This window comes from Cryptomeria japonica, chromosome 1 (assembly GCF_030272615.1).
Source record: "Cryptomeria japonica chromosome 1, Sugi_1.0, whole genome shotgun sequence".
Taxonomy (NCBI): Eukaryota; Viridiplantae; Streptophyta; class Pinopsida; order Cupressales; family Cupressaceae; genus Cryptomeria; species Cryptomeria japonica.
The window spans coordinates 93,839,857-93,984,035 of NC_081405.1; the positions used below are offsets into that span (position 1 = coordinate 93,839,857).

Sequence of the window (144,179 nt, forward strand, 5' to 3'; positions counted from 1 at the left end):
AATTTCATGTGGATGATCTAGTCTGTAAGGAGAATCAGAAAGTACAATAGGATAGTGAGAAGAAAGGGGAATTCAAGCAAAACTAACTCAGTCCTTATGTCATTACTACAAATATGGTTTAGAGGCATATCGGTTGTCTAATCTAGAAGGGGGGCCTTTAAGTGATCCTTTCAACATCATCCATTTTAAAAGATTCTATTCTTGAATCATAGCAATGTACCCCACCCTTAAAAATTTAAATGTACAAAAAAAAGAAAAAAAAACCAAAAAAAGAAAAGAAAAAGTAAAGAGAAATAATTTGTCCTATAGTGAAAACCACAATTGGTGGGACCTTGGATAAGTACACATGGTGAAAACTTGGAAACAAGTGGCCATGTGTATAGGGCCTTATCATTATCCTTCAGGTCCTATTTTTATTTCTATCATTCTCACTTCTCATTTGCTTCAACTGCATCTTTTTGCCTCATGTTTGCATTTCATCCTTCATTAAACCATGTCATGCTCATTCATCCTCTTCCATCTCCATTTTTAGTTTTTATCCAGGTGTTCCCCTCATCGTTGTGCATGGTAACATTGTCCTACTATTCCAATTCCTGAGCTTTGTATAAATAAATTGTTCATATTAGTTAATTGGTCGATTTTTGTATATCCTGGTTAGTTGAGTCTCCATCTAGAGTTCTTTTGTATATACATTTTTTTAGGTTCCATCTTTTGTGTCGATCGATCATGTGTCATCTAGATCATGTTCTTGTTGTAGTTGGTGCTTCAATAATTGGTCCTTTTAATCTTTCAAGGTTTTGTATCTCTTAGTCATCTCCAGCCATGCTAATTTCAAGTCAATCTTGTCGTCTTCGATCTTTGCAGGATATATCCTTCCTCACATTAGACCAATCAATCCCCATCCATTAGTTAGTCTGTCAAAAGATATTTGAGATACATATTAGTTCTTTTGATTTGTTGGACCTTTTGTCCATATTGGTCTTTGAGCTTCTTAGTGTTGCCTCTTTATGACCACCACAATCTTTTCTATCACAACATGCAATAATTGGCAATGTTAGGGGCATGATCTTCTTTTCTATTTCTCCTTGTGCATGTTTGTGAGCTATGTCCCATCTTCTTCCCTCATGAGATCTTTGATTGTTTTATGTTACACTAAGGCACATGTCTTGCTTGTGGTTTTTCTAGCCTCATTTTCCAAAGAGTTTGTTTTAATTCTATGAGGGGTTAGAACAAACTTTGTTGTTTGCTGAGTCAATCCATGCATTGCTTGTGAGGTGCGCCTTGGTTCTTTATACCTCGGTGCATCATGAGTAGCGTTGCATCAAAATAAGTGCTCACTACATGGCAATTCCTTTTTAAGGTGCTCATGCCTAAAGTCTTTCTTGGCTTCATTTCATATCATCCCCCTTTTGTGTTCCTTTCTCAATCATCCTACTCCTAATTTCTAGGGCTAGGAATGTGCATACATGTCTTGAGTCTTTCATCTATCCTAGACAAGGTTCTTATTGCGAGTGACTTTTTTTTTTTTTTTTTTTTGGGGGGGGGGGGGGTGGGGTTTGTTGCGTACTTGGTCAGACATTTGCATTACCATTAGGAATCATCCACTTGCATGTTAATTTATCATTCTCATTCATTTTAGTCTTGCATTTAATGTGCAGTCATTTCATTTACTTAGTCTTACATTTAATTTTCATTCATTGTCATTCATTTAGCATGAAAATTTAATTTGAATTCATTCATTCATTCATTTAATCTTGCATTTAGTGTGCATTCATTATCATTCATTTTATTGTCCATTTAATGCATTTTAGTCTTACATTTATAATCCATTCATTAGATTCATCTTATTCATATAGTTTGCATTAATAGATCCATCAATTTCATTTATTTAGTTTATAGGGGACATAATATAGGTTTGTTAGTCTATGTTATTTTAGGTTCATTTCATCATTAGGTTTTATTAATCTTGTGAAATTACCTTTAGGTGCATTGTTAGAATGTGTTCTCATGTAAGCATTAGAACATAAATCATTACAGGTCATGCATATATCATTATCTACCTAGAATCATGTTCATAGTTGCATACATCACATCATAACATCCATACATAATAAAAAACATCATGTCATGCATAATAAATAGGTCAATACTATAATTTCACACATATAAGACATCATAAATGTATCATCACATCCTGCATCATCCATGTATTAGTCACATAGTCATATCATACAATGTATGCATAATCATAAACACCACACCCTGCATCACACAAGTTAGTAACATAAATACAATAGAATCATATCCATAATCACATACATCATAAAGTGTCAACGTATCTATAGAATAAACCCGTACATATATATGTATCCATGATAATCAAATAGGCATCACACATCATGCATATACCACCATCAATAGTCTGTCATATATAAATGTCTAAAAAATGGCCAAATATGAACAATGTCCATAGATCAAAAAAATCATGTGTACAAGTAATCATTTGTATATATAATCATATCATGCTACATGTGAGCTCAAAAAATCACTCAAAAATGTAATCTTAACTAGCTCCCCTATAGAGCCTCTCTTGATCCCTCCCCTGTGTCTAGTGGTACCTATGTAGTGGGAGTATCCTTCCCCTATACCCTATACTCTCTAGATCCCTATGTCTTAGTGTGTGTCAGTACCCATGGAATGGGAGCATCCTCCCCCTATCCTTTGTCTCCTCTGGAATCACTTGTACCCTCAGGATCCATAGCAAAAACCATGTTTGGTGGAAGGTTGGGTGCTACTAGCCATGTCACCCTCTATGTCCCTATACTCAATGGCATTGATGGTGGACCCATGACTACCCTTGTCTTGTGTCGAGAGGAGCATTTTCTCTCAAAATTCCCATTAGAGTGACCATTGCTCCTAGACGAGGCCCCACTTCATAAGGACCCCCCACTCTTAGCAGATCCTCCACTATAGGTAGAGGACCTACTCCTGCTTGATGATCCACTATGGGAGGTGGATTTGGATGATTTCCCCGTGTCCCTATATTGTAAATATATTGTCCTCACTTGAGTGACTTGACTACCTCATAGGATGGTTTGTACCACATGGCCTCTACAGTTAGGGCTAACATCTACTATTGCTACTAAGTAATCTGTTCTACTTACATTGTTGTACTAATGCTCCTAAGGTACCCTCTCCAACACTCCCACCAACTCTCCTTCCATCATCCCTCTCTCTTCGTGCCTCATATCTCTCTCTTGCCTCACCCTCCACCTCAACTAACCCTCTCTAACATGCCAAACCCAAAGCATCGTTCACTACCTGTAACTTTTCCTGCTCTGTATGGGCCCTGTCTCTCTCCTCCATTGTTGTAGTCGATCCCTCTCCTCCACCACCATATCTCTCTCCACTAGCAAGTCATCATATAACATTTGTAATTGCTATGAAGTGGCATCCAATGACTACTCTCTCTCCTTGACTGGCCCCTTGTGCTAAGCTCTCCTCTTGTTGCATCTGCTTAAGGCGTTTCTATAAACCCTCTACCTACTGTATCAGACTTTGAATGTCCTGAATATGTTGCTAGGCTTATGCATCAACATCCACCCTTTGCTTTTTCCTCTACCTACTTTGTCTAGGAAAGATCACAACTAGTACCACTATGGGCTATTCTCTCTTCCTCCTCTTCCCTTGTGGCTCTGTCCTCATGAGATCGCCGACCTCCATCACCTCAACCACCTCTATTTTCCTCTTTGGCCCTATCTCTTGCTCCCCCTCTCCCTCATTATTTGAAACCTTCACATCAACCTTGTTAACCACACCCATTGTCTCTCCCCCTCATTTAGATCCTAAAAGTAGTAGTCTGCCTCCTCTCCCTCTCCTCCCCCATCGTCTCCCTGCCACTCCCCTTTGTACTATTAGAGGAGGTAGTCCTAATGGATCAACCCTTAATGTAATTTGACCCCTCCACCACTACACATATTTGTTCATAGTCCTTGGATCATCAAATCCACCCATGGGGTCCCATATCGCCTGCTCCAACCTAATCCATTCTAGTCTAGCCAACTCCCTATCAACCCGTCACCCCCATAATCTTCCCTCCTTGGACAACCATGCAAATCTACGTGGTGCCTTGGGAATGTCCTGTTTGATACCAAATTGTCGATGAACCTGGTTTAGTCTGTATCACTCAATCACAAATGCCCTCCTCCCTACAATGTATTTGGGGGTGGTCATGTAGGGGATATGTAGAGGATCCTTCAACCATCCCACTATGTCCATGTAAGGGTGCCATACAACAGTTTACCTCCACCGGTTGGTCTAGCATCGGTCTATAGTAATCTACACCCTATACAACCACATATCTTAGTCCTCCTTACTAGTTTTATACCACTGGATCATCATCTTCTATGTCCATCCTCATGACAATGGGGTGTGTCACTATAATATGCGCCCACACCCAAACCTGTAACAATGTGATGAATCCTATGCTCCTCCCTCCATGGTAGTAGATCATGTGCATCTCTTTATAAAGCTTTGCCAACACTAGTGTGCCCTAGACATAGGGTTGCCTATGATCTACTACATATATCACGATCTATACCATACCCAAAGATAACGATCACCCTCCTCTTGGAATGAGGAATGCACTAACCAAGACATAGACATAAAGATGCACGTATGTTGGGCATCACTACTGCCTGCACTACTATCAATACTACCCGTCCCTTATGAAGGGGCACATCAGTCTGTCTAAGTAGCATTTGTAGTGCTGATGGTTGTCCAATGTCGTGCATCACCACCCTAGGCCTCCTAATCAGGAGCCGCAATGCCCTATAGACATCCTTGGATGTAAGTGTAATCTCTCTAGTCAACAAGTGAAATGTGGATGTGTCAGACCACCATATCTCAATCAATGTTCTTAGTAGTCCAATGTATGACTAAATCCGAGGCATCCTAGCTATTTATCATAACCCTAGCTACTCCATGACATCCCACTTTGCATCCCCAAAATTATTTGCCAATCTTAGCACTGCAGATCTCCTCTCCTACACCTCCAGTGCACCAATCCCACTGAACAAAGGGCTTTTCAAACCCATCTTGCTAAATTTCTCCCATCTCGCTAGTCCTTTTTTCCACTATTTGGCATGATCGTTGATCCCACCAAATCTTGGGTGATTTCACCCTTCCCTATCCATTCCCTTTCTCCTCTTGCGGGATCACTATCCCGTCAATTAAAGATTAACCTTTATCTTACCCTAGCAGGATCATCAATTATATTCTCCCCAAGCCCTCTAATTTTGTCTACCCTCAGTTTCAGTAAACCAACACTCTCGTCTATCCTTGGGTGATCTCGCCAAATATGATTTAGTGATATTGGAACAATCTAGTTTACCTAAGCATTAAAAGCACTAAAAATCAAGTACATGATACAATTTCTAAGACACACTTGTGGGTTCGGTAGTCCTCTATGTCGTACCTCTCAAACCACATCAATGTGATGCCTAGGATGTCTGCTAGCTATCATTGTGTCTCTCACTCAAATTCCTCTAGATTTACTCTCTTTTTTAACTTTAGGGGTGAAAATGAGAGGTAAATTTTAAATTTCCTCTTCTATAGGGTCCCCCAAAACCCTAATTTGCTTCACATTTCCTCAGACGAGCTCTAATTTCCGTCCCATTTTCTCCTATAGTCTTCATTTGCACCTTGGTTTCTTCTATGCACTCTATTTCTTCATCTCTTTCTACCACCTTTCTTCATTTTATTTCCTTTATTTTGCAATAAGGGGAAGACGGGCATTCTTGTTATCCTTCCTTTCTTTTGATAGAAGATGTTATATTTGTTCAAAATATCCTCTTGGAGGTAGATGTCTTTTGAAAAAACATCTCTTCTCCTCCAAGGATTCGCTTTACATTTTTTGCAAGATATCTTTTTTCCAACTATCTTGTCCTTGCTTGCAAGAATATTGCCTCTTTAGCTTAGATTTACGAACATTGTTGCCTAAAAGGATATCTCCTTGGTGTTGAAAGTGGGTATCCTTGTTTCTAGCTTTCTCAAGACATCAATATAGGGCTATGTTGATAGCTTAAGGGGGGGCATGCATATCACCCTCTTTGTACTATATTGCACTATATTTTTTTGTATGTCTTAAACGAAGTGTTCATTCTCGAAACTAGACAAAACAAAGTCTTACATGAGATGCTTCATGCCCAAAAACAGACACAAAATTAATATATGTCTTATACAGGGTTACACATTATGGAAACCAAACAAAGAAAAGTCTTACATGAGATGTTCCTAAAACCAAGCATATATTTGTCTTACATGGGGTATTCATTCTCAAAACTAGAGAAAACAAATTGTTATATATGATGCTTCATTCTTGAAACCAAACAAACTTTTGCATTTTCATTTCATGTCTTATACAGGTTGTTGCATGCTAAAAACTAGAGAAAACAAACAGATTATACGAGATGCTTAACACCTAAAACTAGACAATTGCATACACAACAAGATGAGTGGAACTAGAAAAATATGGCTAGACTATTATGACTCTCTTCCCCAACATGGATCACCTAGCAAAACATAGCTAGCCCAAGGTATCTATGTCCTCTCTTTCTCTTCTTCTCATGGGTCACCTATAAAAACACAACTAGAATGTGAAATCCATGTCTTCCCTTTCTTCTCATCATGAGCTCATAGATTTTCTATTTGTGGTTATGATTTGATGCATGCCCTTGCTCTTTTTATGTGATCACTTGTGTCTTTGTGATGACATTTCAAGAATAATATTGGTGGTTGAGACATTTTGATTATCGAGATCTCTTATGCTAGTTGACTTGAGGTCTTGTTTTGGTTTTTAGCTTTGGTGTTGCATGTCTTTTATCTTTTTTCTTTGTTTCAGTTTTTTGTCTTTGTTTTGTTTTGTGTTCCTTTGCATGAATAATTATGTGAGTTAAGATCCTCGAGATTGGGGGCTTGGTTCCTAAAAATTAGTGATGTCTTATACTCCTTGTGATCTAGCTCCTAATTTCTCCTCTCTCTCGTATTTCTAATTTACCACGAGTATTTTCATAAGCTCATACTCCCGTTAAAGTGGGGGCTAAATGTAGCATCACAAATTATCACCGATCCATTTTACACTTCATGTTCATGCTTCCAATTTAGCGTGTTCTACCCTCATCCCCTCTCTAGGTCTGATTTGACCTCGTTATCCAGCTTTGAGGCCATGAACACCTATTGGTGGGTCCCTTGATGAGGTACCCTTCCCTTTAGCACTTTATCTTGGTCCTATTTACACAGGGACCATGGTGCCCCAAAATGCCATAGTCCCTCTCAATGGGGCCCAAATTTGAAATAGGGAAGGTGTTGTATCTATTCACCAAGAATTTATCCCCATGACCGCACATGACCATTGGAGGTTGGCCTAATCGATGTTTTACTTAGGTAACCCTATATAAAGACATTTTATCAACCTATTTTCATTTAATCAATCTAAGTCTCCATCACTATTATTCATGCATCTGTGAAACATTCATTAGCAAGCATTTTCAGAGATCTTCAATGTTGCATATTCATCATTCAACCATTGTGGAACAAAATTACATCAATCTTGTGCAAGCATGTGTGTGTGATTAGGGTTTTTCATGTTCACGTGTTTGTCAGCCATTACATACAACATTTGTGATTATATTCAAAGAGCAAAGCATCATCATCAACAATTGTAGATCTAAGGTATATCTATTTAGTATTTGCATTATTTTATTCAGGGTTAATTCCTAAACCAAGGTTTGACTTAGGAAAATCCCTATTCCCAATAATTTCCCCTTTCTTTGTGCATGTAAGAAATAGATATAGAGCTACGTTCGGGAGGATCGACAGAGTTTGCAGAGACAAACAAGTTCAACTTTCAACAATGGAAAAGTCAGAGGACCATGGAAAATTGATACTACTTGGTCCCAAAAAATTAGGTCAAACTTCTGGGAATAGATCCAAAACATATTCTTTTGCCTAGATCTAGGTTGGTGGCTTCGTGCAACATTTGTAGCTCATTGTTTGTACCTGATCACTTCATTTATCACCTATTTTGCCCTAATATTCAATAATCAAATCAATTCAATCTAGGGAAGGAGAAATGCCCCTATCAAAAGGAGCCTGGAATTTGATCAAAATATTGATCTTTTAAGGCTAGATCTATTGGATTCCTCTCCTCCCTAATGTAATGGTTAATTAGGCCAACTAGTGGTTTTATTATCTCAATTTAACCTTAACCCTAATTTTTCCACCGTTACAGTTATGTTGTGACGTATTCACACATCGCCCCATTGCAAATGGGGAACCCTACTTTTTGTATTTTGGGGTTTGTTTTTCTAGGTTTTTAGGGTTTTGTCTGTTAGCCTTTGCATGCTGAGTGTTGTCAGGGGGATCACTAGATAGCAGGCTCTTCTTGAGCTAGGGTGAGTCAGTGGATGCTCCAGGTTAGGGTTTCATTCAAGGTCTTCCTTTGGCTTAGTTGTGTCTTGATTAAGTTCAAGTGAGTCAGTGAATCAATGACATCTCTCAGGGTTAAGATTGATCCAATTGATGGAAAATGAGATCCTAGGCATGATTTGATGAGAAGAAGATCAAAGGAGGCCAGACTGGGTGAGATGAGTAGAATAGGTGAAGAAGTTTGAGCAAAACTCATATTTCGCTCCTGACCCTTCCAAAGGGTCCAGGGCGAAATTTCATAAGGAACCTAAAATTGATCTAGGTCAGTGTATGGTTGAGAATCTTGGCCTGGTGATGATAGGAGAAGTCTTGAAAAGTTATATCCAAGGCAAGGAAAGGATGTTTCAGGCATGAAATGAACTTAAAGATGAATTTCGCTCCTGACCCTTCCAAAGGGTCCAGGGTGAAATTCATATTTCCTTTGCTTTGCTCCTTGTCTTGACCAAGTTTGAAACCTCTATTGCATCGTCTGGAGGACTTGGATGCATATTTGCCTTAGGAAGAAGGTTTGAAGCGACAAAATGATGGAAATTAGCTTGGAGAAGGAATTTTGCTCCTGACCCTTCCAAAGGGTCCAAAGCGAAATCCTCATCCGACCCTCTATTTTGCCTAGGACATTGGAAAGACCTTTCTTTGAGCTAAGTAAGTGGAAAATAGACATGATGGTGATAAGGAGAGGTGAATTTGATCAAGATTGAAGGTTAATTGAGGCAATGGAGTGTGAAAATCAACCTAATTTATGAATTTCGCTCCTGACCCTTCCAAAGGGTCCATAGCGAAATTCCTAGAAGACGCCTTTTCTTCCTTGTTTGCACTAAATGTCTCATTCCTTGGACATGGTGGAGGGTATATTGGTCATGTTTTTTCCTAAGGAAGTGATTGAAATTATTGAAAAGTGAGGGTTTTATCCAAGAATAGAAATTTCACTCCTGACCCTTCCAAAGGGTCAAGAGCGAAATTACCCATAAACCTCATTTTCTTCCTTGTTTAGACCAACATTCCAGTCCCTTGGACATATTTGGAAGTGGATTAACATATCTTTGCCTTTTGAAGTGATGGGATGTAAAAATGTGAAGGATTTTGTCCTAAAACAAGATTTTTCACTCCTGACCCTTCCAAAGGGTCCAGAGCGAAATTCTTGGAAACTCATATTTTCTTCTTGGAGATGGTCAAATTCTTGAGTTTTGTGGCATGGTTGGAAATGATTTGATGTGATATTGCCTTTAAAAATTGGATTGAGGTGATGGAGTAGTCAAAATCAACCCAAAGTGGGAATTTCTCTCCTGACCCTTCAAAAGGATCCAAAGCGAAAGTCCTTATAACTCTCATTTGATTCCTTGTTTTGGCTAGCGTTGGAGTCCAAGGCATGTTGGAGGGTAGATTGGTATGTTATTGCCTTGAGAAGTAGTTGGATGCATTGAAAGATGAAGATTTTACCTAAAACAAGATTTTCGCTCCTGACCCTTCCAAAGGGTCCATAGCGAAATTCTTGATAAACCTCTTTTTGCTTCCATGTTTAGGCCACAAACCTTCTTCCTTGAGAAAGAGTGGTGTATGTTTTCCTTCCAGAGAAGATTGGAGTTGAAAAGATGAAATACCAATCCTAGAATGAGAATTTCGCTCCTGACCCTTCCAAAGGGTCCAAAGCGAAATTCCCCAAAACCTCTCTTTTCCCCAAATTTTATGCCAAGACAAGTGTGGACCAAGATGAATTAAGATTATAAATGTCCTTAGGAGTGAATTTGACTTATTTGTGATCTTCAAACTTGAAGGAATTGAGTAGAAACATGAATTTTGCTCCTGACCCTTCCAAAGGGTCTAGAGCGAAATTCCCAAAACCTCTCTTTTCCCCCAATTTTATGCCAAGACAAGTGTGGACCAAGATGAATTAAGATTGGAAATGTCCTTAGGAGTGAATTTGACTTATTGGTTATCTTCAAACTTGAAGGAATTGAGTAGAAACATGAATTTTGCTCCTGACCCTTCCAAAGGGTCCAGAGCGAAATTCCTAAAAACACCTATTTTCCTTGCAGGTCAAGTCAAAATTTTGGTTTTTATGGCTTGGATGGGTGTATAGAGGTGTGTCCTTGCCTTTTTAAGTTGATTGAGGTTGAAAGGATGAAGAAATAAGCTCAAAACAAGATTTTTGCTCTTGACCCTTCCAAAGGGTCCAGAGCGAAAACCCTAAAATCCATCCTATCCTCCAAAATTTATGCCAAGCCAGGCCTAGACCAAGGTGAGAGAAGCCCTTAGGATTTCCTTTGAATGGATTGTTACCTCCAAAAATGAAGATTCTAAGCTAGGACAAGGATTTCGCTCTTGACCCTTCCAAACGGTTTAGAGCGAAATCCTGGATAGGTCCTGTCCCTAGCCATGATTTTGAGTGAATTCTCCTTTTTAGCCATTTTGAGGTCAAGCAAGTGTTGTTATGATGAGAGATAGATCCAAAGGTAAGAATAAAGTAAGAACAAAGTGAGAGGAATGGAGTTGAGTGAGGGAAAACAAGCAAAATATGAATTTCGCTCCTGACCCTTCGAAAGGGTCTAGAGTGAAATTCTTCAAGTCTACTATTTTCTCCTTGGGTGAAGCCAAAAAATTGCTTCTTGTGGCATGGTTGAAGGCGGAGTGAGGTATTCTCACCTTGCAAGATAGATTGGAGTGAAGGAAATGAAATATCAAGTGAAAAACTTGAATTTCGCTCCTGACCCTTCCAAAGGGTCCAAAGCGAAATTCTCAAAATGTCAGTTTTCCTTCAAGTTTGTGCTAGGCCAGGATAGTGATCAAGGTGGATTAGACTTAAAGATGGCCATAGGCATGTGTTTGAATAACTTATAAGTCCAAGAGGTAAGGATTTTGAGCTAAAGAATGAATTTCGCTCCTGACCCTTCCAAAGGGTCCAGAGCGAAATTCTCAATTTCACCTAATTTGCTCATGATGAAGGTCAAGAGATGATTCCCAGGCCTTGGTGGAGAGAATAATAGTGTATTCTTGCCTTGGAAGACATTTAGGAGTGGAGGAGTGATAGAACTTGAGCCTAAACTAGATTTTCACTCTTGACCCTTCCAAAGGGTCCAAGGCGAAATCCTTTGAAACTCTTATTTTTAACCCTGTTTGAGCTAGGCAAAGGGCTAGTTGTGAGATTATGATGAGAAGAAGTTTGAAGGCTAGGCCTAAGATTATGAAATGATGAAATGAGGTCTAAATTGGCCAGGAATGCAAATTTCTCTCCTGACCCTTCCAAAGGGTCCAGAGTGAAATTCTTATAGGGCCTGTCCTTGGAGGGAATCTTTAGCAAACTTCATTTTGATGTCTTCTTGCTGATGATTTAAGATAGAAAATGCTATGTTAGAATGAATTTATTATGTGTCCTTAATCATCTTTTGGTTTGTTTTGCAGATAGAAGAATATCGGGCCAGGGCAAGGACGACCTCTTCCAGTCCATCATCATCAAGGACATTCCACAAGCAAAAGGGGAAGACTCAAGATGCTTTGAGGCATTGGATGACTAGGAGTGTTCAAGGAGTTCAAGTTAGCCTCGAGACCTCATTCTGCCACAAGATAACAAAGAAAGGCTTTTCCAACACTTCAAGGCGAGGTGTACTTCCAGAGAAGGATGACTTGACAGTCAAGAAACCTCATCAGACACATGTGAGTCAAAGAAAGGCACACCATTCATCAAGCACATTAAAGACAGAGGAGGATCAACCAAGGTCAATGCAAGGGTATGGTGAAGAAGTAGATAGTTTCAGAAGAGTTAATCAAAGTTAACTTTTCAACATCATCAAATCGAATATTAAAAGAGGAACGAGCAAGTACTAGACAAGGTGGCATCCCAGTCATCATTCCTCCAGTCGGATTGGTCCACCTCAACATGACCAGATTCAATGTACCTAATTTACTAGAGGTGACACAAACTTTGATGTACCTACCCCTGCTTCCTATTGGTCCTCACCCTTCGAATGTAATTTTCTAATTGGCTAAGGAAGTTTGTTGTAACAAACCGTAATTAGGGTTTCTATCTTGTAATCCTAGCCATTGATTCTAAGTCACTCATAGTTGTCTGTTTGTAAAGGGTTCTCTATATAAAGCCCCGTCTCCTCATTTGTAAAGGTGAATAGTGGGTTAATAGATAATAGTCAGAGATTGATTAATAGAGAATAGATAGTAGAATAGCAAATAGAATAGCAATTAGAGTAGATTAGGAAGAGAAGGCAAGAAATTATTTCCTTGATTGTAAATGAACCCCCCTTTCATTGAAGATATGGTGAAATGTGTCGTTTCTTTGCAATATGCATGGTCTCTTGTAGAATCTCCAGTGTAGATGATAAATTATTAGATTAAATGAAAGAAGTTATTGAATGCACTCACATGGAATCCCCCTAGTCCAAACCACTAGCCTCTTGCTGACTGTAAGTGTGCCTTGCATGGTCAACTGGCATAGAATGAGCTTAATCTCAAGTCATTATACGTCTATTGTTCATGCATTAACTTGAATGATGATCAGTATCTGATGGTATTTGATTTGAATATATTTGAAGCATCCCTTAGAAGATCGTACTGAGTTGGTGTGGAATTGTTCAGCCTGATGGTGAGACCCAGCCTAGTAGGACTCCACCTAGTCGTTCATCCATCAACTTGCATTCTAGGTCTTAGAGTAGACTCTTTAAACTCTGTACCTTTTGCCATTTATTTATCTTCCAACCAGTAGATAGGACTTGAGTTCCAGTAGATCATATGCTCAGGCAATCAAATGTAAGTCCCCTTATGATTCCAACAAAATCACATCATACCGCAAGAGCTTATCCACAAGTAGAGAACCTACATAACAGAGCCTTGAAGTTTCTCTGATTGATCCTTCTGCGATATCTTCAGCATTCACGAAGCTTTATTCAAGAGAGGATAAGATACCTCTGGGTATTTTATTCTGTGTTTGATTGTGTACAAAAGACACATCAACAAGTTCCAAAGAGATAAAATTCATTGGTGAGAATTAAAGGGCATATCACTATTATCTTGTTAAGAGAAGAATCATTTTTTTCAACGAATTCATCTTGAGAGAAGATTTCCAATAGAATGTTTAAAAATAGTAACCTTATTTTCTCTATGATATACTCTCCTTTCGATTACCTCGACAAACAACAAGATCAATACAAGAGCACAAGGAAAGAAGGCAAATGAGTAACATACTATGGTGTAGAAGACAAAAGAGATGTTGATTGAGACATTACAAAAAAATAAGTAGAGTGGAAAAATCACTATTAGAGGGAGCTACCTCTTTCCCCTTGTGAGAGTTTGAAGATGTATTGGGTTGTAGCTTAACTACTTTAGTATTAACATTAGCTAAGGTTCTGGCTAGAGTTACACTATTATTAAGGTTATGGATATTTTAATGGTTTTTTATTATATTCTCCCATCATCATTTTTAGAAGGAGGATCTCTTGTAGGTTGACTAGAGGGATTACAAGAGGATACCAATCGTTAATCCCTAGTTTTATGATTAAGGGGTTGATTTATGAAACACACGTTTAACAAATTAAGGTAAATGAAATTTTATTTATGATGAAAAATAGCTAATTTGAATATCCATATTTTATTTTAAATCCTTCAAGAGATCAACCTCAACATAGAGATACTTTTGCGGATGAGTTGAAAAAATTCTATCAAATTCAACAAAAATAACTTTACCAAGTGAGCCAACAATGTGATTTAAAAATTTCAACAAAGAAGGAATACTAACGAATTATACCTAGACTAACACATAAACAACCTTTTCATCAGAGAAGACTTCGTGAGTTCAAGGTTAAAAAACCAAAGGGGATGCACAAACATGCAAGGGGCCATGTTTAAGAATAACTTCTACATGGATAACTTTAACAAAGAAAAAAAGGAAAAATCTCTTGATGAAGTTTTGGATGACATTAAGATGGACCTCATGTGGGATCCAATTCTTGTTGATTCAATACCTAATCATGCTTTCAAGAGGAGTTCTTCCAACAAAGTAACTTATTAAAATAAAATGTTTAATCCATTTATAAACACTATCAAATTTTGAGATAGACAAGACTACATCTAGAGGAGAATTAGAGTTCATGCCTTGCGAAACTCCTTGAGAACAATTTTTTTGGGTGCTTGGTCATGGAATCCATCATCCAAAGCTATCAAACCATCGATACCAATAAAAATTACGGGAATAACAAAGTTTGAAGCCATTGGAAATGAAGATTAAAAAGTTTTTAATAAATGCGATGGATTAAATATATTCTAGGCCAAAGGTGCAACATGACACTAGAACAATAACACAATATAAGCAAATACCAAAACCCTAACAAATCTCAAGCACAACCCTTCAAGAAATTTCACATTCTAATCTATTATGCTCTATACTACAACTAAAACCACTTAGACCAACTTAACTTGGCGTTGATAAATTTCATATTACACTTATTATTGACATAACCATGGACCTCCCCTTTACTACTCTACAAAGGAGGGTGCAAAGATTAATAAGGATACAAAGTCTAAATTTGAAAGTCGTATGGTTATAAGCATAATATTATCCAAACAAAGCCATGATATGCATGCCTTTTAAGCAAGGGTGCACAAAGAAAGACAAATCCATAAATCTTGTCTTTATCATTCCCCAACCTTCCTTGAGAAACTTGTATGATGTAGAGTATTGAAGAATCTTCAAATATCTACCACAATGAGCCATCTTATCTCTAATACGCACATTAAGTCAATAGGTCCCCACTCATTCCGTGAACTGTTGATAACTTCTTAGGCCTCCTAATCACATGCAAAATTTGCCAACTCATCTACATTAGCATTATAGCTTCTTAATAAGAGTGATTTAGGTGGAATTTGCTCATGTAGAGTTCAATTCGACCCAAATGACCTCTGCAATGCTCAAAATATTAAAATAAGATCTTACTTAAAGTAAAGATATTAAATATTTTATTAATTAACAAAATTCAAAGGATAAGATAATTTTTTTGAATTTATTTCAAGATTAGTGAATAAGACAAGGTTTTAATTATAGTTAGGGTTCAATTAGAGTTTGAATTATAGTCCAATTAAAATTAAAATCTAATGTTGAAGAAATGGGGACAAGGCAAAAACAAAGTTCAAATGTTAGTTTCCAACCATAAAACCAAGACAAAGAAGTAAAACCATTCCAAACATATCAAGAAAGATTAAAAAGCATGTAAGTAAAGAAAGATAAAAGAAGAGAAGGAAGAGAAATCTCCCTAAGATGCTTCCATGATGCCTTTTGACGCTTCTTCCTTGTTTCTCCCCTCTCCAAGTCCCAAATGAGTGTAGCTCTCAACTTTTAGCACTATCCATGGATGCCATATGGAGATTCAAGATGGTTGTAGATGATAAACAAATGCTATGCAAGTGTAAAAGGGTTGCTATGAGAAAGCTCCTAATGTCTATTTAAATTCCACTATAATAAAAATGCTCTAATGCTCTCTAATGCCTCCTTTTTTTTGCTTGAGGAATGAGGTCCTTTTATAGGGAAAAATAATGATTGAATGGCTAAGATTGGGTGATCTTGTGAAGTGTCAAGATTGATGGATTTAGGATCCATGTGATGGCTTTCAACCCAATCCCTTGAAGACAAGTGTCAACATGAGATGACTTGAGAGGAGAGGGAAGGAGCATTTAATGCCCGAGGAGACATGAGGGTAACCTTATGTGGGTTGGGTTATTCGATAAATCTATTATCCAAGGGATAAACTCTTGTGCAAGAGTAAAAGGGATAACAATGGTCAAATCAATGAATGCTTGAAGAGACCCATGAGTTAAAGGATGGTTGAGTTAGAGAGAAAGTCTCTAACCAAAGGTTGAGTTTGAGTTAACCATTTATGGTCATGTAAGAGCCTTTAATGGTTTTAGAAGACTTTAGAGGTTATTGGAGACACAAAACCTTTAATGGTTATTGAAGACTTTTGAGTTGTTTTGAGAAGTGACCTTTCTTAAGGGATGTGCAAATGATTAGAGATGGGGATTAGGCTAATTAGAAGGGGTTAGAAGAGTCTAGAAGAAGGGTTAGATATGCAAGTGGATTTGGTGGGTGAGAGAAAATAAGATTTTATTTAGAAATAAAAATCTATTTATTTGTGCAACTTGCATTTGTATGAAAATGCAAGTGGGGTAGGATTTTACATAAATATTGATTTATTTAAAAAGGGGAATTTGATTTGTGTTTTTAAATAAATGTTAAATTTATTTAAATGAGAGGAATGAGGGAAATTAAATAAATTAGATTTATTTAATAATTGGGTTATAGATAGGGATTTTTAATTTAAATAAATTTATATAATTTATTTAATTAAAATAGCAGAATGAGGGTTGAATGAATTAATTAAATGTGAATTTAATTAATAGAGGAATATTAGTACATTAAAATAAATATTAAATATTTATTTAATTAATAAACAAATCTATGTGTCTACAAAATCAATTTCAATAGAGGTCAGTTATATATAGGATTCATATAGTACAAGTATAGGTATATTAGACCATAAAGTACACAAATTGTAAAATCAATCTTTGTGTGTTATAACATTTTAAAATAACTCTTACATAAAAATAAAGTCAATAAAAAAGGAACAATATAAATAGAAAAAAAATGTCTCGATGACATAAATTTTTCTAAATATAAATAAAGAGTTAATAAAAAAATGTTAAGAAAACTAGATAAAAAAAATATCATATAACAAAAGATAAGAAAACTAGATAAAAAAAATATCATATCACAAAAGATATTCAATATTTCTCAAAAAAGTATTTTTAAATATATATTTAATAATTTATATATTGACAGCCTTAAAAAACACTTTAGAGGAGCCTCGGAGTTTCCGCGACCGAATATATTGTAAATGACCCAAAATAGCGGAACGTCACGACTTAGGCAAATGGACGCAAAACACTAATGTAACCGAGTTGAGGGTTTTAAAAACTTTAGTTTTTCTAACGAATGGGGAGAAAGGGTTATATTATTTCGTGTGTTGGACTATAGGGGGAGAAGATTTGGGATCGGAAATATCTTTGCATTCCCCTGACAAGGACCATACTATTCATTCCTCAGAGCCTATATGCTTGTCCATGTCTGCTAATGAGAATATTGATAATGGCATCACGCCCCTGGAGTCACCAAATTCGGCAAATAATGATTTTCAGGTAGGGGACTTAAACTAATTCTTTCCTTCTGTTCATAATCATGGAATATCTATGGCATCTATCTCAATTTAATATTGTCTCTTATTGCATGCAAATGTTATATGCTTATATTATTTGTTGGGGTCCATGTGTGTGTCTTTCTTTCTTTATGGCTTAGGGAAATCTAAGGGAGGCGAGCCTTTATTTTTTTGGATTTTATTGATTTGGTAGATTGTGGGGCTGAAGAAATTTTGTGGGTAATGTCGGGTTTGCAATTTTCAAACTTCCTTAACAGTCATTATCACTAAATGATTCTCTTGCTTTTAGGCGGAATCGATCATATTTGCTATACCCATGGACATATTTTGTTAATTGGTATTAATGTGAACACTATTGGATGGATCTTTATATGTCATTGGACTTTTTTTGGGGTGTCGATCAACAGCTGTAAATGAATGTTTTTTTTTTAATTGGGTTACTTATTTTGTTTTCAAATTTGAAGTTCCTGAGAAGATTTATAAATGCACTATTTGTTTGGGTGGTGGCTGTTGTGTGCATAGTAGGAAGGGCAGAGGCAATGTGGGATGGGAGTGGCAGAAGACAACCCAGAAGTTTCAGTGGGTATTGGTGGAACAACAGAGACACAGATTTTTCTCAATGGAGAACAAGGGCATCTTAAAGATGGAGTCTTTGAGCAATGCGTGGAAATGCTCAAATCTGAATACCCATCAGATGCTTTGGAAAGGAAAGAGGCTGCATTAAAGAATCAAGAGATAAACCGGCAATCTGGATTGGCTCTATGGGTTAAGGTGAGTGTGTTGGACATTATGGAATCTTGTGGTTTTGCTATAATTATTAATTGCTTTCCCATAGTTGTAAGGATCTCTTAGTTTATACCTCTTTCGATGAGGAATTACTTTGCTTGATGCATGAAAACAGACATTGTAGAATTAATTCTTACAAAATGAACCCAATATATAAGATTATACGCAAATACATAACATGTACTCATGCGGGCACATACATATGTGTGTAACTTCCATATACATGTAAATACACAAAAATGTGTAGGAAAATAAACTCACACATCTCCATCTATACATACATCTGCATGTACATGCATATATGATAGTGCACAAATAAATTTAAGGTTGAGGTTATTTTGTAGGTCACAAGTCACAGCCAAGGCAACACACTTCTGGGGTGTAAGAGATTCTTCTTCTAGGGCAGAAGAACTTATTTCACTTTACCACGCCTTATACAATTATTTTGCCCCTTGGGTTTTGACCTCATGGCTAAGTTTGGAAATGAATGTGACCTACCGATCCATTTACTTAACATCTATATGCATGTGCATCCATACATATTTTGGTCTGAGTGGTTGAAAAGAAACTGAACTATGTTTGAGCAAAGAAATAGGAGGAAAAAGATAAAAATGACAGTGTTGTTTGAGAGAGGAATAGAGTAAAGGGAATCTCTTTAATTTCTCTAGGTTAAATTGCTTTTTAGGACTTTCAACCTATGCTTTTTTAGAAAATTGTTTATTGGAGTTAGATTATTACACAAATTTCTCATGTTTGGTTTTTTGTTTACTTACTATTTGTGTAGATATGAATGTTGTATCCATATCTGGAAGTTTATAGATGGATCCATTTTTAGGAAACCCCAAGGGTTGGACCTAGTAAATATCACCAGGGTCTCTTGTATAGAATAGTTTTATACAAGAAAAATATGTTTTATTTTGTTTAGTTGGCAGGCCTTGAAGTAACTTTGATGCCCCGACAATGGTGTGTTATGTGTAGCCTTCAAAACTTTATCCTATACCTTCAATCTTAGGATAGGATAAATTTTTGTTTTGTATATAATAAGATCATCTACTACCTTATACCTATCATTGTGGATCTTTCCTTCAAGAAAACCAATAGCAAATGTGTCCTTTCCATATTTTACTATTATGTTAGCCTTTTAATCAAGAGAAATATTCGACAATGAATATAAGTAAGGCTTCCTTGATAGAGTATTAGCTACTACATTATTGTTATGTGTAGCCTTCACAACTTTATCCTCTATCTTCAATCTTAGGGTAAGATAAATTCTTGTCTTTACTTAGAATACGATCATCTACTATCTTTTACCTATCATCTTGGATCTTTCCTTAAAGAAAGCCAGTAGCAAATGTGTCCTTCCCATATTTTACTATTATGTTAGCCTTCCAATCAAGAGAAATCTCTGATAATAAATATAAGACTACCTTGATAGAGCATTAGCTACTACATTATTTTTACCTTTGACATATTCAATGTCAAAATGATAGGCTTGAATCTTACTTACCCATTTTTGTTGTTTGTTGTTTGTTGTTTAAATTTCTTTGGTGAAGAAAAAACTTAAAACTATTGTGATATGTTTTGATCACAAACCTGGCAAAAAAAGGATATTACTCAATTTTGTTGAGAACATGCAATATGGTTGGCATCTCTTTATCATAGATTGAAAAATTCTTTTTAGTGTCTTGTGGCTTTCTACTTTCAAAAGCTATTGGATGTCCTTTTGCATGAACATTGCTCCAATTCCTTCACCTAAGGCATCACATTCTAGAAACAAAAGGAAGCGAGAAGTTTGGAATATGTAGCATAGGACACGAGTTTATTACTTTCTTGAGTTAATCAAAAGCTTGTTGAGCTATCTTTGTTTAGGCAAATGCTCCCTTCTTGGTCAAATTTGTTATTGGAATAACTAATTGAGAGAATCCTTTGACAAATCTTCTATAGTAGCTACATTGCTCTAAGGATCCTCTCAAGTATGTTAAGTTGGTCGGCGAAGGCCAATCTAAAATAGTTTGCATCTTTTGTTGATCTACTTGCACTCCTTAAGCACCATTAACATGTCCTAAATATAGAATCTTCGTCAATCTAAATACAAATATGGATTCCTTAGCAAAAAGGATTGTCCCAATATTTTCAAACTTCATCCAAATGTTGTAGATGTTCTTTCCATGTTTTGTTGTAGATCAAAATATCATCAAAGAATACTAAGACAGACTTCCTCAATTGATGTCTAAGCACATGGTTCATACATGATTGGAAGGTAGCGGGGGCATTAGTTAAACCAAAGGGCATAACTAAAAACTCAAAATGTCCAAAATGGCATCAATAAGCAATTTCATGCACATCCTATTCTCACCCATATTTGATGATACTTGAATTTCAAGTCAAATTTTGAGTATAGCTTTCTTGTTTAAAGCTCTGAAATTTATGCACATTTGCATAGTTCCATCTTTTTTTTTTTCACTTGGATGACTAAAGATGCAAAAGGGATAGAACTAGGCTTGATATGGCCCATCTCTAGAAGTTCTTTTGTTGTTTTTTCAATTTCTTCCTTTAATCTTCTTGGATGTCTATAAGGAGTAGTACTTGTTGGTTTTACTCTAGTTTCTAGTTTGATTGTATGATGAAATTCTATATCAGGTGACAATTCTAGAGGAATGCCATTGAAGACCATACTATGCTTATCCAAGAGTGTTTGTATGTCTACATGATAAGCTTGCCTATTCATATTAGCTGTAGAGGTTACTAGACATTGTGTTGCCCATGCTATATGTCCACTCCTAAAACACCTCTCCATTCTTTTTGCTAATACAACTCTAGGAGCTCCATTGGTAATGCCTTTTAGCACTACTTTTTTGCTTGTTGTTTTGAACCTTTTAGTAAATTCTTCCAATGAGTGTAGTCATTGCAATCCTAAAACCACATCGATATCTCGTATGACCATCACATAGAAGTCATCTTGCATCTTGTGTTTACCAAGAACAATCTCCAATTGTTGAATTTTATCTAAGTAGCTGGATATGCCTTTGCCCCTTTTGGAGCAAGCATATCCCAATATCCAATCCGAATATGAATATGATATGGCGCGAATACATGTTGAATACTGTACCCAAGTGTGCCCAAAAAAACCTTGATTTTCCAATCTTGCTAGATATTGTGGGATTTGATTCTTTTAAAATTTGACATAAATCTTTCTAAACTTTATTTAGAAAAACTTCAATCATGCAATTTTTATTTTTTTTGGTATAAACAAAACCTACACCAAACGAGGAAGACAAATGAAATGTTTTACTATTTCAGTGACCCATTTTTTCAGGGTATCTTCCAATGCAACTCTACTTTTTTTTGCATATTGTAAATTGTTAAATCAACCTATAATTATTTATGTAGCAATTATGTGTCTATATTGCTTTTAAAGTAATGAAAATATCCTCAAATAACCTAGAAAATTGTGTTAAATATACGTGTATGTGTTTTTTTATGAATGTCATAACTAGTTGTATCCATATTGGGGGTCTTAAAAAATGGCCGTATTCATATGCGATACCTTATCCGTATCTGTATCCTTATACATGTCCATGCAACTTTGAATTTTATTGGTGCTTGGAATGGTAAAACTATCAACAACTATGACATTTAATCCATTGAAAATTTCTATTTGCAACCTTCTAGCAACCAACCCTTAAATGAAGTTGTGTGTTGTTCCACTGTCAGTTAGAACCTATGTCAGTACGGTCAAATTCGAGTTTGAGTTTGGCAGCTATAAAATTTAGATGAAGTTTGACAAGGGCAAAAAATTTGGAAAAAAATTTCGACATTAATTCGCCTTATATAAATTATTATTATTTTTAAATATATGTAATATTTTTTTAATATAAATATAAATAAATTATTATTATTTTTAAATATATAACATTTTTTTTAATATAAATAAAAATGATAAAATAATAAATAAATCTAAATCTATTTAATATTAATAAATAAATTAAAATTACATAAGTATAATATGAAATCTTTAATCTATTTAATATTAATAAGTAAATAAAAATAACATACATTTAATTTGAAATCTTAACTTGAATATATAATGTTTTTATTTAATATAAATAAAAATGAAAAAATAATAAATAAATCTAAATCTATTTTATAATAATAAGTAAATTAAAATAACATAAATTTAATATGAAATCTTTAATCTATTTAATATTAATCAGTAAAATTAAAATAACATACATTTAATATGAAATCTTAAGGACTAAAAAAGCTAAACTAAATTTAATATGCCTTCTTACGCTGAAGGCATGACGGCCTACTTGGTCGAGTCGGCGACGGACAAAGAACTTTGATGGCGGCATTGCGGGGGAAACAACGATGATGGGGTAGTGGTTCACACCCATGAAACATGAACAAATAACTTCAATAGCTGGATGTAGCATGAACAAACACCTTCAGTCATGCGACAGACAAAAAGAACAAAAAAAACTCTCAAAATGGACAGACGTGGCTGAGCGGGGAGTATTCGCAATGAGCAAAGGTGGGGACCTTCAAACGTCTGCAAAATGCATCAGAACCTCGGTGGATATACCCTAAAAAAATGCTAACATATTTGCTGTAAGAATTTTAGACAAACTTTTACGAATTTTAGTAATTTTGTTAGGTTTGCCGAATCTCAAACTTGAAGCTGAAAATTTCGGTGAACACGGTGACTAAGGTTAGAACTATAACTCCGTGTGCTTGAAAAATGCTTGATACTTTGAAAGGATGATATTTAGGAGCGATTGACAATGTTCCAAGTTTGTCCCTTGGATGTTTACTTTCCTCTTTTGTTTTTGGTTCAGGTTCACATTCTTTAATTTTTGGCTTTGGTTCTTCCTCCTTTGAATCATCATAAGGAATTACTTCTATATATTGCACTTGACCTTTTCTCAAGCATTAGTGTCCAGGTTCCCATGGTATTCTGCAAGAAAAACATCATTTGTTTCAACATTCTCATTTTTGGTCGTTTCATCAAAACCTCTTTGGTTCAAATACCTTTTGTTAAGAAAACCGTTTTTAAAAAAGTTTGTTTTTCTTCCCAATAGGAGGGGTTTATTGATGGAACTTATTCTTGGTCACCAAAATTTCTAAATTCAAAGCTCTTTTAGTAGCCTCTTGAAGGGTGAATGAAATAGTAAATGACTGATTGATTATTCGGTTTTTACAAAGGAGACGAAGGATTCCTTATATAAACATTACAAGACAATCTTTACATAATGGAAACGATTGAGAATAGAAATAGGAAAGATAGAGAGGAAACTAAAAAACTAACTAAGATGACCATTATAGAAACATTACATTATTATTTTAACACCCCTTGATGGTCATCGTACTAACTACCCTACAAAAGACTTAATTTGCAGATCATTTGGCCATGAATGCATAGAAGGTTGCCCCCTTCTCTTCAAAACGCTCTACAACATGAGCCTGATTCTGTAAAACTTCTTGATATGATCAAGTTTACCACAATCTGTCTACCACAATCCTTCTGACATGATATTGGGTAACACAAGCCATCCCTCCCTTTATTCAGAGACATCGAGATCAGCTTCTTAAAACCACACAAAAAACGCATCATGATTTTTTTTGGAAAATAATCAGAAAACCCAGAAAACAACAACACCAATCATGATTTTTTGTGGAAAAAATCAGAAAACCCTCCAACAAAGAAAGAACCCAGGATTTATTGTGTGAATTAATCATGCAAAAAACAAATAGAGAAAACATGATTTTTGAAGAGAAAACGTGCAAAAGCCTCCATGATTTTTTGTGGAGAAAAATTAGAAAACCCATCCATGATTTGTAATGTATCTGTTGATGCGTTTTTTACGCACATGCGAACACATAATAAAATACCATAAGTATCTTATCCTCTCTTGAACAAAATCTCTCTGATGCTGAAGATTTGCTTAAGGATCATTCGAGAAGACTCCAAGCTTCTTGAATGTAGGGTCTCTACATGTAGATAAGCTCATTGGTTGATGTGATTATGCTGGAATCACAAGGGGACTTACATTCGAATGCCTGAATGCTTGATTTGCTGGAACTTAGGTCCTATCTACTCAATTGAAAGATAAAAAATAGCAAAAGAGGTAGGGTTTGAGAGAGTCTATTCTAATCTTAAGAATGTAGGAAGATGAATGAATGGCTAGATGGAATCCTACTAAGCGAGGTCTCACCATCAAACTGAACAATTTGACACAAGCTCAGTGCAATCTTCTAAGGATGTTTCAAGGATGTTCAATACCATCAAACATCAATTACCATTCAAGTTAATGCATAAGCAATGAATGTATAACGATTCGAAGTTAAACTCATATCATTTCAGTTGACCACACAAGGCGCAGTTACAAGCAACAAGAGGCTAGTGGTATGGATTGGGCGGATTCCACATGAATACATTCAACAACTTCTTCCATCCAATCTAATTATTTACCATCTAACATGAAGATCCAACAAGAAACCATGCAAATTGTAAAGAAACAACACACTTCACCATAACTTCAATGAAAATGGAGTTCATTTACAACTTAGGCAACAATTTCTGCCTTCTCTTCCTACTTTAACTTCTATTCTATTCTCTTAAGACTATCTATTGACTATTGGCTATTCTACTCGCTATTAGCTATTCCCTATTAATTATTAACTATCCCCTATTAACCTTTACAAATGAAGAGCCTGAGCCTTTTATAGTGCTCTCAATACAATTCAACGGCTCAGATCAATTTGAGATCAATGGCCAAGATTTTACAATGAAAACCCTAATTAGGGTTTGTTACAACAAACTCTCCTTAGCCAATGAGAAAATTACATTCAGCGAATGTGGACCAATAGATATCAGGGGTAGGTGCCTCGGAGTTTGTGCCATCGTGGAGGAATCAAATACATTGTATCTAGACATGCTGATGTAGACCTTCCCTGATTGGTGAGTGGTGATTGGGATGATGACTAGGATTCCACCTCAACTTGCACTTGTAGGTTTGGAAGATTTGATACTCGACATTACAAGCTTGCTCAAAGTAGTTGTGATGGGATATATTGAGGGAGCTGAGTCCTTCTTCCATCCTTGCTTGCTTTTGAGTGATTGTATTACTACTCCTTAAGATCCTTACTCTAATCTTCTTCATGCCTCTAGGGTGTGGTGAGAATACTTGAGATTCTTCCCTCCTAAATACCTTTGTGTTTGATGAAGCTTCCTCTTGATCTTACATAATGGTGATAGGAAGTGTTTGTCATGATCGCTCATCCCTCCATCCTTGCTTGTGTCTCTTGCATGGTGGTTGCATGATCTTCCCTTTTATATCTGCAAAACAAAGCAAGTATAGTATCAAACTCATATGATATATAGCTTATATAATCTCTTAACTTGACACAATCTCTGATTTTGAATGATTGCAATCAATAAGTTCATTGGGTAATTTGAATACCCTAGGGCAAATCAAGGCCTCTTAGCTGAGTAAATTCGCTTTTCCTCAATACTTAAATGATAAATTCGCCTTTTCAAGACATCAGACCTGCACCCTCAATAATGAATTTCGTCTATAGGCTGGATGAAATTCGCAAATACGCTGATGAAATTCCTTGCCCTGCTGGAATAATTCACTGACCTGCCACTGATGGAGAGAAAAATGTTTGAATTGATGCTTAGAATGATTGATTTGACCTCCCTTTATATGCGATCTAGGATAAAGATACAAGGCCGACCTGATTTAGTATGAATAAAAATAACTTTCAAAGTGCTGGCCCCAAAATACTTGTTTTGTTGAATTTCGCTTTGGAGCTCATGCAATCACTCTATGTCCTTGCCAAGGACGGGACCTATAATAAAGTTCGCTGGCTGACCTTTATAAAGCATGTTCTTATCAATTTGCTGCATGTTATTTGAGTGGTTAAGATCAAGATAAGCATCTCGCTCTATGTCCTTTTTAAGGACAGGCCCAAAATGATTAGGTCTGCTCCCTGACCGCCTTAGGGACAAGACCTATAATAAATTCGCTTTTGACCTTGCTAAGGACAAGATCAAAATTAAATTGCATCATTTGATTTGATCGATCAGGGTCTGAAACAAGTAGTTCACTCTCTGACCGGCCCAAGGACAGGCCCTAAAATGCATTTCGCTTTGTGTCCTATCCAAGGACAGGACCTATAATGCTGTTCGCTCCAAGACCTTGGCAAGGTACGCTCATGATTCTAGACAAAGTTTGCTTTATGACCTCTCCAAGATACATATTCAAGTTTGCTTTGGACCCTCAGCTAGGACAAGGCAAGGTGACAATTTCGCTCCACGTCCTTTGGAAGGACAGGCCCTATATGACAATTTTTGCTCCAAAACCTTTCTAAGGACAGGACCCAAAATGTAAATTTCGTTGTGTGTCCAGCCCAAGGACAAGACTCACAAGAGAGTTCGCTCTGTGTCCTTCTTAAGGACAGGCCCTACTATGTAAATTTCGCTCTCAGACCTGTCTAACGACATGATTAGGTTCGCTCAATGACCTTTCTAAGGACAGCCATGAAAACAAAATTTGCTCAATAACCATCAGCAGATCGCTCTAGACCCTCAGCAAGGACAAGGTCAAAATAGGTAAAACTCGCTCAATGACCATGGTGAGGACAGACCTTATAACTGAAAACTTGCTCTATGATCTAAAGGAAGATTTTGCTCTATGTCCTTAGTAAGGACAAGACTCAAAGTGCAGTTCACTTTTGGACCAAGGTATGGACAAGGTCAAAATGGAAAATTTCGCTCATTGTCCTTTGCAAGGACAGGGCCAAAATGATGAATTCACTCTGTGTCCTCTCCAAGGACAGGCCCTAAAATGGAATTTTCTCTCTGTGTCCTCTCCAAGGACAAGCCCTAAAATGGAATTTTCGCTTTGTGACCTTCGGGAGGACGGGACTTAAAGACAAAATTCGCTCTTGACCCTTGGCAAGGTATGGGAGCGAAAATGATAAATTCACTCTAAGACTTCTCTAAGGAAAAGGTCAAGGTAGGAAGTTGTTTGACAAGTTAGTCTTTCCGTGAGGATTCATATATGGAATATAACATTTAAGTATAAGTTCTTATACTTTAAGTTATATTCCATATATATTGTCAGGATGTTTGAGAGTGGTTCTGGACCTCTAGGAGTTATAATGCAAAATCTAGTTTTTGGAGGATCCTTCAAATTTTTGGACTTAGTCAAATTTCAGGATACTTCAGGATCAAGATGACATTCCAGACTTCTAAAGCGAGTTTGCTTTGACCTTGATGTAAAGGACAGGACCTAGGAGGACACCATGCATTCAACCAAGGTTTGATTTAGCAACTTGAAGCCTGACCAGATAGTACACAAAACCCTAGGAATGATCTAAATAACCCCTAATCACCCAACTGACTTGACTTCCACTCCACCCTAAGGAGATCCACCTGACTTGATGACCTTTGAGAAACTCAAACCCTTCAATGCAAAGGCTAAGACACAAAATGACCAACAACAAAACTAAAAGAGCTAACCCTAGAAAGCAAAAAGTAGGGGTCCCCATTTGCGATGGGGCAATGTGTGAATACCTCACAACAATACCCTTGTTAAAATAGGATTCATTAATAAATAATAATAATAAATTAAAATATAAAAAAATGAAAATAAAATTTAGTTAAGTTTAATGAATGGTCAAAAGGCATGAAATGAAGAGTTGTGACTCCCTCGAACATGAGATATGAAAGGGAGAGAAGAGAACTTCATTTGGGGAGAAAAGGGATGAAGGAAGAAAGAAGGGAGCAAAAAGGAATTAAGGAAGCATTAATGGGAAGAAGATAAGGAAGTGACTCTTTCTAAGGGTTAGCAATGATGAAGGGTTGTAACCCTTTTGAAGGGTGGTATTTGTGAAAGGTTGTGACCATTATGAAGAAGTGTGACTCTCTCTCACATTGGAGGATATAAAGGGGAGAAGTTTTCATTTAAGGAGGAGATAAAAAGGGGAGATCAGTTTGGGGAATGATATTTTATTCTCAAGCGCAACAATGAAAAGTGGTGACTCAATTCTTATGAAAGGTGGACAAACTCCTTGTCTAACTTAGGATTGTGTTTTATAGTCCTTCGCCATCTTGCGAACCCGCCCACTTCCTGCAACAAGGTAGAAATGCGCCTTACTTGTCCCTGATCACTTTGAAATCACACCTAGTTGTCCCTAGACACATCACAAATGTGTCCTACTTGACCTTGGATAGCTGGAAATCCCACCTAGCAGTCCTGGAACACTCCCCTTCCACCAATAAAGTATAAAGGAGAATTCATTCCTAGCATTGAAGGGGACTTATCAATCAATGGAGGAAATCAATACAATTAATATCAATTCTCTTTAAAAAAGCAAAGAATCTTCAGCAATCCAGCAATAACACTCATACAAGAGAGCAGCGTTCAAATTTCATAGAGGGAAATAACATCGAATTGAATCTGCCTAAATTACCACAACATACTGGAAATACGTGACCTGCAATAATTCTACAAGCATGTTGGGCATGATTTGGCGTACTCCCAAAAAGGGACATTACACGACGAGGAGAAAATTGTACAAAACTCTAGTTTGTTCAAAAACTTTACTTTTGGCCATCATGAGTAGTAAACAGAAATAAAACACTCTGATTTTTGTGGAAAAAATCAAGCAAAACCCTAGGCGCTGAAAAAGTTTGCTTCAAGAAAACCCACAATTTTTGAGGAGAAAATCAGGCAAAACCCATTGCTCCAAAACCTTAGTAGTAGCAAAGAAGGTGAAAACAAATTAGCAGTCTGCAGAAACCCTAGGTGCACTTAGAAACTTGTCGCCAGAAACCCTAAATATTGAAATACTCTAGATCGCGCCAAAAAAATGCTGTGAAAAATGACGATTTGCAGAAGAAGAGGCATCACAAAACCCCTAGTTGTTTGGGTTGGAGACTGAAAAAAAACCTTAGATTGAACACGATTTTTCAGAACATGGAGAGAGGAAACCCTAGTGTGCAGAAACGACTAGAAAATCCAAATACGAGTAGAACTCAGACTGCAAAAACCAGTTGCGGATTAGGGCAGACAATGAAGAAAACCCTGCAGACATTCTTTGTGCGAAAAAAAATAGGGAGGCGTGGGAAAGACCCACACATGACTCAGAAATAACAAGACTTCTGTCAAAACTCAGAAAATCCTCGTGCTTAGCAACTAGACCCACAGAAAAATACCAGAGGCTATCCATGATCTGCAAAAACACGGAAAAACCTTCGTGCGGGAAAAATCATGAAATCCTCACACAAGCAGAAGAAAATCAGACAAAAAACACGCGATTTGAAGATAATCGACGCAAAAACTTTTGCGAAACTAGGCTGCAATAGGATCCACAATTTTCAAACTCTTTCTAAGAATTCAAAGAAAACCCTTTGAATTGAACCCACGATTTTTTCAATAAAAAATCGATTCAAAAAAATTTCTAAAAAAAAATTCTAGGTAGAAGCCACAAAATTCAACAAAATACTTAACCTGCTCTAATAGCATGAAATAATAAATGATTGATTGATTATTCGGTTTTTACAAAGGAGATGAAAGACTCCTTATATAGAGATTACAAGACAATCTTTCCTTAACGGAAACAATCGAGAATGGAAGCACGAAAGACAGAAAGGAAACTAAACAACTAACTTAGATGACCATTATAGAAACATTACATTATTATTTTAATAGTCAAATGCCTTAATCAAACCCTTAGGAGGCTCAATTAACCCTTCAATAAAATGACAATTAATCTTCTTTTTGTTGATACTTTGTGGAATTCCTCCACATAGTTCTTCACTGTTCCCTCTTGCTTTAAGGGCCAACTCTCTAAAATGAACTTAAGGATCTTTTCTATCAAGCCTTTCAATGAACCTTCTGCAAAAATTGTCATGTGTCACTTGTCAGCTAGACCATGACCTTGGGATATCAAACCATGCTACCACCATTTGTGCACTGTGCTTTCTGAGTGTAAGGTGGTGAATTCGATGGTGTCATCCTTGGTCATAGGTTTCAGAGATACGCATGTGTTTAACTTCTGCACCCACACATGAGCAGTACTTTTATTAGAACCCTCAAATGTATATTGTGTTAGCTTCCCTAAAACATGTTGATGGTCATATTGTCTTAGTTGAGATTGAGGTTTAACATACATTATCTTTTTATGGTTATGTAGTTAGTGGGACTCATTACTTCTTGAATCTCTAGAGGGAGTTCTCTATATTTTGCATACATGGCGTGAGTGTAATTTTGCATTGGGCTTTGTGCTTCCTTCACAGGAACTTCTTTTTCCCTTTGAATGAGAGTAGGATGAAAAGGTCTATCAACTAACCCACCCATGGTTCTATATGTGTGATTTTTCTACTTATTATTGGCTTGAAAAGAACTTTCCTTAATATTTTGATTATTGGATTTTACTGCATTATTTGGTGTTTTCTGGTTGTTATGCATCATATGTAACACATGCCTCATCATATCTAACATATGGTCAAACTTCCTTTCAAAATTATCTGTAGGATCTTTCAAAGTTTTCTTGTTTCTTTCTGTATTTTCTTCTTTTGCCTAAAATTCTAAAAGAGTTTGTGAATTTTTCCTAAGCTACCTTACCTGATACTAGTTGGCTCTGTCACATCAAGCTAGCAACATCCAACTCTGATGCCACTGTAATATGCTGTTTAATTTTTTTTAAATATAACAAACCTTGTCTCACAATCATAATAGTTTGCACAATTAAGCATAAATACGAAATCCTTAGTACTTGATGAAATCAACCCAGAAATATTGACAGGACCATAGTGTGTGTGCATCCAGGTTCAGTTTTTTGAACTAAAATGTTAATCACTGAAATGAAAGCGATTTTAGATTTCCTGACATTCTATTGTGGTGTACGACTATCCATATTGTAAGGGCCTTTGTGTTTACCAATGTAGAAATTTTATCATAGAGGAATTGCTAGTTGTCATTCTTGAAGCCACTGTTAAGAATTAGTGTAGATGGTGATATATACAGTAAGAAAAGATACATGATCTGAACTTCACAGTGAACCAGCAAGATGGAAAGTAAGAGTCAACTCAGCGCTCAGCAAAAAATTGACATGTAAAAGGATTTGTGAGCTAATGTCAAGTGATGTACTAGACTGTCTGTGCTAGCAAATTGGTGCCTGGCAGCCCTGGTATTGGAATCTGGTTCTAAATTCTTTGGGTTCGTCCAGGGTATTGTAAATTCTGTTTAAAATTGTCCAAGTACCTGCCTGTTCCAGATGGAAATTGCAATATCCAATTTGAATCCAAACAATTTCAATGTGTCTTTGATTTTTTTGATAACTATTTTTTTGCTCCTAACGTTTGATCATTCAACTTGAAAATTTAACTCTAAAACCTAGATCAAACCCCAAAACGACGTAAAACACAAAAAACAAACATATTCACCTCATTTTGAAAACTATACACAAACCAAATACACTTACCTCACTTTCAATCATGCTTGCCATTGTACATATAGAGCTGACTATTGATCATTGAAGCTTCCAAGGAGGTGGGATTGCTATTCCTATGCATGTGCAGGAGCTTGGTTGCCACCAAGGAGATCTTGGAGGAAGATTCTTAGATGGATGTGTTGACGTGTGTTTTGTGACAACGTGCAACACAAAATAAAGATTTCCAATGGTCACTTTACTATCTCTCGATCAAAGTTCAATTGTATGCTAAGATTGCAATAAGTTCAAACAATTGACTCCAAGGTTCCGATTATGCAATGGATGTGACTTAGTTGGCTTGATGTGATATGCTGGTAATCCAAGGTGACTTACATTTGGATTGTTCTTTCACTTCTTTTCTGTGGCTTGAACTCCATCATCGGATATAGCAATTCTATGATGTTTCTGCTTCGAATGAACTGAACTGGATTAGACTGAAATTAAAGGGGAAAGGGTTAGAAGGATCTAAATCTACTCCTAAGGGCAGTGATACCAATAGATAATGCTCTAATGGACGAATTCCAAATAAACTAAGTTTTGCTTTGCCAAGGCCCAAGATTAACTACAACTCCACAAGAACTGGTGCAATCTTCCAAGGATGTTGAAGGATTTTCACATTGAAAAAGTGCATTTGAGTACCCAAAACGATGCAATCCAAGCGACTATCCACAATCGAACTTAGCACAAATTTAGTGGCTCAGGCTAACGTTACACTGCAACTTATAATCAACAAGATGCAAAAAGTATGAACCATGGAAATTCATCAAACACTATTACATTCTGCATTGAAATCAAAGCACTACTCTACTTCTACTCTAAGTGAGGAATGTGAAACCATGCAAGTTTTGAAAAATAACTTAAGTGGACACCATTAGAGAACAATGTTTCAATGTTATTATCTCAAAAACTTATCACAACAACTTCATACAAATCTCCCTACTTTACAAATAAAGGGGTCGCCCCCTTATATAGGCCTCTAGCCTTGATTACATGCAAACCCTAATTAGGGTTTGACCCAAAAGATTCCACACACATGATGCAACAAGGTGTGAATAAACATTAATGACCCATTATGCCCATTATCGATAGATTACACTCTTTGCCAAAAATGGCATCTATTGTGCATTAAAAGTACCACTTCTTTCAAATTTGCCCAATGTGTAATAAATGCCCCATCACTTCCAAATTCGCCTAATGTGCATTGAATGTACCATCACTTCCAAATCGGTTACATGCAAAAGATGCTCCACCATTGTATTAAATACGACAACTGCCATGCAATGAATTAGCCGCCACCTTGGTCAAATATTCTTGCAATGAATGCACCACAATGCCTTCATGTACTCAATAAATTCTCGCCATGCAAGTAGACCCTGTTGTCATTTATAATTTTCCTGGCCGTGCTTCATTAATATGAAATATTCTCTTTGCATGTTGCCAACTCATCCTTTACAAGAGTCTTTCCATTCTAGGCTCACAAAAGACATTTTGGAAGATTTTCCCGCCTTAGAAGAATTTTAACAATCTTTTCCATTTATGAAAGATTCTTGTACGCCTAGATTTTGGAGAGAGAAAATTTGGTCTTGAAAGAATTTTTTTGTGCTTTTTGAGTTCATCTTGTTCTAAGGAAGCCTTTTCATCAATTTGTCACATTTCCTATTTTTTAGGAATTTTTCAAATTTGAGTTCCGACATTTAGGAGAGGGAAATCTCTCTCGACCAATTTTTTACCTTGCCTTGAAATTTCTTCAGTGTTGGTGAATTTCCATGCCTGAGAGGGGATTTTTGATTGTTCTCCTTGAGGGGATTTTCTTTCTCAAATTTCATACTTCGCTTAATTTTCGTGCCCCTCTTTCCAACCTCTTCCTTGGGCGTGGAATTGACCTTGTGGAGGAAAATCTTGTTTGGAAGGAATTCTTTCCTTACCCTTATCCTACGCTCCTACTCCACCTTGGGCGCTATTTCCATGGCTTGGAGGAATTTTGCATTTGAGAAGATTTTCTTTCACTACCCAGGTTTGCCGCTCATCCTCTGACTTGGGCGTGGATTTGACCTTGTGGAGGAATATTTATCCGAAAGGAAAATTCCTTCCTAACCATGTTTTGGCGCCCACACACCATGCTAGAGTGCCATTTCCATGTGGTCAAGGAGGAAAATTCCTCATGACCCTCAATTTGGCGCTCCCTTACCTGACATGGGCGCTGTTTTGCTAGTGTGAAGGAATTTGGCAACCCCATTTTAGCGCCCACACACCATACTTGAGCGCTAAACTTGCCTTGTGGAGGATTTTTTGAGTTGGAGAATTCTTCCTTGATGCCTCTTTGGTGCCCAATGTCATGGTGAAGATTTAACTGCCTTAGGAAATTTCTTCTTGACTTGGCCACTTTTGATCATTTTCCAGATCTGGGATGCCATCTTGGACTGAAGTGATTTTCTCTACCTTGGAAGATTTTCTTGAGCTTTTCCACTTCTGGAATGGATTTCACACAACCATTTTTGATCAATTGCTTGCTTTTTCGACTATCTGGATTTAGACAAATGTTCAGGAATGCTCAGTCTTTAGTGTCAGGATATCCCTGCTTGTGGTAGACTTGCCAAAAATAGACTTAATAAAAATAGTAAGTACTTCAAAACGTCAAAATTAGGGCAAGATGACACTTGCTAAAAATAGAAACTTATTAAAAATAGAAATTGCTAAAAATAGTAAGTTTGATTTTTGGCAAAATAAAGACAATCCGAGAGGCAGTGAAATTCCCTAAAAATAGGAGCTTTCTAAAAATAGGAATTTGCTTAGAATTCACTCAAATTTCATTGGTAGCTTCCTTGAAGGGCCTTGATTCCAATACAATGTTCAGTTTTTTCAAAACCCTAAGGAAAAGACCTCAAATCTAAGCCTGTAGGGCGAAACCCCAAAATAGATCAAACGAGTTCTAGACTTAGCCAAATTCACTCAAATGACTTGCAAACTTGATCAAATTTCACCAAAACACTTGCAAACCGGGATGATTGAAGGGTTTGCTGTAAAAAGACCCAGAGAAACACAACCAAAAGACCAAGAGGACCTAAAAAGTAGGGGGTCCCCATTTGCAATGGGGTGATGTGTGAAAATGTCACCACAAGATGGTTATTAACTTATTCATTTTTTTATATCATTTTTTCTTTTGTGAACATAATCGCTTGTTTTGTTTTTCATTCATTTACATTTGAATAAGTTAGAATCTATTATTTTTCTTTTTATTTGCTTGGAATATGTTGTTGTTGCCATAAGGATTAAAATGGCTGCCAAATTTAGCTCCATGAGCCAACCCCGCATCAAAGCGAACCTAAATTCGCCTTTGTGGGAGTATGATGACATGATAGGGTAGGTACCAAGTGGTGGTATGTATGTTTAGATTTGCAATCAATGTGGTGTGAAATATACAAGCTCATATATTTGGATGAAAGCCCATTGGTGTGGTATTCCTTGTATGGACATTAAATTTTGCCTAGGCAAGAAGGATGCACCTTTCCAAGATCTAGAGTGTTGAAATATAATTGAGAGCATAAGACAGCAAAAGAAGTAATTGCCCTTATATCAAGTTACCCTTTGGCAAATAGAGGATCTCGATCAAGGAAGCCCCCACTCTCCCCATCTGGTTGCATTCCTAAAGTGATGGTAGAGTGACGCCCATTTTTGGCTATGTATGAAGAAGAGACCATCATGCATAAGCAGGGTTGCAGGATATGCTTGGGTAAAATCTTTGATATGTGTAACATTGTACCAGGTATATGTGCCCAAAAGATCATTTAATTTCTGGCCATGCCAAATACATGTGGATACAATGCCCTTGCTCTAAAATGTAAAAAAATCCTTTTTCAAAAAATAAATATAATAGTGGATGTGCAAAATTTGATTTGCAGAATGGAAAGACAATCTTATAGATTTTAGAGGTGGAGCAGAGGTGTTTGTAAAATTTCAGTAGCAGAGGAGGGTTTCAATCTTTTAACTTTTATTTTCTTTTTTGTGTTTTAATTCATTGTACAATGTAGATCCCATAGTTTCCTGATTTTTTTTAGGATAGGCTCCAGCATTTATTAACATTTGTTTCTTCTTTTAGGCTTTTTGTTTCATGTTTTTGAAATAGTTAGTTATAATTTTTTGACAAACTATAAAAACTGTTTTAAATAACTAACTTTTTAATAGATAATGTAGCTACAAGTTCTATAGGGTCTCATTCCCAAAGAAATACTCTTACATATGGCAACATGTTTTTCTTTTGATATGTTAATTTGGCACTAAGGGGGCCATACCCAAAATACATAAAAAATTACATCAACGATCGGCCAAAAAAGCCAAAAGGAGACTGTATCACAAAAACCTATCTACTACATTGAACTAGTATCATCCACCACCTCCTTCGTGATTGCTGGTCCTGTTGGTGCTGCAGGGAGGGCCAAGATTATAGGTCTGCCTGCGACCCTCGAGGCACACATAATCTCCTTCAGGAGCACAATGTTTCTGCTCACCTGTAATTGCCAAGCCTCCTTGTCTTCACCCCTCTGCCAGATTAGAAAAAATAGGGGAGGGTGAGTCACGACCAAACCCCTTCAGGCGGAGGAGCCCAAACCCGAAGACCACCATGTCAAGGTAATTTTGAATATCCACTCGCCATTGTGCATTTACTAGCTTCTGCATTAGAAACTTCACCGATCTTTTCCTCTCGCGAGCCTGTGGTAACCAGGCCATGAAGAGGGAACAATATCAATATTATCCCTGAAGCGACAAGTCGAGGATAGGAAGGCCTCCCCTAGGATATACTTAATGGCCTCCATCACCTCCGGCTACAAGATGTTGAAAATCTTCCTTAGATGCTGGAATGCCATTTGCCTGTCAGTAGGTCCCAAGCAAATTGTCAACTCCATCACAAGCAATCCCTTCTCCTGGCTCCTCAGGGTAGTTAAAGCCATCCTCTCCACCAGTCCTAGCTCACCATGCCAGGGATCATACCAGCCAAATCCGCTTTGGAGTTGTCCGTCATCATATCAACTGATGTCTTTGGCAGCCTGTCTGCCTCCATATTTACCTCTCGAAATATTTGAGAGAGTTTGAAATCTTTCAATTGAGATAGTCCTTTCCAAATCCACTGTAGGAACTTTTCTAACTTCCAATTCAGGATATCTTGGTGCCGAATTGCTTTAATTGCAATCATCGAGTCTCCTTCTAGGTGGAGTCTCCTAAATCCCATTCTAATGCATAAGAGGATCCCAATTTAAGCTGCCTTTAGTTCTGCTGCATTATTTGTTCTCATTGGCAATTTTTTGGCTTTGACCACTAGGAACCTTCCCTCGTGGTCTCTGAGAAGTGAGAACACAACCTGCCCCTGACGGGCCTGTATTTCCTCTAGAGGCCCCATCAAAGTTTACTTTGATCCAACCCTCATCAGGTGGGCTCCATTGGACATTTGCTCTCGGGTTAGTGGAGGGATCAACCTGGCTAGTCCCATAAATGGGGGGGAACATATGGCATCATGTTATTCATACTAATTATTTATAAAAACTTCATCACTAGACAGCCAAGCCCAAAAAGATTTACAAAACATAGAAGCTAAAATTCGATATGACAAGAAGTAATCTACCGCAGGCTTTACAAAATCTTTCTGTTTTGTCTGGATTACATCCTCCTGAGAAATAGATGGAGTGGTGAACATGCTGGATTTTTCCAGATTTCTGTCGCTTAATACCACCCATAGATTACTAACAATGAAAGCCAAATTCAAACAGAAGGTTCCAATATTTGAAATTCTTTTGTCTGCTGTAAACATATCTTCAATCATCCCATCCATTTTTATCTGCAAATTTTCCATCCCATGCTTGCTTTCTTCCATTTCCTCATTAAAGCTTTCATTGATAGTCAATAGCTTCTTAATAGGCAAGAGAGTTTGCAAAATCCACTGCCATGTTGCCTCATCTTCAACCCATGACTTCGGTTTATCAACAGAGTCCACAAATACCGACACATCCATTCTCATGAACTCAGAGCTGCTTAACCCTTCCTCTCCAAGCACCTCTTTTACATACAACAATCCATGATATTGAAAATCCCATTGAGCCTTTTCATTTGAATTCGCTCTCCTTGAAGCATCTAATTCTGCTGATGCTTCCGTATCTTCTCCATATCTACTCTCTTGAATAATAATTTGTTATCTCAATTCTCCTTCTTCCTTTAAAGAGAATATAAATTCTATTCCCTTTCATGGGCTGCAAGTATATGATGATTGATTTACAGTATCCAAAATGGATTCAGGATTAATGGTTCCTATTCACCTTTCATCTGAAATTGTTGAACCTGACAGCATGCTCAGATTTAAAAGGAGAGGGGATGGGGAGTTGGAGAGAAACTGTCTTAGTGCCTCCAACAAGTTGACTGGAAAGCTGGGGCAGCTTCTATCCTGAAGGAGAAACACTGTTGCCTACTTTAGCCTTTTCCACTTGTATGGTACCCACTGGCACACTTACCTTCCTTAGAGAAGCCCAAACAATATCTGCATTTTGAGGAGGGGTGGGAAGAAGCACTGTCACCAATACCGTAACATGAGAAGCCACCTTTGCATGCTCAACCTGACTGCGCTTAGGGGAGACAACAGGAGAAGAATGACTTGAATCATCAGACGTAACTACGGAAGGCCATTCCTCTTCATTTATGAGTGCAACAAGCAGAATTCATTACACCATATGGCTTTTTTAGATGTTTTTGGTTTAGCTGCTTGGCAATTTACTTCTACATGATCAACAGGGAAACATTTCCTACATCTGAAAGCTATATTCTCACAGTCTATCACCCGTTCCATACAAAATCTGTCACCTTTAGCCATATTATATCCAGCAAGTCTTTTAAGATATCAATCTCCACCTGGATTCTAGTGGATTAGATCAGCAATTTTTGGATCAAGTGCTAAGAATTGCCCTAGAGCATTGCCTATACCCAGTAGACATGAATCCACGCATAATTGTAGCATGAGGTATGGCAGCATAAGCCATTTAGGGAGAAAGGAGTAGGTTTCTGTCATGGGGTTGAAATTTGGAAACCATGGTTTCACCTTTAGGACATGTTTGTTCCAAAACCAAGGATATTTCATATATTCAATATGAATAGCTGATCAGCATGTTATTTACATAGGAAGACAAAGAAACCTTGAGCAAATAGGCAAAACTTCAATGGTGTCTTGGATGCTTGAGAGCTAGTTTTTAGTTAGCCATGCATGTAAATCTTAAAGGCGTTAGTTGGAGTTAAATTTAATATTAACCCTAGGCTGGAATATTTAGCTCTCTGTCAAACACTGTGTCCTACAGTGAGCTCTAGGTGAATCCCTGAGCGTGAGACAATATTCATGTTATTCATCTGTTAGGTGCCTCCCTAGATACCTAGATTTTGGGAGCTTTGGGGTCAAGACTCTCGTAATGGCATAGCCATTGACCCCGTATAGGTTCTACCATCTTGAATCTCATCGCAAGGTGTAACTGGAGCAGCCGGTGCATGTACAAAGGGGGAAGGCCAAGGAGATAAGGATCCAAAGAAACAACAGCATTGGGGCCAACACATGCAAGATTTTTCTCTCTTATAAATCCATAAATGCCAAGAGGAGCGGAATCACCATCTGTTGCCTCTGCTAGAACATAAGATTTATAGTGTTTTTTGGAGGTGGGAAGAGCTATTTTGAAAAAATATGATATTCACTAAATGTTTTTCTTCTTGGAAGGAAGAATTGTCTAAAACAACATTGTTTTTTTGTGTTTATTCATGCCTTTTAAGTTCTCAGCTGCATATTAAAATCATTATCACACATAGCAGCATAAATAATATCTATCAAATCTCTGGTGACTGGAAAGTAGGGATTTGAGGGGGATAAAACTGTCTATGCTAAAGAAGAATTGACTCCTCTAGCTGCTATTTTGATGGGTCCATACTCACCCTAGCTGCAGAGCTAATTTCTAGGCAAACGTATTACTTTTCCTATAGCATTGTTTACAAAAAACATCTGAAAATGATTCCTATGTAGCTGAATTTCTTTTACAACATTTTTTAATCTCCAGCCATTAATTTGTTCCTCCAGACAACCATTAATGACCACCTGAGAGTCACCTTCAACTGCGAATAACTTACGTCCCAACACTTTGGCCATTTTCAATCCTTCTAATAACACTAAATATTCAATGCCATCATTTGTGTTTGTCACAACCACCAAAAATTGCAACCTCAAAATTTATTAACTTTTAACACAAATAATAGCACGTGTATGATAGAATATACAAATATCAACTCGTTATAAATTCTATTGACCTTCCATTATAAGACATGCTCAATAATTACATCCAATGATATAACTAAACCATGAATACATGATTCAATGATATAACAGCTTACAATTGATCACATATACAACAGTGATCCAAATAATAATGATACAATACACAAGTGAAGTTGCAAGTCCAACCATGAGCAACTTACTCCAAGCTCCTGTTGCGTATGAGGAGGAATCGTTTTCCTCCCAATCATTAGTCTAGTGTGAAGTGTACGCATATATTATTTTATAGTGATGAAGTATGAAAGAGAAGCAGAGTGTTAATTTTATGAGTTTCTTTCACATTTTCACGCATATCATAGATCCATAAACAAAGGTCATACACACTAACTGTTCCGTTCCAATTTTGCAACACATATCCACATCATAAATAACATACAAATACACTACACTCATAAATTTAAGTCATTAGAACTCCTCACAGCACACTAATCATATTCAAAACAATTCTACAGAATGCATAAAGAAATATACAGTTCATAACAAATCAAACACAACTAAGTCTAACCTTTGAAGACCATATGCAACACCTTTACTCAGCCCATGCTACGACAACAATCATTCTACGATGCCATATTTATTGTTCAACTCATAACTAAAGGCAGAAACCCATGCAGCCCATACTATATGACTTACAAGTACCTTCACTAAGCACCATTAAACAAATCAACCATGTAATACAATAACACATACAACAAGAACAAAAACACAAAATACACGTAAACAAGTCATACCGAACTCACATCAGATAAGACACAACACAATTAAGAGTACAATACAAGCAAGCGTAGAGAATACAAGAACATAGTACATGACACATATACCACATCATTGTTTTTTGTGGTACACTAATTTTGTCACAATTTTCAGTTCTCACTAAAATCCACTCGAATGGTGCTTACCTTCTTACTTAAAAAATGCATTTGATTGTTGGTTTATTTTGAATTTTGCGCATAAAAAACATGTAAACTATTTTTAATATTTTGATCATAAATAGGCAATACCTTGGTACTTATATAGGCGTTGAGGTTACATCAGCTCTACTATTGAACATTTGTTTTTTGTTTATTGTTTAGATTTTTTTTTTTCTTAAACTCAATTTTGTAATCAAAATCTGGGACTATTGACACAATCGAATGCTTGAATAGCAAAGGAGTAGTTCAAGTGTTGGGGGCATTTCTAATTGTTTGAGGGTAAGGATTAGCCATTCTTGTCCTAGTCATATTAAGAATAGGAGGGTTGCCAATTGGAAATAATTCATTTGAGGTGGGAGTGGAGATAGTTGAAATTGTCATAATCTTTTTCCTCTTTTCATGGACTTGTTCATTGGGATTCTCTATAGTATCTAATTTTATCGATTGCTTTTGGATATTTGTACAACATTTTGTCCACTACTATTATTTGTACCACCGCCACTAGTAGCACTAGATTCTCAACGAACTCCTTTATGATTGAATCTTGAGTAACTGAAGACCCTTGTAGTATTGGTTGTGATTGTATCTCAGATCGAGGAATTGAAGTTGGAACACATTTAGTTGTGCTACTTGGAGTTGCATTTACTAGTGAATCATAGGGTTTTCTATTGTCCACTGATGTTACTAGATAAACGATGCCTTGTCTTATGGGCCCCAAATCACCACCTTCATTATCCAATTTTTGGGCAATGGTTGCCCCTAAAGAATTTGTTTCTTTTGTGCTGTTAGTCAAACTAGATTTATATGCATATTGTACTTTGAATCCAAGGGTTTTTCTTCCTTGTTAGTTTCAAGTTTCAGAGCAACAATTTTTTCAAAGGATGCTTTCTATTCCACAATTTGCTAATCTTTTCATCATCTGAGACCTCCTCAAACTCTACAGTAGTTTTTAGTCCACCGAGACCCTTCCTCATAGGCCAAAATATATTAATTTTTAATTTTGTCCACTTAGGCTCTATACAATTTTTTTTTAGAGATTTAGTAATTTTTTAAAACTATACTTTTTAGTAGCCCTTTCATACATTGTTGTGTTTGTTGGTTGGAATTTTTGGCTGTGATCGTCTTTGTGAATGTAATGCCATTATTTTTGCTGATAATTTTTCATTAATAATATCTTTTTCAAAAGCAATTTTTTTCATTACTTTTTTGACCTCATCCCCCAAAAAATGTTTTCAATCTTTCTAGCAAGGGTTTACTTTTATGTTGAACTTGAGATTTAATGTTTTAACTTTTTACTAGCCACAACCCATGCTTTAATCACCTCACGAGTCCTATTGTTAGTGATAGACTAAATCAAAACTAAACATTTGTAAAATGTCATGTGCTATAGTAAACAATTATTTCTTGAATGTAACCCTCCAAATGCAAAAGGTAAGGAAATAAATGTGCTCTTCTTTTGCTGAGTAACAAAATGTAGTTGATTTGTATTGTTTAGTTGTATATTTCAGTGAAAAAACTTTCTTCATCATATGTGTTGGAAGTTTGTGAGGTTTTAATCTTGATCCACAAAATTTTAGAACAACATATTCCTTTATGAAGTACTAGTTAGATAATTGTACTTTCATTCATAGTTGAATGTAATTTCTATAAGATTTAGGCAATCTAGGCATTGGAGTATTTGTAATTGCATTATAAATTGGAGATAATGAGTAATCCACAAAATATTTGAAGTTCCTTCCATTATGATACATCCTATCTTTTGGGTCCATTCAAATAGGGGAAGTGATCGTGCTTGTTGATCATTCGTCTAGGGAATTTGGAGCTTGTTGGCCAAAAATGTTTCATTGAGCTGCCTTGAATAAATGGCACAAGTGGGTTATGAACCTAAAGGTCTTAGTGTTGAAAGTGGAACCTCCTATAATCATTAAAAAAATGTTTATGCATGGATTCTACAATGTGTTCAATAAATCTTTAACTAAATTGTGGAAGAGCATAATGGATATTGTATACCAATTTAAGCATAACTACATCTACATGCATTATTATCTCATCATTGAAAGCAAAATACCAGTGTAGAAATTGTATTATAAACCAATGATTTAAAAATTTCAAGCTTCCTAGGTAGCTCATTTTTGGTATGCTACCATTAATTGTTATTCTTTTGAGAAAATATTCTTTGGAACTTGGAGCCATTGTTTTGTAATCACGAGTAATTTGTTCTAGGTTAATGTAGATTGATACAAAATCTTCAGGTGGAATCCCCAAACTGTAGCATCTTCTTCTGGAATAATGGACAAGATTTCTTTTTGGATTATTTTTATTAGCAATTACTCTTTTTTCTCATCATAATTTTGGGCATATACCATGATTTTTGGGTAAGGGAAAACTCCAAGGAACATCATGCATTTCAACATACAACCCTAGTTTAGTGTAGTGTTCTATGGGGACACATTGCCCCCTCCCCCCACCTCGGCCAAAAAAAAAGAACAAAAAAAACACTTGTGTTCTTGGTATGGGGACATTTTAGAGACTTGGTGGACATGTCCCCCCATAGCACCACCACCTTTGCCAGGGACGCCGACGGGTCTGTTGCTATATGGCACATGCCATTACATACTAATTGACAAATTGTAACCTTTAACTTATTGAAAACTATATTGTGTTTCATGGGGCACTCATAGAGATGTTATATTGCATATTTTGCCTTGAAGACTTCAATTCAACTCAATTTGTATATTAGTGCCCCCCGCCCCCCCGCTGCTTTGTCGCTGTCCCCAAACTCAGTTCCTTGGTCCCCCTATCCTTGAAACTTGTCTCCACGTCCTTGTGTCCCCCCATCAAGAAGCTCCATGGAACTATGTTAATAGTTCATCATGAAAATTGGATTGGTTGCACATTGTTAAACATTATATATTATATTTATAAAATAATGTAACTTTTAATTCTCGTGCTTTGGATCTCCTAACACATTCCTAGCTAGAGGTGAGATAATTCTCAAAGTAATTAAATGCCATTAATATGACTCATAACTCGGGTGAGGTGAGAAAGACATCAAATTTGGAGTAATCTATTACCACATGCTAGGAGAGTTGTTACAAGTATTATAAAAATTTAAAACATTTTGAAGGCCCTTTTCTTTGATGCGGGTTTCACTATTTGTTGACTTGTTGATGATTGTCCAATGGCACAACAGGAAATGTTTGTTAGATTGTTACCTTTTAAATGAAGCACACATTGTTGATTAGGAAAAGATCAATGGTTCCGTAGCTTCATGTTTTCAACTTGTACTATTTTTCCTTTGTCAAAACGGGTCTTGCTTCCTCCAACATGTCAATTTTTGACCAATGATGCTATTAGGAAAATGTGTTAGTTTGGGCATAGCTTAGATGAGTGTTGCAATGACCCGTTCAAATTGGTGTCGTTTCTTAACCAAGGACATTATTTAAAGGATATGTTTGAGAATAAATAGCCACTCAAACATCAACTCTGATCTTGAAAAGAGTCATGAATAGCCCATTACAAAAATCAGATTGGTTGCATAGTTTTAGCATGCACCTTTTAAAGGCTTGTTGAGCATTGAAATTTCATTTATGATGTCGCTACCAATTGAATGTGGTGAATTATCTGCTCATTGAAAATTTCGTCGACACTTGTGTCTTAATTATAGGGAAGACCTATTCCAAAAACTTCAAGTTCAAATTTGGGTTCGTTAGATGTTATGCTTGGAATAGAATATAAGCCATGGATCAACATTTATTAGATGATGTAAAGTTTGTCATTTAGTGTATAATATTTTTTCCAGTCACATTATTTTTTTAAAAAATCGATAAATTTGTTTGTAAAAAATAATAATGTCAACAAAATTGAAAAAATTGGCACAAAATTTATTTATTTCAAAAAATTGTGGATCAATTTGCAATAAAAAAACAAACAAACTAATCAAATTTGAAAAAAAATAACCACAATCTTTTTTAAATAAAAAATCATGAGCAAATTTGCTAGTAAAAATCAACAATGCAAATAGATTTGGAAAGGTTTTTGTGGAGTTTTTTCTTTCCAAATTTGTTATATATTCACATTTAAATTATTATGTCGGGTTAAGATTCTCTAGAATTTAATATATAATTTTATGGGGTTTTCTTTAAGTTTATCACTTGTATCTAAATTAGGGTACACAGTACACATGGGATTATATTGACTAGGGTTTTATGTTTAATGGTTGCTCTATTGAGCATATTTTACTTTTTGTGATTTAAATAATCTATTTCTTTGGAAGTGTGCCATAGCTAAGAGTACCCAAACCATTGAGATCTTAATGGGATGAGAGTTGCCATTTCTAGTGTTGTCCTAGATTAGTATTACTTGACGTTTAATTAGATATATAAGTTTTGAATATTGATGATAATAAACTTTTGTTGTGTTTTAATATTGAATTTCATATTCTAGATGCTGATTTATGTATTTATTCAAATGTTATTTATTGCAAAATTCTTTATTATAGTAGTTTTTTTGAACATGGTATGGGAATTTTCTTGCCAAATTCCTCCATCTTTGTAGGAAGGTAGCGAAGAATTCTCCATTCCTTTATTTGATGTTGCATAAGTTTGTTATAGGAGAGTTGTGCAATAAATTTCTCTACCATTTCATGGAAGGTTTTGATACCACGCGGGAGGTGGGAGAACTATTTGATGGCTTGTTCTCCTAGATTTCAAGGGAAGAGGTGCATTAGATAAGTATCATTATACACAACTTCTAAGTAAGCTATGTGGAATTCCCTAATGTGTTCTCATGGGTCACCCTTTCCCTTGTACTTGTCAAATTATGGCGTTTCAAAGTTACGAGGGAAGGGTACCATTGCTATGGATTTTTCAAAAGGATAAGGACACCTATGGTCACAGTTTGTAAGTTGAGCAAAGATGACGAGTCTCCTGAAGTAGATTAGATCTTGTATAAATTTATGATTAGTAGCCTGTTGTATGTAACTGCATCAAGGCTAGATATTATGCAAGCAGTTGGCATGGTAGCAAGATTTCAAGTTGCACCTAAAGAAACTCATTTTCAGGGTAGACATGGAAATTGGCAAGATATATTTAGCATTGGAGATAAAACTTGCAAAAAATTTCATTGTGAAATATAATATTTTTTTTACTAAGAAAATAATAATATTTATTATAGATTTAATTTCAATAAATTAATTTACAAATCTATTAAAACTGTAGAATAATAATTCTTTTGGTTGTTATCTTCATGTAAAAGAGAAATATAAGAATTGAATAAAAGTATAAGATAAAGAGACCTTATATGATATATTATAATTTATACATGACTAAAGATTGAGATCTAAATTTAAAATAAATTTAATATTGAACTAAAATGATAGTCAAAATATATTTTTTTGATTGGTAATTGGCCGAAGCCTGAATAGCTTTTGACTGGAGCTATGAACCAGTGGGGACACAGTAGGGGCCCCATCCCCATTACATATCTTTGAATTATTATTATTATGTTTGATTAGATTGACCCCAAGACCTTCTCATCCTATAGAAGGCCAAGAGTCACAGCTTAGAGTTCCATTAGATTGACCCCAAGACCTTCCCCATCCTATGGAAGACCAAGAGTCACAACTTAGAATTTCACTTCAAATGTCCGTATTGGGAGTTTAACTTGGGTCTCCACAGTGAGAACCCAGTGTTTTAGCCAATTAAGCTCAACCCCTTGGACATGATAGTCAAAATATCTACTTGTACATTAGGAAATAATGAAAGTTAACTCGATTAATTAATATTATTGGGTAAAAAGTTATATTTTAGGCCAAAAGAATAACAACTTTAAATCTTCTCTCCTTTTTATCTTAAATATTATTATAGGTACAAATGGGTTTAGATAGACATATTATTATTCATACGTTATATTTAAAACACGTATAGGTTATCATTTTTAATTCAATTTATATTTATTACCTATAATATGTTGAATGATAATAATGCCTTAAATTATGAGTTTAATAAGTACTTTAGAAAGATTGTGCAAAAGATTTATTATGCTCATGATATATAAATGCATTTTAAGGAATTTAATTTAGAGGATGTACTCCATCAAACCTTATTTTTAATGACAAGAATATATATTAAGTTGAATTGTAAATAAAGATAATTAATAATATATTGATTTATAGGAACTTAAATATGTTAGATATATTTTAATATAAATTTACTTAAAGATGTTGAGAGATATCGTCAATATATAAGATAAGGTATAGAGTTATTCTAATTGCTTAAAGCTATTTTGTTTAATATAATAAAGTAATTTTTTTTTGATTGGTAATATTATGATTTTATTAAGATAACTAAAACAATACATGATAAACCATCATCCACCCAAAATACCACCCTCTATACACCAAACCACCCTTCCAAAACCATGCTGTTCATCAAACAGAAACACAAAACCCTCCCCCACAACTACTGTAAAAAAGATGTCCAATTACATCGTGCCAAAATGGTATAACTGTGTGACGGAAAAACTAAAAGCAGCTAAAACTAAAACGAAAGATTTTAGTACCAAGAGGTATCGTTGTTCGTCGTTTTTCATCAGTCTTCACTCATCGACATTCAGTGCACGTGAAGCATCCCCCAACCTGTTCGATCCGCCAACCACATAGCCCTGCTCGTTTTGTCTTGCTAACTCTGCTGAAAGACGTCTGGTAATCGATCACCTCCTCTGCACCTCGTCCACCATCCTAGCCTCCTCTCTTGCTTGTCTGATAATTTCTTCCAACTCCATTATCTGACCATAGATTACCAGACCTTCCCACCCTCTCCTCGCGTCATCTCGAAACTTGGCTTTGACCTCCTCACGACATCGCAGAAAGGGAATCTTCATGTGTCTAGCCCGGAGCTTTGCATTTTCCTTTGGAATACCTTCAGAGACATTGAAACCCCAACCCGGTATCGCCCACTCCAACAAAGACTCCATGTTTAGAAGATAATCATATGGGACTATCATCCTCATCACTTTTCTAACCTCCTCGCATGAATAACCCAAGTCAAGTCCCCAAGCCATGATTAAAAAGTAGATATCAACCCTTGAACGATATCTGTGGCCAATCATCGCCACCTCCTCGCCAAGAACCAGTTGAACCGCTTTCAAAAAAAGGGGATCTCTTGCCAAAAACATATTCTCAAGCCTCTTTGCAAGAACAAGACCCCAAAAAGCAGGTATCAACTTCGACGATTTCAAGGTAAAATTAGCTTCCATGCTAGAGGCCTTTCCAAACCATCAAGCTCTGCAAAAAAACCGTAATCTTCCCCACCAAACACGCTCAACTGCCACATTGAATTAGCGTAAATTCCATTTTTAGCAATTAAGAAGGCGCGCACCACAACCGCCACCATTGCAGAAACGTTCGACATTAATTGCCCGTAAAGCACGATCCAAACTCAACACCTTGAAAAATGCAGGCCGCATATCGCACATATCAAGTATGCGAAAGTACTATCCTTGGCAGGCCGTCTTAACTCCATCACACATTGCAGTCATTACTATCCCACCACCTCACCTCGCCCTTGGACAACTCACAAGCCACGTTGGACATACTGTCAGCCAACAATTTCTGCTTCTTTTTATGTGGGAAACACAAAAGTCTTGGAAAGATTTTAATTTTGCATAGATAATGGTTATGAACTTATTCAGTTTCCAACACGGGGTGTCACCTTTCATAAGAGCATTAAGCACCACTTGGGAGTCCTCCTCCAAGTGGACTTTTGAAACCTTCATATTTATTGCCAAGTCAGTAGCTAATAAAGCCGCTTGTACCTCGACTTCATTGTTAGTTCCATCCTGTAATCTTTTAGCACCTTTGAAGAGGATCTTCCCTTCATCATCATAGGCCGCACACCTCTCTCTCCTGAGGTGCCCAAATTCCCCATTGACGCTCCATCGAAATTAATCTTCACCCAGCCCCTCTCAGGTTTTGACCAAATCACCTCTTCAATTTCAGGAACATTACGCAAAGGATTAACCTTAGGGAACCCATGAACAGGTATAATAAAGTAATTTTATTATTAGTTAAGAATTGTATCATTTGGGACATCATTTACTTTCTCTTTTATTTGAAAAATCATTTATTATATATTTTATGTATATTATTGTTTCAATGTTTTTACCTATTATTTTATTGGTATTTAAGATTTATTTTATTTATTGTAGTTAAATGAAAAAGGAAAATGATGTAAGTATGCAAATTTTACCATTACAAGTATTATAACATGTGATAATAAGTTTAGGTGGATATAGATAATGATTAATTATGATATCACTATTATGTTTAGTGATCCTTTTATATTCATATATTATTAATATAAATACAAATATTTTGCATATGTTGATAGATATATTATATTGGCTTTTGTTATTATCTTTTATTCATGTATTGCAACATAATATAAATGGTGAAATGTAACAAGCTTCAAGTTGTACTCAATTTTCACCAATTTTTTTAAAATTATATATTTAATCACAATTTTTTATTTATTCAACTATATATTCATTTATTCTTTTTGTCTATTCAAAATAAGCATCCATCTATATAGGATAGACATATATCCATATGAGAATAGGTATAATGCTTCGGCCAGAGACTTAGATTCATTGGGACATCCATTATTTGTAGTCTCTTATTGATGACTACATTTCTCTAATAGAAGTGTACTGGAGGTCACCATCTTCTAGGAGTATATATAAAAAGGTTTGAATTTTACCTCAAAAGTTGGCTTAATGCCTCAAAGAGCCAAGTGAAATCATCCATTAGATTCTTTGGAGTATATAGTGAATTTATTTTTTTCTTTAGATTTAATTCAAAGATATACTTAAATGTTTTGATTGAGTGATTATGTTATTTATTTAAGCACAATTTGGTATATTCAATCCTTTGGAAAAATCATCAACTTCGCTTTAGAAAACTCGCACATTAGAAAATTGCCTTCATTTATCTAGATTGTCCACATATCCATTTTCACGTGATCGAGGTGTAATATATATGTAGTTTCATTTTTGATCAAATTTGATGTGAACTAGTATGAGTGGATACACAACCTTTTTTTGGGCTCCCTTTCCTTAGACAGTAATCTTTAGTCACTTAGACAAATGCTTGCTTACTACTATATCTTAAATGAATACTCTTAATACAAATTTTCTTGAAATTTTCATAGCAATAACTTTTTAGATGCTAAAGTATTGTTAACTATTGACTTAGTATTAAACTATTATTAGTTTATTCATATTCATATGAGGAAGATTTTCCATTGACTTGGATTTAAATTATTAAGATGTCCTTTATTATTATTATCCGTTAGTGACTTATATGGAGGATAATACATCATGTTGTTCTATTGTGACAACATGACTAACATGACTCATAAATGTAAATCGAAGGCATTGTTATACCACACATTAGTAGTAGTTTTGATTTTCATTTTTTGTTTAAATATTTAAATAGAATTTGAGAAAAAATAATAAGAAATAAAATAATTAACTGCTATTTGCAATGCATAATGAAATAAAATATTAAAAACCAAAAGAATTTTTAAATAATTGATATGTATTTGAAAAGTAATTGATATAAATTAATAATTAACAAGTATTGAAATGACTTTTTACACTAAATTTAAAATTGATATTATTTTAATTTTATCAACTAATCAATATAATCACCAACATTAACTTTTAATTTAAAAAACATTAATTAAAAACGTAAATTCATTTATATTTATCTTTAAAAGATAGTATTCTCATAAAAATCTTATGCACTGATTAATTTATAAATTTCTATCAAATGAAAACCTAATTTAAAGATTGTTTGACAATACAAATAAAATAGAATACATCAACATACCTTTGATTACTAAAGGTTAATTGAATATCCATCAAATTCACAACCATTTATTGAAATCATAATTAATGAGTATGAGCTTTAAACAAGGAAAACACATTTAATTTAAGAAGATTCAAATTCTTTGCCCATAATGTTCATGGTTTCCTATATATTCTATATATACAACATATATATTATATTGTATATTATAAAATATAATATAGCTACCATATTTATTATTATTAAAAATATACATATTGTATATGTAACTAAATTTTATATATGGATATAATATAAATTTATTTTTATTTTATTATGTATTTATTTTATTGTATTTTATCTTCTATTGTATATACACATATTGTATACGACTAAAATTGGGGGAAATTATATTGTAATAGATTAATTGCAACTACGAGCCTAATCTATCACTAATCCAATTGTAACACAATAAAAGTATGCAAATGAATTTGACAAGCAAATAAATAAATCAAAATCAATAAATCAAACTCCATGTTGAATGCAAGCACGAGACTTCTATTGCTCTTCTCCTCCTTGATGCATATGATAATGGTGATTCTTAGAGTCACAGTACCTGCAAAATGTAAGCACAAGATTTTGAAGAACGTGGTTGTATTTATTGAGAATTGATGTCCAATTTATAGATTTTCTGGATTTGAATTAATGGTTGAGATTGATTTGACAGCAGAGTCGATCAATGGTTGAAAATTGATGAGACAAGTTGGTGGAAGACAATCACCCAATGAGACTGAATTTGATTGATTTGATTGAATAGTTAAGAGAATTGATTCATTAGTCAGGAAAAGGTGATTTCAAAAAGAGTGGGCTGACTAGTTATTTAGAAAAAGGTGATTGCTGACTCTCTAGTGGGGAATTGAGAGTCAGCAATAGTTAAAGATCTTCGACATATAATGTAGGAAATTGAGATGAAATTGAATTTGGAGGGAAATTTTGATTTTCAAAAATGTGAAATGAAATTGAAATGAGAGGCAAATTAAATTAATTTGGATTTGGAGAGAAATGGAATTTATTTGAAATGCAAGATAAGTGAAACTAAATAAATTTAGATTTTTTTTTTAAATTTGAGAGGACATTATTTGCTAATTAAATAATTTGGGATAATTATTTAATAATGGGAACATAGTAGAAATTATTTAATTAATATCCGGAGGGAAATGATTAAAGATTAATTGATTATGAATTAGAGGGAAATTTGAATTGTGAATTTGAAATGGAGGAATAATGTTAATTGGAATAATTAGTAAAATTAGTGTTTGCAGGTGTGAGACTATTTTAGTTCTCTACACATATAGTATATAAATTAGTGTTTGTTGTTATATATTATATGTATTATATATGTAACTATATTTTATATATATATATATATATATTTATTTTGCTATATATTAATTTTATTGTATCTTATATTCTATTTTTTTTTTTTTTTTTGATCGGTGACATGGATTTTTAGCCTGGTCCAATCACCAGGTGAGGCCACAAACTGGGGGGCCTCATCCCCGCCTTACATATCTGAGATATTAACACCTCTAAGCATTAGTTCTATTAGCAGCCGTGAGCGAAAACCTCCTTATCACTCCACCAATCACAGTTCCTCCTTATCTCTGCACCCGTGAAGCGCGGCCTCCTTATCACTCCATCCTTGCCTGGGCTACGTCGACTCATCTGTGGCGGTGTGAGTCGAACATGGGACCTCCCCATTTTGGGGTTCGTGACTTTACCGTCACGCTGCGGGGGGAACCCCAAATCTTATATTCTATTGTATATATGCATATATTATATAAATTTGCATATAATATATTCTAATAATATGTATATTATTATTTTCTATATGATGTGTATATATTTATTATTTATTTAATTATATATTTTAATATAATTTACATTGAATAAGCAAAAATTTAAATTAAAAAAAGTTTTTCTGAAAGAAAAAGCTAAGGCTTTTGGCCTATACAAGGCACGTCTTGTGTGGGCCGCGTCCTTGCAAAGGTTGTGGCTTATGTGGGCTGCAACCTTGCATAGGCCATGGCCTCTAAGTGCTCTCTTCCTATGAGTTTTTTCAATAATTGTTTTTTCTTTTAAAATTTCATATAGAGAATTCTTCTTGTATTATGAATTTTGTTTTCGAAACAAGGAAATATGTTTTTTTTTAATTGAATAACTTAGGTTTGACTTTAGATTCAACTTAACTACTAAACTTCAAATCACAATTACAAATGGAAAGGAAACTTTGATAGATCTACTAATTTGGAATTACACTATTCTTTGATTTTGTTCTTCTATTTCCCTTCTAGTTTGTTTTTCTATTCTTTGTGATCATTTCCTTGTTCCTCACACCTTATTCATAGTTTTCTTCCATTCTTTTGTTTTGATTATTTTATTATTAAAATCCTGTTTCAATCTTCATTTTGTTTTAAAAATAGCCATTAGGATAATTTAAGTGATAAAAGCAATTAATTAAATGTTATTTTATCCTTTTCTTTTTATTATTTTATTACAATAATAGTTATTAGTGAAATCTTAGAATAAATGAAACCATTCTATAATGCAATTTTAAATTAAGATAAATTAAACACTATTGTACGAATGAAGATAAATACGAGATTGAGATTTTTTATAATATTAGCCACATTCAAATATTAAATTAAAGTTTGAGAAAACATTTTAAAATAATCAATTTAATATTAGTTTTATCAAATAAACTATGTTATTGGGTCCCTTAGGAACCCCTCTATACTTGTATGGGTTCGATTTGGGTTTGGGTGTCGGGCCATTTCTCCCCAAGGTTCGCCCAAGGTACCACTTGGTTAGCTCCGATTCGTGGGCGATACTTAGGGCGAACTTGCTTGGAACCCAGGGGGACCCACAATACCTGGGTATAAAAATAAAAAAACATTTTTTTAAACAATAAAATCACCCAAAAGCACAACTTGGCTTTAAAGAGAGGGCATATCACTTTTTTTTTTTTTTTTCACTAGAATAACGTTTTTTTGCTTCGTAACTATCTTTGTTGGGTTTTGAGGTTGCTTCATTTTCTTCGAAGGTGAGGGCTACAAGAGAGTTAAACCTACACCAATGGGGGAGAAATAGCTGCACAAAGAAGACTTAAACATCAAAAGTGATTGAATCTTTCATTCATTTCAAGTTTTGAATGTTTTTCAAAAAATTTGAATTTTTTTTGAAAAAAGTTGTTTTGAATGATTTTTTGAATTTTTTAATATTTTTATTAATGAGTGAAGTTTGTTTGAAAAAAGAAGTTTTGAATTTTTTAATATTCTTATTAATAAGGAATGAAGTTTTTTTGAAAAAAAAGAAGTTTTTGAATGATTTTTTGAATTTTTTATTAATAAGGAGTTATAATACCTTTTTGTTTTTCAAACTTTCAAGTTTTAGGTTTGTAAATTTATAATTTTCTTTAATTTATGCTCATGTAGAATGGCTGGTAGTTCTAGTTCAATTACCTCTAATGCCAAGAATTCATTTCAATTTGATGTAGTATCACCTCTTTGATGACATACGACAATGATTGAACAATTTTTTGGTGATGGGGGTTGGCGTTATAGCTGATGTGGAAGTGAGTATAAGAGTTTGTGTTGTCAAGTGAAAACTCACTTGTGTTTTAGTCCCTGCTTGGGAAGAAAATCTTGTCTTGGGCTGAATAAAAAAGGGTTACCTAAGCAATATATAATGGGGTATATTAAAGAACAAAAAGATACCAACATGGTAAGTAATAGATCAAAAGAAAGAGCATCACCATCATCTTCTTGAGAAAAGAATGTTTTACGAAACCATTGGAAAAGGTGTTCAAGAATGAAGCAAGAGAGGTTGCAGATAAGCGCATTGCTCATTGCATTTATGTTAATGGGCTTCCTTTTAACATTGTTAGATCATCATTTTGGTGGGATATGATGATAGCTATTGCAAATGCACTTGTTGATTAAGTTAGCCTTGGATATAAAAAGGTGTGAACCACCTTATTGGTGAAAGAGAAAGCTTCAATAGAGGCATCATGGAGAGTAATCAAGGATACAAGGCCTGGAACAATTGTACCCATCATTTTGAATGGATGGAAAGATTGTAAAAATAAACTATTGATTAATGTTATTGTAGTTTCCCCTAAAGGGGCGATGTTTTTGAAGGTAGTGGATTGTAAGGGGCAAGTGAAGGATGCAACTTTCATTTCCAATATCCACACAGGATCCATTGAAATGGTGGGCCTTGAAAATGTTGTCCAAGTCATAATGGACAATGCTAAAAATTATAGAGCAAAAGCTTCAATAGAGGCATCATGGAGAGTAATCAAGGATACAAGGCCTGGAACAATTGTACCCATCATTTTGAATTGATGGAAAGATTGTAAAAATAAACTATTGATTAATGTTATTGTAGTTTCCCCTAAAGGGGCGATGTTTTTGAAGGTAGTGGATTGTAAGGGGCAAGTGAAGGATGCAACTTTCATTTCCAATATCCACACAGGATCCATTGAAATGGTGGGCCTTGAAAATGTTGTCCAAGTCATAATGGACAATGCTAAAAATTATAGAGCAATTGGCTCTATAGTGGAGGGTATGTATAGGTATTTTTTTGGACACCATGTGCTGTTTAATTTGATATCAAAAAAGTGTGGCATAAATATCCATTGAATCAAATAAATCTACACAGAAGTTGAGGAGACTCAAATGTTTGTGACTAATCATCATATGTCACAAGGCATTTTTAGGACCTTCTCCAACTTGGAGTCGTTGAAGGTAGTTCATATATATTTAATTTGTATATATATTTTTACACTATGTTAGGTTGTTGAAACTCAATTCGCTTCACACGTAATGGTCTTAAGATTGCTTGTGAAGGTGCGAGATGCATTGAGCTCTATGGTCATCAACACTTTTTTGGAGTATGGAGGCAATCAAGTACAAAGAGAGCCCATAATGTCAATGCATTGATCCTAGATGATGAGTGTTGGGTTTGTGTGGAATATGGTGTGTTTCATTGAGCACATCATTAACATGATTAGTTATGTTGATACAACATGTTTGGGTGAAATTTATTATGGCATGGACTCCATGGTTACCATAACTGAAGTCACAGAGCATGGCCCGACAAAAACATTTTTTAAAAGAGTACAAAGGATCATTGTTGACTATTGGATCAAGATGATCATGTCCTTGCATCTCCTAGCATTTGCATTTGTCACCAAAGTATTATAGCAAAGAGATGCATTCCTTGCCAAGGAGGGTGGTGCCATATAGGAGGGTGCTACAAGATTGCATTGAGAAGAGAATTCCTAGATTTAGATATAAGGTGTTCTCTTGAGTGACTATGGCCATTTCATATCTTCAAAGAATCATGATGTTTGAACTTTTCGAGGTAAGTTCAAAAAATATGCTCATGGATGGTGGTACATACATGACTAAGACTATTTCTTTGTAGCCTCTTGCAATAAAAATTCTCTCAAGGATGCATCTTTTTATTTTTAACTTTATTTTTTTCATTTGATATATTATCATTTTATAATTTATAATTTATGTTTTCTAATTGTAAAGGGGAAATGTTTTATGCAAATTCAACAGGTTGCAAGTTTTTCAATTGGACAAAATTGGAATACATACTCCATCCACTCAATTAAGTGCAATTGATTGATGCAAAAATAAAATGAAGATTTTGTCTTTGTGCATATTAATGTGCATCTTGTCGCATAAGACAATTGATTATACTGAGGGGATGCCAAATAATTGTGATCAAACTCCCAAGTGTGTTGACTTAGATGTTAAAATTGCACAATTACCAAAGTATTTGTAGATGAGACAACTTTTGTGGGTGACACAACTAGTGTGTGTGGCATGTAGTTGATTCTAGTTCAAATGAAATTAAACCAATGTTGACTTTGTTGACTTGGTGGTTAGCTTCCTTGGGGACTTGTGACTTGGTTGCCTCCTGTGGGTTAGGTTAAATCTAGTGTTTGTATCGGGCGTTTATAGTTCGAGCTATTGGCGCAACGACAAACGATTCCAACAATTAGTATTAGAGCCTTGGGTCACGGGTTCGAGTCTCCCTTTAGTGGATGTTGAAGGCTTAGTCGGTGCTGAGGGGGAGATTGTTGACTTGGTTTAACTGCCTCCCTTGGGTCGGGTTAAATTTGGCATTTGTATGGGCATTGATAGTTCAAGCTTTTGGCGCAATGACAAACGATTCCAACAAACTTTGATGCTTTTGATGAAGAACGATATGAAGATTATTTAATATTGATTGTAATTTTCATTGTGTATTGACATCTGACAAATCATTGAATTATGAATTTGTGAGCATTTCATTTTTGCAAATTATGAGGTATTTAAATATTTTGTTTATTAGATGTGTGAGGTGAAAAATGATGATGACAAACTATTGCAAAACCACAAAACTCCAACCACATACAATCTTAGTCTCACAATACGACATTCATCATACACCAATGAAGAAACCTAAGAACATGCAAATTAACAAATGAAACAATAATACCATTTACATGCCAAGTAGGGTTTGGTCTCCACTGTCTCCTATCTTTATTGGTCTTGTTTAATATATTTGCTCTCAGATTTTGTATTGTGCACAAGAGCCCAACAAAGAACAGATTGTGGTTGTAAAGTCGCTTGATCGCTTGAAGGCTTGATAAATGCATTAGCTAGTAGATTGATTAGATGCTTTAGGATTAGAATGATAAAAGAATCCTCTTATATAGAAGACACTTTAGAAAATGGAGGGATAAGATTAAGAGGTGAAAAGATAAATGGTCGGTTAGGATTAAAGGTTAGGTAGAGAAAATGCTAAAATGATAAATGCTAAAATGATAAGAGGATAGTTAAGAAAAATAATAAAATAATGAAGGGGGTAGGTAGTGGAAAATTAAAAGATAAATGATGTGTCATAGAAGGGAAAAAACTAATGAAGTAATTAAACAAATAAATATTTATTTAATTAATAGAGGAAGTGGGACCAATTAAATAAATAAAATAATTATTTAATTTAGGGAAAGATAATTTAAATAAAAAAAAATATTTATTTAATAGGGAAAGGACTAGAAGAGGATAAGTGAATTAATTAATTAAATAAGAATTTATTTAATTAATAGAAGACTTAAGATAAAATAATTAAATAAATAAAATATTTATTTAATTAAGTTAGGACAATTTTAGGTGTATTGACATTTGACAAATCATTGATTGATGAATTTGTGAGCATTTTATTTTTGCAAATTACGAGGTATTTAAATATTTTGTTTATTAGATATTATGAATATTACTATTCTTATATATATATATTTTTACACACACACACACACACACATATATATATTGTATTGTATATATAAAAAGTATATAAATTTGCATGTGACATATTCTAGTAGTATATATATTTATTAGTATTATATTTATTATTCTTATTTATAATATTTATTAACATATACCTATTTATTAATATAGTATACATTGAAAAAAGTATGATTTGAATTAAACAATGTAGAAATAAATAAAAGATTAACAATAAAAGCTAGGGTTTGCAGCCTATACAAGGAGTAGGTTGTAGGCTACAACCTTTAAGGGTTGCGACCTTTTAATTTTTTTAATGTATTTTTTCTTTTAAAATTTTATTTACATAATTTTTGTATTAAAACATTCCATAAAATTTTACTTATTTCCGTCTCTCTCTCTCTCTCTCTCTCTAATTTAATAATTTAATAATTTCCAAAACATATCATGATAGAGAACTTCGAAAACAAGAACAGTGGTAAAGTTTAACATTAACTTTAAAATTGAACTCAAATTGAAATTAAAATTGCTTATATTGCTGATACCATAGCCAATCTAAATTGTTTAGTGAAAGTAAGGTAATGTAGATGTTGAGCACACTCAATATTGTCGGCTAAATAGTAAAGGTAATTTCTCTTTAGACTATTACAATGATAAGAAATTAGTCCTCTCAAAAAATCTACATTGTCAATAGATCTGATCCGTTGGTTGAAAATTCTGTACACTTGGGGGATGTGCAAAATTGTAGTTTCAGCCACAGTGTGTGAGTATGATACTCTCTTAATTTAGGGAAGGCTCCCCCTATCTACAAACTAAACTAATCTAATATGGGTGAGACAACAATCTTTTCTCTTCTTTCAAGAAAAACTATACTCTTTTCTCTTCACAGAAAAGTAATAGCAATTGGAAATAAATAACAACAAATATAGAAATGAGACTTTTTTGTAGGATTTTTGGAACATAAAGGGAAGCAAAGTTTCCATGAAAGCACAAAGACCTCCGCCACTTCCCTAGGATGGGAAAACAAAAAGAAAGCTCAAAGTCTTCAACTATCTATTCTCCTATCAACCTTTTTAGATGATTTTCTGCTAACCAAGCACAATATGTAGCAACTCAAAGTCTAACTACATGATGCACTTCACCTTACATGCACAAGTCTTAAAAATAGAAGCAGCACAAAGTCTACAAGCTATCTTCTCACTTGAGCTTTCCACACTACCTCCAAATACGATAAGTAGCTCAAAGTCTGCAAGACCAAATCTGAAAACCAAACATATAACTCTAAATACAATTAGCAGCTCAGAGTCTGCAAGATTGAACTTAAATTCCTCTTGAACAATAGAACAAAAATCACAATCAACTCCGGAAAATGCTGTCTCATAACAACTTGAATTGGCACAAAGTCACAACACAACTTGCCTCTTTTATTGAAAGCAATCTGATTTACATCTAAGCTCAAAGTCTTAGAGTGCACATACGAACTGACAATTATTTGTTGCATTGCCAAAAGATATCCATTACAATAGACCCCCTTAAGTATTTATAGGAGAGGAGCCTTGAGAAAAAGGTGGGAGGATCCTTACTAACTTGAGAAATTCTCTCAACCACCATGACTTATTCCAACTACAGTCCTAATCTAACTCAACTTGTAGTTGCTTTACATGTAATTACATTTTACAAAAATGCAAGTAAAAGTGACACTTGCAATTACAATTTTTGTTTTTACATGTAATTTGTCAAACAAAATTACAAATACACAATTGAAACTATTCTATGTGTCCGAAGACACGACTCTAAGTACATCATCCTTTGTTTTGAAAATCTTCATGTTGCTGCAAGATGTTTGACACTCTGTGATATTCAGGAATAGTGAAGACATCTCGAACCGGAACGAGAACTTGCATAAGACATCTCGAACCGGAACGAGAACTTGCATCCTTAATGATCTTTGTGTCCTTGGCCAACGAACTTCAATCTTATCTTCTTGTTTGAGGTAGTACTGGCTTTTCAAGAGGGAAGTTCTTTGCAAGGCTTAAGTAAAAAGCCTATCTTAGTCTTGAAAGCATTCTATGCTCTCAATCATTCATATCACTTATCCATCGCCTTGTGTGGCGCGGTCATGTTGTTGTTCTTTTTCCAATCTTGGAATCTGCTTGCAAAATAAGGCCCATGCCTTAATTTATTGATTTGGTAGATTGTGTGTGCAAACAAGACTGACATGGATGAGACAAAGGGATTGCAAAAGTGGGGCCAAAGCTCAATTTCGGGTTTTGGAAACTGCATTACATATGTGGAAAAACAAGAGCATTGACTTGCAATTATGGAGGATAAACATGCAACTTCATATGTGTAATGGGTAACTACAAGTTTGCACTTGTAATTGGACCTTTAAGACTCATTTTCAAGTGTTTTTGAGTGCAATTTGGACCAATTTCGGGTTCTGGAAGGCTGACTGCAAGTGCAATGAAGGGAAAAACTTTGCAAATTCACAAGTTGTATTCAAAGAGTAAAACAACTTGGGAAGATCATATAGAAATCCGAAATCTTGCTTGAAAAATGCCCTAGACCAAAACAAATGAGCTTGGGAGAAACCGTAATGCTCTTATAAATAGGTGAAGAAGCCACCACGTTGGTATCCCAAGCAACAAACAAATCGGTTTTGCATTTAACTTATTTCACAAAAAAAATGGCTTGGAAGGAGAGTCACATTTGATGCCAAACACTTTTCTTTGAATGCAAGATACAAAATGTGTTGCAAATGTGGCAACAATGGCGGAATATGTGCTCCCAAAACATGGAACTTACACAGCAGAAATCGGAGGCAAAACACTTCATTAATGTGCAAAACGTCTTGCAAAAACTATTGAATACGATCACCATAACTTTGCATGGATTTTTGTCTTCGCGCGAAACAATTTCCTTATTAGTCATTTCCCTACGACTTTGCTTTACTGCAAGCTTATCTTATTTTTTTGCTTTATTTTTTTTGCCTTTTTACTGCATTTTTCCCTAAGTTTTCGAGGAGGAGATGTCAATTTTTGGTTGGGAGACTTCGGAAATGGCAGCTAGAAGCACCCTATGCGGCAAGAAGTTTTCAGAGACGTCTTCGATACCTGAGACGTGTCTTCAGAACCGATACAGGTCTCCAGGGGTAGGGGATGGGTCTCCTGGTAACTTATATATATATATATATATATATATATATATATATATATATATATATATATATATATATATATATATATATATATATAAAGTTTGACGACTCAGACTCGGTGTGGACTTAGCAGCCCAAAGTCTGGACTTGGAATCAGGACTCAACACGGACTCGGCAAAAAAACTGGCTACGACTCTAAGAAAAAAAACCATAGTTTTACAAAAAAATAAATGCACTTACAAAACATAAAAGCCTAACTTGAGTATCAATTTGTCATATTTCAAACATTACACATCACATGATCTTCAAACACTTAATGTTTGAAATTTCATGATTCATACTCATAGTTTCTAACTTTCAAATTTATAACAACATCATAAGTTTATAAGTTTTTACATATAATGATATGTCAAAATGATAAAAACAATCAAATATAATCTACATCATCTTCCTTCGCCTCCAAATATAAGTCAATTTGTCAAGCCTCAAACCAAAAGGTGTTAAGAGTATTAAAATGATGATGAATTGTTTCTTCAATATTGTGTTTTTGGATCTCAAATGCTCCTCTTCTCCTCTTTCCTTTCCTATTTTGCTGTTCAGACTTGTTTTGGACAAGATTGGACCAAAAAAAGTGAAGAAAAAGTCACTTACCTCCCTAGCCACACCTAAGTGGACTTGAGAGTCCATGCCTAGAACTCGAGAGTATATATATATATACTCTCTCCCCTCTCTCTCTCTCTCTCTCTTTATATATATATATATATATATATATATATATATAGTAAGTCCTACGGTAGGGGGTAGCTCCCTTTTATTGAAATTTTAAGAAAAAAATTTGCTCATGATATGTATCATGCCTTCAACGAACTCACAAATCCTATCTATCAATGCGGGGGAAAATAGATCCCCATATTGACTAATATAACTCCTAAATGTGCCAAGATTCCTGTTTTCAATCCCCTCCCTGTAAAGCAGTAATGCTCATTTATTGATATATTTTTTGTTGACAGGGGCTGCATCAAAGATTCTACCAATCATTCCATACTTTGGTGATGTGTTGATGGATAGAATGGACTGCTTAACTTCTTCCTCATTTGCATTCTTGACTAGGTGATGGCATAGATCGTCCCCCATGTCAAAACACCTAGTATTTGAACTACATTGGAAAAGAATGTTTCATATAGCTCATCATGGATGTGCCTGCCAAGCTACCTCTTAGCACTAATTATCTTGATGATTGCCTCCAAGGTGTCCTTTGCATCCACTTTGAACAATTGGCCTAGTTGAATGTCCTTAATCTCCTCCTCACAGCTGCACTCAACGCCAAAGTTGTGTTGCCTCGCCATATGGTGGTGATACAAGCCACCACCCACTTCTAAATACTCCTTGTGTAGATGCTAAGGGGGTTTGTGTATCCTAGAGTCAATCCTAAACAATCCATCCAATCCATTCCATCTGAGTCATACCCTCCATCGTCACAGTGCCTAATCCTTTGCCAAGATAAGACTTAGTCCATCCCATCACTTAGAAACGGTGTCCACCAACTTCGAGGAGCTAGGGATGAGATCGACACTAGCTAATAAGTTTGTCGCCCTATTTGCCTCTCGATAAACATGTCACATTGAAAAATCTAGTCTTTCTAGAATCTCCCATTCCTTTTGTACACCCGTAAAACAATTTCTAGTTCAATTGACACAAATCATCTAACCGCCTTCAATGTCCATGGCATGAATTCCTCTGGCCAAACACTCCTCTTGTCCTCTAACCAAGGCCATCAAATCAACCTCGTTATTTGTGGCAACCCCCTAATGATTGGGAATCACCCATAATACCAAGTTCCCACTTTTGTCTCTTGCCACACATTCTAGTCTAGCAAGATTGTGTTGCCCTTCAAGGCCCCATCAAAATTCATCTTTGCTGGGTGGGGCCAACCATTTGACTTGAGCTCTACGCCTCAACTTTCTCCTTCATCCAAACCCAATTGTGTGTCTCTATATATGTATTGTATAAAGAAAAAAAAAATATTATTGTTGTATTGAATTTAGAAAAATTCTTAGAATTAGAATGCAAGGAAATGAGTTTGTTTTGTTTTTAAAATTGAATCTAATTTATTTAGAAAATAACTTAGTTTTAATTTTAGATTCAATTCAAATTACATTTGATTAATAAAGTTAAGATTGCAATTACTAATGGAAAGGAAATCATGATAGGTCTACTAACTTGGAATTATGTTATTCCTCAATTCCCTTCTCTTGTTTTCTTTCTTTTTATTGATGAGTATTGCCAAGGGAGTAGCTCTCTTTATATTAAAAAATTGCAAAATTTACATTTTCTTGTGTGAGCTTGTTTTTAGTACATAAGAGTTTTGTTGGACATGAAAGGAAACATCCATTCAATGACCTCAACCAGTCATTCTAACTAGGCTAGAAAGAATAAATTTTTGTAGTTACCTATATAGAAGGAAAAAGTCTCCATGGTCTTTCATTGTAGACCACCTTGAAAGAGCATCAATGCTTCTTGAGTGATCCTTTTGGCTTTCATTGTGTTGGTGTCATATATTCCTGTGATTAGGCCATATAAAGGGGCTAGAGCCACTTTTCATGTCCCTTTCGATACAACCTCACTTTTCATTTCCTTTTGTATCCTTGGTGACTATTCCTTTGTTGCTCTCCCCTTATTTATAGTTTTATTTCATTCATTTTTTAAATTATTTTATTATTAACATATTTTAATCTCTACATTGTTTTAAAAATGGCCATTTGGATAATGAATTAATATTTTTTAATCTTTTTCTTTTTATCATTTTATCAAAAATAATTATTAAGATAATGTTAGAATTACAAAACTCATTTTTTAATGCAAATTTTAATCAAGATGTTTGATAAATTAGATTAAGAAAATCAATTACTTTAATATTAATTATGTGCAAATACTAATTTAAAATTTGATAAAACATCTTTAAAGAAGAGAATCCCTCTAATATAATTTCATTAATTATTTTTTTAAAAATTTGTTATATCTTTATTTTAATTTTAAATAAAAAAAATAATGTTTAGATATTTTGATTATTGTCATCATTTTATTAATCAATTATTATTTATTTATTTAGTTAAATTTTTTTGTTCCGTATTTATTTAGTTAATTATTATTATCATTATTTAATATTCAATTATTGTTTGCATCTAATAAATTAGTTAATTACTTTTATTAATTAGTTAAAATTTGTGCTTCCCCAAGTTTTTGAGATAGGGGTGGTAAGGGATGATTAGAGTCATTTTCAAGATGGATTTTTTTTAAAGGCCATTTTTTAAGGGACGACAATGGACGAATATTAAAAAATAGGAAAAAAAATCAAAGTCTTTTTGAAGCCTTTTAAACTACATGTTATGTTGTTAAAGTAATTAACAAAGAGGAACAATTAAGTAAAAAATTAATTGATCATGTTCCAATTTGAACTCAACTCAGATACTAATAGATGGGATTGTTCTATTAGTTATCTATGTAGGGAATGATTAATACATTTTTGTTTTTTTGCATTATGAAAGTGGCATTTCTTGTCAATTATGACTTAACTTGTAGTTAGCACTATAATGACTATAGCATGCCAACTTTGTTTGTGATAATCTTTGTATAATGAACAAGTTGTTCAACGTATGAAGATAATCCTTGATTGTAACTTTGACTAAGAAGATGTAGAGATCTACAATAGGGGACATGTATTTTGTCATCTTCATTAATCATTGGTCCATTACTTGGTTAGACTTATAAATTGGTGGGGCTTTGGGGGCAACACCCCTTGTTGGCCCCTTGTTGGGGTTTGGGGGTAGTGTCCCTTGTGAGGTCCACCAAGCCCAAATAGCAACCATAAAAACCACATGGACCTTCATGTCCCATCCATTCCTTTTTCTAAACTTAGTTTTTTAAGCACCAAAAAAGTGTTTGGGCCATAGGGGATGGTTGGTCACTGACGATGGTTAGCCATCTCTACGTCTCTTGGGCATACCTTGTATTTTTTTGGACATCTCGTGACATTTCTTACCTATCCTCAGGTCCCTAAAATGTCCCCTATAGGTAGAGGGGCATTTAGGATAGGGAGCGCATCCTCAAGGCGCTTTACTTAGAATATTAATTATAAAGTTTCAGAGTCCTAGAAGGAAGGGTTGGTGACACGAAATTTTTAATCAATGTAAGGAAGGCATAAGTTCGAAATCACAAAGTAAATATAATTTCTTATGGAAATGACATTAAATCTTAATGTTAATGGCCATAATTGTATTTTAAGGTTAGTAGGGTTATTTGGTAGTGAATATATAAGATATATTTTTGAGAAGCAAAATTATTTGATCTAACCAACCTACACCTTGTAAAAGAATTGAAAACTATACTTAGGAATGTTAGGGCTGGGGAACCGATTGTGACCATCTCTAGTTAAAATGAGACCGAAGAAATCAACCATTAAAATAACTTGGAATGTATGGAATATAGTGAATTAGAGAAATCTATAAACAAAAAGTATTATCAAAATGAATAATGAAATATAATGATGCATGATTGTTGCATGTGGTTTCTTGTACTATGTGGAGTTAGTTAATTGTTGAATAAGGTAGTGATATTATACTTGACAAAAATTGACACTCATTTTTGTTATCTAAGTCTAACCTAGGTTACATTATGGGGCCCATAACCCATAGGTTCCAAAATTATTTCTTACATCTTAAATTTATAAAATATGATGCTATTGAAATTAATTGGTTGGAACAAAACAATATTTTTTTACAATGAGAAATTGAATAGTTTGTTTTAGGTTCATACATGGGCACATGGAGTTTTCTAGGGGGAGAGATGACCAAAATTTCAAAAGATTAAATTGAAATTCAATTAACTTACTTCAAAGAAGGAAAGATTTAAGATTTAATATTTTTCTATGAATTTGTTTGTGGGTGGCAATAGTTTGCTATTGTTCTATTGTTTCTTAAGTTGACTTGTGGGATTCTTTGTACCATCTTTTGTTTTAGTGTACTTTGTTATTGGATCCAATCAACTCAATAACCTTGTCCATCTGTGTTGTGAAGTATTGTAGAGGATTGAGATCCTCGGAATGGTATATCATATCACTGATTACCTATGAGTTTATTACGAAGTGATGTATGTTTGAATTCTCAACGGGACAAGTTTAGGTATTATAAATACCCTATTATTTTACATTAACTTGATGTTTTAGTGATTATGTGAAGTGATATGAACTATGTTTAGGGGTAATTGTGTCTTTAGTGTTATTCAGATTAACTAGAGAACATTATCAACTAGTCAAGTCAAATATGTTGTGTGATTTAAATAATCTTTGTGATAAAAGCGTCTTTAAAAGTTATAGTTAAGGCTCAATGCTTGGATAAACTTTTTTGGGTTTAAAGGCTATTAATTCTTTAATTTATTTTAGTCAATTGAAGAAGAGAGAAAATTTTGTCATTGAAATTAAATAGAATTGTAATTAATCTACATTATGTCTCTGTTACTGAACATGATTTTTAATCTTACAAGTATAAAAAAAAGCTGTACTTGGTATGGGAAGAGAGGATGGTTATGCATTCCAGAATACATGATTCTCACCTTGGAATTTATTTTGAATACATAGGTACAATCGATGGTGCATGACCACATGTTATGGGATATGAATGTCATTCACTATGTGTTATGTAATCATAGAATAATAATTTCGTAAAATTTATTTTCAAGAAAAATTAAACATCTATATTAAAGATAGAAGGGTATATAACTGACCAAATCGAGCAAGTTAAACAATAGAAGATTTAACATAAAAACTTGCATTACTTGCAAAATTGCAAAAGGGATCATGTTTTTTATGTGAGTTTTCTTAAAAGTGCATCTATGGTTCTAGTCACGCTATTGATTAGCTAAGTATTTTTGCTGAATTTAATTTTATTAAAATTAAACCAAAAAATATTATTCATAAGATCTAAAGTTTCGAGAAATAAAATTATAGATGAAAAAGTGAAATGGATTAATTGTGATATAGTGGTACATCAAACTTATTTGACTGATTATTTTTGTGAAGTATGTTGGAGAGACACCTCGAGCTACCAAGGACGACTGATTTAAATGAGGGGAATTGTTGAGAGATTTTTTCTTTGAAGTGAAAAAAGAATGTTATTTACCTCAGTGGTTAAAAAATAGATAAAAGAAAAGTCGTGTAAAAACCCTTAGGATCAAAAAGGTGTTAAAAACAGAAATTATTCCATTTCTAGTCAATAACCTTTGGAAAAAGGTAATAGAATTAAGTGATTATTGAGAAAGAACAGTAATAAGATAAAAATAGGATTTTTTTTAATGTTAATTGTGATGTGAATGGATGTGATGGTTTGGAAACCATCCCTTTGAAGATTATGTAAATTATTTATTGGAGACTTGGCGAGGTGCATGGAGAACATTGAAGGTGGTTTGGTGTGCTATGGGCTTTGGAGAGGGGCATATAGGTGTTGTGGAACATTGTTTGTCACATTTCACAAATCAAAGTTCACCTTCCCCACTACCTGTTTTTGTCAAACATTACATCTCAATACACATACCTTACTAGTACTGTTGGATAAAATCAATATATATTTATTGACAATATTTCAAACATAATACTTAATTAAATCATTAATGTTTATATAATCACTCACTTAATGAATAAGCACACCAGGAATGAACATTACGCCAAGGCAAATTCAACAAAAGTCAAGAGTTCATGCCCAAATACAATAGGAAGGAAAAAGCTACTATAATGACAAGTATTTATAAGAGGTCAAAATCAGGGACATTACAACTTTTTGTTCTAAACAGAAACGACCACGTTTGACAAACTTTCCATTGTCATCTCACAAAATAACCGCAGCACTTGCAAGATTTGGATTGTCCCTTGTTGCTCCATCAAAATTTAGTTTAAGATGATTCCTAGGGAGAATTCCACTTGCTATTTCTATGATCTTTTTTCTTTTCTATTATGCTTTTAATGAGAGGAATTATTGAATTTTGTTTAGTTTAATATTAATATCACAATATTTATTAGAGATATGATATATTTGTTAAATATATATTATTTATATACTTTCGAACAACCTGTTTCTCATTTATTAAACTCAAATTGGTTTTTAGCACAAAGGTCTGAACTAAACATAGTCCAAATCTTTGTAGTGTCAACTGTAACATGTAAGAAGTTAAATCAAACAAAATAAGGGTCACTTTTGAGTTTATTACTAGAAACCTTGTGCTTGCTTCAAGAGCTTCTCGCCTTCTCCAGGATTTGATTATTTTAAAGACACTCTGGGTTTTCCTTAAGTTTGAGTACTCTGCAAATTTGCTGAGTTTGCCAAAATCCAGTGAGTCAGAATATGGACCACTGAATCTTTATTGAGTCACTTGAGTCAGCTCTTGTTAGGTACTCCAATCCCTGTGCCAATGAGTAATCACCAACTCGTGTCAATACTAGTTCGTCACTATTTTCTACAGAGGCAATATGTATGTTGTGTTTATGCTTTGTTCAAGTTGGAATGTGAGATTGTTGCAGTTCTTTATATTCATGTTATATTTATGGCATTAGACATCACAAAAGCATGTACTATTAAATATAGGCTACAGTATGCATAGTTAGTGCCTTGTGGCATTGCAATGTTATGAAATTTGATGTAGGCTTAACTCTGCATTGTTGGTGCTGGTGGTAGTGGAGAGGAAAATGGCAAGCAGGAATACAGTGCTCCATGGATGACTGCCCTTCAACAACAGTGAAAGCTATGCCAACTTATGGACGAAAAACATACATTGTAGTTTACTTTCCAAACTCTCGCAGCCATTTTTGGACAGATTCACAACTTGCATGTACAATTTCGGAGAAACCAGAACCTCTTGCATTTGGTACCCATGAGACTGGACAAGAACTGGTAAAGGACCTCAGTATACCACGGCAGTACATGTTGCAAAAACTTGCAATTGATATGTTGGAGGCCAGTGATCAACTTCATGTTGAGGTTAGATATTTGTATGTTCTCCTACAGCTATCCCTTTTGTTCTTGCATTGAACATTTTGGCATTTTCTAAAAGACTTATTACAAAAGAATCCCATCATGCACATACATTGTTCAGGCTGTGGTAGAAAGTGCCCGTAATGTAAATGTTTGGAAGGAATTTGCAAAGGAGGCTGCTCAATGTACAGTTTACTCTGATTTGGGTAGAATGTTACTAAAGCTTCGCAGTGTAAGTTCTTAACCTGTTGTTTTTTATTATGTTCAAATTTAGGCATTTATAGGTTGCATATAACTTATGTATACAGGCTCATTAGCAGCCTAAGCACATTACTATGTTTTCTCTATTTAGGTTGTGTTCTAGCTCTGTTAACATAATATCTTAATTTACAGATGATATTGGAAATATATATTAGCCCTTCATGGATGGAAAAAATTGATTTCTGGAAGCAAGAATGTGAGAACACAAAAACTGCTGAGGGTTTGGAGAAACTTACAAAGGTATCTTTAAAGTTGTTCTTAGTTCTCTGTTTATGCATCATTCACTGTATTTGTCTTGTCTGATATTGGAAATGGTAACTATTGTATTGAGCTTAAGATTGCAATATGCATACAAATGTTTCAGGATTTGGAGGATGCAATTTTGTGGGATGAGGTTGCAAAGCTTTGGAATGCTCCTGAGCAAACTGCTTTAGGGGTAGAATGGAAAACATGGAAAAAGGAGTCCATGAAATTGTTCTCAATATATAATCCTTCAACATCATACACCTTTGAAAGGAACTTTGATAGGGAGAGCAGGGAAAAGTACACAAGAATCAGTGATACATTAGGTACTAATGGTGTTGAGGCTAGTAGGAAACGCCAAAAACTAGAAATACGTCGTGGAAATTCCTCAGAAGGAAAAGATGCAGCTGAATCTCAGTTTATTGCTTCAGGGGAAGTGTTTAATTTGCCATTTGTTTCTCATACTGGCGAGTGTCAGCATGCTATCGGTGATTCAAAACCCGCAGTAGAGGAAGTTGACTTGAAGAATCAATCCCTGACAGAGATAGAGGCATCACATACTGATCATGCATATCAACGATGCTCTGCTTTTGTGGAAAGTAAGGGTAGAAAATGCAATCGATCGGCAATTGATGGAGGCATATTTTGTCACCTACATTTAAATTTTCGTTCTTCAGATAATGCTCATAAAGTAGCACATGATGACTCTTTATCTTTAACAGTGCAAACAGAACTCAGTTTTCCAATATGTCAGGGTATGACCAAACATAGAAAAAGGTGTACTCACCGATCTCGGAATGGAACTTCCTTCTGTAAGAAACATATGCCTCAAGATGTTCATATCTTAGATGATGCGGATGCAACTAGAAGTTCAAGCAATAGCCAAAAAAGAGATACAATATTGGTTGAGGGACACCCAGCAGAGAAGGTATCAACTTCAGCAGATGTTTGCCACACAGAGAGTCAGAATAAGCAAAGTTCTCCATCTTTTTCAAACATGGAAACAACACATGGAAACATATCTCAGAAATTGGACAATGGCAGCAACTTATTACTGCCAGAGAGGTCTTCTGCCAAAGTCTCCAACAGGAGCGGAAATTGGTCCCGTTGTATTGGAAGTTGCCGCAATCACGGTGGTCAATGTTCTCACAGGGCTAAGAGGGGTTCATCTTATTGTGAAAAACATTTACCAAGTTCATTGGGGCTCCATCATAGATATACTGAATCAATGTTGAATGATATATTCAAAAATACACTAAATGAAGAATCACACCATTCTAACTTCAAGAATCTTTTGGACGATTATATGAAATCACGACTTGCCAAAGGAGGTGACTGTGATTTGAATTTAGAGGACAGAGGTTTGGATAAGCTCATTGGTGAAGCATCAAAAGATCCGGAAATTGCAAATGTCTGGTTAGAGAAGGTGTCAGCTGAAAAAGAAAAATTGGCAAAGCGTTTTGGTTTTGAAGAAAGTGAAAATGATGCTTTTGCAAGCTCTCCTGGGATTTCTGAGGTACAGAAGCCCCTTGGTTCAGTTGTACTGGCAGGCAATGGATTAGAAAGGCAGAGCCCTCAGGGTGAGATGGATGTGTTTGAAACTGTTCACTCTTCTGCTAATGAACTGGTAAACCAAAAGTGCCAAGGTTGTTCTGAGGAGTTTTCTGATATGCGTACCCTTAGTCACCATTGCATCACCAATCATAAGAGGGCAGCTGAAAGACATTTCAGAGGATATGCTTGTGGAAATTGTAGTAGTTCATTTACTAACAAGAAAGGTCTTGAGAGGCATGTCAAGATACATCACAGTGGAGTTTCACTTGAGCAATGCACAGAATATAGTTGTATAGCCTGTGGTGTTCATATTGTAGACTGTGATCAGCTATGGCAGCATGTGATGCTTGCTCACCCCAAGGAACTCAACCAATCTGTTTGTATCAAAGAGCAGGTTCATTATACAGAATCTTCAAAACCTTTGAAGGTTGAACAAGACAAACAAGATGCTGTTAATCCAAGTTGTTCTAAGCAAGATTGTAGTTGTGAATTTGATTTCGAACATAAAATTGAGAGCAATCACTGTAATATATCTACGTTTGATGAGGATTCAGGATTTGGTGAAAAGAGAACCTTTGCTCGTGATCCTTTGAAGAGATTTTCTTGTAGGTTCTGTGGTATGAAGTTTAGTCTTCTCCCAGATCTTGGACGCCATCATCAAGCTAAACATATGGGTTCCAGTTCAGGGAACAAACCTAATCATAGAAAAGGAAAAGAGAGTTTTGCAGCCAAGTGGAGGGCCAATAAAGGAAATCTTAGAAAAATCCAAACCTCTGCAGGACTTAAAAATGCAGCTGCTATAGCCAGGAAGAAGCTGATAAAAAGAAATAATCTGCAGAGATCTATACGGGTTGATAATAAAGTCCAGCTACATAACCAAAGTGAAGGAAAAGACAGATTTACTGAAGCTTACCTTTCAGCTGTAGCAAACATGTTGCTGTCAGAAGGGCAAAAAGTGAGACAGTTGCCTAACAACCTGGAAATTCTTCATGTTGCTCGTTTAGCTTGCTGTAGAGCCAATTTACAGGCATCTCTCGAAGAAAAGTATGGCACTTTGTCAGAGAGGCTTTACGTTAAGGCTGCTAGGCTTTGTAGTGAGGAAAACATCAGAGTTGAGTGGCATAAGGAAGGTTTTATCTGTTCCAAAGGATGCAAGCCTAAAGTTGACACTCAAGATTCTGTTCTCTTAACCCCTGTTCTTGATGTATGCCTTAATCCTGGTACATTCCAAGTGAACGATCATGACATGATTACCAATGAAACTCATTCTAAGGAGACATCAGAAAATGTGGAAAGTCACTTGGTGTTAAATGCCTCTGATATAAAAAGCAGTCATCAAAGGAAAATTGTGGTCCTGCTTGAGGACTTGAGCTTTGGGCAAGAAACAGTACCGATTCCTTGTGTGATGGACGAAGATTTGATTGGCATAGATGGTAAAGATCAACATCTAGATTCATCAAGGCCCTGGGAGATTTTTTCCTATATAACTGATAGGCTGTTGGATTCTTCACTGGGACTTGATGCAAAGGTATCATTCATGCTGCGTATTATTTCTGTTGTTTGCGCTCTTTATGTCAAAAATCATTGTCAACAGCTTTAGCATTTTTTTAAATGTTGAGGTATGCAAGGGAAGAGCAATTTTTTTTTTCCGGATAAAAGTGGCTAGATAACTCAGGCAGTTGAATTGAAATTGATCAAAGCCGTTTTAGTTTTGTATGTTGCAGAGCTCTCAACTTGGATGCACGTGCACACAGCCACAGTGCTCTCCCGAATCATGCGATCATGTGTATCTTTTTGAGAATGACAATGAAAATGCACAAGACATTTATGGTAAACCAATAAATGGTAGATTTCCCTATGATGAGAATGGTCGAATAATTTTGGAGGTAAAATGGATATTTGGGTTCTTGATTGGCCTCTACTTTGATTTGCCACAAGTAATTCTGTTCTCATATCATGCATACTATTTATTTGGGTGTATTGAACATGTACAGAAAGGTTATTTGGTATATGAATGCAACTCAATGTGTAGTTGTCAAAAAGAATGTCAGAACCGTATTCTACAAAATGGAGTACAAGTTAAACTTGAAGTCTACAAAACAAAGAATAAGGTGACACAAGTTAATTGAATTTTAGATGTTTCCTGTGTTAATTGAAATATATTTTAAATGCTGTCAATAAATCACAAGGGTAGATCTTGTTGAGTCTTAAATGGCTAGAGGTTTTTCATTGGGAAATTTGGATTACCCAAAATTAAGATGAACTCGAAACCTGTTATGCTGTTCTGATTTTAGGGATGGGGAGTTAGAGCTGCAGAAGCAATATGTCGTGGGACATTCATTTGTGAATACATTGGGGAGGTGTTAAATGGCCAAGAAGCCAATAAACAAAGGGAGAGGTATGCTTTTTCTGGATAACTGCCCTCTATTTTAGATGAATGTTTCAAAGAACAAGAAAATCAGGGAAGCCTGCTGTAATAAATATAGTATTCTTACAGTGTCGACTTTTGTGTTGGTGTCATTAGGTATGACAAAGAAGGTGGTTGTTATCTGTATGATATTGGTCTCCATATTGATACAAACGAGTATCAGTTTATGGAGGCACCCAATCCTTATGTCATTGATGCAACTAAATATGGAAATGTTGCACGGTTCATAAACCATAGGTATTGAATGCTAGTTTTCATATGATATTTTGAGTTGACATTTAAAATTTATAGATTTGCAGCATGCACCTTGTACTTACCAATCATGCCTCTGAATGAAATATGTTTTTGAGAGGGGACAGCTTTAGGGTATATTTTTGTTCCAGACAGACATTGGAAGCTAATGCATCCTTTTTTGTATACCAGCTGTTCTCCAAATCTAGTTAACTATCAGGTGCTGGTAGAAAGTATGGATTGTCAACTTGCACATATTGGTCTTTATTCAAGCAGGGATGTATGTTTCATTCCGATTTTCATTTTATTTGTTTTGGTTGTGCATCAGGCGTCCTTTCATTTATGTTCCTCCAAATCTATTAGTCTAGTGCAAGAGATCCATTTATGCAATAACTTTTACTTTTCTTTTGTCATCAGATTGCCTTTGGAGAAGAACTAGCGTATGATTATAACTACAAATTGTTTCCAGGGAAAGGAAGCCTTTGCCATTGTGGGGCAGAAAATTGCCGTGGAAGGTTGTACTAGAAAGTTTTAAGCTGCAAATTTATTATGGATTTGTATTCTGTCAAAAATTGTACACTATTAGGGGAAATCTTATGACCTCTCAAATTAGCAACTTTGTATATATTCAAGCCTTTACAAGATTTTAGGGAGGTGAGCTACTTCTCTTTTGTATCATAGCCACGAATGTTGAAACACCAAGATAGCGATGGAGCTCACTGAATATAGCACTGTGATGGAGCTCAGTGATTGTAACATCTGAACATTCATTTGATTGATAGCCTAGCTTGACTTCTATTTAGTTGGAAGTTTTCCCATTGGTTTAGCTCTGACATCAGATGAGGTGCCTTTAAAAGGTCCTCTGGAAGTATATCATCTGCCAACAATAGGTGATCGAGATCCTGGACATGGGTCTGTTTAGAAGTCAGAATCAAAGTGGAGTGATGCTGACATGTAGACAAAATGGAATTGAGTTGACTTATATATTTTATGCGGACTTCAAGGTTCTGTTTCTTCAAAAAAAGCTTCTGGAGATTTTCTTAGTATTAGTTGTCTTTTAAAATCTTTCTCATCTGGAAATTTAGTCCATTATGCAAAACCAGTTTATAGGAAAATACTGGATTAACCAGTTTAGATTATAATACTGGATTTGATTCTTGTCAAGCTAACCATTTTAATGAAGCTGTCTATAAGCAGTGCTTATATGCCCATAATGAATGTAATGGTTGAAGGATGTGCTAGATTCATGAATCATCAGCAAAATTCACTCTCACTAAGAAAACTGATTTATGTAAAAAGATAGTATGGTAAATTATTGAAGATCATGTTATTGTAGAATTGTATGGTAATCAGAAAATGGATACAAGAGTGGGGGATTTTAAATGGAACCCTGCACTGCATTTATATGTCGGAACGAATATAAATGAAGAAAATTGAGCCAGAGTGGAAGGACTTTATTTTTGTATATCTATATACAAAAATATCTCCTTTAAGACGACCCTGGAGCAGAGAACAATGCACTATTGGTTTACAGTGCCTTACTTTAAACTTTCAAACAAAAATAAAATAAAATCGGTTAGCAACTTATAATTAGATACATAATTGTGAGTAGATGACGAGGAACTTTTTATGCATATTTTGAAGTTGAGATGATAATAAAAGAACAATCGAATGAAAAATGAGTCATGGTGCACAATAAAATGAGATCACCTTCAAGTAATTAGTTTGGAGAATAGTATTTGGTTTATTAAAATGATTTGAAATTAGGAAGTCAAAGATCGTAAGCTAGATTGGTCAAGTGACAAAGACCACAATTTATAACAAATCTTCACAATGTTATTTGTTTTTACTGGTTGTTTACATTTCTCTTGCCAGATGCTTTGGGCATTGAAAATCATGGCTCCATTAGAGAAACTAAAAGTCTGCATTATAGGTCTAGATGGAAGCCCCTCATTCCAACTAATTTTTATAAAGATTATTAAGATCTTAGAATGGAACAGATTGCCTTTAGAATCTTACCCTAATCTACAGTTTTCTTATATCATTTCACATCATCTTGGGAATTCTACCTCATTCCCTATTTTCTAACCTCAACTATTATGGGTTGTATTGGAGTGTTGGTAATACTATAACTGGTTTGATTTTTTTGACAGTCTTTTGGTTGGCTATAATTTTTCTTGCTTCCCCATTTACCCTCACCTAAAAGGAAGGTTGTAGACTTAAATCACATCCTCCCATTCCCTTGCATTTGGTACATAGGGATAGTGACTCAATATTCCAAAAGTCTTGTAATGAGTTGTATTGGAGTGTTGGTGATACTATAACTGGTTTGATTTTTTTGAGCCTTTTGGTTGGCTATAATTTTTTTTGCTTCCCCTTTTACCCTTACCTAAAAGAAATAAGTTATATATAAAAATTATATGAGGATGTGGTTGTAGACTTAAATCACATGTTCCCGTTCCCTTGCATTTGGTAAATGGGGATAGTGACTCAATAGTCCAAAAATCTTGAAATATGTCAACGTCCTTAAAATAACATAGAAACATAGGAGATGACCTAGCACTAATACATTTGGCCTCAAATTCCGACGAAGGTTTTCGATGGACAAGGTATATTGTGATCAAATTTGATTTTTATTACAAAAATGTCCGAGTTTGTCAGAATTTTGACGGACATTGTCCGTCAGAACCTTTTGAAGTTATTTGTATGTATAGAAGCTTGTGATCGAGGTAGCACATGCTGATGAAATCCATCGATATGACTTACACTAGCGGTGAAGGGAACATTTGGTCTTGTCGATAGCCGACGAGGCTATCGGTAAGACATACAATCGATGCAGACCTGATGTCCGTCGGAATTTCGACGAACTCGAGCATTTTTGTAAAAAAATTAAATTTGATCACAATATGCCTTGTCCGTCGGAAACCGTCGGAACTTTTTGAAGCTATTCGTATGCATAGAAGCCTGTGATCGGGGTAGCACATGCTTATGAAATCCATTGACAAGACTTACACTAGTGGCGAAGGGAACATTTGGTCTTGTCGATAGCTGATGAGGCTATCGGTAAGACATACACTGATGCAGACCTGATGTATTAGGGGGAGTTACACCGATGAGAAAGTCATGGGGGAAAGTCATTCACATTGCCAAAACAACTTTCTAGTTATCCCAAGCCGAGCTTGTGTTGCCCATTCTTTTCTTGTCCGACGAACTCGAGCATTATTATTAAAAAATAAAAATATAACATAGATTCATTTTAAAAGAAACCAAGCATAGGCCGAGAGTGTTGTCAGCCAAAGTTGAAGCTGCTCTTGCCTCCCTCCCCCCTCAGAGCGATCTCTCCATAACCATGCACTCCTCAGGTAAGGTTTTTTTTGCAATCAAGGGCATGCACTTCTTTTCTTAAAGAATATTGATTCCATGCACAGTAGATTATGTTTTCCAATTTTGTTTTTATGTGTCAATGTGTCTTAGTTGTTTTTCATAATTTTGGTCCGCGTCCCAGAGATTGTCTTTGGATTCTTACAATGTCCAATAGCCATTCATCCCCAACTGAAGACACTGTTGGAACTTGCAAAAATATTGCAAAACTATGTAATTTATTGCTTGAAAACCCTAAACTCTATTAGTTGCAATTCACTTTGTCATAGATTTTGGTCATAGTCGCAAGCTGAATTTTTTGTGTTTTTGATAACAATCGGGTCCTAAAATTATCACATCAATAATCTCTCATTTGTTTTATGTGTGTTCTCTTGTCAAAACATTACAAGGTTGTTGTCCACTACTCTCAAATGAGTGAGTTTGGTGTTTTGCTCTTTATTTTTGTTATTTATTGCATTCAACATGATCACGAAACTTGCTCTCTATCTTGGTGATTATCAACTCATACTATTTATTTCACTAATGATGATAAAGCTTCTTTGACCTTTATGACAGTGAGGTCCTATCTATTTATTTCCAATTATTATTCACTATAAACTGTCTTCTTTCTTGTACAATGACCTTTTATCACTATAGTCTTCTCATTGAATGAAAGGTGAATGACTTTAAATATGTCATCTTTGATTATCTTCTATTATCATCCCTTTGAAAAATAGACTATCATTGTGAACCTTGCACCAATGTTGAATGTCCCGTATTTGAGTGTTCATGGCTTCTCCTATGATTATATAATTGTTGTTGTTGATCTTCAATGAACATCATGTTATCTCTCAGGATCATGGGTTTATCAAACTGAACTTTGTTGGTTACATGATCACGGTGTTTGTCATGTATGTCAACTATCTAGCTTCTTGTCTTTTTTTCATTTTGTATTGCCTCTAACTCTCTATTCTTTGTAACTCTTATTCTTATAGATATCGGTAAGATATCAGTATGTGTGATCTCTCTCAATACCCTCTTGTCCTTCATGATTGAACATCATTTTGGATTTCTTAAGTTCTTACTCTCTGAATGTCATTTTTGCATGTGTATTCAATATTTATTCACCATTTTCTCATACAATGATTATCCTTGCTTGAGAGCAAACTATCCTTATCTTGAAAACACAAATGATGACTATCCTCTTTCATCAATGGTCATTCTTGAATATCTTGTTATAGCCCTTCAAGGTTGTGATTGCTAACTATTTTTTGCGATGGTACAATTCATATCAACCAGCAAAGAGGGCACCAAATAGTTAGATCTAAGCATTTCCATCCCACCATACATTGTCCAAGTGGTTGTACAACATAGTTGACCAAGACCATATAGTTTACGCAAGGATAGAATCTAAAACCTAAAATTTCTAAGGCAAGACCTTTGAGCACAAAGAAAGGGGACATGCATATGCCATCCATTGACTCCTACAACACCAAAATGTAGCAAACTATTTTCTTCTTTATTTTTTTGCCCTTTTACTATATAGGCTTCTTGTTTCTTTAAACTTAGAGGCTATGAATGGTCTCTAAAAATCCAAAATTCACTCAATTTCTCAAACAACTCAATAATGTTAGTGTTTGATAAAAAAATGCATTTCAAGGAGTATGTTGTATGTAATGAAGGAAAAATGCATAAGAACATACAATGTTGCAGGCACAATTGAAGGCACGATTCACCATGATTAGGCATGTATATATAAAAACCATTTAAGCTCCATTAGATATTAGAGGGTTTAGAGTTTTTTGACGTTCATTTGAGGGTGCAGAGTTATTTGACGTTCCACAACTTATGTGTGCTATAGGACTTGAATCAAATATTATGTGTTAGAGGACACTTGTTTCAAAGTTTCTATAGCCGTTTCAATGAAACCATTTCTTGCATCGGTTGTGGAGAAACAATTCATGGGCTTGTCCATGTTTTTGTTGCAATTTGCATAGTAATTGGTAGAAAGCAAAGTATCACAAAAGAGTAGAGCAACAACAAATAGAGCAAAGATATACACAATCACCATAGATTTGATCTACTTCTTGGTTATTCTAAAATTTTTTTAGACCTTTGTTTTTCCTTTGCACAAATAAAATCTAATGTCATATGCTTTAAAGAAAATCTTTCTAAGGTAATAAAGTTGTCTTCTTTCTATTCATCCATGCAATTCCTTTGTTTAGAATCAATTATAATATAAAAGGAAATTGCATGTGGATTGATGTTAACGCTGCTTCAAGATACATTTTCCTTAGTTTGCAAATATGAAATTATCAACTAAAGTATGAATGATTGGAACTAAAACCTTTTGAAAACTTTTGCTCGTTAAATGTTTGTGGATATGAAAATTTTGTGAAAGATTCACCCTCTAGTTCATTAGTATTTGTCTTCCATTACCCAATTTCTACTTGTTTTCATTACTTTGATTATGAAAAGATTGATAACACAAAAGGATAATCTGCAGACTAAAACTTAATGCATCCTTGCATAAAAAAGTGGATCTTATGATTACCAATCGAGGTTAGGCACTAGTATAGGTATTGTACATACAATGCATGAGTAGAAGAGATCTACGCCACCAATCCTCTTAAAATGCAAGCCACTGATAAGGTTTTGTAAATCATCATGCACAATAACTGTATGCTTTCTTTATAGCCATTAATATAAGGGTAGTTTGAATGATGTGCATAATTACACTCACAATACTAGGGCACTATGAAGGCCTTTTTCTACATTACTATTCTAACTACTTGTTACTTATTGAATTAAATGTAAAATGTTCATTTTGCAAGCTAGGGTGTTATATTGAATTAAATATAACATCCAATTGATATATCCTATGCATTCATTGCATTAGAATTTGATATCATTAGGACAACATAGGAATTTGCATGGCCACTTGAAATCTCATAACAATTGTTTGGCTCAATAGTTTGCTTGAGAAGAAAAAGAGCAAGTTGCTACCCAAACTAAGCACAACAAACTCTTCCAATGTCTCTTAATACTACTAAGCCGAGATAACAAAGGTGAGCAAATTCTTAAAGATCAAAAGTGCAAAGGTCATTTCCATAGTAAACTATCAAAACAACATATCAAGATCAAAATTACAAGTGCTATGAGATTTAATACAACTATTTGTAGGTCTTAGATGCTTCTACAATGTATACTTAACCCAAGAAGACAACAAAACAGTGAGCACAATCATGCCACTACTCATTAGTAATTGTTCTTGTGTTTATCTTCAATTGTTAGAGAGGTCTTTGGACATTCAAAATGTCATATCAATCACAAGATGGAAAATGAAAAGAGTCAAAGGTGCAAATATAGTAAGGTTGCAATCACTTAGGAATCACATAAGATAGTCATATTAATATTGCATGACCATTATCATGGAAAAGAATAGAAAGCTACAGTAAAGGACAAAGAAAAATGATTGTCCTAATAGTCAAGCAGTTCACAAGTCAGTTGTAAAAGCATGCCACAGTCCAAAAGGGAATAACTGATTGTCCTAACAGTAAAAAAGAGTCTTAGATGACCAAAAGACATGAGAGTAGACCAATGGTTGGAGCATTTCATAGCATTCTCATAGTCAATTGGTGCAGGAGCACCTAATTGGCCTTCAAGCCTCTATGAGGCAAAATATAAAAGTTTTGTTTTTTGAAGTTTCAAATATGTAAATAAGGTCAAATATGACCATTTGTGTTGTAGGTGTAGCAAAGGATAACCTAGACTACTACATGGAAAGGGAAGCATATAGCAAACAATGCATCCAACGAACATGCAATTGCAGAAGAGTGAGTAGAATGAAGAATTAAAGAAGGTAGAGGGATGCCTATGACAATTTCCTTCTTCAACAAGAGTATGTGGTCCATTGTACAGTTCTTGGTCCTCAACATATTCCTCAATTGTTCATTATGATCTATCCATGCAATTGAAGTGTATCATCTCACTCCAACTGTTTGCCTCCTTAAGTATTTTTTTAGACGCCATGATGAGGGCAGTTTTGTTGATGCCATTTAGCATCTGCACTCAACATCTTTTGCTGGGAGGGAGAGAAAGAGGGAGGGAGGAAGAGTTGGTGGGAGAGGAAAAATAATTTATGTTTAACATCTAATGATTGAACATCTATCTCAAAAGAACTTGTGACCACTAGCTACATTAAATACGTTCGCTATTAAGTTCAATGCTTTAAGATGAAAAAGAAGAGTTAAATGGTCTTGGTTCGATTTGCAATTTTTCTATGTTTAATTATTTTAATTTGGTATATTATACTGAAACACCATTTCATAATTAACATTTCAACTTCTATATAACTAGTTCTAAGAAGACTTTCATACTTGCGATATCCATTTGCGTAGTTTGTGAAGGTTATGCACTGAAGTTTTCATAGCCTGATTTTTTTGCCTTTGAAGAAAGACCATGTCAGATAATATCAGCGAAGAAAAAAATGAGACAATTGCTAGATTGTGGTCTAACTTGAAAAGAAACATTGTAATCAAAACAACTAAGAAACATTGTAGGCAACATGGTCACATTGAAGGGGGACATGATTATCATCCATTGGTAAGTTGTTCATTATTATAGTTAATAAATGGTCAATCATGTATCGTTAATATTCTTTATATTAACAAATTATATTTTTTGCTGTAGATTGATAGGTGAGTTTTTGTTACCACCATCAAATATTCTAGCTCGCTCATACAGAGAATTATCTGCCATCATGAAAGATATTGGAATGGAGTATCAAGCAATAGATGCTTGTCCCAATGATCATATTATATATCATAAGCAACATGAATTTGGAACATAATGCCCTGAATGTCATATTAGTAGATATTGAACATATCAAATAACAAAAAAGGTGCCTCACACGGTTCTTTGTTATATTCCCATTATTCCATGTATGCAACAATTATTCAGGTGCACTAGCTTGACACAATTTATGGATTACCATGCACACAATAGAAGTCAAGATGACATTATTCGAATGCCTGCAGATGGTTCAACATTTATGGATATTTGATAGTGAACTCTTTTGTTTTCATACCTATGTTTTGCCTTCATGACAATGAACAAAACAACTTGTTTCTTCTCAATGGATGTCTTAACAGTGTATATGATTATCCACCTTCTTCAACATAACATCTACTCATCATGACTCCTCTTTATCTACTCATTGTATTGTGGATCATGACTAGTATAAGCTCATTCATGATTTCTTTTCATATTATACTCTAGCAGTTTCCTAACCTCCTTCAAACTCTATCCTTGTATTTGCAAACTCTTAAGCTTTTTGGGACTATCTATTTGGATAAGATCCTCACTGTCATGGTTTATCCTTCTATCCTTTGAATTGTGATTTAAAACTAGGGACCTTATTGACCGTCCTATGCTCTAAAATGCTATAACAATGACTGCAAATTCATAGTTCCTTTTGTATGTTCTAAATACTCCTTGTCTATATTTTTCATTGCATTTTAGCATCTCACTATCATTTTTAATGTCATTCTTTGATTTTTTTGGCCATAATATTTAATGGTAACCTTCCTTATTGGTTGTCTTGAAGAAGCATTGTCTTTCATGGTACTTGTGTTCCTCTGAGTTTGGCTTGAAGAGTCTCCTATAGCATATGAACCTTCTCTATTTAATGGCATTGCTCAGATAGTTATCTCAAATCATAACTAACTCTTGAAGGGTTCATAACTGCACTAAGATTGCTAGAACTGCTTCAAAATCCCTCCACTTTGTTAGGCCTTGAAGTGATGTTTACATTATTCAATCAAGTGATGAATTAAACCCCTTTAGTGGTTGCATGATAGAGTCTAACTGTTCATATGAACTTCAAGAAGTAAAAATGGTTGGAACAAATTTTAAGTAAACAAAACTTGTTTACCTATTTGGCACTTTCAACTCATATTAAGATATCATTAGAGATTCTAAGAATACTCTTTGATGGCTCATGACAGTGATATGACTTCTACATAAATAAATTTCAAGCCCCTCTTATGCCTCTGAATTGATTCATGATGATGCAACTGAGCATTAAAGTATTTGCATGATATTTTGATTGATCACTGAGCTTTCTAGTATACCTTCGATTAGGCTATTGACTGATCAAAACTCTTGGATCCCACTATTACTCTATTTTAGACTTGCTTTGGGTGGGAATATTGGCTACTACAAGGTCATTTTTCTTATCCTTCATCATACTGTGATTTATTTTCTCATTGTGCTTCCTCATCATTAAAGATTTCTCTATTTATTTTTCTTCTCTTGTTGATCATTGTCATGGCCTTTGTCCTAACAAGATTTCAGACAAATCTTGAGCTACTACTATCATTCTACTATGACTGCTATAATAGTCCAAGGAAAGCCTGCAACTACTCCTTGGTCACTGTGTATGAATGTAAATGCTCTGTCTTCGTTAGGCACAAATATCATTATTTTGTCCTCATGCAACCTTATTTCCAGCTCACTGCTTTTTTTAAAAATCTCTCATTGCACTTTTCTGAGATTTCAAATGACTATATTTTTTGGGCTTATGGCATCTTTTGCCTGACCTTGCACTTCCTATCATTGAATTACCCTATTAACAACCCCCATGTTCATTTGTTTCTCTGAGAATTCTCATTATACAATGATTGTCTTTGCGATATGGATTATGAGGTTGCAACATTTGATCTCTTTTGGTAATAGTATTGTTACTATTCTAACAGTCTTTCATTTTTAGTGTTTTGTCTTCGACAAAGACTGTTCTTTTTCCCTATTTGATAGCTTGTACAACATTTTGTGACTAATTCTAGATTGTGTTTGTGCCTTGAAACTAAAACCTTGAAGATGATTGTTGAAGGTGTTGTACTTTAGTCTATCAACTCACTGTAATAGAAGTCTCAAAAGATGCAAGGTTGTTCCTTACTATTCCTTGGGTTCTTATGAATGCAACCTTGCCATTTCTCTGTGTGTGATTTTCAATAGGTGTTCTTGAGGTCCGAAATCATACTTCAATATGCTCTTTTCATGGTGCATGCATAGTGTTGCTCTATCTTTATTGTTGTTTGATAGTGATTTTGTTCTTATCCTCTAACCAATCCTTGAATCTCAACCCTTCAATCTAGATCTGTTATCTCTCTTGTTGCACTTTTGCCATCCGGATCATATACATGTAGCTTCTTTATTATTCAACAAATCATTTTGTAAAATCAAATCTTGTTGAAAGAGGATCATATTTTATATTTATATTGAAGAGTTTTCCAAATAGTCAAGTCATTATAATTTATAATCGCCGATCTTCTTGGCATTGGTAGTTAGAAATATGAAATAAAACTTTAATTGTTTTGCATGTAATTATTTTAATTGTTTTGTAATAAAATTTTAATTGTTTTGTTAATCAAAAGTGTAATTAGAGGCTTGGGTTTACTTGTTTCCCTTTCCATAGGTTGAAAAGGGAATCTACTTAAGCGTCTTTCTTCAAAGCCAAAATAGGTGAAACAAAGAAGCTCATGTCATAGGATTCAACCATGACTACCCCTAGTACCAATGCCGTAGGCAACAAAACTAAGGATTCATACCCTCCTCATCCACCTTTGAATGCAATAATTCTTTCATCCATGTCTCAGAGGTTTGTTGCTGCACATCCTTGGCATGATCTTGAGATTGGTAAGGTCCATCTGCTTTTTGCTCATTTCTGTTTATACGAACATCTAATTAATACTCTAGCTGAGATATTTGCACATTAAGATGTTTGCATATACAATCTTATTTTAGTAGCATTCAATTATAGGGCGATGTTGGATGGTGTGGATAATGTCACAGTTGTGTATGCTAATGATAACTCAATGTTTGCCTGCTATAATTCATATGTATGAATAAGTTGAAGGCTGGGAGTATTTAAATTGCATGTGTACCATTATCTTCTAATGGTAAACACTTTGGTTGCCAATAAACAACTTTTATTGCAAATCTGTATGGGATTCCTAGAATCTAACTCCCTTTTGTTATCCCCTGATTTCCAAAACTTGTCTGGTTTAAAATAAATATGGGTGTTTTTTGTCTTGTGGTATCTTCATGTATTCTTTTCAGACCAGGAAGGAAGTGCATTTTAATGTTGTTTCTCATGTACCCGTAAGACAAGAATTATTGGTAATTCATAGTTTTGCTTTGTTTTTATATTTGGATACATCATTTTAACCCCTTTATGTTGAACATCTGGATGCAGGACCCAAAGCTCCTACAATTTTTAATTTTGTAAGTACATATTGCATTGTGTAACTTCACTCATTCTTTCTTTCTATACTCTTTACTCTTTGGGGTTGATTGTCTAAATAAATCTACTTGAAAATATGCTCCACAAACATGCTGTTTTTGGCTGGAGAACCTTCCCATCATTCAATGTTTAAGTTGTTACTTGATCCTGGCGGTAGCCACAATTATTTGCATACTTCTTGACCTATGAAATGATTCTTAGGATTGAATTAAACAATTGAACTTTAGCACAATACTTTCATTGCAAATATTCATTAAGAAATTGATATTGATATTGATATTCAAAGGTTGATGTTTGGTCACTGGCTAAATGTTTTCCGTTCTTTGATATTTAGGAGACTAAAATATTTTCTTTGATACTCTAGGTTGTGGAAATTAGTAAGGGAAGTAAAGTGAAGTATGAACTAGACAAAAGGCTGGTCTAATCAAGGTAAACTTGTTTGCTTTGTGAGCTGAAAAGTTAGGTTCTTCTAGTTGCTCCTTTCTTTACATTATTGCTCTTCTAGTTGATCAAATTGCTTGTGGTAAGAGCATTTTTGAATTGGTTTGAATCAACTAAAGATAAAAATGGGAAAGATATTTACATCGAAAAAATTCCATACTTTAATTCTTTGGTAGATTTTACCAAGCTCCATAAAAATGAAATCGGTGGATAGGATTTGTAGATTGCGGTTGTTAGTTATCGCAAGAAACTACCGTGGTCGATTCTTTAGCCCAGATTCTAGGTTAAAGAATTATCATTCTTGCGTTGAAAATTAGTTTGATTTTCATATTTGAAAATATAATTCGTCTTTTCAGCTCATAGTGAAAATATAATTTCTTTTTGATTTTTATATATCTAAATTTTTTATAATTATAATTTTCTAGCAACCCTAATATGGTTTTCATTTATCTGCAGGTTGATTTGGTAGCCACTATTCACATTGCTGATAAAGAGTAATTCTTGAACTTGAATTTACATCTGGTCTTTTTTTATGAAACATAATAGTTATTTTATTTTCGTGTTTATTCCCAATTTTAATTTAATTTTTTGGGAGGCTTTTAAGTCCATTTGGGGTAAGCACGAATGAATGAAAGATTTTTAATGGTGTCTACCAGAGATTTAAGGGAGCAAGAGACACAAAATTAATACATTTTTAAATTCTTTTTGGATGTCAGCTTTTTCATTATGAATTTTGATCAAGAAACACATTGTTTTGTGAAGTCTTGTCTTATCAAATAGCTAGTTCAAACTGTCCTCCTTCAAATTGTTTTTGAACCGAATAAGAATATCCTCTTAAGCGACACACTCAATGATGAAGTGAAATTTGATTTCAACCAACCCTTTGTTACAAAAGGTGTAAGTTCTTTTACCCAATCTTCCATGGGGACTGCCTACCTGTAAAGTGGAAAATTGGATCCTAGTGACTCCCCACCTAGGAGAGAGAAAGGAAGCCACTAGGATGATTTTCACTGGAGAGGGACTTTACATTCAAAAGAGGGGTTGAATCTACTAGATCCAAATTTGAGGGAAACAAGGATGTGAATTATGAGTGGATTGCAAGTGGTTGAAGTGTGATTTACCCTCTTTTGTAAATGAGAAAGTTGACTTGCTGACTATGTGGAAAGGAGAGAGGAAATGAGTGAAATGAGGTGCTACCAGTTCGGGATCACGCTGTAACTTCGGATATGAGCTAATTAAACTGACGCGGATCTGCCCTGCAAATTTGGAGAAAATTCGTCGGGACCGTGGCGAAAATGTACATGGTCCGCCACAAAATCCGCGAAATGAAAATGGTTCCTCTGTATCTGCAAATGAAGCCAAACCTACAATTATAGCTGCACACCTACAACCTACACACATAAAAGAGAAGAAAGGGGGTTGTGGATAGGGGTTTGCCTAAGTCAAAACCTCGGTTGAGGAATCAACCTAGAAAGAAAGTAATTGCAAATGCTTAAATGTAAACAACGGAAATGTATACCTTGTAGATCTAGAACTTGTTGATGATGATTGCTTTGCTTCTTGAATGTAATCACAAATGCTGTATGGAATGGCATGTAACATGACAAAAACCTAACACACACATATGCTTGCAAATGGATGTTGTAATGTTGCTCCAATGGATGAATGAAGAAGACTAGAATGCTTGAATACTTGATGATGACCTTGTATCTTCTCCTTATGCTCTTTATCTCTTATCCTTTGTCATCCGTCTATGCGCTATCCATCCATTCTTGAATGAGGGTATTGAATCCCCTTTTATACATGCCTCAAGGATTAATTTTCAACTGCCGAAGGCCAACAAAGAGGAATAACAAACCTCAAAGACAAGAAGTGCATAGGAGATCGGGCAACCCACACATAAGACCACCCTAGGAGGTGGGGACAGGGGAACCACGCCACTGTCCTAGGGGGACAAGGGCGCTATGCCCTTGACCTAGGGGGGATAGGGGCACCACGCCCCTGTCTTGCCTTATTTTGGGGCCCGAACAGGGTCTAAAGAAGACACAAAACATGAAGGAGGAAGAGAAAAGGGTTAGAAATGCAGAAATAGGTCTTGGTTAAGGAAGGAGATGCCATCGCCAAGGCGAGGACTTCAAATGTGGTTAAAATTGTAGGGGTCGCAATTTTATGACACTACACTACCTATTTCACATCTAAGATGATGAGAAATGGTACTCAACTGCATGATTAAAATTTTAACCTTTTCTTTAGTTGCAGCCATCAAATAGGCTTTTTCCTTATGCTTCCACCTAGGGTTTAATTCTTGACAAAGTGTACCTTTTTGTCCAATCTGATTTGTTTGTATGATATCACTGATTTTTTCTAACGCCAACCTTTTTATCTCCTCATTAGTATTAGGACGTTGTTGTAAATTAATGTTGCATTTGTCCATCCATTTCTTGTTTTACTGCTTCCAAGTCTTCTTCCTACAGTTTAATTCCTCCTCCACAACCATTTTGGGCCAACGATGCTTAGCCATATTTTCTACCTTTCTTAAGTAGCTTAACAAATGAATTATCACTCATGGTGATGTTCTATATGCTCTATTGAAACCATGCTGCTTGTTACATAAGTATTCATCCTGTTAGATTTGGTGGCAGCTTGTGGGTTCAATTTAACTTTTGACTACTTCAAACCCACAGGGAGGGATGCTGTCACTAGGTCGGATGGGTGGACTTCAGGGTAATATTAGTATTTGTATGAAGTCGATCCTCATTTTGTAGAGGCACAAAAGGCATGCATGGAATCAATAAGCATTGATAGAAGTAAGTAGTTAGATTACTTGATTTAAAATGAGATGTTTAATTCAAATGTGCATACCAAGAAGTTCATTGAGATAAAATCTAATTAAGGAAAAACATGGCAGTTTAGCAAGGCACTTTGGAGTAGACAAGGCAATTGCATTGGTGAGCAACAATTGTTTTTTGCTGCAAATATATGAGGATGCCAAGAAAGTTGTAGGACTTGATAGTTCGAAAATGAAAGTATTTGAAATGTTGGTTTGTAATATGTATTAGCCATTACCAATACTGAAGAAACTTTGGGAAGAGTTAATATGCACTTTGCATTAGAACAATTAAGAATATAGTGAGGGTACAATCCAAACATAGTCATGGCCGTTGTCATTCTCTTGCTGGATGAGCAGTCATGGCCGCAGTCAGAAGAGTCCTGGGTGTCATCATAATTCCAACGTCCACCCAGGAAACATCCGACGATGGCCATGACTATATGCCTGACGACATTCTCTCATCAGATGAGCAGTCATGACCATCGTTAGAAGAGTCCTGGATGCCGTTGGAATTCCGATGCTAGTCAACGAAACATCCAACGAGGATGTTGTATGTCCGACGACATTCTCTCATTGGAAGGGCGTCAGAATTTTGACGTCCACCCAAGAAACATTCAATGAGGATGTTGTATGCTCGACGACATTCTCTTGCTGGATGAGCGGTCATGGTTGCCGTCGGAAGAGTCCCGACTGTCGTCAGAATTTTGATGTTGGCGAGCACCGTTGGAATCCCCGACTACAAGTTTTCAATGGCTGCGTTTGTCGGCAGTCCGACAAAAAATAGTCGAAATTTTGACGAATGACTGTCAGAATTGAGCCCCAAATGTACTAGTGTAGGGATTTTTTTGTTGTACTTTGGTCATAACTTTTAAAAACTTAATTTAAGAAATGCTGGGGAAAAAATGCTACACCAAAAATGATCTACTTGGCCATTAGGTGGAGATCAATTCAATGTGCAAAGGGAGATGAGAATTTGATAGTCCTAGGGGGATCTTATATAATGCCTGACAAAATTGTTACTGTTTATATCAGATTTGAATATAGGATCTTTTAAATCTTATTAATGCAATTTCCACTTCTTATATCAATATAAGGATTCCTTTGTATATCAATTAATTTAACATGAACTACTGTACAATGATCAATTAAAACTGATATTAATCTTATTCAAATTTTACATGAAAATAGAATCAATTAATATGTTAAATTTCCAACAACAAATGGCCTGCAATATTATGGGAGAAAGTCGACATTGTTTCTACACTGTAATTATTCTGTACGTCCACAATACGATTCTCTCCCTCCTTATATAAGGAGAGAGACATGCCTTCGTAGAGGCATGCCTCTACATGGATCATGTCCACGAAGAGACATCTCTCTACGGAGACATGTCTCTCGACTGTGTAAGAACACACCGATACGTAATGTAATGCAGTCGATAATTATTGGTAACTAATTTGCATTTGTTACATTGTTAATATGATTTGCTAAACGCACATAATCTGATCGATAGTAAATATCGATAAGCATATGATTAAATGTTATTTGATATAATCAAATTAATTATATGTGTATATTTAATAGTGTATGTTATACATTATTAAATATATACATATGATTAATTCATAATCATATTTCAAGATTAATATTTAAGCAAGAATCTTATTAAATACATAATGCAAATAATGGATTAATACTTGTAGAGGATATACATCAAATGCTTAAGGCCAATAGGCTAATTAAGCATTTGATTTCATCAATTAGAATTATCTGACCGAAGCTACAAAACATTAACACTCCCTCTTAACTAGGGAGGATTAATTCTATCTAGAACATAGTAGATCCAATAATATCACCTCACCGTGATATTTGAGAGATATGGCATGTACACAAATATCATGTCACATGATATTTGCCATGACTCTCATATATATATATATATATGCATAGACTATGATATGTGCACTGGCATCACGTCACATGATACCTATCATAGGGATATAAATCATGGCATATCCATGAATATTACGTCACATAATATCCACCATGATTATCTCAACTATTATGATTATCCTTTGATATCAAGTCTCATGATACCCACCATAATATCTATAGAGATGCTAACTATCATGACATGTTCATAGATATCAAGTCTCATGATATCCAACGTGATAGTGATGTTAAATAATGCAAAGTCATCACTTTACAATATCAACCATATACAAGTGTTCATTTTAAAAAATCGTCATCTTTCAAAAATGTTCACAGGGCCCAAGCAGTCATGGAGTCTCACACATGACAAAGGGTTTACACATTAAACACCTTTTAGTACAACAAAATTTAAATAATTTAGATTTTATTGTCAAATTAACTTATATTTCCAACCATACCAAGTTTATCTCAGAAGTGCTCAACCTTTGTCTTGGATAGAGGTTTGGTGAGAATGTTTGCAGTCTATACTTCAACTGAATCACATTCCTTTCAACCACTTCTCTAACATAGTGATAAGGAATCTCAATGTGTTTAGACCTGTCATGAAACACTGGATTTACTGAAAGCTTTATACAACTCTGGTTGTCGCAATGGATTATAGTAGGATTCAAAGGTTGTCCAAACAACCCCACAAGGAGTCTCCTTAACCATACTGCTTCCCTTGCTCCTATGGAAGCTGCAATGTACTCAACTTCTGTAGAACTCTGTGCTGCTGAGGATTGTTTTCTATTGATCTAGGAAATCATTGATGATCCTAGGCTAAAACAACACCCTAATGTGCTCTTCTTGTCTACCACACTTCCATCCCAATCTGAATCAGTGTAACCATGAAGATCTAGATCAACATTAGTATATTTAAGATAATACCCAATAGTACCACGTAGGTATCTCAGAATATGCTTCGCTGCAACCATATGTATCTCCTTTGGTTCACACATAAATTGAGTAAATGAATTAACTGAATAAGAAATGTCAGGCTTGGTGTTAACCAAATACATTAGGGGCCCAATAATTTGCCTGTATAAGGTAGGATCTACAAATTCTGATTCTATTGCTGCCTCCTTTAATTTGTGCAAGTTTGTTTCCAAAGGAGTAGACATAGGTTTGCATTCCATCATTCCAAATCTTTTCAGAATGTCAATAGTGTATTTTCCTTGATTTAGGATGATGCTATCTGCTTGTTACCAAACTTCTAAACCAAGGAAATGACGTAAAAAAACCCTAGTCCTTCATGTCAAACTTTGAAGCAAGGTCTTGCTTACATTTGGCAATTAGGTGATCTTCTCCTGTAATTAATAAGTCATCAACATATAAAATGAGAATCAACATTTCACCATCTATTACCTTGAAGTACAAATTTGGATCTGCATCATTCTTGAAGAAGTTTAAGCCCAAAAGATATTTATCTATTCTTTCATACCAGGCTCAAGGGGCCTGTTTGAGCCCATATAAGGCTTTCTTCAAATTGCATACATATGCATCATTTCCATGTATGAAAAACCCTTCAGGTTGCTCTAAGTATACTTCTTCTTCTATTATCCCATTCAGAAAATCCATCTTCACATCCCTCTGACGAATCTTCCATCCTTTAGATGCAACAATGGCAATGACAGCTCTAACAGAAGTATATCTGGCAACTGGGGCAAAAGTGTATTCATAGTCAGTCCCTTCCTTCTAAGAGAAACCTCTGGCTACAAATTATGCTTTGTATTTCTCAATGCTGCCATTTGCCACATGTTTGATTTTGAAAAGCCATTTTGAGGATACTACCGATTTGTCTTTAGGTCGGGGCACAATGTCCCAAACATCATTCTCAATGATGGACTGATACTCTTCTATCATAGCATCCTTCCATACTTTATTTTCAATGGCCTCCTTGACACTGGAAGGCTTTGATTTGATGATTTCACTCATCAAGGCAACATAGCTGGAAAACCTGTGAGGTCTTTTGCTTTCCCTGAAGGTCCCTTGTGGTGCTGCATAGTGTTTAGCTTCTTGAATCATTTTTCTTGCCCAAAGTGGCCTTTTTCGATTCATATGAGTACCTCTGGTTTCATTTGTAGGATCCATGAGTTCATTTTGTCCTTCATTTTCTATTAATTCTTGAGTCTCCCTATGAATCTCAGGAGCAAGATCCTCTTCCATGTTTAGAGGAGATTCTAGGTCTTCTAACTCTTGAGTACTTTTAGATTTTCTGAAAGCAATATCTTCCTCAAATACAACATCTCTACTTAATTCAATTTGTCTTTGTCTAGGTATATAGATTTTCTAGGCTTTAGATATTTCACTATAACCTACAAATATGCCCTTTTTGCCTGAGGGTTCTAATTTGGATCTTTTCTCTTCAGGTATATGAATATAGACTAGACATCTAAAGATTCTTAGGTGACTTATGTCAGGTTTAAATCTAGAGAAGGTTTCTTCAGGGGTTTTGTCATCTAGGAGAGAGTGAGGACTTCTATTTTGTACATATATAACAGTACTAGAGGCTTCAACCCAAAAATAAGTTTCTAAGATTTGATCATACATCATAGCTCTAGCAGCCTCTATAATGGTTCTATTATTCCTCTCTACCACTCCATTTTGTTGAGGATTATAAGGAACTGTATACTCCCTCTTAAACCCAACATTTATACAATTTTTTTTAAAGTTATCTAAAGTATATTCCCCCCCATTATCTGTTCTTAGTATTTTAATTCTCTTACCAGATATATTTTCTACTAGAGCCTTGAATTCCTTAAATCTCATAAGGATTTCTTTTGACTCTTTACATTTAAAAAAATATATCCATGTATTCCTAGAGAAATCATCTACAAAGATAACATAATACAAAAATCCTCTGAAAGAGGTTACAGACATGGGTCCACATAAATCAAAATGAATAATTTCTAATACATTTTTAGATTTTCTATCACTGGTGTGAAATGTACCTTTTGTGTTTTTCCCTAGAGCACATCCTTTGCATGTTCCTTCATGATTTTTCTTTAGTTTAGGTAGACCTATCACCATTTTTTCAATTGAAGGGAGAGCTCAGAAATGAAGATGTCCTAACCTCCTGTGCCAAATTTCACTTGTGCTTGTTGATTCATGCATCAAAGCTTGAGAGGAGGAAATACAAATTTTGTAGAGGAACCCATGTCTTACTCTAATAGTATAGGCCTTCTTGATGGTTGAGTTCTTTGGCCATGCCAAGACATTTCCTTCCATAAAGGTGATTCTATATCCTTTGTCTTCACGTGCTGAAATGGAGACTAAATTTCTCTTTATCCCTGGGAGATTCTTGAATTTAGGTTTATAGTATAGGTCCCAATTCCTTTTACAAGATAACTTGAATCATCCCCAATAGTTACTTCCTCATCAAAATTTTCTATTAGGCTATCAAGGTGTGCTTTGAGTCCTCTAATGTGATGTGATGCTCCACTATCAATTACCCAGGTATTAGGGTTAGTTGATACTTAACTTGAAAGAGATGAGTAGAACACAAGTTTCTCTAGATCATTCTCTATCCTTGACTTAATAACTTCTACAACAGTGGCTTGAGGTCTTGGTCTGTCTGGACACTTTATGGCATAGTGCCCATATTGGTCACATCTGAAGCATTGTACTTTGGTCATATCCCTCTTTCTCTTGGATGAGTATTTTCCTCTTTAATCTTTATCCTTCTTCCTTTTGACGTTCTTTTTCTATCCCTTTTTGTGTGAAGAGGAGTTCAACACATGAATGCCTTCATTGATAATTCTTTGACCACCCCCCCTTGCAATTAGCCTGGATTCTTCTTGAATGAAATATGTTTTTAATCGACCATTCTTCTTGAATGCAATATGTTTTTAATCGATCAAATTTTGGAAGTTTTGAGCGAGCACTAATTCCTTGTATGAATCCTTCCCATGAAGCATGTAATCCATTTAATGCTAACATGGTTAGCTCCTTGCTATCTATAAGGTGACCAATGGGGGAGAGTTGGTCTTTTAATTCTATGATCCTCATGAAATATGATGTAATGGATTCTCCTTTGTTCATCTTCATATGGTGAAGTTTTTGTTTTAGTGATAGAGCCCTGCTAGTATTGTTTATTTCATACATGCTTTCTAATGTTGAGAACATTTTGAATGATGTATCTAACTTGGAGATTATAGGTACTATGTGATCCTTGACTGTGTCTACTCACAAGATCATGGTCTTATTGTTGTTCTTTATCCATTGTCGCTTCTCATCTTCTTCATCCGGTATAGTTGTTTCCTTTTCTACAAAGGCTTCTAACTCTTTCTCTCTCTTAATGTTATCATAATTATGAATTTCCATGAGACAGGTTAGAGGCGCCTTCAAGACAATCCTCGAATCTAACACCGTTGGCCATTAGGAGAAGAGTATGTGTTTTGAATAAATTCAAATGATAAAATCTGATTGCCTTTAGATTCAAATATGATTGGATCTTCCTTGGACTAGCTCTAATACCATGTTAATGTTTATATCAGATTTGAATATAGGATCTTTTAGATCTTATTAATGCAATTTCCACTTCTTATATCAATATAAGAATTCCTTTGCATATAAATTAATTTAACATGAACTGCTGTACAATGATCAATTAAAACTGATATTAATCTTATTGCAATTTTACATGAAAATAGAATCAATTAATATATTAAATTTCCAACAGCAAATGGTTTGCAATATTTTGGGACGCAATCAATATTGTTTCTGCACTATAATTAATTATTATATACGTCCACAATACGATTGTCTCCCTCCTTATATAAGGAGAGAGACATGCCTTCATAGATGCATGCCTCTACGTGGATCATGTCCACGTAGAGACATGTCTCTACGGAGACATGTCTCTCGGCCGTATAAGAACACACCGATACGTAATGTAATGCAGTCGATTAATGGTAACCAATTTGCATTTGTTACATTGTTAATATGATTTGCTAAACGCACATAATCTGATCGATAGTAAATATCGATAAGCATATGATTAAATGTTATTTGATATAATCAAATTAATTATATGTGTATATTTAATAGTGTATAGTTATACATTATTAAATATATACTTATGATTAATTCATAATCATATTTTAAGTTTAATATTTAAGCAAGAATCTTATTAAATACATAATGCAAATAATGGATTAAAACTTGTAGAGGATAGATATCCAATGCTTAAGGCTGATAGGCCAATTAAGCATTTGATTTCATCGATTAGAATTATCTGACCAAAGCTACAAAATATTAACAAAAATACCCTAGAGAAATGTAATTATTTAACATGCAAATAAAGATAATTTTTAAAAAAATATTTTCTAATACAACATATACAACTAACTATTCATATGCATTTAACATTCATTAACAAGATAAACAATTATCCATCACGAACATATTCACCAAAGTACTATACACAAGTGGAAATAAATACAACTCTACAATTAATCTTCCCTAGGGTATCTCAATGCCATTACCTAATCTACCCATAGAGCATAATTACATCAAGAACGTACCATCATAAGCATCACATCATCATGATTACTACCATCATCTAATGCATTTTAACTCAACTATCATTATTTCTTACTAACTTCTCTCCTACAATGCATAGAGGATCATTCATCTACTTAACTATCAAGAATACATCCTAACATTATCCATTTAAAGCTAGCTATAACACTTATATAATCATAATTCCAATACCTTCTTTCCATTAATGACCAATATCCAAGATACATAAAGAGGTACAACAATGATTTTGCATCCTATTACAATGTTCCATTGCATATTAATACAAGATATCGTTACATCAAATACATACTTCTCTTTCTACAAATACAACCATCTAATAAGTCCTTCTAATGCAAATGCCAAATGAATCATATTACATCATTCTACTACAATAATCCATCCATATGCTGAAGAGATAATGAATCCACATCCATGCACAAGAGTATCCCAATGGAAGAAGGCATCAAACCACCCAACCATGTGTAACCAAAAGGAACCACCCCCCGTGCTAGGAGATGACACAAGATCCTACACACACTCTATATCTAGGTTGACACCTAACAACCAATGGATACAACCAAAACTACAATCACAACACAAGGTTAGCTCAAGGCACAAAACACCAACATAAGATCTCTAAAGGTGACATGTCAAACATGAGTCAAGGTGCTAGGACCTACATGTAGGGAAAGAGTTTCATCACATGCTATCATAATGGGAGCCTGGGCACTTGTCTCGACATCCAAGATGCTCATGCAAAGCCATCTCAACCTTGAAGGAGCGAGAGATATTATCTTACGTGGGTCACCAAGTCCTTCCGAATCCTATCTCGAGTTACCACCCCTGAGCAAGGCATTGGGGCCACAATATCCATTCTTTATGTTACTAAGATGAATTACTTCTATTACCCAACCCTCCTAAAATTAATTAATTAAATTATCACTTGATTATAAGGTAAACTCCCAATGATTCATTCTAGCGGTCTGGTGTAGGAGCACCTCATCAACAAGCTATTCATGACCCTGAGGATGAAGTCTAGGACCATTATGATGTGTTAGAGTGTTTTGTGTTTCATGTATGCAAATAAACCCCACAATGTAAGCCCATGTCACCAATTAGGCAATTTGAGAAGCCAATTGAGACAATGTGGTAAAAAGGGGTAGTAGATGGTTTATATTTATGTTTGATAGGTTTTAGACATGTTTTGTGCGTGTTTGGTTGGTCCATGTGTGTGGATCCCAACCTTAGGACGCATGACAACTTTTTGTTCGGTTTGGGGAAGCCTTTCAATGACTCCAACCTACTCCAAATTCAGTGGGAAACCATTGGAGAGTTTTTTAAGACTTGTGGGATTGATTCCCAAGGTGGTTGTTGTTGGAGTTTGAGTTTATGAAGCAATAATACTCAAAATTCTTCAGTTTTCCCAGAAATTCTGAGTTTGCAGGTGTTGTATGCGACTGTATGGATTTATTTGAACCCTAACATCCATGGAGTAGATAGGGAGATTGATTAGATTTCTTTTTGTGGTGGTTTGAGGTCTTCATTATTCGGGACTAGAGACAACCCTTCATTTTGCTGTCTATGACCCAGAAATTGAGGGTTTGGAGAGGGTTTTGAATCAAAATGGCTTTAACTTGCACTCCAGTCCATTAGAAGATTCTTCATTTGGAGGGATGCTAGATAAGCCTTTGTATTTTAGTGTTTTTATGTTTTTTTGTAGTAGAGACTTTGTTGTGTGGACAAAATAATAGATTTAAGTAGGCATCTCTATGTGACTACCTAGGACAAATTTTATGATAGTCATCATAATTTGTCTTAGCGATGGATTGCAGGTGTGCAACCCTAGAATTAGAAGTTTCTCACTACCCCCCTCATGCCCATTAATATTATTCTTCATTTTGTCTACCGGTAGAGGTATTTTCTTTGGAAAATAGGGCTAATTGCCCCTATTAGGTCTCTTAGCCTCTAAAAGGAGTAGACCTTATATTTGCAGATCGACCCAAACCATTTTGGGGATCAGTATAACTTCCAAAAGGGTGTCTGAAATGATAAGTTGTTTGTATGGGTGTGTGAAACATCTTTGAGTTAAGATCCATTCTATCGTCAAGTAGGGCTACAAGCCTAAGGGGTAGGTTACAAAGAAGGTATAAGGATTTGATGCCCAAGATCAAAACCAGTACTTGGAAGAGGTCTTAGATGACATATGTTGGCCAACTTCAAAATCCCAAGGAGTAGGAATCACCGGTAAAGCATGTTTGAAGAGTTGAAGCCTTTTACTCATCTTGAGTAGGCCTAAGACTAAGGAAAGTGTGTGTAGTTTCATCTAAGGTGTACAGTCCTTCCTTGTAGGAACTTTGTGAGTAGTTGAAGGGTCACTAGCCTAACCTGGTTTGGGCTTGTTATTAGGAGTTTGGGTAGGCCTCTGCATCACGGTCTAGACCCCGGGTAACCTGGATGTCCTTAGGGTAACAACACGTACAAGTATAATACAACACGACCAAGGGATCACTTCAACACATGACCTGGTTATCTAAGGTTCTAAATTTGATAAATAACAACAAATGTAGTCATAGAAGCCTCATAAGAAGTATGCAATCAAATCCACCATATATTAAGATTATAACCAATATGAGCCTGGGAAATTATCACAAATAAACCAATTTAGTCAAAAAACCAGTCTTGGGACAACTCAGGAGCTTTAAAATCAATAGACAACAACCTCTGGAATACTAAATGCATAATACAGAAGACTCAAAAGCCAAAAATCAACATAGGAAACCAATTAAGGCAGTTGAGCGCTTTTGCTCGACATAGTAGCGCATCTGTTAATCAAAACATCACTTATGTAATGCATAGTAATGCCTATGAAAGGTTTAATAGCGCATATACACCATAGTATAACACCTTTATTATGTTATATATTGCTTTTTCCTTCTGGTTTGGTACATATGCCAAACCCATTAGTGCATATACTCAAGGGTGCAGTGCATTTAAGCAGAATAATGATGCATATAATTAAATAGCACATTCACACTTAGTTCTAGCGTATACGACTTGAAACTCAGAAAAAACAAAAAAATAAAGATTTGTGATTGAGACCAGAAAATTACAAAGACTCCCAGGCAACTTTGAAATCAAACAAATAGGGCCACAAGGACACATATGAAACTCAAAACTTATGGTAATATCAATTTGGAAGATTTCACACCCGATACCCTTCAAACAATATGGCTCAACTCCCATCAAAAAACAAAGAGAAACAATAAAAGAGTCATGATACAACTTTATGATATGCTGGACAACAGAATGATACACTCAAGCATCCACAAATCAAATAACATCTAGGACTCAAGGCCAACACAATCGATTCATGACAATACACAAAATGATCAAGTAATTCAGTCACAACAATCACACAAAGAATATGCTATTCTACATTAAAATGCAATAGCCCCAATAATTTTATTACCTTTATTATTATCATTACTGCAATATCAATTTCCAGCCCACAAACAATATTTCTCACAAGCACAGTGCAAACAGTCCTTTCAAAACAAAATGCAATTAACACAGGAGTAATATCTCCAACCTGGAAGTATAAAAGTGATGGTAGATGAATATGATGAAGAACAACAATCCAAATCCAAGCCAAGCCAAAACCCAAAATCCAAATTCGTAGAAATATTTATCAAGCAATAGTTTTTCAAAAAATATCCCGTAGGCCAACCCCACAGTAATACTAAAACTCAATAAATATAGTTCCAAGCCAAAACTATGCAAATATGTCGGCCAATCAAAATAATAGATAAAAATATATTTCTTACCAACCCCTATCCAAATACCAAGACAAATATTAATAAGATAACATCATTTAAACTTACCCAATCACTCAACCAATAGTAAAATAGAGTAGGTAGGATAGATAGACATTTAAATAACCCAATAGGATAAAAGGGATCAAAATAATATAAACAATCAATTAATTAAATAACCAAGGCTCAATAGAATATAAAGTCCTAGATAAAGAATTATACCTTAGAACCCAAATAAATATTAAAACCATGACTTTATAAATAAATAAATAAATAATAAATATTAATTAATAAATAATCCTTTATAATAATCTCACATTAATATTAAATATTAATATCAACTATTAATTTATTTTGTTATTGTAAACTATATGAGCCAATTAATTAATTAATAATTTAGTTAACCAATAATCACAACTCCTCAAGACAACTCAACAAGGGGTAACTCAAAATGCCATAATACAACTCTAGCCACAAAACTAAGACTGAGAGGGTACCAACTTAAACCTAGAATGTAGAATGGGATTTCATGTCACCTTCGATTAACTTTCCATTAGGATGAAGACACTCTCAGACCTGTGAAGCTAGGTGGAGTTGATGTCTAGTACCTACAAACCTGTCACCACCAATACATGTACACCAACATATACAATAATATATATCATAAATGATCAGACAAGTGAAGAGAATCACATCATGTCATGCTTGCAATGAGTGAGATGATATCGTCTCTATCATGAATACACTAGTAGGACAGTCATGACAACCAAACACTATCATAGTCATCATATCAATTACAACCATGAAGTGAGGTTAGCACATAATAAGATATCATCAAATCACCATAAGAAAATAGAAACCATACATATAAAATGAGTACATATATATCATCAAATAGGATTACATGAATATCATCAACCACATGAAATCATATTGTCAAGTGCAAGTATTATATGTCTATCATCAACTATGAAGCATCCAAATCATAAATAAATCCATAAACATCTACTCAAAAGCATCGCAAAGTAGTCTAAGGTGTATCAATATACTCTATTGATGCACAAAAAGGAAGGATGAATTAGGGAGGGGCACTACATCCTCCCCACATTGTCCCAGGCTTACTCCTGGAAGCCTGAAACAAGTAAGAAAATAACTCTCTCATCCGCACTACATCCTCCCAAGTCGTCGAAGAATCATCATTCAGGTCCCATTGGACCCTTACCTTCTCCATGTCTTGACTCTTGAGGGTCATTCCTCGACGCTGTAGCATGTGCACACGCTCCAAAGAAGACTGCTCTTCTTCGACTTGAAATCTCCACAACCGTGCCCTAATGCTCACCCTGCCGATTATCCACCACTGCAAATATGTGATGAGAACTCCCTACATCACCAACTATGGGTTCTGAAGCTGCTGACCTTTGAATTGACATCTGAGTAGTTCGCGGAGGACATTTATATCTCAGATATCCGGAACATGCTACAATCATCATGTCGGCCAAGAACATGAAGAACACCACCAGACTAAAGAAAATCATCAATAATGCACTCACCAATCAATGTGGACCACCAACATGAATAGGACATGATCTAGAAACATCCACAAGGACCATGAATTACCATAGAAACAACCGCACGAAGACCACTTACTAGAATCTTCATCATCATTATACCGAACTTCAAGAACACTAACTGCAATGACTATCAAATTAAAAGATTCACTTGCGAACCTTCAAATCATGAACCATTTGAATTGACAACACACTAGAACATCCCAAACACTCTACCAAATCCATAAAATAAGATATTGCAATGCGAAGCAAAATCCAGAACACTGATCAACATCGAACAACTAAAATACCAACAACAATACCCGATCTCATAACTCGATCAAATTTCCACACAAACCATAGAAACTTGAGCTAAATCAACTAAATATACTTATCTCAAAACCCTTTAATCCACAAAAACTCATCTCCAACACACATGGCCAAACCAACTCACTTAATCTGACTGCAACACTAGAACACATAGAGGAATATGTTGACATCAATGACAACACATCACTCAGTCAATCCAAACACACATTTAGACATTATCCCAACAATCTCCCCCTTTGGAATTGATGACAACATATGATGTGAAAAACAATTAATGACAAAGAAAGAACAACTCTCAACAATCTCCCCCTGAGATCTAGCATATGATATGACAATTTTTCACATGATTCTCTCCTCCTTTGACATCAATGCTAAAGGCACAGTTTTGCAAACCACGGATCACACAAAACTGAACATCTGAATGACAACACTGACTGCTCCCCCTGAGTAGCAGTCACCACTCATCAATCTAGATCACAAGATATAACTTTGAAATCCACCAGATTGATGCAAATCCTTGCATCTTAGTTCTTATCAGGAGGGGCAATCACCTCTAGCTTGTCTTTGAGATACTCAAAAGTATCCTTAGGCAAAGGCTTCATGAAGATATCTGCAATTTGTTCCTTTGTAGATACATACTCCAATCTGACTTCCTACTCACTCACCTTTTCTCTCAAGAAATGAAACTTGATTGATATATGCTTAGTCTTTGAATGCAACACTGGATTCTTAGAAATGTTGATAGCACTTGAATTATCAAAGTATATAGTAGTAGGCTCATCATAAGAAAGTCTGATATCCTTTAACATCTTCTTTATCCATACTACATGAGTACAATTGTTAGCAACAACAATATACTTAGCCTCTGCAATAGATAAAGAAACAACATTCTGCTTCTTACTCATCCAAGAAACCAATCTCTTTCCCAAGAAAAATGCAACACCACTAGTACTTTTTATGCCATCCACATCTCCAGCCCAATCAAACATTAGTAAAAGCACTCAAATTAAAACCATCATCTTTAGGATACCACAAACCAAAATCAACTTTTCCTTTTAAATATCTAAAAATCCTTTTCACAGCTACAACATGAGATTCCTTAGGATCAACTTGAAATCTAGCAACAAGACATACAACATTCATAATATCTGGTTTAGTCTGAGTTAATTATAGTAATCCACGAATCATGGATATGTATCTAGTCTGATTCACTTTTGGGGGATTCATCATCCTTTGTCAACTTACATTTGGTTAGCATAGGAGTACCAACTGAATTTAAATCATCTAAACCAAACTTCTTCAATAATTCCTTCACATACTTGGACTGAGATATAAAAATTCCTTTATCCAACTGAGTAATTTGCAATCCTAAAAGAAATTTCAACATTCATTATGCATTTCATCAGCAAACTTCTTGCACAAACTATCATTCCCTCCAAAAATATTATCATCAACAAAAACTTCAACAATCAAAATGTTTTCATGATCAATCTTGAAATACAAATTACTATCAACAATGCCTTTATTGAATCCAAGCTTCAACAAATACTTATCCAATCTGGCATACTATGCACTTAAGGCTTGCTTCAATCCATATAGTGCTTTCTTCAATCTGTAAACCATATCTTCTTAATCTGTCAACTAAAATCCATCTGGTTGCTTAATCTAAACATCCTCTTCCAACTCACCATTAAGAAAGGTTGCCTTGACATCCATTTGATAAAATTTAAAATCTTTGTAAGAAACATAAGCAAGAAATAATCTAATAGCTTCAATTCTTGCCACCAGACCAAAAGTCTCCTCAAAGTCAATTCCTTCGATTTGAGAATATCCCTTACAAAAAAGTCTTTCTTTGTTCCTAACAACTTCACCTTGTTCATCCAATTTGTTTCGGAAGTCCCATTTAGTTCTGATTAAATTTTTATCCTTAGGTCTGGGAACAAGAATCCATGTATTGATTTTTTCAATCTGGTTCAATTCTTCTTCCATTGCTTTAACCCGATTTTCATTTTTCCATGCTTCATTAACATCTTTAGGTTCAATCTTAGAAATCAAGCAATATTCTTCAACTATTATTTTTCTAGTCATCACACCTTTATTCTTATCTCCTATGATCTGATTTTGCTAGATGATTCAACCTCACATACTCGAGAGACTTAGGATTTTCTTGATTCTCAGACTAGTCTCTCCTTGATTTTGTGGCTTTTTCGGAACAATATGAATTAGATTATGGGTCTTCACTTGCTTTCCTTTATCAGATCTATCATTCTGATCATTAAAACCATATCCGTAGGATCTGATCTCTCTCTCATTGCTTTCATCAACTTTCACATTAGCACTTTCAACTATCTTCCTCAATCTCTTATTATAGAATCGGTAGGCCTTTCTCTTAGTAGAATAACCAAGAAAAATTCCTTCATCACATCTAGCATCAAACTTCCCTAGATCTTCATCTCTTTTGATATAGCATTTACTTCCAATTTTTTTGAAATATCTAACTGTAGGAACATGACCAAACTATAACTCATAAGAAGTCTTACCAGTATCACCTTTGATATGCACCTAGTTAAGAGTGTATACAAAAGTACTCAAACTTATCTCCAATAGATATGCAAAATATTTCCTTCCAACATCATGGTTCTAGCAACTTCTTGAATTGTTCTATTCTTCCTCTCCACAACACCATTCTACTGATGAGTTCTAGGTGAAAATTAATGTTCTTCTGTTGGCAATTGACACTCATTTGGTTGGTTTCTATATGTTGCTATTGATGGCAATATGGCAACTTGTTCTAGCATCATATTTTGGGTTAGTTGAGTACCGACAGGCACTTCACAGGCACTTAACCAACATCGACAGGTTGAAAGGAATTCTTTGGTTACCGATAATGTAGGCCGACATGGTTTAGAGTCAAGTTATCGGTATTGGAGGCTGACATCTTTTGGATCTGGCATTGGCAATTGTTTTTGACATTCATGTATTTATTTTATCTATCCGAAGTGTATATTCGTATTGTAATTATCTTTGTAAGATGACATAAGGCATGATGATTTGTAAAGGGTATATAGGTGAGTTGGTTAGATCATTTTGAGATATGGATGGATAGGAGAATATGATAATGTTATGTAATGCAAAATATATGAGAGAGATTATGTATGTGAGGATATTTATGTAAAGGGGTATTCCAGTAAAGGGTAAAGGGTTTCAGACCGGAACAGACAGAGCTTAATTAGAACTGTATTCAGGCATATAAGATGCTATTTTTGCAGTTCAATCATTTCTCCGAATTGTAGTTTGGATTTGTATATAGTCAGTGAGGCTCCTTTTTTGTTTGAGCAGTGTTCTCTAGGCTATAAGCCTTTCTGCAAGTGCAGACCCCTATAGTTTATAATATCTCTTCATATGACCAGTGGATTGATATTGTGAGTCACAAATCCCATCGTGGTTTTTCCTCTTTGAGGTTTTCCACGCATAATTTTGTGTGTTATGGTATTCATTTATGTGATTTCCTTATTGGTTGCTTTACTTATTTCAATTCTATATGTACTGGTATACCAGTTGGTGTATGCATGTTTTAATAGGGTTAAAATTTATCATTCTGGTAGAGAAATGACTCACCCCCCCTCTCAGTGTTCTTGGATTCCAACATCTTCAGTCCATGCTCTTCACAAAAAGCGTTGAACTCATCGGAAGTGAATTCACCACCTCTATCATATCTCAAACACTTGAGCTTCAATCCTATCACGGTCTCAACCATGGCTTTGAAAATCTTGAACTTCTCCAAAGCTTCAGACTTCTCCCTTAAGAAAGTAATCCACATCATCCTTGAATAGCCATCAATCAACAACATGAAATACCTGTTTCCCTGCAAGCGTATCACTCTAGAAGGACCAGACAAATCAGTATGCACAAGATCCAATAATTAATTAGAACAATATTGTTTTCTTTTAAAAGTAACTCTTGTCTGCTTCCCTAATTGACATTCCTTGCATACCGAATTAGTAGGCTTTACCAACTTAGGAAGATCTCTCACTGCTTGAGTAGAACTTATCTTAACCATGCAATCGAAATTCACATGACACATACTCCTATTCCATAACCAAATTTCATCAATCTGAGAAATCAAACAACTTTTACCACCAGCATTCAAGTGAAAGATACCTTTTGTCTTTGTCCCTGGTGTAATCTCAATTTCGGAATGACTTAAGATTCTACACTTTCCATTCTTGAATTGTAAATCATATCCCTTGTCAACCATCTATCCAACATTCAAAAGATTATGCTTTAGAGCCTCTACCTACAAGACATCATTAGTATTGTTTTTACCATCAAGAGAAATGGAATCTCTTACCACGGATTATACTAGATTTGTCATCACCAAATACTACTGTGCCACCATCATACTTTTCCATATTCAGAAACTTACTCTTATCACCTGTCACATGATGAGACCAGTGCTGCAAGAGTACCTAATAGGTCCTCATGGAACAATGAGGTCAAGTTGGCACAAGGAAAATGTTTTTGTGTTTATTCTATGTAATAAGGTAAATAATGACCATTTATGATGTAATAAGTGTTTATGAGTCCCTTTGTTAAGGTTTTGAGTCCTAAAGTTGTAATGTTGACAAAATTGTCATAAGTTGTCAATATGGTGAAAATATGTGAAAATGAGCCATGTAAGGGAATTTATCATGTAAAATGGTTTATTTGATGTATTTGGACCTATTTGAATCATTAATGGGCCATGGAAGTCATAGATAGGGTCTATGTTCGATTTGGAGCAAAAATTGTCAAAGTTGACAAAAGTGGTTAAGACAATTTTGAGTTTGTAAGTGGGTAATTAGACATGGTTGTCCAAAATAGGTTATTAGGGTGGTTTTAACTGTATAAAATATTGAAAGGCATTATAAAATCCTTGTATAGGTTTGGAGGTGTGGTGGCATATGGACACTCCAATGAGACATTGTGTGTGATTGAAGGTTTTGTCATTGATGGCAACCTTGCAATCTAATGGCACCGGCAAGACATTATACCGGCAAAGCATTACACAGGCAACCTTGCAATCCTATGGCACCGACAAGACATTATACCTACAAAGCATTACTCAAACAACAATGCACTGGCATCAACAAACTCAATCTACACCAGCACTGACACAGAAGATGTACACTGACACAGAAGATGTACACTAGCACAAAAGGAAATATGTATACCGGCACAGAGGCCGACAAGATTTTTGATATGTAATATTTTGTTTATCATTGTAAGCTGACTTGGCAAATTGTAAAATGAATCTTGTATATAAAAGAGATCATTGTAGGCATTTGTAGCATATGGAGAGAATGTAATAAATAAATTATAAGGCAGACCTAATGTGCGAATTGTAGGTCAAGGGTATATGTAAAGAACAGAGTAAGAACCGGTACTAAATCTGGCATTGAAGATGCTATTGTAAAGCAGTACAGAATATTGGATTTATGTAAATCCTCATTGTAAGTCAGTGTGACTTCTTGTTGAGCAGTGAGCTCTAGGCAGTTGGCCTTCCTGCATGTGCAGGCCCCTATTGTAAGTAATATTCTCTTATTGGCCAGTAAGTGAATATTGTGGGTCACAAATCCCACCGAGGTTTTTCCCACACCGAGTTTCCTCGTAAAACATCTTGTGTTATGGTGTTCTTTTCATGTGGATGCTTTTGATTTTGTTATTTGCATTAATTCTTGCATACCGGTATACTGTTACTTTATATTCTGCATATTCGGTTTTAAGAAAATTTCATTACCGGACAGATACTGATTCACCCCCCCCTCTCAGTATCTATGGGAACCTTAACAATTGGTATAAGAGCCCGATCCTCTATTTTCAGAAGCCTAACAGCTTGAGGAAGATCTTGACACCGGTAAAGATGGAAAATCTAATGAAGCAACTTGAAGGAGCTCTTACTGACTATGATGCAGAGAAGTTGAAAAATATCAAATTAGAAGATGATTTAAAAGTAGCTCAGGACATTATTCAGGCACTTCAAGAAAATATTACTGTTACAAGAAACAAGAGAAGAGAACTTTGTGAAAAATTGCAAAATGAAAATGATGAAAAGGAATCATTAAATGATATGATAAGCAAATTGAAACAAGAGATCATGACAACAAAAAATGAAATGCAGGATATGACTATGAGATTCTGCAAAGAGATTGAGGACAAAAAGAAGAATGAAGAAGAATTGACTGGAAGACTAAGTGATGCAACAAATGAGAACACAAGACTTAGCTATGAAAATGATATGTTGAAGACAGATCTGATGCATACTCAAAGTGACTCGAATGAACTAATGAGACAAAAAGAGATCTTGGAAAGGGAATTGGAAACTGCAAATCAACACAAAGAAAAATTCAAGAAAAGCTCAGAAGAACTTGGTACCTTATTGAAGAATCAAAAACCCAAAGTTGACACTTCTGGAGTTGGATTTGAAGTTGGAGAAAGCTTCGGTACTACAAATACCCAGGATCAAAGCAAACTGGTAAGACCCTCTAATACTTACAAATTCAATGGAAAATGCTTTAACTATAATAAATATGGTCATAGGGCAAATGAATGTAGATCTAGGAATTATTAGAACATCAATCCTCCCACCGGTCAATGTACCAAATGTGGTCATAACTTTGAAAATTGTAGAATGAATGTAAGATGTTATGTTTGTGGAAGATTTGGTCATTTATCAAATAAATGCAGAACACAAACCAGCATAGGTTATGGGAAAGCTATTTAGAAAAATAATGTAACTTGTTATGCATGTAACAAGATTGGTCATATTGCTAAATTCTGTAGAAGTAAAGGTACACCGGTAGATAACAAAAGTACTAGCTTGAAAGGTAAAGAAAAGGTTGAAGAGGTTAAGCAAGAATTTTCAAAGCAATGGATTAGAAAAGGTTATCTAAATATTAGGGTTACTCCTCCACCGTTAGAACCAACAAAAGCTTCACCGGCAGGACAATATGATGCTCCACCGGTAGGACAGAGCAATGCTCCACTGGTAGGATGTTCTTCATCAAATTGAAGAAAATTATCTTGAGGGTTTGGCAATTTAATGACACATGTGCTATTATTCCCTCGGTTAGAGAAAAGAAGCTGAAAATCATTCATTATCGGCAAATAAAGTTGAGTTAATACATTGCCGACAAACAATTAATGTGGTAGGTGGCAGAAAAGACTTTATAAAATAAGGTTTTTGGCTCCATTTCATTTCACTGTGAATTCAAACCTTCAGAGAGCGCGAAGATTTCCGAGCTAAGGCATTCCGAGCAAAGAGGCAAAGCACTTCAACAATCAATCCATCCAAAGGCAGATAAAGGTATTTATCATCATGGCATCCTCCTCTGCACTTGAATTCATAGCAAGCCCTACAGTAGTCAAGGTTATAAAATGACCTAGGCCCGTGTTTGAACTAGTTCCCGAGGTAGCTAAGAAAGATGACAACACAGGTGCTTTTTCCCAAATTCCAAAGGGTGTTGTTTATGCAGAAGACCCTAGAATGTATATTCATTGCAACATAGAGGAATTAGGTGATGAAGAAATCAAAAACATGTACAAATCTGTTATATGTGACAATGCCAGAAATGTGAAACCCGAACATAAAATTGTTGAAACCCTAGGATTCACTAAAATCCTCTGCATTCCTGAATTTCCCAAGGAAGTAGTTAGGATAGTTCTTAGCAGGGGTACATGGCTCATTCTTTTGGCTTGACTCAGTGCATAAAATTACAAAGGTAGCCGTGAAAGCAGTAACAGGGTTACCTTCCACCGGTACCAGACCCGACAAAACCAAGAAGGTCTCCAATGACCTAGTAATGAAACTAACTGGTGCAACATCCGACAAAAGATCATTGAGGGTTAATGATGTGAGCGATACAAATGTGAGATTCATTAGCATGATTCTAGGTTACAAAGCAACTCATGCAAATAGGCTTAACTCTGTTTCCAGTTTATGCATAAAAAGTGCTTATGACATGGTTAGGAACAATGTAAAAATTGATATATGTGAATGGTTAAAAGATGAGTTAATTGACAATTTGGTAAAAATCAAGAAGGATAAGAAAGGAACCTTTAGATTTAGAAATTTTCTTGTATGCTTAATGTTACATATAACCAAATAGGCTCCTGATATAGGCAACAAGGATTTTGGATTTGACATACCGGTAGGAAAACAATTGTTTGACTTGTTCAACAACATGGGTGAAAACAAAGAAAAGAATATCCATGAGTATTTTCAAGCACTAAAAGTCAAAATGAATAAGAGGATCAGACTATCACAGGAAATCATCAACAAATACAAGGATGATATATGTTTTGTAATAAAAAAGGATGAGATCTAGATGGAAGTAGTCATCCCAAGAACAATCTGGATTACAGAAATGGGGTATGAAACAGATGACCACATAGTGGAAACTTATGCCAAAGCACTTCTGGAAGCCCCCAATGAACCAAAGGAAGAAGTATTTGGTAGTGCTGAGCACATTGAAAGTCAAATTCAATCTAAAAAGAGAGTAAAGAAAGTTGAGGCATCTGTGAGGAAAGGTAGCAGGCAAGGAAAAGCCTTAAAAGATGATGTATTAAAGAAAACCGACATAACAAAATAAGAGTTGGCAACCCAACAGCCTAAAACTCATCTATCACTGGTAGATACCTCCTCAGAAAGAGATATGCCAGCAAATTTCAAAAGAGTTGTTAGGAAAAGAGACCCCTCACCGGTATCCACTCCTTCACCTAGAAGGACAAGACAGAAGCAACAAGCTGTGAGGTCTCTAGTCAAGAAAGCCACACCTAAGAAAAAGCTAACCCCCAAAAAGAAGAAGAAGACAAACACTAACTTGGCCCCTTTTGACATATTACTGAATGAAATCACAGAGGAAGGTAAATTGAAAAACATAGGGAAAATCTATGACACCCTATCAGAAGATGAGAAAGGACAAGTTGAGGAAAGTGTTATACTACACATGGACATGTATAAAAAGTTTTTGATGCAAGTCCTAAATGAAATTCCTGATGAATTATATAAAAGACTTGAGGCTAGAAGGCAAGGAATAATTGAGTTGGATAAGAAAATTAAAATAGAAAAATTACTTGCAGTATACCCGGTCAACTCACCTAAGGAAATTGATGATTTGATAGCTCAGGCCAACCGAACAGTCTTTTCCATTGCACACCGGCAAAAATCATTAATGACAGGTAGAGTTTCTAAAGTTTCAACTGAAACAGAAGATGGTTGGGATAGATTCTTGGTTGAATTAGAAAAACAAGAAGAATATATGAATCCCAAGCCCATTCTGGTATATCAAAAGGACAAAGGGAAAAGTAAAGTTGGTGGACCGCCAAGTATCAAAGTTAGAGACAACTTACCCCCACCTCCTTTAAATACTCCACCAGTAAAAACAATTGTAGAAGATCAACCGATAGCTGAGAGCATGGACACAGAGGATAACAATCCTAATCCTAAAGTCCTATATACTGTGAATGTTGATACTCAAAAAATCAACATAGTGGTAGATAAGGATACCACAGATAAATCTGATAACAAAGAGCAACTGGCAATAGGAAACCAAGAGCAACCGGCAGCAGATTCAAAGAAAAAGATGGAATCTGGAACACAAACAGAGCAACCAACAGAGCTAAAGGCTCCCGGACAGATGCCACTAGTAAGAAATGATGTAGGAAAAATTGTGCTTAAAGAGATGGAGACACAAATAGACCTACCAGAGGTCAATACCAGCATGGTCCCTTCCACCGACACTCAGTTTACTGGGTCACCATCAAATGTAACAGAGGTATTGCTCGATTCTATCAAGAAAATAACTGATTATAGCTCACAAGCCTATAAAGCAATAGATGATTCAATTCCAGTTTTGAAATTAATAGGTCCAAATTGTAATATAGCCAACAAAGATTCTTTAGGCCAGTTGGATACACTTTGTAAATATATTTCTGGAAATTTTGAGCAAACAAAGGTAGAAACTGTAAAGGAAAGTGTAGAAAAAGAGAAACAAAAATTCTTTGAGGAAGGAATAAAGAATTGTAACAGGGAATTTGACACACTTCTACCGAAACTGTGCAATCTATTGAAAGAGTACAAAACTCTGTATAAAGACACCTGTAAGATAAACTTTTTGACCACATATTTAGACAAAAAGATGAGCAAGGTACAGGAAGAGATCAATAAACTTGCTGATAATTTTGTTAACTCACCCGATACATTATCAGTTTTTGAGGAAAAGATAACAAATTTTGAGGAAGAATTGCTCAAATTAGAAAGAGAAAAAGAGAAAATAATAAACAAGGCAAAATTTTTGAGATCTAAACTAAGTCCAAGATTGGACTATTTAGCATCTCTGCGTAAGGAAATCTAAGAGGCACTAACACAGTGTAGCAAAACACCGACAGAGCACTTGTAGCATCTCATCGGTATAGTACACAGAACTGAGATAGCAATAAAGGAGAGCAAGAAGTGTATGGATGGTATAAACTTAATTTTGGGAGATATTCTTAAGATAATAACTACCCAACTACAAGGTTGAGGTTATGAATTGGTACAACTACAAATCTACTAACCTTTGTCATTGATGCCAAAGGGGGAGTACTAGATGACAAAATTCAAAACACAGGGATCACATGCTCAGTGGGAGCTCTCACATTTTTGGTAACATTTTTGGTATACACATTTTTGATATCTTTTTGAAATTTCTCATGAGTGTTGCCATCAATGCCAAAGGGGGAGATTGTTGGCATATGGACACTCCAATGAGACATTGTGTGTGATTGAAGGTTTTGTCATTGATGGCAACCTTGCAATCCTATGACATTGGCAAGACATTATACCGGCAAAGCATTACATAGGCAACCTTGCAATCCTATGGCACCGGCAAGACATTATACCGGCAAAGCATTACTCAAACAATAGTGCACCGGTATCAACAAAATCAATCTACACCAGCACCGACACAGAAGATGTACATCGGCACAGAGGCCGATAGGATTTTTGATATGTAATATTTTGTTTATCATTGTAAGCCGACTTGGCAAATTGTAAAATGACTCTTGTATATAAAAGAGATCATTGTAGGCATTTGTAGCATATGGAGAGAATGTAATAAATAAATTATAAGGCAGACCTAATGTGCGAATTGTAGGTCAAGGGTATATGTAAAGAACAAAGAAAGAACCGGTATTGAATCTGGCATTGAAGATGCTATTGTAAAGTAGTACAGAATATTGGATTTATGTAAATCCTCATTGTAAGTCAGTGTGACTTCTTGTTGAGCAGTGAGCTCTAGGCAGTTGGCCTTCCTGCATGTGCAGGCCCCTATTGTAAGTAATATTCTCTTATTGGCCAGTAAGTGAATATTGTGGGTCACAAATCCCACCGAGGTTTTTCCCACACCAGGTTTCCTCGTAAAACATCTTGTGTTATGGTGTTCTTTTCATGTGGATGCTTTTGATTTTTTTATTTGCATTAATTCTTGCATATTGGTATACTATTACTTTATATTCTGCATATTCAGTTTTAAGAAAATTTCGTTACTGGACAAATACTGATTCACCCCCCCCCTCTCAGTATCTATGGGAGCCCTAACAAGGTGGTTGTTGTTCAATGTATTGAAGGAGAATATCAATAAATTTGTGATTTCTTGCACTTTCTTGTGTTTTTCAGACGTAATAGTCTAATATCAGTAGTTTTTATTATTTTAAACTTACTCATTTTCATCAAGAAGAAATTGGGAATGATAAAGGGGTGAACCCGCAATAGTTTGGTCTTTATTTCATTTTTTTTCATTAAGTTTGGAGGGAGATCTACTAATTTTTGTAAAACACTGTCAAAACCCTACTAAGATAAAGAGTGAGGTTGTAAAATGTATTACACCTCCATTCCATGTTGATCAAAGGCCAAATATTTTTGGAATGGAGGGTACATATATATATTTTGTTTTTACTTTCCTTGTAGGGATCCATGAATGGTTGGCACATGCAAACAAGTTGTTGAGTGACTAAAATTATGTCTCCATCATAGTACAACAACAAGAGAAGGATGTAGATGATGAACTACATGAAAAGGATTCATTGGGTGAGTGAGGGAAGGAAGAAAGGAGTGTTTGAAGAGGTTATTGAAGTGTTTTAAGTGGTTGCAAGCCAAGGAAACAACCCAAAAGTAAAAACACATTGACTGTTCCAGAATAACAATGAGTACATTAGTTTGTCAATGCAACAAGAACTCAAGTGTTTGCATGAATGAATGCTGTTTGGGTTTGTGGTCAGGGTTTTGAGGAGTGTAGGAAGGCTCTATTGAGTACCTAATAAAATTTAAAGGCATTGAGAAGTGAGATGGAGGACACAGTCTATGACTGTCGTTGCACTTAGTTAACAGTCTTAATTTGATAGTGATAAAACATCTCCATTTTTTGTGTAAGATTGAGTAAGTGTTGATGAGAGTTAGAGTGGGGAGTACTGAGGAAGGTATATGAGGTTATTTGAAGCCCTATGTAGTGTTTGGAATCCCTTGAGTGAGGAATGATTTATGTCAACATGACTATCCTAAATGAGCGTTGTGGTTGTCTACAATAGTATTGTTGTAGCAATATTCATTGTGAGTTCTTGTGAGGTTGGATGGGTGGAGAGAGTCAATTTTGAACATGTTGAGAAGCCTTTTGGTGATGACAAGAGAGTATGCATGTTGTAAGAAACCATTGCATATTGTGTGTTAGCATTGGAGGAAGAGTGGAGGTCCTAATTGGAGGTAGTTTAGGCTGAATGGTCATAAAAGGATTTGAAGGTATTTGAATGTTTTAGAGCATGGATGTGGGTTCAAGATGGTTAAATGTGTATGAAGTAATGTGTGTGAGTGATTGGATAAGGCTGTGAGGGGATTAGATGTGTTTGGGCTATTGCAGCCTTGTGAGTGGAGTAAGAGCCTAGTGAGGGATTTGTGAAGTTATGGAGGAGTCAAAACCTATTGAATAGGTAAGTTGGGAGAAATAAATCTCCCTAATGTGGTTAAGTGTGTGGATACTCTGCATCAAGCAACCATTATAAAAAACCCATTAGTCTTTCTTTTCAACTTTAGCAGCCAAAGCTTTCTCCTCATTAATGCAACTAGCATAATCAATAGGCACTGGATCATCTTCCTTGATAGCAATAAATACCCATTCATTATTACCTGAATTTAATTTCTTAGATTCATCATCTATCACACCTTCATTAGTAGCATAATAACATTTCTTCTGAAATTTAGGCTTGTATTGCTTCCTAGGAACTCTTCCCGGACACCTTGAAGCAAAATGTCCTATTTTATTACATGAAAAGAATTTAAGAGGAAACTTTCCTTCATACTTAGTGGCTCCTTTAGGAAATCTCTTGACAATAAGGGCTTCAATATCTTCAAGTTAATTTTGTTCTTCTTCCATCTCCTTCATCTCCTTCTCATATCTAGATACCCTTCTTGAAGAACTTTCTCTCAGATCATATTTCTACTTTCCAGAAATAATAGCTTTGAATGCAGATTCTATCTTAGGAAGAGAGTCACCAAACTCACTCAATTCAAAGACAACAAGCTTTCCAATCAACATGTCTCTAGTCACATTAGTCACGGTCTGAATCTCCTCAATAGCAACAACTTTGTGCTTGTAAGCAGGAGGCAAGGATCTCAACACTTTAGCGATAATCTCTGATTCTTCCAATACTCCATTGACACATATGATATTACACACAAGCTCATTCACTTTCTGCATAAATGAAGTAATGTTCTCATCTTCACCCATGTTCAACAACTCATACTTTCCCTTCAAGCTCTGCAACTTGGTGATCTTCACATGATTGTCACATTCATACAAAGTTTCCAACTTCTTCCAGATCTCATGAGCAGTCTAAAAATCCATCACATTTGTTATTTTAGAATCAGTTAAGGCACTCAACAATGCTTCCTTAGCTCTAATATTGTGTTCGACTTCCTTTATCTCATCCAAAGTTGTGGGACAAGAACATGAAGAACACCACCAGACTAAAGAAAATCATCAAAAATAGGCTCGCTGATGAATGCTGACCACCAAAACAAATAGGACACAATCTAGAAACATCAACAAGTATAATGAATTACCACATAAACAACCACACCAACACCACTTACTAGAATCTCCATCATCATTATACCAAACTTCAAGAACACTAATTGCAATGACTGTCAAACTGAAAGTTTCACTTGTGGACCTCCAAATCATGAACTATCTGAATTGAGAACACACTGGAATATCCCAAACACTCTGCCAAATCTACAAACCAAGATATTTCAACGCGGAGCAATGTAGAGCAAAATCTAGAACCCTGATCAACACCAAATAACTAAAAAACCAACTGCAATACCAGATCTCATAACTCAATCAAATCTCCACATGAACCACTAAAATTTGAGCTAAATCAACAAGAGATACTTATCTCAAAACCCTTTAATCTACAACAACTCATTTGCAACAAACTGGCCAAATCAACTCACTTAATTTGACTGCAACACTGGAACACATAGATGAATATGTTGACATCAATGACAACACATCACTCAGTCAATCCAAACACATATTTCCACATTATCCCAACAATAACCACATGGCTAACTCGAGATAAAGTTCCCATATGCACAATGGGCTCTTACGAAACCAGAGTACCCAGTGTATGAACTTGGCTCTGATACCAAATGCAATGCCCACCAAAATAACCTAGAGAAATATAATCATTTAACATGCAGATAGAGATATGTTTTTTTAAAACATCTTCTAATACAAAATATACAACTAACTACTCATATGCATTTAACATTCATGAACAAGATAAATAATTAACCATCATGAACATATTAACCAAGGTACTATACTCAAGCAGAAATAAATACAACTCTACAACTAATCTTCCCTAGGGTATCTCAATGCCATTACCTAATCTTTTCATTTAGCATAATCACATCAAGAATATACCGTCATAAGTATCACATCATCATGATTACTACCATCATCTAATGCATTTTAACTCAACTATCATTATCTCTTACTAACTTCTTTCCTACAATGCATAGAGGATCATTCATCTACTTAACTATCAAGAATACACCCTAACATTATCCATTTAAAGCTATCTATAACAGTAATATAATCATAATTCCAATACCTTCTTTCCATCAACAACCAATATCCAAGATACATAAAGAGGTACAACAATGATTACAACATCATATCATAATGGTTGCATCCTATTACAACCTTCCATTACATATGAATACAAGATCTCATTACATCAAATACATAGTTCTCTTTCTACAAATACAACCATCTCATAAGTCCTTCTAATGAAAATGACAAATGAATCATATTACATCAATATGCTACAAGAATCCATCCACACGTTGAAGAGATAATGAATCCACATCCACGTGCAAGAGCATCCAAGAAGAGCATCCCATTGGAAGAAGGCATCAAACTACTCGACCATGTGAAACCAAAAGGAGCCATCCCCCATTCTAGGAGATGCCACAAGATCCCACACACACTCTAGATCTAGTTTTACACCTAACAGCCAAAGGATACAACCAAAACCACATAACAATACTACAATCACAAGAAAAGGATAGCTCAAGACACAAAAACCAACATAAGATCTCCATAGGTGACACGTAAAACATGACTCAAGGTTCTAGGACCTACATGTAGGGAAAGAGTGTCATCACATGCTATCATAATTGGAACCTAGGAACCTGTATCGACATCTAAGATGCTCATGTGGAGCCATCTCAACCTTGAAGGAGTGAGGGAGATTAGCTTACTAGGGTCACCAAGGCCTTCCCAATCCTATCTCGGATCACCACCCCTGGGCAAGGAATTGGGGCCACAATATCCATTCTTTATCTTACTAAGATGAATTACTTCTATTACCCAACCCTCCTATTATTAATTAATTATATTAAACTCTCAATGAGTTATCCCTATAGTCTAGACCTCAGGTAACCTAGCTGTCTACTCCTCACAACCCCAATCAGTCACTTGGAAGCCCACTCCTCGTAGCATGCACCTAGACCTTAGGGTAACAACATGTACACGTATATTACAAAATGACCAAGGGATCTCTACAACATATGACCTAGTTATCTAACGTTCTAAATTAGATAAATAACAACAAATGCTATCATAAAAGCTTCATAAGTAGTATGTAATCAAATCCAACATATATTAAGATTATAACCAATAGAGCTTGAGGCCAACCCCATGGTAATCACAAAAAAGTCAATAAATAGAGCTTGAGGCCAAAAGTATGCAAATATGTCGACCAATCAAAATAATAGATAAAAATATATTTCTTACCAATCCCTATCCAAATACCAAAGCAAATATTAATAAGATAACATTATTTAAACTTACCCAATCACTCAGCCAATAGTAAAATAGGGTAGGTAGGATAAGTAGATAATTAAATAACCCAATAGGATAAAAGGGATCAAAAGAATATAAAAAATCAATTAATTAAATAACAAGACTCAATAGAATATAAAAGCCTAGATAAATAATTAAACCTTAGAACCCAAATAAATATTAAAACCACAACTTTATAAATAAATAAATAAATAAATAAATAAATAAATAAATATTAAATGCTAAATATTAATTAATAAATAATCGTCAATAATAATCTTATATTAATATCAGCTATTAATCTATTTTGTTATTATAAACTATATGAGACAATTAATTAATTAATAATTTAATTAACCAATAATCACAACTCCTCAAGACAACTCAACAAGGGGTAACACAAAAAAATACAAGACAACTCTAGCCACAAAACTAAGATTGGCAGGGTACCAACTTAAACCTAGAATGTAGAATGTGATTTCATGTCACCTTTGATCGACTTGCCATTGGGATGAAGACACGCTCAGACTTGTGAAGCCTGGCGGAGTTGATGTCTATTACCTGCAAACTTGTCACCACCAATACATGTACATGAACATATACAATAATATATATCATAAATGATTAGGCAAGTGAAGAGAATCACAACATCATATCATGCTTACAATGAGTGATATGAAATTGTCTCTATCACGAATACACTAGTAGGACAATCATGATAACCAAGCATTATCATAGTCATCATATGAATTACAACCATGAAGTGAGGTTAGGACATAATAAGATATCATCAAATAACCATAAGTAAATATAAACCATACATATAAAATGAGTACATATAGATCATCAAATAAGATTCCATGAATATCATCAACTGCATGAAATCATAATGTCAAGTGCAAGTATGATATGTATATCATCAACTATGAAGCATCCAAATCATAAATAAATCCATAAACATCTACTCAAAAGCATCACAAAGTAGTCTAAGCTATATCAATATAGTCTATCGATGTACAAAAAGGAAATATGAATCAGGGAGGGGCACTACATCTTATAGATTTTATAATATAGATTTGATAATAAGTTAGGTGGAGGAATTGTGAAACACAATAAAATATATTTTAGCATAAATGAAAAAAGAAAAGCGAAATATACAAAAGGGAAGTGACAAAAGAGATACCCTAAAATACAATTTTAGAACTAAGATGTTGGAATCATAGGACATCATGTGTGCAAGCATGTTGTGGTGTCCTCTAGTGTGTTCATGCTTGTACTATTGATGAAGAAAGGAATGCCAAGAAACTTGATGTACCCCTTTTGTAAGATGAAACATATGAAGGGTGCCCCCAAATCCATCATGTGTGCATTCCTACACATTAATTATGAAAAATCCTTGTGAATGACGTGCATTTGTTGCTTGTGCTAAAAATCTGTTAGATAAATATTAGGGATTTGGAATTGTATACACCTAAAAATGGTCTGAAGATAATTAATTAAATAAACAATTATTTAATTAATCCCCCTTCCCAATTTAACTGAATTCATTAGCAATTTGATTAAATTCCCCATTCACCCGCTTATTAATAAATCTAAGGATTTATTTAATAAGTTCATTTCAATAGTCTTCTTTGATTAATTAATCTAAATTAATTAATCTCCCCCCATTGAAATCATTCTTCTAATCCCCTAATTAATTAAAATAAATCAATTTATGAGTTTGTTGAAAGTTAATTAGCCTTTTGCTATTATTTGAATTTTTAAATTCAAATTCCCCAAATGCCTCCTAGCTTCTGACCACCTAACCTAATCACCCCCTAACCTAACCCATTCCACCTAATCCAATGTTCAACTAACCCTATCCTATCTTGCACATCCTAACCTCCTTATCCTAACCTCATATGGGCTAGATATTCTCCCCTTGAGACACATGACACTTTTGCCACATGTCTCTTCCCTTGGACACTTGCCCTCTTGTGAGCAAGATTCCTTGACACTTGTCACCACAAAGATGACAAGTGTCCCTCCCTTCAACCTTTTCTCCAACCTCCTCCAATTTGACCCTTGATATCTTCAGAATCAATCTTGATCATTGATTCCTGCCACCTCACCCTTGGCCTTGGAAATCTTATAAATATTCCCCTTTTTGGAGTACAATGGATCCCATCTCAAACATTGTTATTATAGGCATATCATTTATAACATTCTAGTTTAGCACTATTATCATTTATTGCATCTTAGATCTAGCTTAATTTGATCATCTTCTAGCATAATTGCTTAATCATATAGCATAACCAATCTCTCATCTAGCTTAATTGCATCTATAATTTAGCATAGTCATGCATATCATTAGCATAATTAGCTTCTTAGATCAATCTAGCTTAATCATGCATTCATCTAGCTTGCACATCATATTATTTTAAATCCTCTGTCTTGGTGTAGTCAAGTCACTGGGATTGCTCATCTAGATCTCAGAGAAAATCCATACTTGCATCTCTTAGGAGGTGATAGGTCACTTTGCCATGGTTCCTCTTTCATTTGATTTCAATTTTTTAACCATGCTTGTAATGATCTATTGAATGCTTGTGTTGCAGTTGTAGGTATCATACTTCACACTCATGACATTTTGGCAGCCACCGTGGGGCCAAAAATCTCATTTCTTGGCCTCTTGCATCTTTAAATCTTCAATTTCACGGATCTCTGGCCGTGCTATCTTCAGAATCTCATATGAGTACCTTTGCATTACCGTACGAGTTTCTTTGTTCGCTTGTATGGGTATGTGGGAATAATCATACTGCTAGGTGAGAAAACTCGTAGGATTTTTTGTTTTTGTCTTTGCATAAACAAAGTTCATTTTAGGGTTTTATGCTTAAAATTGGCTATTACTAATGCTAACCGTGGTTTGTTTGTGAGTTTTCTACTAGCCTATCTGGTTTTTTGCAGACTGTTTGTCCAATATTACATGGGCTAAAGAATCAATTACTCAAAACAAATATGATTACTAATGTATTGGTTTTGCAGGTTGCCTAAGGAAACTCAACCAAACTTTGTGTCTTCTTATAGTTTTCTAGGCAGACTTAATTTGCTATTGGTAAATGAACAATCTTTTTTTCTATGCTTGAGAAGTTGTCTAAAAGGTAGGAGAGCATGCTCTTATCTATATGGACAATTAGAAATCCTGACCCTTGAAGCACTTCTATGTTTGAGATTTGAATACCTTAGCGGGCCTGTCATAGTGGGAAAAATTAATCACCCTGTGAGAATGACCCAAGTGAGTACAACTAGACCTAAGATTTTTGACTCACTCTAAAAAATAGGCCTCTCAGGATTAAAGTCTCGGAGGATGAGATTATTTGAGTTTTTTCTTTTGAGATCTCTCATATCGGATATTTAGTAGGGCCTCATAGTTTCAATCATGATTGCATGACTACTTCTTGTTTCGGTACCTTGTTGGGCTATGTGTCTAAATCACGCTTGCGTGACTACAAGGGGTAATTCCAAACGGAAATCCTTAGATAGAAGCTACCCAATTCACCTCCAAAAGGGGGATAATCTTTGTGCAAGAGAGATAGTAACTCTTCCAAGACACTTGCCATATCATGCCCCCATTAGCATTTGGAGTCGGATAATATGACGTTAAGAATCCATTGCATGAGAGTCAATGACCGCATTATGATTAGCTATTGGGTGTGTACCTAAGTTTGCAAGCAAAGATTTTCTCTCTAAACCAACTTACTTAGGATTTAGCATGTTGTGCTTGAGGTCACTTATCATATCGTGTGTTTATTGTGTTTTCATCCTTGGCACTAAAACTGAAACATCTAAAATTGGAAAACATAATCAAAACATTAAATATCATTGGTTAAAAATTTGTCAAAGTCAAAAAATTGTCTCTTCTTTTTTATAGGTCGTACGAGTTTCCTAGTTTGTCATACGAGAAAGCTAGTTCATCATTTTGTTCTATCTAAATAGTCATATGAGTCAGATCAACATAAGTTCTTTGTTATCAGTTGTCATATGGTTGCTTCTAAATTGTCCTATGAGGTTTTTTCTTTATCATATATAACTATCTAAATTGTCATCTGGGAGTCCTTAATCTGTCGTACGAGGTTATGTTTCTATCAGTCCAGAGTTGTCTTCTTGCATGTCTTTTTCAGACCTGTCATGTTTGCTTGGTCAATTTATGGTGAGTGTATACACTTGATATCTGTTATCTTGTTCTTAGGTTGTCTTCTTGGTTCACTTGGTTAAGTAATCTTCTGTCAAAATGAATTCTAGAACTAGACACCCCAAGATTTTGAAGTATTCATCTTCAACAAGTTCAAGATCTAACATCTCAAAGTGCATTATCACCTTCTTTGATAAATTGATCACTCAAAACATAGTTTCTCATTAGGATCTATCATCTTTTATCACGAAACTATAATGTTTGATCAGGATAACCTTGTCCCATATCATAGGATATATCGTTCCTATTGGACTTGGTCTTATCAAAATCAACATCATTGCACTCCAACCTAAGATCGAAAAACTTCCAAACTTACAAATACTTGAATTATGTTTTCGTGTCATATCACTATATCATATCTACATTGACAGTTGATCACTTATCGAAACACCTTTTAGACAATCGAATCCCTGCACAACATTCAACACATGTGTATGCTTGTTTTAACTAGAGCGAAGAGGCATAAGATCGAAGAAATGAAAATAGAAACATTTGAAATAGCTAAAGATCATAGGAACATGGCATACCAAAGAGAAATGCAAGAAGATGACATAAAAAATCAGCATATCAGAGAAATCAAACAAGATCCTAAATTCGATAAATTTATGGAGAAAATATTGGAGGGAGAAAAAGAAAAATACTTCCTAATGTTACAAAAAGTTGGTGCTACACTCCCCCAAGATTTTGATGTGAGAAATTTAGGACAAAGGAGAAGTGACCCTTTCTATGATAACGAATGACTTGCGGAGATTTCCGGTCACAAAAAGGACAACACATCAATTCTTGATAACATAAGAAATAATGAGGAAACTTTCATTCCCAAAAAGGATGACATAGAAATTATCAACAATGCCAAATCTAATGAAGACACAAGAAAGAGTCAGGATGATATAAGAAGAGATCAAGATCATACTAGAACACAAACTCATGGTTATGCAAGCATAAATTGTGTTGATAATACTCTCACAACTCTTACACAAAAAATACAAATGCTGCAAACATAGATTCAAGATATATAGAGAGGAACTGTTAGAAGATATTTGCTTCAAGAAATTTGTCCTTACCCATTCAACAAAAATATAAACATGATACCATTTCCTATAGGTTGTGAAACTCCTAGATATGATAAATATAATGGATGCACTGATCCCCAAGATCATATACGAGAATTTTGCACGATGAGTATGGAGTTTGTACATGAGGATACATACCTGATGAGGTTATTTGCAAAGAGCTTAAGTGGACTAGCTATGGAATGGTTCTCCAAAATTCCACCTGGAAGTAGATCATTCGCATAATCGATGGATAAGTTTGTTTCATAATACTCTTACACCATACAACATGAGGTCACAATGCTAGACCTATGTAATACTAAACAAAAGAGTGGAGAACCTTTCATGACGTTTCTACAAAGATGGAGATGGTTAGCTTCATGATATCCTCATATAGTACCAAAATATGAGAAAATGGACATATTCATCGACAACCTAAACAAATAAACGAGTTATCATCTAAAAATGCAATGTCATCAAAATTTTGAAAAGATGATTGATAATGGAATCAGAATGGAGGAAGCTATGGTAAAGAAGGGTGAGTTGAAGCTATACAAAGGAGTTCATCCTCCTAACAACAATGCTAACAACAACAATGATAAGCCCAAATTTTGGAATAGAAATCGAAATATTGTTAATGATGGGATAGTGGATAATAACAATGTGAAACCAAAGCAAGCGGTTTTCAATTTATCCAATCACTCAACAGTGGCTCAACAAAACAACAATCACCAAAAATAAATGTTCAACAATTTCTTTCACAGGAAATTTACCAACATTGGTGAACCACTTGGGTCAGCATAAAAGATGCTTCTCACAAATAAGTTGATTACTTTTCTAGAAGGAAGAAGCTTTGAACCTCAAGTGAAACCCTCTTGGTGGAATGACAACCATTATTGTGATTTTCATTGAAACAAGGGACACCAAACGAATTATTGTCAGCGGTTGAAACATGTCATCCAAGATTTGATTGATAATGAAGTGATATATGTGGATGGACATACGACAAATGAATCTCATACAACTTTCAAAACTCTGCTTCCTAATTATGAGAAGGGTGAATCATCAGTAGTGCATAATAATAAAGGTAAAGCAAAGGTGAACTATGCTCATGCATATGACAATGCGGTAAATGTGATTGTGGTTAAAGAGAAACAACATCAAGAACCTGCGCATGCTATCACAAGAAGCACAACCAAATTTGTTTTGCCAGGTCCTACAACTAACACGTCATCCACTTCAAAACAATACAATCTAGTGGATCAACTACAAAAAACTCCCGCACAAATATCCATCTTAGAAATTTTAAGGCTTTCTCCTACACACAAAGAAATTCTTGAAAGAGCATTAGTAGATACAACCGTGTCCAAAGATCTTGATGTAGATCAATTCCAAACCATGGTGGGGCATCTCACAACCCCTCACTGCTTATCATTCACTGAAGAAGATGACATGTCCTTGCAATATCCCCATAATGCTCCCTTGCATATTGAAGTCCCCGTTCATAAGACATGTGTTAAACGTGTCCTAATAGATGGGGGATCTGGCCTAAATATTTGCTCATTAAGTCTTGTTCGTGATCTAGATTATTTTGAAGATGCAGTTGATCCCTGTAAAAAGATCACAATCAAAGAATATGATTAAGAAGAATTTTCCTCCAAAGGATTTGTGGCATTACCCATCAGAGTGGGACCTTTGTAGAAAGACACAGGATGCCAAGTTCTAGACATGGACTTATCATACAACATACTTTTGGGAAGACCATGGATACATTACATACAAGCTATTCCATCAACATATCATCCGTGCCTGAAATTTCCATACAATGGGCAGGAAATGACAATCTCAACAGATTCATTGTTACTCATAATAGGGAGGCATCATCTTCAAACACACAATCCAAGGAAAAATCATTTGCCTCAATTTTATCAAGTATGGAAAAACAAATGCAGCTAAGAGATCGAGGGAATGAAGAATATTCACTGTCACAGTTACCACTTTCTCCTAAATCCTATGAAAAACCATCAAACTCTAAACAACAACAAATTGTGAAACATCTTCCAATATTTTATGGAGCATTTGTTAGTGTCATGACCTTATCAGAGGAAACATAAGACAAAGATGTGCTACAATGTCTATATAAGGATGATGAAGTTCAACAAAAAATCAATAATGTCAGAATACCCACAGAAAAATATGGAAAAGGATTTAACATTCTTCAGAAAACAGGATACACTGGAATAGGTCCATTAGAAAAAAGAAAAGAAGGTATCTCAAAACCTATACAACCTCATACTGAACAGGCTATAGACAAATCAGGCTTAGGGTATGGACAAGTTACTCTACAAGAGGACACATCTTCTAGGCAATAAAAAGATGAACATGATAACAGACAAGAGAAACTTGCAATTGAAAGGGAAGAAACATCTACCAAACAAAAACAAAAAGAAAACATAAAATGGCAAAAAAAGAAAGCTTCTAATCAACAGGAAAAACAAACTAAAGGCACTTCACAAGCAGAGTTAACTCCTAATAAAAACAGACAAGAAGTTGGTACAAATCAAGGAGAGTTGATAGCAAGGTTGACAGAACTCAATATCAGCCTAGAGGAAGTTGAATATGAGAGAAGAAAAGATATAGCAAGAAAAATAGAAGAAACAAATCAAATGCTATATGAATAAATTTGTAGATTGCAAGCTGCAAGTGAGACATATTCTAATGAATGGGAATGGGATTCTTGTAATTTTAAACAATCAGCTGAAGAAACTTTCTTTGAAGAAGATGTAGGTGTCGATGTAGTTCATGCGTATGTAGGAAAAATGTTAGGAACTAGCCCACTTGAATTAGAATCATATTCGGTTGACTTGGACTTAATCTAGGATGATCAAGAGCTACTTGTGAGAGGTCATTCTGATGAGAGTATCGTTCTAGACATTGAAATACATATCGAAAACTTTGACATCTCTATCATGACCCTTAATACCTTTGAATCATCACAACCTGAGGACCCCTTACCTCTAATCCATTCTTAACTTATTGACTGGGAAAATGAAAGACATACTACCATTGATACCTTTCCTAATGACCATGCCATATCCTTATGTCTTATCGAAACCACAACAACTTTCACTAGGGATTTCAACAACACATCTTCCAGTCAAGTGGGTGCCAAATCTCCTAGTCGCAAAAGTGAAAATAATGAAAAAGAATATCAGGTTTCATGCCAAAAACCATGTATTGGCAAGATTAGACCAAGGAAAAGTAAAAAGAAAGGACACATCTAATGGTGAAAACCTCCTTGAGGCACCGGAAGATGGGAGATTTGACACCTTACCTAAATAGTATCAAGAAAGGTCATCCATATTGATCGAAACAACAAAGGAAATTAACATTGGGACAACAAAGAAACCAAAGATTCTACATCCAACAACCTCTCTATCAGAACAAGAAATGCACCAATATATGGAATTCTTCAAAAAATGACAAATGAATTTTGCCTGGTCATATGCAAACATGCGAGGGTTGGATTCAAATCTTATTATACATCACTTAAATGTCAGTCCAGGAGCCAAACCAGTTAAACAAAAATTAAGGAAGATGCATCCTCATATCGCTCTTCTTGTCAAAGGAGAACTGAAGAAATTACTGGATGTGGGATTCATCAGACTTATAGCATATCCTCAATGGGTATCAAACATAGTTCCTGTTTCTAAATCGGATAAAAGTATCAGAGTATGCATAGACTTCAGAGATCTCAATAATGCATGTCCAAAGGATGACTTTCCTTTGCTCAATATTGACATCATTGCGGATTTAACTACTGGACATTCCATGTTTTCTCTAATGGATGATTTCTCAGGATATAATTAGATTAAAATTGTTGGCATTTTTGATGTTTATGTGTTGGTATTTTGGTATGGTTTTGTCATTGATGTCAACACCTACTAAAACACTAGCACTTTGGAGATCCAGCAGCATTCACCGACAAGCAAGTAACTATTGCACAGTTACTGATATAATGTTCACGGGCAGGATATAATGATCACCGACACTTGGAATGATATAGAAGACACCTGGTAATGTCGAAGACATCATGTGGACACTTTGTTTTGAAGAATTAATCACTGGTATAATCATATTTGCATATTTTCTTTTACTGATAAATAGGTCTAGGGTTACCTAGGGTTACATCGACAGGTTTATCTTTTCCAGATCAGCCTGGCACGCTATGAAGATGATTTATTATTGTTGTAAATGCATTAAGCCGACATGTTTAATCGGTTATTGCATTGGATATTATATTGATTGTAAAATGTTTTTATTGTAATATCTTGTAGAGCCGACCTACTAAAATTGGTCTTAGGTTATGGTATAAATGTAAGATCTTATTTGTAAGATCAATTGTGGAATGTGAAAAAGAATTGTGTGAAGGTATATGCGAGATTAAGCAAAGGTATACATGAAGACATCATTTGGAGGTGAAGATAGGTTTTTGTGAAAGCATATCAGCATTACATCAGTACTGAATCCAGCATATGAAGATGCTATTTTGTGCAGTACATTCTTATTGGATTTAACCATCCAATTGTAGTCAGTGTGACTCCCATTTTGTGATTTAGCAGTGAGCTCTAGGCTGTTGGCCTTTCTACATGTACAAACCCCATTTATGTACACTTACTATCTGCAGTAGTATCATTTGATTGTGGGTAAGGTTTCCCACAGTGGTTTTTCCCCTTATAGGGTTTCCACGTACAAATATTGGTGTTATGTGTTGTGGATGACTTTGTATTTATGTTTCATGCATTAATCTTTACCGGTATAACAATTTACTGTTAACACTGTCTACCGACATACTTAACTGGTTTACTGGTATTAAGCATTAAGTTGGTTAAGTGGTTTTTGATTTGAATTTATTTGACAACTGATTCACCGCCCCCCCCCCTGCCCCCCCCCCCCCCTCAGTTGTCTCTGGGACCTAACATTATGTTGTGATTGTCATTGATGGACACACACTTGCATTGAGATCTCCTTTATATGTATGAGTTAGAGAACAATCGGTATTTGTTCCAACTGATATGTTGTATTATAGTCTTTAGACTATTGGTGTTTTGTAGAATGTGTTTCCCAGTCTGAAGCGGCATGTTGACCCCAAGCGGTTCATGGATCCCAAGCAGTATGAGGGATTAAAGCGACATAACACATTTTTACCAGTCTTCATTTTTGTCAAACCGACAACTGGTATTTTATATGAACCGATAATACTCTGTGATGAGTTACCAACCGACATTTTGTGATGAGTTACCATCTACTGATTGTTTGACGGTGTCGACACCTTAACGATGCTTTTTGTGTCGTGGTACCAGGTGTGTCCAGGTTCATTGAACCTAGGAAATTGTTATGTAATCCTATTGAATTGACATGAAATCAGTTTCCTTTATAAGGACATCATGTCTAGTGTTTTAGGTTGTTGATGTGGTTGTAGCAAAAGTTTATGTTGTTGCTAGGGTTTAAGGTGTTTGAGGAATTGGAGAGAATATGAATGTGTAGAAGACTGAAGTAATGCTAGACTGCATTAGGAATGAGCTATCAAGGATCTAACCGAGCTGTCTATGCTACTAGCTAGATCAAACACTTGTTGATTACTCACATCTTTGACAAGTCTGTAGCCCTTAACCGGGTTGGCCCAAAAGCCTTTTGTAAATCCTCTAGCAAGGTGGTTCACATCTGTGGATCTAAAATCCTTTAGCAAGGTACTCCTTAATTGGACTTATCTCCTAACAGAGATTGAGATTCCTAACAGGATCTGTTCTGGTAAAGAACATTGTAAGACCTTAACTGATCTGGTTCCTATTCTGTAGATAGTTACTTGTGAGTTCCATCTCATCGTGGTTTTTCCCATTTGGGTTTCCACGTCAAAATCTCTTGTGTTATGGTGTTTTTGCTTTTGTGGGTGAATGCATTATTAGCTATTTGGTTTGCATGTGTGTTAACCGGTTTGTCTGCTAAATTGTTCAACCAGTTTACTACTAGTCTTGCAAAGTGTTTAAGATCAGAGATTTTTGGCATACTAATTCACCCCCCCCTCTTAGTATTCATCAATTGGTATCAGAGCCTACCTTTGTATAAGTTTAACCACTTGGAAAGAGATATGGGGGAATACTCTTGGCTCACTCAGTCTGAGAAAGCCTATGATGATCTTATGGTCAAATACAAGGCATCTCAAGCAAAAAGGAGAGAACATGCTGAAAAGCTCATGGAGCTATTTGAAAATAGTTCTTTAGATGAAGCAGACATGGAAGCCCTAATTGCAAAAGTAAATAAGTTGGATGAATCAAACTCCAAACTGAGAAAGGAGTTGGAAGGACTGACTATCCGGATGTGTCAAGAGCTTGAGAACCAGAGGAAAACTGAAGATATGGTGAAGGAAAGAGATCATGAGATCTCCAAGCTGAAACAAGAGATCAGTGCCCTAACTACTCAACTCCATTCAAGAAAAGTGGAAAAGGAAGACATGCAAGGAGAATTGAACATTGCCATCTCTGAGAATGAAAACCTGTTGGAAACAAATGCTGGTATTTCCAAAGAACTCTCTGAGTCAAAGGAAATACTTGCTAAGTTCAACAAGAGTACTGTCAAGCTAGAGCAAAAACTTGAATCTACCAAACCGGTCAAGAATACCAATGGACTTGGTTATTCCGGTCATGAGGAAGGTGGGACCTCTGGTACAAATACTGGAACATCAAAGAAACAACCAATATCAAAGGATAAAGGTAAGCAAAAGTTTAAACCTGTTTGCTTCAATTGTCTTAAAGAAGGACATACTGCAAATGTGTGTAGGAGTAAGGCTTACAACAATTTTCCTTATTTCCTAAATGATAAGCCTAGATCCTATATATTCAATGGTAACTGTTATGCATGCAACAAGTATGGGCATAGAGCATATGAATGCAGGTAAGTTATGAACAACATTGATAGATATCCTCAGAGGACCCAGGGAGTTGGTCCTGAATCTTTTGTGAACTGGAATCACAACCGGTTTAATGCCTTCAATCATCAACAAAGAAGCAGTGGCTATCAAGCGGCAACCAGATGGAGAGAAAACTATATGGTCTATCATGGTCATGGTCATACTGCTGCAACATGCAGAAGGAAGAATGGAAACATGAACAATGGACCTTGGAGAGCACCTGGATTGGTCTGCTATCACTGCAACAAACCGGGTCACATTGCCAGATTCTGTAGATCAAGAAAGAACATATCTGATGATATACCAGTCACTCCGAAAGGAAACATTGATGTTGACACTGTTCAAGCGGATATGAACAAACCCTAGAAGAAGAAACCAATGGTGTTACAAGAGGAATTGGTTTCTGCACCTAGTGTGGAAATCATGGAACTAGCAAACTAAGCTTCAGAAAAGCTTAGGGGGAGCAAACGGCGAAATGTTTCGAACCCCCGGTTTACATCGATAAAAGACTTTAACCAGTATGTGATACCTGTCATTTGGTAGAAGATCGGAAATGGTAAAAAGGCAAATTAGGGTTTATGCCCTAATGGAGGAGCATTAATGACGGTAGGTGAGGAATATGTTTAAAAGCATTTTTCAAATCATTTCTCACTATCAGTTTTCTAGCGAAGAAAAGTTTTTCAAAGAGGAGAGCGATGAAAAGGCGATTTGAGCTGAGATTTTGAGAAATTGAGAAACTGTGAAGGAGATTCGAATTCAAACTACAAATGGTCAAGTGGAGAACACAAAGCGGTGATTCAACAACCGACAGAGTGTGAAGTGAAAGAAAATCTGCAAGCCCTAATTCACATGTTTCAAAAGGTATTTCTCAAGTTATTAAAAATTTCTATCATGGCTTCCGCATCTCATACCAGTTCTAGGGCATCTGTCGAGTCTGCAAGTCTTATTCAACGAAAGTCTAAGTATAATGCCCTATCACAAGTTTCGGCCAGTGTGATAGTAGAAGAGGGAATTTCTAACTACATAGATTGCAAGATTGAAGACCTAGGGTCTCTAGCTATCCACTCCCAGTTAGGTTTATTTTGTGGAAATGATAAGAAGATCAAACCGGAGTATAATATTTTGGAGAAGAAGAAGCTCCACAATGCTGTTTACTTCCTGAAGGATTTCACAGAGGATCATATAAGGATCATTCTGAGCAGAGTCCATGGTGACAAGATGTACCTGGAAAGAACACATGATATCATGCCGCAAGCAATTCATGTAGTCACCAGTTTCTGCAACACAGGGAAAGTGCCATCCCTAAGGACGGTAAGAAAAACTAAAATGTCCAAGCTCACCGGTTCAGTGAGCGACTCTCGAGGCATGACAGTCAATTCTATCAAGGATGATCTGGTTAAGTATGCCTGCATGGTGATAGGCTACCAGACATTCTCTGCCAGTATAATTAACTCTGTATCTGCTGTAGCGGTAAATGCTACTTACCAGATGATAAAGGAGGATGCATCATCTGACCTATGCACTGGTATGCAGAGACAACTCCTGTTGAATCTGAAGTCGATCAAACAGGATAATGCACTAAGGTTCAAGTTTGGACAACTACTGGTTGGGTTGTTCTTCTATTTTCAAGGCTACTTTCTAGGAGTAGGAGATGTCCAGTGGTTTGCTGACCAACTGGTGATTAAGCAAGTCAATGAAAGCATTCAAGCAATTGGAACCGGTTACCTTGATGTTCTGAACAAGTATTTTGATGAGTTCAGACAGAAAATGAGCCAAAGAATGAGGATATTAGGTGACATCATCAAGAAATATGAAGACGATATCTGTTTCACCATCCAAGTGGATAAATGCATAGTGGAGGCTGTTGAGCCCAGACATGAAGAAGTGGAGCCAATGGGCTATGAGGTGATGTACGATATGCTGGAAGGGTATGCCTCTACCCTTATTGCCTCACCTCTTGACCCTAAGGCAAAGAGGATCAAAACCTATCTGGAAAGGGTTACACCGGTCAAGGAACCCTTCTGCAAAGAAAGGAAAAGAACCTGCAGTGAAGAAGGCAAAGGCAGTGGCTGCAGCATCTGCACCGGTTACTACTGCAACTCCAAAAGTGACCAAGCGGTCACCAGCCAAGAAGAAACCAAAAGCAACATCGACTAAAGTCTTCGAAAGGAAAAGGAAGACAAAAAGCAATACACTAGAATCAGAGGAAACTATGTCTGAGGAGTAGCCCAAGAAGGCGAGACAGACAAGAAAGAAGACAAAGAATGAACCGACATCATCTGCACTGGTAAATATTGATATCTCCTCCTATAAACCTTTGACACATTGTCAAAGAACAATAAAGAATATTAGGAGAAAATTGCTACATGATTTAATTGAGTATTTTGATGACTTTAATGATGATGAAAAGGAAGCGGTTGAAAAAGAAATAATTCAGTATTTATGTGTTAATGACTGGTCATCTTCAGAAATTAGATCTGAAACACCGAATTCTTTGTATAAGTCCTTAGACAATAAATGACGCATTGCCATAGAGCAGGAATAGGAAATGAGAGAAAAATTTTTTGCTGAACATTTTCCTGATGTATCAAATTCGGAATTGTTCGATGTAATGAACAAATACAAAGGTCTTTTCTTTATGAGAAGAAGAAGACTCCTGTTACTGGAAGGGAACACTAAGTACTCAAGGATACACACACTCATGCTCTACAAGCTCTGAAGATGCATCGAGTGGCTAAAGCTAATCGACAAGCTGAGAAAGAACTGGTTATAACAAAACTAGATGAAGCATTTGATGATGAAGGAAACCTGGTTGATGAACCAATCAACACTATTGATGTCGATGCCTTGGACTTAGAAGATGTTACTCAGGAAACACCATCTGAGGCAACAAGACAGGAGCAATAGGCTGAACAAGTTGATAAGCAAGCCGAGGACAGATAGGAAGTGACAAATGAATAGGTCGAGTAGAGGAAAAAGGATGAAGAAGAAAAGAAGACAAAGGATGAAGAAGAGAAGAAGAAAAAGGATGAAGAAGAGAAGAAGAAGAAGAAGAAAGATGAAGAGGCAAAGAAGAAGAAGGATGAAGAAGAGAAAAAGAAGAAAGAAGATGAAAAGAAAAAGAAAGAAGAGGAAGACAAGGAAGAGGAGAAGAGGAAGGAAGCAGAGAAGAAGAAGAAAGAAGAGGAAGAAAAAGAAGAGAAGAGGAGAGAAGTAGAGAAAAGGAAGAAGGAAGAGGAGGAAAAAGAAGGGAAGAAAAGGAAAGAAGCAGAGAAGAAAAAAGCAGAGGAGGATAAGGAAGTGGAGAAGAGGAGAGAAGCGGAGAAGAAGAAAATGGAAAAGGATAAGGCAGGAGAAGCAGAAAAGAGTACCCAAATGGAGACTCTGAAGGCAATCGGGAGTCAAGCCAAACCGACTGATCTCACCAGTCCTATCAATCTCCAGTCTGCAAGTGAAACAGAGCTAATGCAGAGCATTAAGGTTGCTCAAGAGCACCTTGAAATTATTCGAAGGAAGAAGGAGCAAGATGTAATTCAAGCGGCTGTGGACACTCTTACCAGCTTGATACCCGGTAAAAATCTTCCCAACACCGATTCATCACTAGCCAAACTTAAGCTCCTATGCATAGTAGTGGATGATTAGGTGCAGAGCCTAGAAGAGGTAGTAGAGGAAAATGTCAAGAAGGAGCATAAAAAACCTCTCAACATAGCTCTGGTGAAGAAGTTGAATGAGCTCCGATTTGAACTGAAGAAGGAACAAAAGGATATAACGAATGCTCTAGATGAGGGGAATCTGCTACTCAGCAAGATCTGCCAACCCCATCTATTCTATGATGATGTGCTAACTCAGAAGAAAAAGCTTGAAACAGACTTGCAGTCCTACACGAGCACATTCAAGCCCCCTTATGATTCCTTTACAACTTATGGGCAAACCGTTGACCGGTTTCACATCCAGTCAGCAAAAATGGAGTAAGAGGAGCACCCGGTCTAGAGATTTGTAGGAGCTACAACTGGTTCTACTCCCACGATTGCAAATTCTTCAGAAGTGCTATCTGAACCTAGATGCCTTAATAGTTAGACAGGAGATGAGCACAATTGATGCCATGGAAGAACAGGTCTCCCAGATGCAGACAGAAAAAGAAGTAGCCACCTCCCTACTTGAGTCCTGGTCTTTGTCGATGAAACAATTCTTGCAGGACTTTAAATATGTTTTTGACAAGTATTATTCCTTATTGTCATAAACTTTTATTATTTTAATATCAAATGAAAATAGGGTTGTTCAGCCGTACTTTGTCATTGTTGGCAAAGGGGGAGAAGAATTCTATTTGGGAGAAGTATCTGGTAATCAAAATTTTGATATATTTTCTGAATATCTCAATGTTTATGCTCTATATGCAAAAGTGTTATACATTGTATTGTTAAAGGGATAGTGTATATGCTTAGGGGGAGCAATTTTGCTAATGGCATGACTTTGTTGTAAAACACTTAGATGTCAAAATTTTATCTTCCTAAGTGTTGCCATCAATGCCAAAGGGGGAGATTGTTGGCATTTTTGATGTTTATGTTGTGATTGTCATTGATGGACACACACTTGCATTGAGATCTCCTTTATATGTATGAGTTAGAGCACAACCGGTATTTGTTCGAATCGGTATGTTGTATTATAGTCTTTAGACTATTGGTGTTTTGCAGAATGTGTTTCCCGATCGGAAGCGACATGTTGACCCCAAGCGGTTCGTGGATCCCAAGCGGTACGAGGGATTAAAGCGGCATAACACATTTTTACCAGTCTTCATTTTTGTCAAACCGACAACCAACATTTTATATGAATCGGTAATACTCTGTGATGAGTTACCAACTGACATTTTGTGATGAGTTACCATCCACCGATTGTTTGACGGCGCTGACACCTTAACAGTGCTTTTTGTGTTGTGGTACCAAGTATGTCCAGGTTAGTTGAACCTAGGAAATTGTTATGTAATCCTATTGGACTGATATGAAATCAGTTTCCTTTATAAGGACATCATGTCTAGGGTTTTAGGTTGTTGATGTGGTTGTAGCAAAAGTTTATGTTGTTGCTAGGGTTTAAGGTGGTTGAGGAATTGGAGAGAATATGAATGTGTAGAAGACTGAAGTAATGCAAGAGTGCATTAGGAATGAGCTATCAAGGATCTAACCGAGCAGTCTGTGCTACTAGCTAGATCAAACACTTGTTGATTACTCACATCTTTGACAAGTCTGTAGCCCTTAACCGGGTAGGCCCAAAAGCCTTTTGTAAATCCTCTAACAAGGTGGTTCACATCTGTGGATCTAAAATACTTTAGCAAGGTACTCCTTAATCGGACTTATCTCCTAACAGAGATTGAGATTCCTAACAGGATCTGCTCTGGTAAAGAACATTGTAAGACCTTAATCGGTCTGACCTTAACAGGTCTGGTTCCTATTCTGCAGATAGTTACTTGTGAGTTCCATCTCACCATGGTTTTTCCCATTTTGGTTTCGACGTAAAAATCTCTTGTGTTATGGTGTTTTTTCTTCTGTGGGTGAATGCATTATTAGCTATTTGGTTTGCATGTGTGTTAACCGGTTTGTCTGCTAAACTTTTTTACCGGTTTACTATTAGTCTTGCAAAGTGTTTAAGATCAGAGATTTTTGGCATACTAATTCACCCCCCCTCTTAGTATTCATCAAAAATAGCTCTAGAAGATCAAGAAAAGACAAATTTCAAATGTCCATGGGGTATTTTCTGCTAGAACGTCATGCCATTTGGACTAAAGAATGCAGGTGCTATATATCAGAGAGCCATGATAACAATATTCCATGACATGATGCATACATTCAGGGGAGACTATGTGGATGACATATTGGAAAAATCATACAACAAAGAAGAACATTTAGAAATACTGGAAAATATCTTTGACCAGTTAGAACAATACAAGCTACAACTCAATCCCAAGAAATGTGCCTTTGGTGTCACTTCAGGTAAGTTATTGGGATACATTGTTTCATCTAGGGGTATCGAAGTGGATTTGACCAAGGTCAAAGAAATCATGGAAATGGCATCTTCCAAGATTGGTAGTCAACTCAGATCACTCCAAGGAAGATTGGAATCAATCAGAAGGTTTGTTGCTCAACTAGCAGATAAATGTCAACCATTTACACATCTATTGCACAAGAATGTCCATTTCAAATGGGATAATCAATGTGAAGAAGCATTCAACAAAATCAAGGAATATCTCATGCAACCACTTGTCCTAATGTCACCAATTCAAGGAAAGCTATTGTTACTATATGTATCAACCACATAAGTATCATTAGGAGTTCTACTTGCACAACAAGATAATGAAGGAAAAGAATTATCTATCTACTAAATCAACAAAACATTAGTGGGATACAAGATCAACTATTCATAAAAAAAAATGCATGCTTGGAGGTAGTGTTTGCTTCTCAAAAATTGAGACACTATCTACTATCTCACTCTATCAAGTTGATTGCTAAAATTGATCCATTAAAGTATTTTCTCAGCCTAGCAACATTAACAGGAAGATTAGCAAAATGGATCATGATCCTGAGCGAGTATGATATTGATTATGTTGACAAAAAAACTATCAAGGGACAAGTCATTGTAGACCAACTAGCAGAGGCACCACTTCAAGATGATCATCCTCTAAACATGGAATTTCTAGATGCTGATATCCTTACAGTCACCACGAAGACATATCAATTATACTTTGATGGTTCATATACACAACATGGATCAAGAGCAGGAATTCTATTCATCATTCCACAAGGTCATACAATTCCAAAGGCATACAAATGAAGCTTTCCATGTACCAATAACACAGTGAAATATGAAGCTTTAGTCACAGGAATCAAAATGGCCATAGAATAGAAGATTACACAACTTCAAGTTTTTGGAGACTCTCAGCTCGTCATCAACAAACTAATGACAATTATCAAAGGATGAAAAGCTAATGCCTTATAAGAAGATGATTGATGATGTCAAGAAGTACTTTGTCGAAATAACTTTTGAGCAGATTCTGAGGAATGACAACAAAGCAGCAGATGCCATGGCAACACTTGCTTCTCCACTTCAGACATAGGAAAATCAAGAGCGTTATGAATTCCTGGTGGAATAGTTGTTTTACCTTGCACATAATTGTCCTGATTTCAAAACTATTTGTCACCTTGTTGGGCATGATTCCTCTCTATATGGCCAAACTTATACATACTTGAAAGGTAATATCCTCCCTCCTGACTTGTCAAAGAGCCAAAAGAGAAACTTTATTTTCCAATCCTCCCATTATACTCTTGTCACAGATACCCTTTTTAAATGAGGTTTGGACGGTACTCTTTTAAGATGTCTCAAGAAATAAGAATCTAAGAAGCCCTTAAATGAAGTCCATAATGATATTTGTGGCACTCATTCAAGTGGTCTTACCCTTTAAAAAAAAACTCATACGCTTGGGCTATTATTGGCCTACTATGGAACGAGATCCTTTTTAGATAGCCAAAACATGCAAACAATGTCAGATCCATGGAAATTTAATTCATGTACTAGCACAAGAGCTTCATGCTTTGGCAACATCATGGCCTTTCTACCAATATGGTCTTGATCTAGTAGGAAAGATACATCCTCCTTCATCCAATGGTCACAAATTCTTCCTTGTATCTACATAATATTTTATAAAATGGATTGAAGCGGTACCTCTCACAAATATCATAGGAAACAAATTGATGCATTTATCTTGAACTACATCATATATCGCTATGACATACCCATGACCATTATCATTGATAATGGGTGACTGTTCAAGAATCAGGATGTACAAGAGCTATGTGAGAAATTCAAGATAGAACACATATTCTCCACACTCTACTATCTCCAAGGGAATGGACAAGCAAAAACATCAAACAAAACAATTTTGAAAATCCTCAAAAAGACAGTGAATGATGCTAGTAGAGATTGGCATATTCAATTGAACCTTGCTCTATGGGCCTACCATACTAGTATCCACATACCAACATGCACCACACCTTTCTCTCTTGTCTATGAATCAGAAGCAATACTGCCAATAGAAGTAGAGATACCTTCTCTACGAGTATCATCAAAAGGCCTTGTCCCAGATGAAGAACAATGAGTATCTAGACTGTAAGAGTTAGAATTGATCCATGAATGATGACAAAATGCCTTTGATCATTTAAAGGTGTATCAAAAAAGAATGTGCCAAAGTTATAATCACAAGGTCAAACCAAGAGCCTTTCAAGTTGGAGAACTAGTACTAAAGAAAATCAATGCAACTAGACAAATCGAGAGAAGAAAGGGAATTTTGAACCAAATTGGTTAGGTCCGTTTGTGGTCATAATAATATTTGGGTCAAAAGCATATCAAATATCAATGCCAGACAGGGATCATCTTGAAGAACCCATCAATAGCATGCATCTAAAGACGTTTTATGACTGAAAAAGTAGAAAACTCAAAAATAGTGAAAAAGCAGAAAAATAAAAAACAGTGAAAAAGCAGAAAAAATGAAAAATAGTGAAAAAACAGAAAACTCAAAAACAGTGGAAAAACAGAAAATACAAAAAACAACAAAAAAAGAGAAAAAAATCAAATATGAGAAAAAGTGCAATAAAAATAGATGGTGAAAAACCTGGCAACATGCACTATCCGTCAGCTAGCTCTTCCATCTATTAGTTCATGCATCCTTCCGCTTGCATTTTATTTTCCATCGGCGTTGTTCCTATCTAGAAATAAGCCTTTTTACATACGCAAACATTATAGATGATTTCTCACCATGGTTTGGATCATTGGGTATATCATAATAAATTTGTTTCTAGGCTTGGGGCAAAATCTTGCACCTAGCTGGGAGCAATTTTTTTTGATCATTTTGAGCTTAATCGCACAGGTAGAACAATAGTTGCAGGTATCCTACTTCACATTCATGACATGAATATTCTAAACATATTGAATAGAAAAACTCATGCAAGTCTTGTACATGTAATGCAAGGTAAACAATGGAAATATGTGTTTGCTTTGATAGCGAGTGAGATAGTTAGGGTGGAATAGAAGGGTGAAACACAAAGAATGAATGGTGTGACTATCTTGATTAGTATTAAGTGTCTTTTTCAAGAAAACGTTATATCAGGTGTTCAGTAGGTTATACTATCAAGACTAGAAGTCCTTGTAAGTAGGTGATGAAAAGTATTTAATGAGATGAATTAATGTCTGAATATTATGGATCTATAAAGTCATGTACATGTTGCAAAATGTCAAGATGAGATTGATTTAAGAAATATTTTGTCAATGTAAATTTATGAGTGAAGGAGCATACATAATGTGACAAACTGTAGGAATGAAAGTAATGGTCGATTGAAACAATAGACTAGATAAGGATAAATAGTTTGTGAAAATACCTTAAGATGTAAGAATTATGTAGAAAGTGAGATATGAAGTGAAATGATTTTAATTATGTCCACAAGAGCCAATGGTCTCCAAGATCACCAATTTCATTGGTTGCTTCAACCACTCAATAATAACTTTTTCAAACATTAGGTAGGAAATATCCCTTAGGGAACATACATTAGACCAGGGAAGGCATATAATGGATGCATCCATTCAAGAGATATTACTCATCTTAAGTGTGAGAATCAAATCTCTATATGTAATGAATATTTGAGATCTATGGGGGAATCCTTATTCATGGCATAGGTAGGGCGCCATCCTTTAGAAGGCTATTCTTCTTGTTGGTTTGAGCTCACAACTTCCCTAATCCTTTTAACATGTTTTCCTCATACATGTGGAACCTCAAAATTGGCTTGGAGGGTTTTTTACCATGACAATCAATGATGAAAAGTTCATTTATTTCTAATGTCTCTATGGTGCTAAAACAAAAATCCTCTCTTCCCACTCTCCCTTAGGTGTCATCTATCTACCTATTGCACATTTGAGCCTATGGGATCTAGTCCTTTATTTTTTTAAGAAATGATGATCTCTTGCCTTTTTTTAAGTTCATCCTTATGTTTTCTTTTCACAATGTTTGTAAGTGCGGTTGAAGCTTGTAGTATAGTCTTGTTTCCTTTCTCCACGTCTCTATTCTAAACTTTTCATTTACATAATATTTTTAATATTTGTTAAGGTTTAAGCATTTGTTTTGTTCTAGTGTTCCATTAACTCATCCATTTATGATTTTGTTTCATCCATGAGTTTTTTGCACAACTCTCTATCTCTTCCAACCTTAGGCCATCTCATGTTTTTAGTTTTTTCTAAACATAATAATATGATCATTATGGTTACCTCAAAAGATAATGTTCTTGTCTTTACATGGATTTAACTAAAGCTTTAACTTTAAAAATTATTTATAATTATATGCTCTTGGATCCTTATATTTGCCTCCATTTTAAACTTGATGTTCAACTAGTTCTGATTGATTAAAGTGAGATAGGTTTGAACCTTTACATAACCACCATGAAGGCACATAAAAGGGAGGAAATCACAAGCAATGAGACCACTGAGAATTAAAAAACCGAAAAAGGACACCCTTTTTTGAGAAGAGGCTTTGGCTGGAGCAACCAACCTGCAGGGACTCATGAAAGAAGAGAAAGAGAAGGAGGGAGAGGGAGCTTTTGATTGGAGCTAGGAATTGGTGGGGGACAAGGGTTCCAACCTTGAGTAACATAAATCTCTTTCACTGACTATCGTCCATCTTGATGTTCAACTAGTTAATGTCTTACAACTATACAACATTTCCAGTGTAACAAGTAACAAAACTAGGTGTGGTGCAATTTTTGTGGGGCTAAGACATCAATTTTCTTTGCAAAGAAATCTTAAGCCTTTAGTGATCTTTACCAAGGTGTTAAGGGGTAGATAAATGACATTCTTTTAGTGTGATAATGCCAACTAAAAACTCTACTAGGCACACTAAAAAATTGGTAGAGAATAAAGTGAAATACACCCAACATTTAGGAGGGGTTTCAAGTTATATGAGGAGCACTTTAGAATTACAAAAACCATTAGAAGTTTTGCCTAAAATTTGACAAATGCCGTAAGAAATTTTGCCTTAAATTAACTTAAACATGAGTAAGTCACATTAAAATTGAAAGAAAAAGCACCATGTAAAAGTGGTGCACAATTGGGAGGGTTTTTTCTTACAAATCGACACTTAGCACTTGGGAAATACTGTAGAAATGAAACACACCAAGGTAAATTAAGAGGTTTTAAGTGAAAGGTTGACACATTTTTTGATCGACATGTCCATCTTACAACTTTTCCTAAAACATTAAACATTGGCAACATCATTAGTGACCACGAAAATGTGGTGTGGCTTTGTGTGATTGAAACCAACAAAAACTCCACCAAAGTGCTTCAAACATGAAAACATGATCATGAAAGTGTGTCCAACAAGAAAGGTAAATAAACAATCTTATGATGACACACAAATTGAATGATAAAACCACCTACAATATGTTACTATAGCATTAGTGATCTATACTTATATGATAAACAAATGTGATAAATAGGGCTGAAACCTAAGTAAAGTGTGCCCAAGGCCATTAAAATGGTAAATTGGTTATGAATTCATTCCTAGCATAAAAAGTAATTAGTTATAGTTGTGACACACATTTTGAGAGGAAAATCCAATATAAACTCCAACTAAATCATGAAAAATTGGCAAATGAATTATAAAAATCCTCTTTATAATAGTAGGTGTACTTATTGATTGACAAAGCCATTAGTAATCTCTACCCAATTATTGATAGAGTGGTCAAAGCGTAAGTGATTTTTGCCATTACTTTAACGTATATAGAAAAAAACTTTAAATCATACAAGGAGAAATTAAAACTTATATAAAAGTGATTCATTGATCAAAATTGAAAAAGATTTTTACATTTGTTACTTTCAACACAATTATAACATATTTATCTATTTTGTGTAGGCTCGTGAAGAAATTTCTAGCATCATGATTGAAGGTTTCTAAAACTAGCAATAGTTTGTGAAGGGTTTTCAACAACATAATTATTTTGACATGTTCTTGTTTATCTGTCTTTTTTCCAAGTGATTGTATTTATATTCAATAGTTTGAATTTTACCAAAATTTTCATGTGAGCCTTGGAACAAGAAGAAAAGTTCATTTTCAAACATTAATTTACCACCATACAAAATACAATAAAAGTGCTTCCTAGGAATAGAATTTTAAACCCAAAAGGATTGGCATATCATTAGATCAAGGATTTCATTAAAATTCTAAAATAGAGAATAAACATAAAAAAATGATTTTTAAGTAGTTATCAACAATGAATTCATTAACCGGGATGGTGGGTGCCCCTTATTGTTGATGAATCCTCTCTCTACCCTCTTGTTACTGTTGCTATGGTGGTGCAAGAGTACCTGGGCACAAGAGCACTACCGGGAGGTACATTTACAATAAAGGAAGATTGGAAGACAATCAAGTCATTTTTTATATTGTTATAATGTTACTAAGGTCATTGAACCAACATATGTAAGGCTATGAAGCCAATTTTCAAAAGTTGTCCACTAGAGGCCTAGATTGGTCAAAAGGTCAAAATCATATAAAAGGCCATGAGAAGGCTAGCAAGTATGTAAAATACATTAAATAGTTCATTTGAACATGTATTTAATATTTTTATAAAACCACGAAGTCATTTGTGCAGAAGTGTAAAAGTTGTCAACTTGACAACAAAATGTTGTCAAACAAAGTTGCAAAAATGTAACAAAAGTTGAAAAATGGGTTAAAAGTTGGTTATGAGAGGTAGTTGTAAGGTAAAAGCTGACCAAGAGTCTATAAAAAGGCATTTTATGGTCATTCCAAAAAAGAAAAAAAAGAAAGGGAAAAAAGGAGAACATTTTGGATACATTTTGGTGCATTCTACTATTGTTATTTTGATTGGCTTTCCAATTTTTATGTTGGTTCGAGGCCTTGTACGACCATGTATGGCTTGGAAACCTTTGTATATGTATAATGGATAATTATATATGTGAATTACCTTTCTTTTCCTTTTTTTTTGGAGTGATTATGTTTATAAATGAAGAAGATATGGAATTTTTGATGA

The 144,179-nt window shown here is 35.3% G+C and overlaps 1 protein-coding gene across 4 annotated transcripts; it reads left to right on the top strand.

The window, feature by feature from the left end:
• Positions 1–17,397: 17,397 nt before the first annotated feature.
• On the top strand, positions 17,398–75,365 carry LOC131041879 (histone-lysine N-methyltransferase SUVR5). Of its 4 annotated transcripts, none has more exons than XM_057975105.2 (12): positions 17,398–17,673; positions 18,213–18,461; positions 69,306–69,608; positions 69,724–69,834; positions 69,996–70,103; positions 70,228–73,188; positions 73,370–73,546; positions 73,655–73,771; positions 73,955–74,058; positions 74,185–74,325; positions 74,512–74,599; positions 74,737–75,365. In XM_057975105.2, exons 2-12 carry the CDS (start codon positions 18,237–18,239, stop codon positions 74,842–74,844), a joined length of 4,443 nt encoding a protein of 1,480 aa, XP_057831088.2. In that variant the 5' UTR covers positions 17,398–17,673; positions 18,213–18,236; the 3' UTR covers positions 74,845–75,365. The 4 variants fall into 4 exon arrangements, with proteins under 4 accessions (XP_057831088.2, XP_057831086.2, XP_057831087.2 ...); XM_057975103.2 differs by having other exon boundaries at positions 18,216–18,461; XM_057975104.2 differs by having other exon boundaries at positions 17,399–17,673; positions 18,216–18,461; positions 73,385–73,546.
• Positions 75,366–144,179: the final 68,814 nt, after the last annotated feature.

Coding starts and splice junctions, on each gene's coding strand:
- LOC131041879 (XM_057975103.2), top strand. CDS start 17,599: ATGTCTGCTAATGAGAATATTGATAATGGCATCACGCCCCTGGAGTCA. Junction 70,104..70,227: donor GTTTGGAGAAACTTACAAAG/GTATCTTTAAAG, acceptor CAAATGTTTCAG/GATTTGGAGGATGCAATTTT. Junction 73,772..73,954: donor TCTACAAAACAAAGAATAAG/GTGACACAAGTT, acceptor TTCTGATTTTAG/GGATGGGGAGTTAGAGCTGC.